This window comes from Palaemon carinicauda, chromosome 23 (genome assembly GCF_036898095.1).
Source record: "Palaemon carinicauda isolate YSFRI2023 chromosome 23, ASM3689809v2, whole genome shotgun sequence".
Lineage (NCBI taxonomy): Eukaryota > Metazoa > Arthropoda > Malacostraca > Decapoda > Palaemonidae > Palaemon > Palaemon carinicauda.
Genome location: NC_090747.1, coordinates 74,763,914 through 74,908,092, shown reverse-complemented (window position 1 = coordinate 74,908,092; position 144,179 = coordinate 74,763,914). Strand labels below are relative to the sequence as shown.

Below are 144,179 nucleotides of genomic sequence, written 5' to 3'. Positions count from 1 at the left end.
GGGTAGACCCATGATGGCTACCCCCGTCCCAACGGCTTCATCCGTGACGGAGGCAAAGTGGCTTTCCCCCTAGCGGGTCGAACAGGGCTCTTGCCGCTCCAGTGCCTGCCTCAGTGACCGCTGGAGAGGCCCCCCGCATTTTTGCCCAGTGTCTCTTCGGCTCCGTCCGCCCGTCAGATGTAGACGTTGGCACACGTAATCTTTATCTCGCCTTGCCCCCCCCCGTAGAGGAGCTTTGACTCCACAGTTAACCTTCAGACCGTCCTATTCGGGCTCCAGGAGAGGGCGTTCAGGCCGCGCCTCTCGAAGGAGGTAGGAGGGGAGGCCCCCTACTCCGGCCAACGCCTCAGGTGGGGGGATGCCTCAAAGGATCTTGGCAAGCATGGCGGGACCACGGAGCGTATCCGTGGACCGTAGCAGTACTAAAGGAGGGGTACAGGTTGCCCTTCCTAGCAGACTCCCCCACCCCTGATCCCAGATCAACAGGCGGAGTGGTTGGCACCCAAGGACCCCTGGAGAGTAGCAGAATTGTAGGAAGAAGTCTCGGCAATCCTGGCGAAAGGGGCAGTAGAACCAGTCAAGAACCCGGGTCCAGGGTTCTACAGCAGGCTCTTCCTGGTGGAGAAAGCGACAGGGGGCTGGAGACCGGTCATAGACCTCTCAGCCCTCAACAAATTCGTGTACAAGAACGACTTCAAGATGGACACTCCGAAGTCTGTCCTAGCGGACGTGAAGGAGGAGGACTTCATGATGTCCATAGACCTCAAAGACGACTACTTCCAGGTCCCTGTCCATCCCTCCAGCAGGAAGTACCTAAGGGTAGAATTGAGGTACCCAAACGTTGCAGTTCAATACCCTCTGCTTCGGACTGTCGACGGCCCCTCAGGTCTTCACGAGGGTCTTTGCAACAGTTTTGGCCTGGGCACACAAACAGGGCACCCGCCTGATTCGGTGCCTAGACGACTGGTTGTTGTTTTCAGCCTCAGAGGAAGTACTGAGGGAGCAAGGCGCGAAAGCGCCTGCAGTTCTGCAACGTCTTGAGTATCATCATCAACCTGGAGAAGTCCATAGACCTCAAAGATGACTACTTCCAGGTCCCTGTCCATCCCTCCAGCAGGAAGTACCTAAGGGTAGAAATGAGGTACCCAAACGTTGCAGTTCAATACCCTCTGCTTCGGACTGTCGACAGCCCCTCAGGTCTTCACGAGGGTCTTTGCAACAGTTTTGGCCTGGGCACACAAACAGGGCACCCGCCTGATTCGGTACCTAGACGACTGGTTGTTGTTTTCAGCCTCAGAGGAAGTACTGAGGGAGCAAGGCGCGAAGCGCCTGCAGTTCTGCAACGTCTTGAGTATCATCATCAACCTGGAGAAGTCCATAGACCTCAAAGACGACTACTTCCAGATCCCTGTCCATCCCTCCAGCAGGAAGTACCTAAGGGTAGAAATGAGGTACCCAAACGTTGCAGTTCAATACCCTCTGCTTCGGACTGTCGACAGCCCCACAGGTCTTCACGAGGGTCTTTGCAACAGTTTTGGCCTGGGCACACAAACAGGGCACCCGCCTGATTCGGTACCTAGACGACTGGTTGTTGTTTTCAGCCTCAGAGGAAGTACTGAGGAAGCAAGGCGCGAAGCGCCTGCAGTTCTGCAACGTCTCGAGTATCATCATCAACCTGGAGAAGTCCATAGACCTCAAAGACGACTACTTCCAGGTCCCTGTCCATCCCTCCAGCAGGAAGTACCTAAGGGTAGAAATGAGGTACCCAAACGTTGCAGTTCAATACCCTCTGCTTCGGACTGTCGACAGCCCCTCAGGTCTTCACGAGGGTCTTCGCAACAGTTTTGGCCTGGGCACACAAACAGGGCTCCCGCCTGATTCGGTACCTAGACGACTGGTTGTTGTTTTCAGCCTCAGAGGAAGTACTGAGGGAGCAAGGCGCGAAGCGCCTGCAGTTCTGCAACGTCTTGAGTATCATCATCAACCTGGAGAAGTCCATAGACCTCAAAAACGACTACTTCCAGGTCCCTGTCCATCCCTCCAGCAGGAAGTACCTAAGGGTAGAAATGAGGTACCCAAACGTTGCAGTTCAATACCCTCTGCTTCGGACTGTCGACAGCCCCTCAGGTCTTCACGAGGGTCTTCGCAACAGTTTTGGCCTGGGCACATGAACAGGGCACCCGCCTGATTCGGTACCTAGACGACTGGTTGTTGTTTTTAGCCTCAAGGAAGTACTGAGGGAGCAAGGCGCGAAGCGCCTGCAGTTCTGCAATGTCTTGAATATCATCATCAACCTGGAGAAGTCCCAGCTGATACCCTCCACCAGGATGGCCTACCTAAGGTTGGTCCTAGTCTCCCGGTGGGCGAGAGCTCTCCCCTCCGCGGAGCGACTTGACAACCTAGAGGGAATGCCCTTCGCAGCTGACCCTCTGGAGATGCTCCTGTTCACAGATGCATCAAAGGAGAGCGGGGGTGCCCATCTTCTCGACAAAACGTCAAAAGGGAAATGGGAAGTCGAGGAGACGGACCTGCACATAAACGGGCTGGAGATGATATCCGTACAAAGGGCGTGCCTAGAGTTCGTCCATCTACTCCGGGGAAACACCGTGGCTCTGATGTGCCCACGTGAAAAAACAAAGAAGGACTGAAGTCAAAGGAACTGTGCAATCTCGCGTTGGAGTTCCTAGAATGGGCCGAAGTGGAACAAAACAATATTTCAGCCAGGTTCATTCCGTGGAAGAGGAACGTCCTGGCCGACGGCCTCAGCAGGATGGGTCACGTGGTAGAGCCCGAGTGGTCCCTACACCCAGAAGTGGCCAAAACCCTCATCCTGAAGTGGGGCTCGCTGGTGATAGACCTTGTCACCACGAGATTAAACGCACAGCTCCCCATGTTTTGTTCTGTGCCAGATCCAGCAGCAGCGTTCGAGGACGCCTTCCAACACCCTTGGGACAACCTCGGCGTTTACGCCTTCCCTCCCTTCGGGATGCTCAGACAGGACCTCAACAGGGTGAGACGGGCGGCCAACCTGTGGATGACTTTAATAGCGGCCTGGTGGTCGGAGAGAGTGGTTCGCAGATCTAAAGGAACTGGCATGCCTTCCACCTTGGCCACTTCCAGACAGACCAGACCTTCTCCGGCAGCCTCACTTCCAAAGGTTCCATGAAAACCCTCGGTCCTTCCGCCTTCACGCGTGGAGGTTATCAAGTGTCTCCTGAAAAAGGAAGGATATTCGTCGAGGACGGCATCGAGGATGTCAGGGTACCTGAGACGTTCGTCAATCGCAGTGTACCAGGAGAAGTGGGCTACCTTTACTAAGGGGTGCTCCTCGAAGAAGAACAGGCCGTTACGGGCCTCCATTCACGAGATAGCAGACTTCCTGGTCTGTCTCAGGGACGAAGTGGGCACGTCCATCCCAGCCATTAAAGGGGTCTGGGCAGCACTGGGCCAAGTCTTCCTCCTGAAGGGCATCGACCTAGGTACCTCCAGATATATCTCGATGCTCATCAAGAGCTTCGAGCAGTGCCCCAGTGGGATGTGGCTAGGGTACTGAAGATGCTTTCGGAACCTCCCTTCGAGCCTCTCAAAGACATTGTAGACAAGGAGCTCACCCTCAAGACAGTCTTTCTGTTAGCTCTAGCATCAGCAAAAAAGAATAGGTGAGATTCATGGACTGTCTTACGAGATCTCACACCTGAAGGGCTGGCGAGAAGCTACCTTCAGATTCTTGCCCTCCTTCGTAGCCAAGACTCAGAATCCAGCTGTTTGGGACCCCAAGTTTGAAGGGTTCTCAGTGTCAGCTATCCCACGTTCGGACAACCCGAGGGACTTGCTTCTGTGTCCAGTCAGGGCAGTACTGAAGTACCTAGAGAGGACGGCCAAACTTCGCCCCGAAACCAAGTCTGTTCGTCTCCTTAGGACGATCTCCTTCTGGCTACGCCAGGTGATCATGAAACTCTACAGCAGTCCAGGGGTCCCCCTTCCAGGAAGGCCTAGACCCCACGACATTAGAGGACTGAGTACTTCGTTGGCCTTTAAAAGAAACATGGCAGTGGGCCAAATCCTGAGGACAGGTACATGGTCTAGACAGTCTACCTTTACGACTCACTACTTGAAGGATTGTTCTAGAACCTTGGATGGGTTCTCTCTCGGTCCCATCATTTCCACGCTCCAAAAGATTCAAAGGTGTAGCCGCGGGCGGTAAGGCCAAGAGACACAGGTTCCTTCCTTACCCCTTTTTTCCCTATCACCTTCCCCTATATGACCCTTAAATCCTTTAACTGCCATGAGATACACTGTCAGTGGAAGAATGCATCTCTAAGGTTTTTTGCAGAGGTGGGTTACTTAGACACTAGAGAGTTTTTTACGTAGTTTTCCCTAATGTCTCGTGTTTCCTTGGGGGTCAGCAGAACATAGCCTCCTGTCTAGGTTCCTTTTCTCTCCTCATCACGGTCTTTAGGTCCGGAAGGCCACTCCCACCTCCTAAGGTGTAAGTCTCCTAAGAAAGTAGTTCGAGGTAAGTACTCCGTGTTGGAACAAATCACAAATTTCAAGTAATTTGTATTTTTCCTAACCGTACTTACCTCGAACTACTTTCGGGTTATGGCCCGCCCATCCTGCCCCGAGTGCCTTACAGGACTTCGTAGAAACCTATCTGTCAAAAACTTACTGGAGTTCGAGACCTGAGCAAGCATGCTCTCTGACCCCGGGTCGCCTCATGGCGCATATCACTCCGCCAGAGGTTACCCCGCATAGAAAACGGGAGTAGGGTAAACTACACAAAATTCTGGTCAGTTGGGAGGAGATCCCAGATACTCCTAAGAAAGTACTGTAGTTCGAGGTAAGTACTGTTAGGAAAAATACAAATTACTTAAAATTTGTGATTTTTACATTATGCTCTTATTCACGATGGAAAAAAGATCAAGAAAATATACTGCCAAATATAAACTAACAAGCTGTAAATGAAGGTAAGAAAACAAAGAATATTTATAACTGCTATTCTGTTTTGAATCTTGGAAAGCTGTGTCCAAAACTAAGAAGCAAAAAGGAAATTTAGTGGGAAACCTATGAACGTGCAAATCGCGCAATTACTGTAAATGTAAATGCTGAATTTGGAAGATAACATTACAATGTGTCTAAAAACTGAAAATATAATTTTGTTATAACAATATAAATAATTTCCTAAGCTTTATAATCAAGCACTACAGAACTAAAAACTATAAATCATCATGCTTCGGCAACATGAATGAAAATCAGGTTAACTTGTATACAGTATGCGATTCGACTCTACAGTAAATAAAATGAGAGAAGTATGTTTCCATGTAAAGGGCAAAATTTTAAGACTGTCCGGGTTTGCCCATTACATGAGATATAATTTTAGAATTGTGAAAATATTTGTGTTCTCGACCTCTGTTGTTGTTGTAAGGGTATTCTAATTGCATACAGTGAACCCTCGTTTATCGCGGTAGATAGGTTCCAGACGCGGCCGCGATAGGTGAAAATCCGCGAAGTAGTAACACCATATTTACCTATTTATTTAACATGTATATTCAGACTTTTAAAACCTTCCCTTGTATGTAGTACTGTTAACAAACTACCCTTTAATGTACAGAACACTTAATGCATGTACTACAGTACCCTAAACTAAAACAGGCACAAATATTAAAGGCGACTTTATATCATGCGTTTCCTAAACACGCCAAAAAGCACGATAAAAAATGGCAACCAATGTTTTGTTTACGTTTATCTCTGATCCTAATGAAGAAACAAACGCATTTACACATCTGTTTATAGGTTAGTTTTTGCATCAGTTATATTGATTATTCAGTACAGTATGTTGATTTGGTTATTACTAATGTTTTACTTAATTTTTCTTAGGACTTCCAAATGAAATTTTTTTTCTTTATGACGCCGCCTGAAACGACGGCGTCATAAAGTACGCTCAGTAAACAAACTAAGGAATCTAACCCGCATGATGAAAGTGATAAATAATGATATTACAGTAAAAGCTTTTATAAAATATGTTATTACAAATATTATTTACCGTATCTATATAAAATCATACATACGTAGCAAAGCAGGAAAACAATCTACGAGAGAGAGAGAGAGAGAGAGAGAGAGAGAGAGAGAGAGAGAGAGAGAGAGAGAGAGAGAGAGAGAGAGTTGTTTTACATACGTAAATGTAAATTTTAAATAAAACAAAAATAGCCCTATTTAATATAAAATAGATTACAAATATTTTACTTTATCATATTACAGTAGTCTGTATAATACTGTAAAGTTCAGTACAGTATGTTGTTGTTAAAGTCGTGGCGATGAAATTCTCACGAAACAAAAACACGCCATTTGATTACAACAGCTGATTCTCTCTCTCTCTCTCTCTCTCTCTCTCTCTCTCTCTCTCTCTCTCTCTCTCTCTCTCTCTCTCTCTCTCTCTCTCTCTCTCTCTCTCTTCGTGTTATACAATACTTACATTTAGATGAAGAAACTAAAATTAGTTTTCTTAGTGTCAATTAAATACGAAATGAAATAATTAGGCCGAGTCTACATCCATTTCAATCATAGCCAAAAATAGGGCATCCGATTTCATCAGCAAACCACTATTTTTTGGGAAATATCATTTTATTCTAGAAAATTGCCACTCTTTAAATAGTTAATTGCACATTATGAAAGCGTGTACTTTTGTTTTTAAATTTCGGGTGTGTTTTAAAAATCGAGTATTGTTGACTTTTTTTTTTTTTACTTTTGGCTGTGATTAGATCAGCTGTCATCTAGCTGCCGCTCTTGAGTGTGTACGAATACACTAACAAAGTATCATTTATACCATTTCTTAACTTATTCAAACCGTCTACAGTATACAGTTGATATTACATAAGCACCAATGTGTTATAACCTATCAAATTTTTTTGTTTATTACATTTAAACCCCCCTCTCTCTCTCTCTCTCTCTCTCTCTCTCTCTCTCTCTCTCTCTCTCTCTCTCTCTCCTCTCCTCTCTCTCTCTCTCTCTCTCTGTGGGCTACTTTTCACTACCTCCCATTCCTTACCTCTCTCTATCTCTCTAACAAATGATATCTTTGTTGCTCCTCAAAGTTTCATTTATATTGAAAATCAATCATGATTCAATTTTCCTTACTTTCTCCAATCTCGCACCATCGGTCACATCGCGGTATTTTCGATATTTCCGGAAAATCCGCAATATATGTATAGACATGGGTTATGAAAAAAATCCGCGAAGTGGTGAATCCGCGATGGTCGAACCGCGAAGTAGCGAGGGTTCACTGTACTGTATTGTTCATTAATAGAGTATTTGTTTGGAAGGATTGACTTAAAAATCATAAAATATACTAATTTTAATTATTGTATACTGTATAGTTTCATGTTTTAAGTAAAATAAGAATATTTACTGGTAATTCTCTCTCTATTTATTCATACTTCTCCGGCTCTGTTGTGTTGTCGGTAGGCTACCCTTGTTGTCCGAAACCTAGAATTTTCGATATTTGTAATTAATTTTTCTAGTTACATAGTAGTTTAAAAGGATTGACATGGCAACATATAATATGCTCAGTATAATTGTGTACAGTAGTTGTGTGTTTAATTAAAATAAAGGTTAATTTTATATTTACTGTATAGTATTACAATACTTCCTTCACCATAAACAATTGTTTTGGACAACTGGGAGTGCTTACATATTTGCCAAAAGATGGCAGTAGATGGTGATTGACGATATGTAATTATTGAGTGTGTAAACTTGTTTTTATGAATAGAACTTACCTGGCAGTTATATATATATAGCTGAGTCTCCGACTGCGGCAGAATTTAATCGAAAATCGTGGCAACTGCCTTGTGGTGGTTGTGTGGTTAGATGGTTAACAACCCTTACAGGGTGGTACTTGGAATCATTCCCGTTTTCTGTTCCTCAGATTATCTCTGCCGGCCGGATCGACAACATCGTTGGTCCGCCTTTCAGAGTTTTTTCGGATCGCTTTCCCTTCATCGCCTTTTTGGACTTCGTTTTTGGTGAAGTACACTGTGTTGGGATTTGGCAATCGTGTTGTTTTTGTTTTTTTGTCTTTTTTCCTTTATTATCATGAGTGAGAAAATTCATTATCGTGTTTGTGCGAATGATATTTGCAAGGTGAGGTTGCCGAAAGTTTCGGTTGACCCTCACACTATCTGTATGGGTTGCAGGGGGTTTGAATGTGCTTTAGATAATAAGTGCAAGGAATGCGTGGTTTTAAGTGATGATGATTGGTTAGCTATGAAGCACTATGTGCGCAAACTTGAGATTGATAGAGTTAGAAGAGCTAAATCAAAGTCAAAGTCTGCTAGTGAGCCTAGCTTAGATTTATCTATTGACCCTTTGCTTGTAACCCCTTTGGAAGGTATTCCTTCCCCAAATGTAGTGACTCCTGCCCCTTCTACAGGACCTGTGCCTACGGATGACCCTGGGTATGCTAAATTGGCTGCTGAATTGGAGGCCATTAAAGCACAGTTGGAGGCCTTTAAAGGTAAGGGTGTAGGTGAAATTAGTGCTTGTGAAAGTGCAGTGGAGGTGGCGACTGATCGAATCTGTCATACCCCTAGGTCTAGACCTCTACCAAGCTCCCAGGACCAAGGGAGAAGGTACGTCGAAAGCCGAAAGGGGGTGAGAGGTGCTTATCCTCGGTCAGTCGTCGCCTCAGACAGTCCTGTTGCGATCTCCCAGGCTGCTCTTGACCGCCGTAGGAAAGGCGTGTCGGATACGTTTGTGTCTTCGCCCGATCGTTCTCCCAGACGTAATTGGCGTTACGAATCAAGACCAATGAAGAGAGGGTGGAACCGGGACGTGCAGTCTCGCTCTCCCTCTCCCGGTTCGAGTAGCAGAGACCCTGATCCTTCGGAAGACGATTTCGATGTTCCTGTTAAAAGGGCGAAACAGAGAGTCCTTAGCCCAGTTAATCCTGCTAGACTCCCTGCTTCTTCTGCCAGCGCTCCCAGTCAAGCCGTACGACAACTGCCGTCTTCGGCACCGCGAGAGCCAGCGGAGGTTGCTAAAGCTTTCATGGTTGTTATGCAGGAACAACTTTCATCGTTAGTTAAAGCTTTCAGCCACCCTTCTCAGTCCGTCAGATGTAAGGACGTCTCTTTGCCTGTTAAGAGATCTTCTTCTAAGAAAGATTTTAGTATCTCTCCCAAGAAACCTCTGCGCACTTCGTCGGCCGTACGACAACGTACACCCTCTTCATCGGCACACTGCCAGGAATTTCCTTCCTCCCTCTCCCGGCGCCAGGACGATACTGCCTCTCGTTCTCGGCGCCGTGACGATTCCGTTTCCCTTTCGAAACGCCTGGACGTTACTGCCTCGTTTCTTAGGAAACAGGATGAATGCAGTCTGCATTTTCAAGGCGACGGCAGCCTGCATCTTCAGGACGCTTCCGTTTCTCGTCATCATGACGATACTGCCTCTCGTCATTGTGACGATACCGCTTCTCGTCATCGTGACGATACCGCTTCTCGCCGACTGGATGTTAGCGGCGCTCGGCGCCAGGATTCAAACAGCTCTCGCTGCCAGACTGCTGGCAGCCCAACTCTTCGGGATGTTATCCTTGAGCAGGACCTCGAAGATATTTCGGAAGAGGAAGAAAAACCTGCCGACTCTTCTAGCGATTACAAGGTTCTTTCTCGCTCTCTTTTGGAACTTTATGGGGAGGAATTTCAACCTTCGGCCCCTCGTTCTCCTCAGTCTCAATTTACCAGGAAGAAAGCTACTAAGTCTTCGGCCTTCATCAAAATGAAACTTTCAATTTCGGCCAGGAAAGCTCTCGCTAAAGTGGATGATTGGATGAAGGAACGGAGACAAGCTGTCAAGACCACCTTTTCTTTTCCACTGTCTCGGCTCGCTTCCAAGGCCGGTATGTGGTATGAGACAGGGGAACCTTTGGGGTTAGGAGTGCCTTCCTCCTCCCAAGGTGACTTCTCGGCTCTTGTGGACTCGGCAAGAAGGCATGCTTTAAACTCTGCCAAGGTGATGTGGTCCATGTCGGAGCTTGATCACCTCGCCAAGGGAATTTTCAGGGTTTTCGAGGTTTTCAGCTTCCTGGACTGGTCTCTCGAGACTCTGGCCAGGAAGTCTGAACTCCTGGAGGACACGAAGAACCTGACGAGTATCATGTCCTGCATGGACAAAGCTCTAAGGGATGGAGCTAATGAATTGGCTTCCCTTTTCTCAGCAGGGGTCTTAAAGAAGAGGGCCCTTTTGTGCTCCTTCACCTCTAGATCTGTGACTGTTGCCCAGAAGTCGGAGCTACTTTACGCCCCTTTTTCACGTCATCTTTTTCCTGAAGCTCTGGCCAGAGATATCTCCCTTTCTCTGGCTCAGAAGGCTACTCAGGACCTTTTGTCTCGGTCGGCTAGAAAGACCTTACCTGTTGCTCCTGCTCCTCTGAAGGAGGAGGAGAAGAAGTTTCAACAGCCTTTTCGGGGCAGGATCTCCTCGAGAGCGGATTTTATGGGGAGAAGACAAGAGTCAGGGCCAAGGACCAGCAGGGGTGCGTTTAGGCCCCGGTCCAAAAAATGAGATGGAAGTCCTCCAGACACCAGTAGGGGCAAGACTCTCTCGTTTTTGGCAGTCTTGGAAAAGGAGAGGGGCGGACACCTGGTCCCTCTCAGTCGTCAAGGAAGGTTACAAGATCCCCTTTTTAAAGAAACCACCTCTCTCAGACTCTCCCCTAGCCTTAGTGGCTCAGTACACCAACGCGGGGAAACGAGAGGCTCTTCTGGAGCTAGTTGACCAGATGTTGGTCAAGGGAGCAATAGAGCCAGTTCAAGACCTCGCCTCCCCAGGCTTTTACAATCGCCTGTTTCTGGTTCCCAAGAACTCGGGTGGATGGAGACCAGTCCTAGATGTCAGCTCTCTGAACGCCTTCGTGGAGAAAACAAAGTTCTCCATGGAGACGACTCAGTCAGTGCTGGCTGCAGTTCGTCCAGGAGACTGGATGGTTTCTCTCGACCTGCAGGACGCTTATTTTCACGTCCCCATTCATCCGTCTTCGAGGAGATATCTGAGGTTTGTGTTCCAGGGCAAGTGCTTCCAGTTCAGGGCACTTTGCTTCAGTCTCAGCACAGCTCCCCAAGTTTTCACCAGACTAATGGCGAATGTGGCAGGCTGGTTACACCAGGAGGGGATAAGGGTCTCCTTCTATCTAGACGACTGGCTGATCCGGTCACAGTCGAAAGAGAAATGTCTGGAGGACCTAATGAAAACTTATACGATCACTCAGGACCTGGGACTCATCGTCAACTGGGGGAAGTCTCAGACCGAGCCGAATCAGACTATTCTCTATTTGGGGATAGTTCTGAATTCAGTTCTTTTTCAGGCTTCTCCCTCCCAGGAGAGGCAGACCAGGTGCCTGGACAAAGTCAAAGACTTTTTGAGGAAGCAGGAATGCTCAGCGAAGGAGTGGATGAGTCTGCTGGGAACTCTATCCTCCCTGGAGCAGTTTGTCCCTTTGGGGAGACTGCACCTAAGGCCTCTGCAACACTTCCTCGCAAAGGTTTGGAACAGAAAGATCCAGGAGGACACTTTTTCTTTTCCCATTCCGACAGAGATCAAGGATCTTTTAATGTGGTGGCTGGACCCAGCTCTGTTGGGAAAAGGGATCTCCTTGTTCAAGAAGAACCCTGACCTAGTGTTATTCTCAGACGCGTCCGAGTCAGGCTGGGGAGCAACACTAGGGAACAAAGAGGTCTCAGGTATTTGGGAAGGGAGTCAGGTCAATTGGCATATCAACAAGAAGGAATTGATGGCCATTTTGTTAGGGCTCAAGGCCTTCAAAACCTCTGTGTCGGGAAAGACTGTGGAGATCAATTCCGACAACACCACAGCTCTCGCGTACATAAGGAAGCAAGGGGGAACTCACTCCCTCTCTCTGTTCTCAACTGCGAGAGGGCTTCTCCTCTGGGCGAACGAGAACGAGACCCAGCTGTTGACAAGGTTTGTTCAAGGGCAGAGAAACATCAGGGCAGACATGCTCAGCAGGAGGGAACAGGTCCTTCCTACAGAGTGGACTCTCAACCCGCATGTCTGTCGGAGCCTCTGGAAGTTGTGGGGCAGACCAGTAATAGACCTTTTTGCCTCCGGTCTAAACAAGAGGATCCCCAACTACTGCTCCCTAGTCCCGGACGAGGAAGCTGTTGCAGTGGACGCCTTCTTGATGGATTGGACAGGGCTGGACATGTATGCCTTTCCCCCGTACAAGATCATCAATCTGGTTGTCAGGAAGTTCGCTCTCTTCGATTCGGGACGAATGATCCTAGTGGCTCCATTCTGGCCTGCGAGGGAATGGTTCACCGAAGTGGTAGGGTTGCTGATGGACTTTCCAAGAAGACTCCCGGCAAGTCCAGATCTTCTCAGACAACCCCACTTCGAGAGATTTCACAAAAACCCCCTCGCTCTCAATCTGACTGCCTTCAGACTGTCGAGAAGCTTGTTAGATCTCGAGGCTTTTCGGCACAAGCGGCGAAAGCTATTGCCAGGGCAAGGAGGATCTCTTCACAAAGAGTCTACCAGTCAAAGTGGGAGACCTTTAGAGCTTGGTGCAGGAGGCGCAAGGTTTCCTCGTCCTCTACCTCTCTAAGCCAGATTGCAGACTTTCTTTTGTACCTCAGGCAGGATGCTAAGCTGGCTGTATCTACCATTAAAGGATACAGGAGCATGCTCTCAACCGTCTTTAGGCATAGAGGCTTAGAGTTATCTCAGAATAAGGACTTGCAGGACCTCATTAGGTCTTTTGAGACAACGAAGCAGGTGCACTTAAGACCCCCTTCTTGGAACCTGGATGTGGTGCTTAAGTTTTTGTGCTCCAGGAAGTTTGAGCCTATCTCGCAAGCTTCTCTGCGAGATGTGACTAAGAAACCCCTCTTCCTTTTGTCTCTAGCGACTGCCAGGAGGATCAGCGAGGTCCAGGCAATCGAGAAGCGTGTAGGCTTCACCCTAAATGGAGCGGTTTGTTCCTTGAGGTTCGACTTTCTCGCCAAGAATGAGAACCCTTCGAAACCCTGGCCTAGGACTTTTGAAGTCCCTAACCTCACGAATCTAGTAGGTCAGGAACAGGAAAGCCTCCTCTGCCCGGTTAGGGCTCTCAAGGCTTATTTGGCCCACACTAAGAGCGTGAGGGGTGCTTCCAACTCCTTATGGTGTTCAGTGAAGGATCCTCAAAAACCCCGGTCAAAGAACGCTTTGTCCTTTTTCCTGAGGGAAACTATTAGGGAAGCCCACCTCTTTTGTGAGGAAGAAAACTTTGCCCTGTTAAAGGTACGGGCTCACGAAGTAAGGGCCATTGCTGCTTCGCTGGCATACCGGAAAAATATGTCAGTTAAGCAGATCATGGATGCAACGTTCTGGAGGAGCAACTCTGTCTTCGCTTCTCATTACCTCAGAGAGGTAAGAGTGGACTGTGACAAGTGTTATACCTTGGGCCCATACGTAGCTGCGGCTTCTGTATTAGGCAAAGGAGTTCCTACCCCCACTCAACCTTAGTTTATGTACTTGTATATGGGTTTGTGTTTTTTATGGTTGTCTGAGGTCCTCGTCCTGTGGTACGGTTCCCTCAGTCCAGATTGATAGTTTATATCTATTTCTGCAAGGTTAGATGGTTAGCTTTAGTAAGGTTGCAGGTTTTTTATATGGGAAGGTAGTTTTCTGAAGTCTAGTCAAGTTGTTGGTCCTACCCCTTTGACAGACTCGATTGAGTTGTTTGCAGCGTAGCAGGTCTACTCCTGGCTGAACACTCCTAAGGGAAAGCGGCTCTAGAGGCAGTTACCTTTGAAGTCAGCTACCTTAGCAGGTAAGGAATCAAGGTGTTTGTGCTCCTACAACTCTTTTGTTGTTTCCCCAACTATGTTTTTCTGTCTGTTTCCCTCCTCCAAATGTGTGAATCAGCTATATATATATAACTGCCAGGTAAGTTCTATTCATAAAAATGGAGTTTTTATGATAAAACAAAGTTTTATGAATACTTACCTGGCAGTTATATATATATATATTTTAAAGCCCACCCACCTCCCCTCAGGAGACAGGTCGGGCAAAGATAATCTGAGGAACAGAAAACGGGAATGATTCCAAGTACCACCCTGTAAGGGTTGTTAACCATCTAACCACACAACCACCACAAGGCGGTTGCCGCGATTTTCGATTAAATTCTGCTGCAGTCGGAGACTCAGCTATATATATATAACTGCCAGGTAAGTATTCATAAAACTTTGTTTTATCATAAAAACTCCATGTTAAAACTCGCGAATTGTTTTATTTTTATACTTTCTTAAACAGAGATACAGCTTATTTTATAAACTAAAAACATAAAACGGATTTTGAGCGAAGCGAAAAATCTATTTTTGGGTGAGATGGCCATGTCGTCCTGATGGAAGTTCTTATAGGGTAGCTTCCTTGGGTATATTACAACTACGGCGATATTCCTAGAGAATTTACCTTAAGGTACCCAGAATTCTAACTCCTGGAACGAATATCCCTAATAAAAGAACCAGGGATATCGCGAAATATCAGAGGACGTATTCTTGACACGCCACATGGCAATCTGCACCCCGAACAGAGATAACACTTCGAAGGGGTCAATTGGCAAGAAAACGAAAACGAGAAAGAAAAAGGAGAGCCGCTCGCAAGGCTCTCTCTTCTCCCGTTTCGTAAGCGTGCATTGCGCCGCTCACGGCGCCATCTGTATTCCTTGTAGCGATACACGAGGTGCTACAGATACTATATGTAGGGAGGGGACCTACAGCCCTTTCATAGAAAGGGAAGGGCGGGTCCATCAGGACGACATGGCCATCTCACACAAAAATAGATATTTCGCTTCGCTCAAAATCCGTTTTTTGGGCTCAAGCCATGTCGTCCTGATGGAAGTATACCAGAGCATTACTGTATCTGTGGATTCTCAGAACGTGCCGTACTCCCCGGAGGTATTTTCCCGGTCGACTAGACCTAGAGACCTAAGATTTTACCGTTATACATCTTTTCAACTAACCATAAACCATGTTAGTGCTTCCTGCCCCCTACAGGGAAGAGTCCTTCTAGACTCTGGAAAAGTCTCGAAGAGTACATATACCTATGTATGAATAACAGGCAAGCCAATATAGTGGTCTCACCCTATATTATGTAAAGCATAGTTTGTAAAGAACGACTGCGTCAATATGAAATATCGACCAGTTCTCCGTTCAATACTGTATTGGACAAAGGTTTATATCCGAGTAGGAGGAAACTTGCATATCCGCCACCGTCCCCTTAGGGGATGGAGTCCTCCCGCTAAGGGAAAGCATAAACCAATGCAAAATAGCTTGCATCAAGGAACAATCTATTAGAATTATCCCAGATAAATATACATAGAAAGAATGCTCAATTATTATCAATAAATTGACACAGGTGAAGGAGACGCAAGGTTCGTAAGACCAAGTTTATTGACAGACAATAAATAAACAGGTTAACAACAATTATATATATATAAGAGGAGGATAACCAAAAATTTAAGCATAAGCATGATAGTAAACAGAAACTTGTTTATCTGAAAGAAAAACATTAGCGCCACTTTTAACATACCGAAGTATCAAAGTTATAAAAGTTTGTTTGTTCCGTAACCGAAATACAAACCACGCTATTTACAAAGGGTTACCTTTTAGCGCAGCTGAAATGGCGAGCCATTAGAATTTAACGAGGGTGTATTACCCCCGCGCTAGTTAGCGGGGGGGTAGGGGAGTGGTAGCTAGCTACCCCTCCTCCCCCTCACACACAGGTGAATACTCACTTTCACTTTTGGCTCGGACTGTGACAGACGTCTCTGTCTTGGTCCTCTCTTGGCAGCCATTGTTTGTTTTGTCTTTTCTTAATCGCTTACTTTTCATTTACTCAATATATATGTAAACATGTTTTCATGATTGTATATATATTTGAGTATAGAAATAAGTAAGTTTCCTTTTCAGATTTGTGTGTGTAGTGTACGATATCTACGTGGAGTCCTCGGCAGTTAGGCCACCACGGCGTAATTTTATGGGTGGCGATCGAGTTTGACTTATGTCTTTCTCTCTCTCTCTCTCTTGAGGTCGTTCACCCTTTTACTACGTGTTACTACGCCCTTGTAGCTTCCTTCCCGTGTGGGGGGTTGCTACGCCGTACGTTTGTCTCAATTAGTTATGAATCTAATTGTAGTTGTTTTTTGTTTTTCAGCTTGTAGAATGATTCCTTTCGGGGTTTTCGTTCTTTCTTTAGTGTTTATTCATTTTTAAATTACATAATTACATAGTTACATAATTATAATTGTTATAATTCTGTTTTGGTTACAGCTCTCCTTCCGTGAGTGTAAGTGGTTGTGAGGGCACGTGCCTGTTGTGTAATTCTTGTTCCTTTCCCTCGGGATTCCTCTTCGGAGCCTTCCCGGGGGAATGAATGTGTACTAATATTATTTGTTTTATTTTTTTACAGTTACCGATCTAGTTCGTTTCTGTAATATGGCAACGGTGTGAGCTGTCTGGTTGAGTCCTGGGGATTCGGCTGTTGCTGCCTCCCCCCTTGTATTTTCGTCAGGGGCGTGTCTCCTTCTACTGGAAGTACTCCCGTGACGACGGACAGCTCTCCAGTTCATTTTAGAACTCTCAGGAGGCTTGCCTCCTTGGGCGGGTAACTTTCCTTCCGAGGGAAGTTTTTCCTGTCCAGGCTTGAGTTTTTCCCCTTTTGGGGGGTTCTTCTCTTGCCTTTTTTTCGTGCGACTATGCTCTTGGTGCTGAGCGGTCGCACCTGCAGTTTCGCTCAAGGGGCTAGGCAACTGCAGGAGCTCCTCTTCGGAGGATTGCTCCTTTTAGGTCACTGGCTGACCAGTCTCTTCCACGAAGTGTTTCTCTTTCGTTCGCGAGAGAGTACACTCATAGAGACTCCTTTTCGGAGGTTTTTTCTGTTGCTGTTGCTGTTGGCCTCCCTCGCCGTAAGGCCCACCGTCCGCCTCGTCGTAAGGGCCTCTCATCTCCCTATAAGGGTGCTTGAGGCGCCTTTTTGGATCTCCGTTTGCAGCCTACAACTCCTTTTTCTCGATCTTCCGCCTTGGTGCAGATGGAGAGCAGTCTGATCTCGTCTTCCGACGGGCAACGGTCTTCCCGACGGACAACGGTCTTCTCGACGGACAGCGGTCTTCCGACGGACATCAGTCTCCCGGCGGACAACGATCCCTTCGGGGCAAAGGGTTGCCCTCACGGGGGTTCTTCCCTTGCGTGTCAGGGTTTCCCTGCGCGCCCTTCTGCTGTGTTCTCTCCTGCTCCTGCTCAGTGTTAGCGCACAGGCGCTCTTCTGCTCATCAGCGCTCTCCTGTTCGTCAGCGCTTTCAAGATGATCATCCCTGCTGATCCTGTTGGTTCCTGTTACGCGCCCTGTGCGCCCACGTTCGCCCTCGCGATCCAGAACTTCGGTTCAGGTTGGGGTCAAGGACTCTTCTTCTATGCGCAGGCTTCCTCGCGTAGCCTTCTGCTCGTCAGCGATCATCAGCTCGCCAGCGATCACCTGTCTCTCGGCGATCTCCGGATCGTCCGCGTGTGTTATAGCCGGCACGCCAACGTTCTCCAACACTTCTGAAGGAACATGGTTCGCCAGCTACTAGCTCACCTGCGCATGCTGATCGCCATCGCGCGACCCTCAACTGCGGATGCTGATCGCCATCGCGCGACCCTCAACTGCGGATGCTGATCGCCATTGCGCGATCCTCAACTGCGGATGCTGATCGCCATCGCGCGACCCTCAACTGCGGATGCTGATCACCATCGCTCGACCCTGCGCATGCTGATCACCATCGCGCGACCCTCAACTGCGGATGCTGTTCGCCATCGCGCCATCGCCCACCTGCAGATGCTGCTCGCCATCGCGCGACCGCCCACCTGCGCATGCTGATCGCCATCGCGCGACCCTGGCATGCTGATCACCATCGCGCGACCCGGCGCATACTGATCACCATCGCGCGACCCGGCGCATGCTGATCACCATCGCGCGATCGCCCTCCTGCACATGCTGCTCGCGATCGCTCACCTTCGCATACTGCTCGCCAACGCACGATCGCTCACCTGCGCATGCTGCTCGACCATCGCGTCGGCATAACACAACGCGCCATCGCCAACCTGCGCGCTAGCGCTCACCAGCTCACCACCGATCGCTTGTTGATCCATATCGCCAGCGGTCTTCCTCGCCCACGCGGCAGCGCGTTTCCTCGCCATCGCGCTAACGCTTGCGTTCGCCGCCTCGGACTCGCTCTCATCCACCTGCCCACCCTCACGACCACTCGCCCGCGTGACCGCTTGCCTGTGCGCCCGCGCGACCATTCGCCTGCGCGCCCACACGCCCACGTGCCTGCACGTCTACGCTCATGCGCGTCCGCATCCATGCTCTCCAATGTTCGCCCACGCGCGAACCAACGGTTTTTCCATCGCGCGGACGGATGGTGTTCCGTCGCGCGAACCTACAGTGTTTCTTCGCACAAACGTCGGCTTATTTCTTGCAGTATCCATTGCTCGTCTATGGGTTATCGCTCGCCAATCACCAGCTCTCGCCCTTCCTACCACGCTCGCCCTCCTTCTGCGCTCCTTCGCTCACCTTCGTTTGCGTTACCGCGCATGGGCGCTTCCACGTTCGCCCACGCGAAAATCTTTGAATTTCCGTCGCGCGAGCTCCAGGGCGATTGCGACCACGATTCCCAATGGAGTTTTCGCAGCATGGCCAGCCTGGCAAGTTCTTCTGGAGCGTATTTCCAGAACACGGCCTCACCCCGTTAACGCAGAGCATGGCACTTGCAAGAATAGGAGGAACTTAAGGGAGATCTAAGCAACACTCCTCTCTCCTGAACCTGGGTTAGCCCTTCCCCGTCATTCCCTGGAAGGATTTTTGGCGGGGGGGCTTTCCATTCGAGATTTCTCCATCGGACAAGGGGTGACTGCTTACCCCTTCCTCTGGGAGCTTACCAGGTTCTTTCCCTCCTCGGTTACGGCCCGAGGTTTGGTTCAAGGAAGCTACAGGAAGATCAGGGGTACTTTCCTCCTCTCGAGCTCAGGCACCTTGGCCTTTCGTCGTTAAGTATCTAACTTGCGGACAAGCTCGATGTTGTACCATCTGGACGCGCTGACTGAGGGCTTCCTTCGGGTGTCTCATCTGTGGAGGTCGACGACCTCAGACACCCTTCCATCCTTGAGAAGAGTTTGTTTGTGCCCAAGGACAGAGACTTAGACAGCTGCTGTGCGGAGGAAATCAACTTCCGGTTTCACTCCTCCAAGGCGCTTTCTTCCAGACTCTGCAGGGCTCCAGCGCCCTTTTCTTTCAACCACGCCGGCCTAAGTTATCGGCTACGACAACTGGGACAAGGTGTCCAATTGCAGTTTCCTCCTGTCAGGAACAGATGGCACGGGAGACTCCCCCGGGGGGGGCATAGTCCTAAAAGGAGTTCACGAACTCTAGGATTGCTGGTTTTTTGCTGGGAGGATGCTTAAGGTTACTCATCCGAATGACAGCTTCCCGATGCCCATTCCCGCACAATCTCTGTGATTAGCCAAGGATATCGCGCCTGCTGTCTCTGTCAGCGAATTCAGTGTCTCTGAACCTCTATGCCATAGCGTCAGCAGAGTTGCCCGGTTGGGCAGAATGATCCATACCTTAGGCGAAGGGCTTCCTTAGGATCATCGACGGCTTCACCCCCGGCCCCCTCAGTCGATCCTTTCTTGTAAGGAAGGATCTGAGAGGGGATGTCCGTAGTCGACCTCTCAGCCCTGATCAAGTTTGTCGAACAAACTTCGGCCAGCGTAGACCAGCAGAATCTATCAGACTGGTAACGAGGCGACAGGACTCCTTAAACCCTGGATCGGAAGGACGGGTACTTTCAGTTTCCATTCCATCCATCTTCCAGGGTGCTCGTCGAATTCAGCCTAGACTGCAAGTATTCCTGCTTATGATGCAGTGTGGCTATCCCGCCGTGGCATAACAGGTTTGTTAACCCAGAGAACTCTCCCTGCCTTCCTCTTGGCCGCTCAGGTGCAGGCTTCCGCCTCCTCTGCTGTTTGGAGGGCTGGTCAACTCCGGTAGGCTCGGGTTCGACCTTCTTCAGCGCCGGGACAAGCTTCCGGATGCTTACCATGAGTGTGGGCTCATGGTATTTTGCTTTGGGCCTTCTCTTCCTCTGCCTCAACATCTGGAGTATCTGGCCATGATATTGAGTCAACGGCCTTACCACGTTGGAAACCCCGCTTCTCGTCCGTCCAGCGAGGTTAAGCAACGTCGGTACTTGGATGGGTGACCACCTGGGGACGCCAGATTCTGTTACCACATCCTCCGAGCCTTCCTTTCGGTTGACTGTGGCAAGACTGAGGAGAGTCGCAGTACCTGTTCTCAGTCAAGCAGAGCTTTCAGCCCTACCTTGGAACGTTTCCTAGTTCTCCTTTCCTCATTGACCCGTCTATAGTCCGAACGGTCGCCTCAGGATAAGTTCCATGTGGGGCGATCCAAGTTCCGGTGGCTTCAGGCAATGTTTAACCGGACTCCCTGGCCCTATGGGACCAGCGGAACTATTAAACCTGCAATGGGTGTTGACCTATGGAGCCTCTTGATGGTAGTGGATATTCTCGTCCTTTCCCCACATTCTTGATGCGGTTCTCGGACTCGTCAAAGGAAAGGGGGGGGGCATGTTCCGGTCCAGGCCTATGGTCAAGACCTGAAGGATACCCCTCCATCATTCAGGCAGGCTTAGGGGCCTTAGTCTGGCCCCTCTACAGATCCTACAGCTCCTGCCGAGTCGCCCCGTGCGCGTCGACTTCATGATTCTGGCGTATTCTAACCAGCAGGGGACGCATTTTCACACCTTCACATCTTGCAGTAGAGATACCGGGATGATTGAGATTCTCTCAATACCACCATCGGCTCTCTCATTCCAGGCAGGGGAATGTTCTCTCAGACTATTCGAGCAGAGCCTCGTAGAGAGAGTGTACCTGGGGGTCTTTGACCTTGGGTAACCAGCAAGTACTTATCTGGGGGACCTGATCGCGACAGCTTGGAACCTCAACCTTCCGCTATTCTTCCCCCCAGTCTCAGACCCCGAGACTTTGGCAAGATGCATTCCGGTGATGGTGGTCGACAACTTCGACGCCTGCGTCTTCCCTCCTTTTTGTCTGTGGACAATGGGTCTCAACAAGAACAGGTTGTCTGTCAACCTTTCAATGGAGAGCTCCACTGGGACTATGCGCAGAACGGTTTCTGGACCCTCTGCTTCCCCTGACGGAACTCCCGGGAGAGCTTCTCCCACGGCGCAGACTACTCAAGCAACCACACTGCGACATCTCTCCCGAACCGGGGCGTCGCTTCGGCTTCATGCCTGGAGACACTACGCTTCCTCCTCAAGAAGAGACAACCCGCTACAGTCGCGGTACGGAGGTCGCGTCATCTGCGATAGTCATCCACAGGGGTCTCCCAGGCAAAGTGAAGAGTCTAAGGTGGTTGGTGCCGTGGGAGATATACCTCTTCCCTTGAGGCCTCTTCTCCAGCAATAACGGTCTTATTGCCTTTCGGCGGGAGGAAACTCCTTTCCGCTCTCGGCAATGAAGCCTGTCGCTCAGCCTTTCCCTGACCTTCAGGCTTAAAGGAATAACTTTTTCCTGCCCGCTGGATCTATCCTCGCTCATGCGAAGCTACGATCGTCCCTGCCCTAGTCGGAGGAAGACCTCCAACTTGGAGCATGGCTCGGACTTTTAGTCCTTTAAGAGATCTTCTCAAGACCCTTTACGACAGGCCTCGGATTGTATTCCACCTTGGGTCTCCTGCTCACTCTGGCCACGGCCAGTGTGTAAGCAATCTTCTTGGTCTCTTACGACTCCCCCCTTTCTAAGGAAGAGGGGAAGGCAACATTCAGGCTCGCTCCTGAGTTGTTAACCCAGAGAACTCTCCCTGCCTTCCTCTTGGCCGCTCAGGTGCAGGCTTCCGCCTCCTCTGCTGTTTGGAGGGCTGGTCAACTCCGGTAGGCTCGGGTTCGACCGTCCTCAGCGCCGGGACAAGCTTCCGGATGCTTACCATGAGTGTGGGCTCATGGTATTTTGCTTGGAGCCTTCTCTTCCTCTGCCTCAACATCTGGAGTATCTGGCCATGATATTGAGTCAACGGCCTTACCACGTTGGAAACCCCGCTTCTCGTCCGTCCAGCGAGGTTAAGCAACGTCGGTACTTGGATGGGTGACCACCTGGGGACGCCAGATTCTGTTACCACATCCTCCGAGCCTTCCTTTCGGTTGACTGTGGCAAGACTGAGGAGAGTCGCAGTACCTGTTCTCAGTCAAGCAGAGCTTTCAGCCCTACCTTGGAACGATTCCTAGTTCTCCTTTCCTCATTGACCCGTCTATAGTCCGAACGGTCGCCTCAGGATAAGTTCCATGTGGGGCGATCCAAGTTCCGGTGGCTTCAGGCAATGTTTAACCGGACTCCCTGGCCCTATGGGACCAGCGGAACTATTAGACCTGCAATGGGTGTTGACCTATGGAGCCTCTTGATGGTAGTGGATATTCTCGTCCTTTCCCCACATTCTTGATGCGGTTCTCGGACTCGTCAAAGGAAAGGGGGGGGGGGGGGGCATGTTCCGGTCCAGGCCTATGGTCAAGACCTGAAGGATACCCCTCCATCATTCAGGCAGGCTTAGGGGCCTTAGTCTGGCCCCTCTACAGATCCTACAGCTCCTGCCGAGTCGCCCCGTGCGCGTCGACTTCATGATTCTGGCGTATTCTAACCAGCAGGGGACGCATTTTCACACCTTCACATCTTGCAGTAGAGATACCGGGATGATTGAGATTCTCTCAATACCACCATCGGCTCTCTCATTCCAGGCAGGGGAATGTTCTCTCAGACTATTCGAGCAGAGCCTCGTAGAGAGAGTGTACCTGGGGGTCTTTGACCTTGGGTAACCAGCAAGTACTTATCTGGGGGACCTGATCGCGACAGCTTGGAACCTCAACCTTCCGCTATTCTTCCCCCCAGTCTCAGACCCCGAGACTTTGGCAAGATGCATTCCGGTGATGGTGGTCGACAACTTCGACGCCTGCGTCTTCCCTCCTTTTTGTCTGTGGACAATGGGTCTCAACAAGAACAGGTTGTCTGTCAACCTTTCAATGGAGAGCTCCACTGGGACTATGCGCAGAACGGTTTCTGGACCCTCTGCTTCCCCTGACGGAACTCCCGGGAGAGCTTCTCCCACGGCGCAGACTACTCAAGCAACCACACTGCGACATCTCTCCCGAACCGGGGCGTCGCTTCGGCTTCATGCCTGGAGACACTACGCTTCCTCCTCAAGAAGAGACAACCCGCTACAGTCGCGGTACGGAGGTCGCGTCATCTGCGATAGTCATCCACAGGGGTCTCCCAGGCAAAGTGAAGAGTCTAAGGTGGTTGGTGCCGTGGGAGATATACCTCTTCCCTTGAGGCCTCTTCTCCAGCAATAACGGTCTTATTGCCTTTCGGCGGGAGGAAACTCCTTTCCGCTCTCGGCAATGAAGCCTGTCGCTCAGCCTTTCCCTGACCTTCAGGCTTAAAGGAATAACTTTTTCCTGCCCGCTGGATCTATCCTCGCTCATGCGAAGCTACGATCGTCCCTGCCCTAGTCGGAGGAAGACCTCCAACTTGGAGCATGGCTCGGACTTTTAGTCCTTTAAGAGATCTTCTCAAGACCCTTTACGACAGGCCTCGGATTGTATTCCACCTTGGGTCTCCTGCTCACTCTGGCCACGGCCAGTGTGTAAGCAATCTTCTTGGTCTCTTACGACTCCCCCCTTTCTAAGGAAGAGGGGAAGGCAACATTCAGGCTCGCTCCTGAGTTGTTGGCTAGACTCAAAATCTGGGGGTCCCGGCCCTTCGGTCCGATTCATTCAAGATTTCGAGTCTCCATTCTGTATCTGATGTCCCAAGACCTTCTCTTTCTTGCCAGTAAAGGAATCGAGAGGTTAGCGCTGGGAACAGCTGCAGTTTGTCCTCAGTTGCAGCCGATTTGGGAGCACAAGGAGGACATGGGGGAGAGTCACCAGTATACCTCTTCAGCCCGGACTCAAGGACATTCATCTCGACCTGTCTCCAGACCCTCCCCCGTCACGTCGCCCTACAGCACGATGTTGGATACATCGCAACGTCCCTCGCCTTCGAGTAATACTACTCTGTGACGCAGGTGCTACAAGCTGGAGTCTGGAAGCGTCTAATGACCTTCGCAGCCCGCTTCCTGCAGGGCGTGACCCACAGGAGTCTCGATACGTTTTCTATCGCTCTGTGGTGGCTACACAACAGCTGATGTTTCTCTCCTGAATAGTTGACCACCCTTGAAGTCTGAAGTTCTACGAAGATAGACCTTTAGGCATTCTACTGGACATAGAGATGCATCTTCTTTCAGAGGGCAGATTTTCCAGGGACCCCACCTGTTGGTGGGTAACTCGTTCTTGGCGAGAAACGTAGGATCCGGAAACAGGTTCTGCTCTCCCCCATCCAAGAACTGAACACGACCTTCCTCTCTCGAGAGGGCTACAATCTCACTAACCCTGGCCCCGGACGCGAGTGCAAATAGGAAAATAACTTTTTGGGTCAAATCCTTTAACGCACACTCCTCATTGTTCAACAGTGAAGCGAAATGAAGAACTTTATCTAAAGACCATGAAATGGGCTTTGGAGGTGCTGAAGGTCTGAGCCTAGCGCAGGCTTTCGGAACTTTATTAAAGATCTCGTTAGCGAGGTCGACCTGGAAGGCATATAGAATGGGTCTTGTCAAAGCAGACTTACACGTTGAAATCGTGTTAGCTGCCAACCCTTGACCATGGAGGTGGATGAAGAAAGATAAGCAGAAGTCCGTCGAGATCTCCTGCGGATTCTTCGCCTTGACAAAGGCCACCCATTTTCTCCAAGATTACTCATATTGCCTTCTAGTAGATTTGCACTTATATTACTCTAGGAAGTCTATGCTGTCTTTCGAAATCCCGAAACGCTTTCTCACCGCTAGGGAGAGAAAATCATGAGCTGCAGGGTCCGGGTTTTCTGTAATGAAGCGCAGACAGTCGACTTCTGGACTCGCTGGGTCAGAACTGGATCTGGTAGCGGTAGAAACTTCAGCCGTAGTTCCAATGCCAGAGGGAACCACACGCTGTTCGGCCACTTGTGGGCCACTATTGCCGCTACTCCCTTGAAGGATCTCAGTTTGGTGAGGACCCTCAACAGAAGGTTGTGAGGAGGGAACAGATAAATCCTGGACCATCTGTTCCAGTCGAGGGACATCGCGTCCACTGCTTCCGCCAAGGGGTCCTCGTACGGGGACACGTACAGGGGCAACTTCTTGTTGTCTTTCGTCACAAAGAGGTCTACTGTATCTGCAGTTCTGGGACTTGACTCAAGATGGAGGAGAACGATCCTGCGTCTAGGGACCATTCCGACTCTATCGATGTGAACCTGGATAGAGCGTCCGCTGTCATATTGCGGACTCCTTGAAGGTGAACTGCCGACAGGTACCACTTCTTCTTTTCCGCTTGTCGAAAGATGGCCAACATCACCTGGTTGAGAGGTGGTGACCTTGATCCTTGTCGATTCAAGCATCTCACAATCACCTCGCTGTCCAGCACCAACCTTATGTGGATCGAGCGACGTGGGGAGACTTTCTTCAAGGTAAGGAGCACTGCCATAGCTTTCAGAAAGTTTATGTGAAATGTCTTGAATAGATTGGACCAAGTCCCTTGGGCCTTCTTCCGATGAGAATGACCTCCCCACCCCTCCTTCGAGGCGTCTGTGTGAATAGTCAACGAGGGGGGAGGTGGCTGAAGAAGTACCGACTTCTTTAGTTGTCTGGCTTGGGACCAAGGCCTGAGAAGGGTACGTAGACGAAGCGGAACTGGTCTTCTCAGATCTCTTCGCGCGTTTGATGCATAACTTCTCCAAACTTCGGTTGCATCCTTTAGCTGTGCTCTTAGCACCAGGTCTGTTACTGAAGCAAACTGGAGAAAACCCAGCACTCTCTCCTGTTCGCGTCTTGATATCCTTTCGGAATCCAGAAGTCTCTTGACAGAACCAGCTATCTCCTTCCTCTTCTTCGATGGGATGGAGAATTGGTGTGACACTAGGTCCCAGTGGATTCCCAACCACTGGAACTTTTGAGATGGAGAAAGTCGAGACTTTTTTCTGTTGATCTTGAAGCCTAGATACTCTAGGAACTGGATCACCTGCAGGGAAGCTTGCAAGCATTCTGTCTTGGATGCTGCCCACACCAGCCAGTCGTCCAGGTAGGCTACCACCTGAATTCCCTTTAGGCTTAATTGTTTGAGAGCTACGCTCGCAAGCTTCGTGAAGATCCTTGGGGCTATATTTAGCCCGAATGGCATGGCTCTGAAGGCGTATAGTCTTCGTTGTAGCTTGAACCCTAGGTAGGGGGAGAGTCGGCGATTGATTGGAACGTGCCAATAGGCGTCTGACAAATCTATGGAGACGGTAAATGCCCTCTTGGGCAGTAAGGTCCTTATGTGTTGCAGTTTTAGCATCTTGAACTTGCAGTTCACTATGAACTTGTTGAGTGGCGACAAGTCCAGAATGACTCTGAGTTTTTCCGAGTCCTTCTTGGGAACACAAAACAGCCTCCCTTGGAATTTGATGGACTTTACCCTTCGGATCACTTTTTTCTCCAACAGTTCTTGGATGTACTCCTCCAGAACGGGGGTGGAGTGTTGGAAAAACCGAGGGCACGGGGGTGGAGTGCTGTACCAGCTCCAGCCCAGTCCATTCTTGAGTAGGCTGTGGGCCCAGGGATCGATGGTCCACCGATCCCAAAAATTCTGAAGTCTCCCTCCTACCGGTATCATCTCACTTCGACTGCTGTCCAGAGGTCTTGCCTCCCTGACCGCGACCACCCCTGAATACCCTTCCCCTTGAGGGGCGCCTAGACGAGCCTCTGGCTGCTCCTCTAGGCTTTGCTCGAAAGGAAGTTGACTGCCCTTCGAACGTTGGGTTGAATGCCGGGGACTGTGTCGACGCGGCTTGGGGGACCCACTGGAATGTGGTCGGGGTTTGTAGGGGCACTGAAGGCATAGGCAATTGCTGTTGCTGTTGCTGTCTAAATGGCTTGGCTGGCCGAGAGGGTAGCCTAGTCCTCTTAGTCTTCCTCTTTGGTTGGGGACCCTCATCCGGGGAAGACTTTCTCTTGATAGACAGGCCCCACTTCTGGAGGTTTCTATTCTCCGTGGCGGCCTTATCAACAACCTCCTTGACCGATTCGCTAGGGAAAAGGTCTTTGCCCCAAATGATGGAGGAGATTAGTTTCCTTGGCTCGTGCCTCACCGCAGCCGAGGCGAGCACAAACTCCCTACAAGCTCTCCTCGCCCTGACAAAGCTGTAAAGATCCTTCGTCACTGTGGCCAGATGAGTCTTGGCCACTACCATGAACATCTCATGGACCTTGGGGTCACTTGCCATCGTCTCAAGAGTGGTCTGAAGAGACATTGAGGCAGCCAGTCTTTCTTTCGTCTCGAGCTCCCTCCGCAAAAGAAAGTCAGACAGCTTAGGGAGGTTCTCACCGAACTGACGTCCGGCAATATCAGCCTCCAACTTCCCGACTGAGAAGGTAAGATGGACGTCCTTCCAGTCCTTGTGGTCCATAGGTAGGGCCAGCGACAAGGGTTTACACTCCTCCAAGGAGGGGCATGGCTTGCCAGCCTCGACTGCTTTTATCACAGCCGCAAACCCTTTCTGCAAAAAGGGGAAGGCTCTAGCAGGAGAGGACACAAAGGAAGGGTGCTTCTTACTCAATGCAGCCACTTTTGAGTTCGTGAAGCCCTTCTCTTTCATCGAGGATGAAAGCAAAGCTTGAGCCTTAGCATGGTCCATCACTATGACCTCCTTTGAAGCTGGTTCCTTCCTCAACCGGACATAACAGTCCGGATATGACCCTTTGCTGGGCCAGAATTCCACCTCCTCTAGGGGAACTGAGCCCAACTTATCCGACATGACGATCTTTCCGACCGTCATCGGCATGTGCTCAGCATATCTCCACGGGTTAGTATCTGAGCACAAGGGAAGATCTTTCACGTTGAGCGTCTTCTGGGGCCCATGTGATGCTGCAAGCTTCTGCATCTGCAGTTCCATTGCAGCTGCCTTCTCATTATTCTCCTTCTGCATCTGTTGGATCATTCCAACGATGGAGGAGAGAGCCTGTCTCAGCTCTACTGGGAGAGCGGACGATGTTGAGGGAATAGGTTCAGGGACCTAAACCGGAGCAGCCGACACCTCGTCGACCTCTTCCTCTACAATGTCTGGAGCCTGATCTCCATCCTGCCCTTCTGCCAGGAGGTCCTCCTCTAGACGCTCGGACACGTCCGACATCCTGTCGTCCAACTGGATGTCCTGCAAGGTGACCGCGACTTCAGCATCCACTGGGATCTGAACTAGGGGGATCTCCTCTTGAGGCTGGGGAATCACTGCATCAGCTGATGCCCTGGGGAAAAGGTAAGCCCTCATCTTCTCACTTGGAAGATAAGGTCCAGAGGTGTTCTTCTGGAAACCCCTTACCCAGGTACGAAGCTTCTTCCTTGCTATATCCCTTGACTCCGCCGTCCTAGGGGAATCAAAAGCCTCAGCAACCAGGTTAGTGCACACGGTACATACCTGAGGGTCCCAATACCGGAGATCACCCTTGGAGACAGCGCATGCTGCGTGCCTCCTACATAACTCATGTCCGCAGAAGTTCTTGCTGCGGACGTTGCAGAAAACACTTCCGCACTTCGGATGGTCCTCCTGTAAAGAGAAGAAATTTCCATGAGTATCAAGTGAACTACGTATCACTGGATATGCACAGTTTAGCATAACAAAACAGAAAGGAAAGACACACACTTGTGTTTCCCGCACAGTCAATTGTTGCAACCTTCCAGATAATAAAATCGTATGGTTAATCTGTCCTAGAGCAACCAATGAAAAATTTCCAGAGGAAACAGGTGTAGCTCACACCTAAGGGATGATTTTAAAATACCATATAGTAGACAAGAAAGAACTCACTTTCTTTATCTGAAAGGCAACACCAAAGGGCTGTGCAAGACAACACAAAAATGTTAGAAAACACAAGTGTTGTAACAATACTATACTATAGTTTTCTCCCTACAGTATATACTATACTGAAGAATACTGGTACAGTATAGAAGGTAATGTGCCGGCCGCTCACCATAACTAGCTCTAAAGTATACTACTTAAGAGCTATAAGGCGGCAGAACGCTGGTTCAAATGCATGTGCCGGCCGGCAACTTCCTGCCCGGCTGCCAGCCACTTAGGCCGGCAGCCGGCTAGGGTACAACACTAGAAGAAAACAGAATGGATGCCGGGATAAGAGACTATACTACCTCAAAGCCCGGCAACCCGAAAGAGTGCTCATAAGGAAGGGGAGAATCTAATTCAGGCTTCCTGACCAATGCCATCTGGCTCTACAGACAAACATGGATGAGGGACCAAGGGAGGTCCGGGCAGCACTCAAAGCAGAAGACCTTTGCCGGCCGGCAAGGGACTGAGTCAACTCCACATCCTAACCTATGCTAGGTACAGATGTAGAATGACGGACAGTACTGTAATGGCTAGACCATTACAGAGAAAAGAGGGGGAAGGGACGAAGAGGGTCCTACCAACCTTGCTTTAGTAATGAATCACCCGCAGCCAAGAAAACTCATCTTAGCCTAAGGGAGATCCGAGGAGGGAGGCCAGCAATACTTGCCAACTCCCACGGAACTAAAGCAAGGAAGGTGTTGCTATTCCCAGAGAAAGGATCTTATCCTTGCCACCGAGAACAGCAACAAAGAACTAGTCTGCTAGATCACAAGAAGAAGGAATCATCTCGTACAGAAACCTTCGAAAGTGACCTAAGGAGGCTAAACCTCCTATGTCTGTGTCAGTCTAGCGAGGGAGTCTCAACCCCAAGCCAGACAGAAACAGACTCAGACTAAGAACTCTGATGTTCTGCCCCCTCTCTGAAGCCAGACTTACTGGAACAAGAAGGAACAGTAACACCCCAATATAGTTGTATCGAAAATTAATTCAGATAAACCACTAGGGTTAAGCCCAAGGCTTAAACAGAGGGAAAGGGATTGCACACCTTCTCCGAAGAAAAGAGAGCAACAGGGGAGTATGAGAAAGTATACTAAGGCCCCATAGGCAACTTAGCCTAGGCGCCAAGAGAATCGATTACCTAAATCACCGAAACTCACTCGTATACTATCTTGGAAAAAATCGATATAATCTTAAATGTATAAAACTGCCTAAAGCTTCAATAAAATTTTAAAACACTCGGAAATCCAAATATCATGCAGGAAAGTACTAGGGCCAAACGACTAGGCTACACGGTCTAGCGTAGGCCAGAATTGGCGAATACTTTGCCAAGACAAATAATACTAAAAGCATCGTAAAAGGAAATCATATGTAAAGCTAAACAGCTAAAATTATTAAAGCAAAACAGCCGGGAACGTCGCTCTGGCTAACTAAAACTCATACCTAGCGAGCGACAGCGTCCAGGACGCCTCCGGTAGGCAACAGCTCTTGTAACAAAGATTATTACTATTAATCACTTTAAAAATTACCAAGAGCCTACATTTATACATAAAAGAAATAATACTCAACTTATCAGAGGCAGACGAAGTTGGAGAAAGCATAATAACTTGATTAAATCCAAGAATTTGCGAGAAACACAGGAAAAAACACCGAGTTGTTAAGCTACGCAAAAAGGAATGCAGATGGCGCCGTGAGCGGCGCAATGCACGCTTACGAAACGGGAGAAGAGAGAGCCTTGCGAGCGGCTCTCCTTTTTCTTTCTCGTTTTCGTTTTCTTGCCAATTGACCCCTTCGAAGTGTTATCTCTGTTCGGGGTGCAGATTGCCATGTGGCGTGTCAAGAATACGTCCTCTGATATTTCGCGATATCCCTGGTTCTTTTATTAGGGATATTCGCTCCAGGAGTTAGAATTCTGGGTACCTTAAGGTAAATTCTCTGGGAATATCGCCGTAGTTGTAATATACCCAAGGAAGCTACCCTATAGGAACTTCCATCAGGACGACATGGCTTGAGCCCAAAAATACAGTCAAACCTCTAGCTACGAAAGAATCGGCTTACAAAATTTTCACTTCACGAAAGGAGATGCAAAGAATTTTACGACTCGCATCACAAAAAATGTTTCAGACAACGAAAGGCGGTATAGAGGGGGAGCCCGACCGTATCCGAGACGGATTTTAGAATTCGCGCGCCACCAGCCCGTAAACTGGCTACCATCCTACAGCGTTCCCATTGATTATCTCCCTACTCGGATGCTAGTTACCACCATGAGATCCTGCTCTTCTATTGATCGTCATCTACTGTACTGTATCCCATCGTGCATCTACGCATCGGCGTTCCTATGTCTTCTCTTTCCAGCAACGGTATCGTACGCAATAACTTAGCGTTTGTGATTTTGCTTTTGTAACAATTTTACTGTACGTACTGTTATCGTGTGTGCGATACTTACGATGCATCATTAGCCATGGGTCCCAAGAAAGTCGCTGATGTCAAGGGAAAGAAGAGGATGATGTTTTCCTTGGAGATGAAGATGGAAATAATCAAGAAATAAGAGGCTAGTATGCGATTAAGTGTGCTCAGGAAAATTTTAAGAAGCAGGCAGAAACAAGCTTCTTTGGACGAATATTTTAGTAAGAGGCTTTTGGTAGAAGCAGACCAAGCGCCAGGTAAGAAACAAAAGTGGCAGTGATGCAAAAATACGTAGTGTAATTAAATTTAGAAAATAGAAAACGTAAAGAAAAAAAAATTAGAAAAAGAAAAAAAAAAAGGAAATTTTTCAAGTTTATCGTAAAGTTAAGTGTTAATATTTCTTGCCATTTGTAAATGTGTTTCCTAAAATTGAGTGTTAATGTTTTCTGTCCTTTATAAATCTGTTTGGTAAAGTTAAGTGTTTATGTTTTCTGCCACTTGTACGTAAACATTTTCCGCTGTTTACATCATCCTCTCTCGGACATCGCCTCACTCCAAAAGTAAGGTTCCAGATTTTTGTTACTGTATTTTTATTGTTTGCTCTTATCAAATACTTATTTTTCAGGTCATCATTGTTAATTTATTATTAAATGATCAAAATACAGTACTTTTCATAGATTTAGTACTGTTTAGTGGTGCATATCCTTTTTATAATCATTTAACGCGGTGTTTTTCTAGGGTCTGGAACGAATTAGTCTGTTGAAAGTCAACGTAACAACTGAGCTCTAGGGGAGCCCACGAGCACGCATAGTGACTTTCACGATCTTTTGAGCCCAAGTGCTCTTTAGCTTGAACTTCACGTGATCAACTCTCAGATCAGAAGGAAATGCCTTTTTAAGAACTTAAATTGGCATACACAAGAGTATCTAGGCATGTGATGGCGTGCTCTCCTTCGGATTTGCAAGAGCTCATCTATACTTATTAAAAGTAAAGGAGTTTTGACAGAGGAAAAACTTTGGTAGGTGCTGTGTGGTCTCCAAGGACTTTGTTTAAAGCTAGAATAGGGATTCCATTGCGACCTAATTACCAAAGAATTAGTGTTCCCCTGCTTTATGGCTAGTGTGTCAACGTGCAGAGCACGAACTCATTGGATATAATCTGCGAGTTTAGGCTCATTTGAACTTACCACAGAACCTCTGAAGCTGCACGTCGTCTGCTACAAGTGACGTCATACTTGGCATGTTAGAAACAACCATCGTTCCTTTTCTCGCCAATGCACCTACGTAATCAACAGGCCCCAAACCACCATTTCTTCGGTTTGCTGCCTGTGTATGGATGTCGTTTTTTGTGACCCCTTAGTTCTCGAGCATTATCAAGAACCCATGTTCAGTTTAACACTTCTCTTGGGTATGGGCCTTAAGAGTAAGTAACAGGTAATGCTTCTTTATGGAACTGGCATTCATCTAAATGCCTTGTTTACTTTTGAAAATTCACCTGTGCAGCTAGGGTCACTTTTCATGCATGTTTTTCCTTGTCAATTAGGTCTCTTATTCAATTTTTTAAGTATCTTGCCCCTTTGTCCTTCATCATTTGCCCTGATTCATGTTTATTTTTATGGATTTTTAGTTATTTGCAGCCTGCTTCAGCATTATAATTACCATTTTCTTGATGAGGGCTTAGTTGCTGGCACCATTTTGTAAGTGCATGAGTCACTTCTCTCTGGTAAGTTACCTATCATTATATCCTGGGTTAGTCTAGTCACAGATGAGAATAGTGTACATCCCGACTTTCATATGGTTCGATGAGAGATATTTCTTACGTGAGGTTACCTAGATGAGAGCGATTGTGCTCACCTTCCTACATAAGGGTGTAATTTGTGATAGGCTTGACTAGACAGATAGACCTAGTGTTGTATCCTTCCAATGTCATCCGATATGTTATCGGAAGGGTATGGAAGTTGAGTAAACCCACATTTTATGAAAATTCTTCTCATTTTAAGACTGGATATGCATGCCCGCCCTCCTACAATGGTGGTTGATGTAAATTCTAACCAGGTAGTTAGCTTTCCTAGTATTTTTTGCTTCCATACTCATGTGATATTGGCATTAGAAGGTATGTATTCAGCATGTTTGAAACCTGGTTAGGCTTACTTATGTAGAACATTTTTCCCATGGATTTGTAAACCTGTGGTTAAATGAGGCGTTTACAGACTGTCACTGATGGTGTGGTGTGTTGTCCTGGTATGTGTTTTAATTCAAATTATTTCTATTGTAGATGAATAACATTAAGCCTAACTGCATTCGAGTAGGATGCTATAACCCGTCCAACCCTAGATGGGATGAGTGTTGTCTGGTGCTTAGTGATTGTTCTGCTGTTTGGGGCAGGACATTGGGCCCTGAGAGATGTTTCATTCATTTAGAGTGGGTTTGTGCTTCTCGCAATACGGGTCCTGAGGCAAAACATCGTAGAGTCAAAGCCGTTTCCCTCCTTTATACGCGAGTGAAAGGATTTTGTTAGATTATGGGTTCTGCTGAGTATTTACCCAGCAAGGACCTTGGAGATCTAGTTGAAATCAATATCCCAAATTCAGCAGTAAGGGGTTTTGAAAATAGGAGCCTTATTGGATCAGGCCACTTTCGTGGTGGATGTGGACTTTGAATCCAAGGATGACCTAAACCTGGCAGAGGAGGAGACTACTGCTGGGTCCTTCAGAGGAGCCAGTGCCTCGTTTGTAAAAATATACCTCTGAGGATAGCTTGACGACCGCACCTCTGCCTAGGTCAGACACAGGTCAAGGTTCCATTTTGTAGGGTACTGATCCTTCTGGACAGGATATGCTTATGCTCACGCTAGATGCTTCTCTGATAGCTAGAACATTTTTCCTCGTTTCCTTTCCTCACTGGGCTATTTTCCCTGTTGGGACCCCTGGGCTTATAGCATCCTGCTTTTCCAACTAGGGTTGTAGCTTAGCATTCAATTATAATAATAATAATCTCAAGGCACGAACCACGTTCCAAGGAGGAGGCCTGATCTCTGACTGGGGGCAAGTGATCTCTTAACTCCGTATGAGTAAAGAAAGTTCCGAGGAAGAAATATTGACTCCTTTCAGCTTAAAGGCAAGGCTTAAGGCTGAGGGATAGCCTTTCACCACCCATACTGAAAGGAGGTTTTCCTCCCGAAGGTATACAAGAAACTCTGCTATTACTGGAATAGTGGCATCGAGTGGAGAGATATTCCTTCCACGACACCAACCACAGTAGACTCTCCATTTTGCCTAGTAGACCAAGGCTGAGGACATACGCAAGTGTCCGAACATTCGCTCCGCAACTTGTCATGAAAAGCCTTTCTGAGAGAGGAGACACTGGATAGTCTCCACGCGTGAAGTCAAAGCGACTGCACGGTTTTGTAGATGATGTTTGCGTGTGGCTGTTTGAGTAGATCTTGTAGTGGAGTGAATTTTCTCGGTAGATCTACTAGAAGTTGCAGAGGTCTAGAAACCACTCAGCATGATGTCATAGCGGAGCTACAAGGGTCATCATTAGATCTTTAGACGCTCGTTTTGTTGAGCAGTCTTTTCATCAGACAAAACGGGGGAAATGCGTATACGTAGATGTTGTCCTACCGTTGTTGAAATGCATCTTGCCATAGAGCGCGAGGGTCCGGGACTGGAGAACAGTACAGTGGAAGCTTGCTCTTCAGAGATGTTGTGAACAGGACTATAGTCGGGGAACCCCACAAAATCAGGACTTTGTTGGCTATTTGACGATTCAAAGACCATTCGGAGGCTACTGAGTCGCTCTGCTCAGATTGTCCGCAAGTACATTCCTCTTGCCGGGAATGAATCGAGCTGATAGAGCCACCTAATGTTCTTCTGACCATCTGAGAATCTTTACTGCTAGATGGCATAGAGGCTGCGAGAAGGTAGCGCCGTTTGTTTATGTAAGCCACTACTGTGGTATTGTCGCTCATCAACACCACAGAGTGACCTGCCAGGTAGGATGCTCTCATCTGTATTAGATTTATGTGCTGGTACCTTTCTGACTCTTGATCAGAGGCCGGAGATCGTATGGTGCAGCAGGTGAGCCTCCCACCCTTCTTTGGATGCATCTGTGAAGAGCATCAAATCCGGAGGGGGAACGAGAAGATTCTGGCCTCGCCGAAGGTTTTGCTCTACCATCCACCAACTCAAATCCATCACCTGATCCTGAGTTAAGGGAACTTGGGTGTCAGGTGGGTCGGAGTGTTGGTTCCACATGGACTTCAGCTGCCACTGCAGGGATCTTATCCTGAGGCGCCCGTTTAGAACAAGACGGATGACAGATTAAGTGGCCTAATAGACCTAACCAACAAGAGGCTGGAAGAACTTTTTTTCCTGAGGAAGGGTGCAGCCACTTCCTACAGCCTGTGTACTCTTACGTCTGATGGGAAGACTTTTTCTAGGACGGTGTCTATGATCATTTTGAGTTATACCAGTCTCTGTGAGGGTTGCAGTAATGACTTCTCGTGATTTATCAGGACCCCCAGATCCTGACAAAACTCGAGAAGCATGTCTCGGTGATGAAGAAGGGTCGACTCCCAGTCTGCTAGAACTAGCCAGTCGTCCAGATATCTGAGAAGACGGATGCCATTCTTGTGAGCCCTGTCGACGAACACTGGTGAATACCTGAGGAGCTGTCGTGAGACCGAAGCATAGAACTTTAAACTGGTGTGCCTTACCCTCGTGAATGAATCTTATATACTTCCTTAAAGACGGATGTATTGGGATCTGGAAGTATGCGTCCTTCAGATCCATGTGCACATGAAGTCCTTTGGATGTATCATTTGGATGACCGTGTCTGCCGTTTCCATTCTTAACGGAGTCTGTTGAACAAACTTGTTCTGATGGGAGAGATCAATGACTGGTGTCCAGCCTCCAGTCGCCTTTTTCACCAAAAAAATTCGACCGTAGAAGCCTGGAGCCCTGTCTACCACCTCTTGGAGAGCACCCTTCTGCAGCATGGTCTGGACTTCAGCCCTGAGGGTCAGCTCCTTTGCGGATCCCTTCGCATAGAAGCCTAGATGCACTGGATCCCGAGTCAGAGGAGGGAGAGATTGAATGAGCGGGACGCGATACCCTAGAGCGATCACATCGATTGTCCAGGGATCTGCCCCGTGGAGCTGTCACCTCTGCCAGAGGCGCTGTAGGCATCCTCCCACAGGTGGTGGGTGATGAGGAATGTCATTCCTAAAGGGAGGGACCACCTAGGCCACGTCCCTTTCCTCCCTTCTTTCCTCTGAAGGACTTCGATCCTTTCTGTCCCTTGGATTGAAAGGGCCACTTAGACACCTTGGAAGGTCCCGAGGACCTGGAAGTTGACTGGTGAGTAGAGGAAGTTGTTAGCTGAGGCCGGGAAGACTGAGAAGGTCTACCATAGGACCGCGATGTCATGGCCCTATGGAGGAGAGAAACGTTGGACAATTTCCTCCATCGCTCAGCAGCCCTGTCTATCTCTTCCGGAACAAAGAGAAAAGAACCCTCGAGGGTGAAATTCCTCAACCAAGAGATCTCCACTTTCGACACCTGCTTGGGGGAACAACCTACGACGGTATCCCTTCTCTTGAGGATGGCGTTCGCCCACAGGTTAGTAACGTGGTGAGACAGAAACTCGAGAGTACGGGTACCTTCAAAAGATTGTGGGAGCGAACCATGAAGCCCAAGGATCCTAACCATAGATCCAGCCACAAAGCAGACTGCAGGGCGTACTTCGCGTCTCTCTTTATGGGAATGCCCTTTGTTAGGAACTCTACCGAAGGGTCGAGGGTCATGGTGGAATGTGGTTCCCTTTTGATCTCATAATACTTCCTTTGTTACACCAAAGGAAGTGGATAGGACTGAGAGGAGGAACCTGCCCTCAAGGAGCAATAGCTTTCCTTTTGGCAGCTGTCTCCTTTGGACCAGGGCAAAGCCACACTGGACCTGGGCGGCTTCTGGGTCTCGAGTATCTCGTCGAGAACCCCATCCTTTTCTTCCTGGATGGTGAAACCAGGAGTGGACACCCTGTTGATGGCCCTCATACAAGCAAGGACCTGCCAAAAGTTATGTTCCGACTCACGCGTCTCTTGTTCGGAGTGATAGTTCTGACTGGCCGCCTTTGGAAGATTCTCATCCTCCACGTCTAAGGGGTCGTCCACCTTCAGGCTCGCATCCAGAGCCTGGGGTAGGGTATGGTCGTCAACTGAAATTGTGGATGGGCTTGCCACTGGGTACCGCCTCTGTGCCTCTAGCTTCCCATGCCACGGTGTTCTTAGGTTTAGTCTTTGTATCCTTCGATTCCCTACACACAGGAAGTTCCTCTGCAGTCTTAGGAGGGGGAACCTGCGAGGTCTTTGAGGAACTAGACGAAGCTTTGGCAGCAGAAGCTGGAGGCTCCTCCTTTGGAGGAGGTAAAAAAACTGGATGCTGGTCCGGACGCATTACCTCAATGTCTTGAGGGTTGAAGGGCTGGATCACGATCTCCCTGGGCGAGCCTATGTCTCTACTCGTCCTAGGATGGATGATGTTGGCATGAGGTGGAGTTACGCCTCTCATCAGTCTCTTCTGCTTTTTGGTTATGACTTCCTTTGCTTCCACTGGCGTGAAAGGTAAGGTACCCATATGAGAATCAGAAGGGGCATGGCCTTCGACATGTGATCGGGGTGGAGGTGATCTGCGAGTTTTGTCTGCCGTTGACCTCCTTCTAGGGTCTTGACTCCCAACTGAAGAGCTCGACGAGGGTTCCAGAGGGATTCTAGGGTTTGCCCTCAATGTAACATTTGGGGGTTGTGGTGGTGGAGGAGCCACATTTAGAGACTTCAGGATGGTGGACATGAAAGTTTTTGCCCATGGAGGAAGCTGTGAACCCCTAGGTACACCTTGGAGGTCCCTAGAAGAGTGAGCTTTGGGTGGAACTCCACAAGGATTACTATTTGACGGATGGGATAACCTCTGAGGCAGAGGAACACATTCCTTCGGTTGCAGAGGAAGGTCTGGGCTATTAGGCACATTTGTGAACCTATTACGAGGCTCCTTGAACCCTTCTGGGAAGGGTGTCGGCCTTCCGCTCGAGGTGGAGTACGCAGAAGGGTGAGACGAAGGTGTTGGATCTGCACTTGCTCGTGATTCCTACACATCTACTGGCGAATTGCTCGTGAAATCGCGAGATGCAAACGCAAAATCGCCAACTAATCGCGTCAATGAACGCGATTCGCGAGTAGAGACTACTCTAGATGGAGAACACGTCACAGAGGGACGCGTTTCCAAGTGTCCCGTTGGCGAGCACTTCGCTTAAACTCACCATGCTGTGAAAGGCACCGAGGGTTTAGTTGGACGACTGTCTGAGGAGTGGTCGTTCTCATCATTAGGTTCGGTCCGAAGTCGTTTGGAAGGTCTGGTTGAGGGGCTACGCGCTGATGGACTGCGCTAATGCCTACCTCTACCTCTAGACAAGGAACGTCTAGGCCTAAATCGTGAACGCGCGGATCGTGATGTTCATGAACGGGAGCGTCTAACTCTCGTTCGAGAACGCCGTGAACACCGCAAGTGCCTATATCGCGATTGTGAGCGTCGGCCTCACAAACGAGAAAGTCGTTCTCTTGAACAATACCCTCGCGAGCGCGAACGCCGCCCTTGTGAAAGCGAGCGTCGTCCTCGTGAGCGTGAGTACCGTCCTCATGATTTAGATCGTGATGATCTAGAATGCGAGCATCTAGACTTTGCTCGTGATCGTGAAGAACGCGATCGCGAGCCTCGTCAAGAGGAATGCCTCCAAGGAGAGCGTTGAGACCTACGGTCTTGTGAGCGCAAAGGTCTAGACCGTGAGCGTCTTCTAGGCGAAGAACGCTTTGATCGAGATGGCCGAGGATCCATACAATCTTTCAATCGTAGCGAACGGCGATCAGGGGAAGAAGGTCCACAAGGGCGAAGCGATGGTGATGCTCCTCCTCTAGCGCTGCTGGTGGAAGTTGCGCTGATCCCCGAAAGATCGTCACCTGCAAACTGAAGGTTGCTGTGGGAAGAAACAGAGGGTTGAGGGTTAAGGGACAACGAGGTCCCAGGATGTAGAGAGGGTTTGTCGTCAGCAGGGGTTCGTTGAAGAGGCAAACACGAACTATCACCTCGTCCACGCGTGGAAGGGCCAGGGGAAGGCAACAGATGGACTTTGCACAGATCCAAACCGTGAGATGTCGACGGCTCTGGAGAAGGATCCCTCCTGGGACAACGCTGAAGAAGGCACAGCAGCTCCTCCTTCGAAGACGGTCCCGAAATCCCTAAGGCCCATCACACCTACAGCAGATCTGAAAGGGAGAAAGGCTTGCCAGCGGCTGGAGGAGAAGTTGCCAAGGAGTGAAATTATCTGCGCTTCTACTCGAACATCCCTCGTGAAAGCGCATACGAGAAGGAGCTTTTGAGAGATTTGGGGGGTGCGAAAAAAAGAATGCGCTCCGCTCGCCCCTGAGGGAGAAAGATCGAGCTTGGTCGTCGTCTTCCTACGCCGCCCAAACTTCTCCCACTGGGAGGCAGACCGCTCCCTACACTCTACGCAAGGCAAACCCTGCTCACACTGATGCCCTCGGCACATAGTACACAGAGAGTGCGGGTCTGTCTGTAACGACGACGCGGCACCCTCTCGCCCTGGACAGGTTCGCATGGTGAAGTCGATCGCAGAAGAAGACACGTACACCTGCAAAGAGAAAGCAAATGACAGCCTGGAGGAGAGCGGACACGTCTGATCTCTACTGAGCCAAAAGAAAAAGTGACGTCTCACCGCTGTGAGTGTATATATAGAAGTGGCTAGGTAACCCCCGCCCCTACCCACTCAAGCGGTTAGGCAGGGTTGCCACCTCACAATTAAAGTCTAATGGCTGCCCCCAACCTCCACTGAAAGAATATCCACATAAATAATGTAAGATTTGTTAGTATGGGAACAAATACAAATTGTATTAAAACAAAATTTTTAGTTTTTAGGAACTTTCCTGACAACCTTCACTCCACAGTATTCTGTGGTTAATTTCCAAATCTACTTCTAATTCGACAAAAAAAACTTTAAGATTACAGGATTAAAAGTGCTCGATCTTATAAAGGTGAGAAGTACCGTTTAAACACCTTTCATTAACTAAAAATCCACAAATCTTGTCTTACTAAAGGATAAAAAAATGTCGGAAAAAGCAAAATACTTTATTACACAAAATAAAACAAATTAAACATATATAACTTATAAAATTATATAAATAATACCAATGTGTGACTATCAAGGATAAATCCTATGACATATTTACAAACTTTTAATGCCTGTGTTTTTTATAATATCAATTTCTCCCTAATTCCACTTTGTTTTTAAGGCTTAATCCTAAATAAATGACTTAAGAAAAAAATTGCATTTGTGTCATTTTAAGGATTAAAATTGTGTAAATTATGACTGTGGATTAATAAATATCATCCACAGAAATAGGTTATGAAAATGAACAAATGTTAACATGTCTCCCTTAAGAGATAGGGAGACAAGTTAGCGAGGTACAAAGTACTGTGTGTCAATCCCCTGTACAATTGTGTTCAATCATCTATTCTTAACTTCCACTGCAACTCTATACTTTATCAGCTTAATCTATTTAAAAAAACATTTTCCTTACATACAGGATGACTTTTGTATTCTCATTTGCACGGCCAAGAACAAAAGAGAAAAACAAGGGAAACTATCATGCTTTTTCATCATCAAGAAGAAAATGGAAACTGTAATCTCCTCTACAAAGGCACTGAGACTAGTTAGTACACAAGGAAAGAGGTACATTACCATTAGGTGTAAGGTTTACATTGCAACCATTCTTTTAGTAGTTTAAGAAACAGAACGAACTGTACATATTTTTCAAGGAACAATGCTAACAATCTGATACGCAAGCCTTAACTTCTAGATGTACAGTATATCTTACATTGAAACAAAAGGAGGAGAGATACTGGATAACTCAAAAGCAAGTTACAAAATAATTGTTAAAGGTTTAATTTTAGATCTTACCGGCCTGAAATGTTTTATTTTATATCTTTTAATGTATTAAGAAAATGTTAAAAAAATTTGTTAAGAATACACAACAGCATGGGCATTACAGAGTTAATAATCTATACTTGAAAGAAATTAGCCACAATCATTTACTCTTCATGAAATTAAAACCAAGATTTCCCCTTGTTTTTACTCGTCTGTCAAAATCACTTCTAAATTACAAGCTGATAATCAGCAAATAGATTTTGATTATTACTGCATTAGTAGGTCACCTTCAGTAAAAACAAAAATTGGACCTTATCTACCACAAAAACACTACTGTAGTTTAAATCACCACAACAAACCTCTGTTTGAGAACAATCATGGACGCAAAGTAATTTACAAACAAGTGCTATACTGTACTCAACTCATGTTACTCCAATTCACATAAACAGCCACAAGACAATATTCCTAAATCTCGAGCTTACCATGCACTGAAATGCAATTAAGAGGTTTAAAAAGAGGAAACTCGTGTTAATAACAGCCTCATCCATTATTCAGGGTGATGTTTAGCAAAAAGTACTGCACTAGATCTAAAAATATTACTTTTGAAAATAAAAGATATCTGATATGACAAGTTCCTTAAATATTTGTTTTAAAAATCAAAATGTCTCGTTCGGTTAAAACATTACTTGGAATTTGACAAACTTGACTGTGAGGCCTCAACTTATCTACATCACTACATTAGTTGGGAAACCAACTTAAGTTTTACTAATAATTCTTTTTGAATGAAGGCTTACAATGATAGAGTTTAAATCTATAAAAATGAGGCAGTACAATGATTGATACTAGAGTTTAAAAATTCGACTTTCCAAATGAATATACCATAACTGAGAACTGCATCTACATTAATAACTTTAAACGAGACGTGTATGATAAAAATTTATCTCGATTGTAAACAAAATAAAATTCTCCAAGTATGGTGTATACTTCATTTGAAAGAGTACTGTACTTATGAGTCATTAAAAATTACTTATAAAAATTTTCTTCAGATAAGATATATTAAATAAAATTCATTTTATACAAATACAGTGAAACAAAATTTTATATACAAATAGGGAAAAATTTTCATAATGGATATGCTTAAGAAATATCAGAAGTTTCTACAAGTACATAATTCTTTTTTTTTATATCAATCAATGTTGCCAAGTAATGTGAAACCAAAAAAGGTGCCCAAATCATCTATTCTTTTTAGGTCAAAATCACGAATCTTAATATCTTTATCTCCTAACAAACTTTCTTAAAGGCTAAAGTTCCGATCTTAAATAATAAACGGATACTCTCCCACTTTGGGCCTGTTTTTTGCTTTAGTTCTTCAGAATTATACTAAACAAGAGCATAAGGTTTCAAATGATTTACACCTCCATAACATTACATTACATGCTTTTCAAGTCCAAAGATTTTCAAAAGGTATCAATAGTTGCCCCCCCCCCCCCCCCCCCCGCCCCCCCCCCCAAAAAAAAAAATGATTACAGGAACAGAACTTGAAAGTAGTAACATTCAATTGCTTTAACTTGATCAACAGTGGTGTAATGTTTTTTCTTAAAATTAAAATCAATCACCAATACCCTTATTAACCAAGTTGACAAACTTGAATTCAAGTAAACACTTTGTCATACTCAAAATTAATTTCTTTTGACATACTGCTCTTCTGAGCAATGAACAGCATTACCTTACTTTAATGTGCACATGTAGAAGAATAAATGTTATTAAAAACATATTTGACATAACACAATCAGTACAACTAGATTTAAACAAGGTCTTCCTTTTGTTTAGTTGAAAGGCCAGTAGTACAACAAGATAACTAATGCAATGTTAACTTCCTTGTTTTTTTAGGGAAGCTGTAGAATTTGATAATCAATTTTTCAAGTTTGTTCTTTATTTGTTAAGGAATAAATTAATTCTTCAAGTACATGGTTTTGCCAAATGCTTTGGGAACTACCATTCTTGAGTATCGCCTCAAATCTTTTTTTAAAATCATATGCCTCAATATGGTGTTTCAATACTGCTAAATTAGATGTGAAAACAAACCTTGCTTTAATACAGGCTGTTAATTTAATAATGTTAGAATATCTCACTGCAACTCATGTGTCCTACCTCAAGTCAGCTAAACACTTCACTAGTTATTTTTCCACAACTTTGATTTTCCCAAATCTTATCAAATGGTTTCTTTAGAGCTCAATTAATTTTACATACCCTCAGAAGCAACAATCAAACCAAAGCTAACCTAATCACCAATTCCTACAAATTGCAGGATTTTAGGGAAAGTTATCACCCTTTTTATTTTATTTCATTTTTTTTAATATCACTATTGTTCTTTTGGGACTAAGTTTTAAGAACAGGTATGCTTGAAATCTTTATGGTTTCTTCTTAGTAACATTTTTACTATATTCCCTAACAAATTCAAAACCTCCAATACTTGAAACAATCATTAATAAGTCAAATCCCAAACCATACTAATACTGCTATGATTGAATTAGGATTTATTTTTCATTTTTTTTCTTAATCTCCCAATATATAAATCTAAGTATAATAAACTAATTTTTCAAGCAAACTTCATGGAGGTATAATTAACAATATTCAATATATGAAAACAATTTTGAAATACGGTACAAACAAGGAATACAAGGGTTGTCATCATATACATACAAAGTGATCTGGTTAATGTTGTTTCAGTAGAATTGGCCCTGTGGAAACTTGTTCACTCCTAACTGCTTTTGTACAACTCTAATTGATTTGTGGTTAACCACATTAAAATCAATTTCATAAAAAAAAAGTTATTTACAGTAGTAGGTATTTACCTACTACTGTATATTACTCATGAACTCAACAATCACACATTAAAATGAAGCATTTCACTATGAAAAAAAGTCTATAAATGGGTCTGAACTGATAAAGCCTTGTCGAGTCTAATTTTCAATTTTGATTTGCTATTTATTCACTTCAATCCCTCAACTTCCATTTTCAGTGGAGAAAAATCTTTACGCTTACCTTCTTAAAAGAAACTATGCAAGAACTGCAGTATTGCTTAATACAGTACTGTATACCCAAAATCCCCTCAATGAATTATGGTAAATATACTTGAATGAAGTTACTGTCACCAATGCTGGGCATCATCAATAATGGTTCCTCTATAAAGTATTTTACCCAAGACATATTGTCCCTTTATGGAAAGGCAATAATGCATGAGAACTAAAATAGTTACAAGCACAGTACAAAGGTGTAAGAGAATAAAAACATTAATGCTTCCAGTGTTCATAAAGTTAAAGAACTTTGGGAAACATTCGGTCAGTTTATATCTACAAGAAAATCATGTCACCAAGGTAGTAAATTTCTGCAAATAACCTACAAATACTTTCTATCCCAAAACTTATTGTCAAGACCATAATATCTAAATTAGTTTACTCTATTGTCATAGTTGTCAACATGATGACATATTCCCAAAGTATTAGGAGCTCAGTGTTAAGAGTTAATTGTAGAGTACCTTCCCATGATGAGATGACAAATGCAATTCCCATTCCTTCTATTTTTCTGACAAAGCTTGAAATCCTTGCATTGATATCAACTTCTACAAATCCTTGAAATTGAACAAAATATCTTCTCATACATTTCAAGTACAATTACAAGAGATTAAAAAAATATTGTCCTTTTAATGTTTTTCTTTCCTTTCTCGAAAAATGCATTACACTAGTTTGCAAAGAGCTGATCATAGTTGCAACCATTTGTCTACATGTGTGAATATACCAAAGTGGACAATCAAATTACAGCAGGCAACCTCATGCCAGATATGTGAAGGACTTGACTTAGAAATGCTAAATTATGGAGACAGCCCACAGAAGAATGGAAATTCCCAGTGTTGCCTGTATCTTGCACTTCATAAAATTCACATACAAACTTACTCCTCACAATCATAATTTGCAAAGTTGAAAGATTTTCTCAGAAAATATTTATTAATCACAACCCTTCATGAACTCTTCCCCCTAAACTATCCTTAAATATATGCAAGATATAGGTAAGTACTGAGTTTCCAAATACTCTCAAGCAAACAGCTGCCAATACACAAAGGTAAGCTACTGAAGCATAGGAAAAAATGAGAGGATTGACAATCAAACTATAAAAAAATTAAGTAAAAAATCACTTATATAACAGACAAGCAAATGCTGCTGTGACCTGAAAATTCAAATGCAGTACTGTAATGCTAACAAAAGTCACTATTTACACATGAATTATACACCGATACATCTATACTGTACAAATGAGTCCAGAAATAGTGTATCAAATGCTATTTCAAGAGATCTTTGTGCTCTTTTAATAGTCGATATAAAAGGAAACAAAATGCTATAATAGTAATAAATGTATAATATTTAATCCCTTTTACATAAACTTGCTCAACACCGAACGGAGACTTAAAATATCTCTAGAAATTCAAACAAAATGACAACTAAAGAAAATCCCTACTGCCCATCATTAAAAATCCCAAGTATTGTATTTTAGTCAAAAAAAGTTTTAATATCGTCACAACTATCAACATGACTAAAGAATAAAACCCTAAGTCTGGCAAAAAAACATCATGGGGGGGGGAAGATATCATACTTATTTTTATGGCAAATTAAACAATTATCACCTGCAAACTTCAAGGCACAACAGGAGGAAGAAGTGATTGTGGGAGGAATTTTTGTGCTTCATCCCAGACATGGGTATCCTGACCCTAACCAAAAAATACCTGCCAATCACCTGTTTTGTTGTGCGAATTTAAATTTCACAGTACTTAGCTTAATGTTGAATCCTCATAGCTAAAATTATAAAAGCTTTATCCACTAATAAATACAAATAGAAGATAGTATGTTTTTTTTTTTTTTTCAGAAGGAAAATCTCTCAACACCACCACCAAGTCGTTCAAAAATAAATGATAATTATCATAAAGTCAAAAAAAAAGTGTGACCTCATTTTTATTAATGATACTTGAATAGCCATCAAGGTGGAGCAGCGTGCACTCAGCTATAGTGGCCACAGAACCGATTCTAGCCCTTTTTGCTATGCTAGTTTCTTTTCAACAACTACTTCTGCAAAAGTTATAAAATAGAGGATTATTTTCCAACTATGCACACTAGATATACTTCATCAATAGTCTTGCTGTCATTTCCAGTTCCTTAGCAGAAAACCTACACTATAATACACTTTTCACCACTTTTTTGAAGTAACCAGTCAGAAAGAAAGGTTTGAAGTTACATTGATAAATCTAACTGAATAATGTTCTACATAGGACGACTTTTTTCTTTACTGTTAATGTTTAAGTCATGACACACAATACCTAAACATATCCAAAATAATAGATAATTTGAAAAACAATGTACCAAGTTGTTCTTTATCCAAAATATTTTTTTAATGAAAAAAAAAATTAATACAGGAATTATAAATACAACTAAACATTCTAAATGAACATGACTAGGGCATGTCTATAACAACAGGCTGTTAAAAATTTGGAAGTTTTACAACTTAACACCCTGAAAAATACACTGCAATGCATGATTTTAGGAAGATAATGTAAGGCACAATAAAGCAACTTACATCATTGTTACACATTCGATATACTGTATATGTCAATTGGGCGTGACATAATGATGACTCCAAGAATAATTATTTTGAATATAACATACTGTAGATGGAGTAAAATCTCTATCCTGAAGAAAAAGTACAATATACCTTAGACAATCTATTTAAACAAGACATGCAGAAAACAAAACATTTGACCAGCACTCACCATATCAGCTTCTTGCTAATTTGACAGAAGAGTTTACATCCAATATGAGCAGTCCAGGACTAGAAACTTGTTCCACAGCCCTAACAGCTGCTATCACATATATGGTGGCTAGAATCCATACATTCACAAGTGCCACCTCTTGAACTTAATGACAAAAGGGTTAGATAAAAAAAATCATATAACAGGAGCTTTAGCTCACAATAAGTAATCAATAGAAAAGACTAAATCAAATAGTAAACCCTTAAAAATGAACAATTGGTAAATAGTTATTTTATTTATGCAATGTAATTAGTTTGTTTTTATTTACATCTGTAAAAGATTTGGTTGAAAATGCTTTGTGCTATTAAAAGACATGCATATTTTTCTTCTTGCTCATTTTTCTGTTTAATTTCGTTTTCAGCCACTACTTACTACAACTCTTAATCCCAGGATTGCATATCAACTTTCAGTATCTAGTTAAGTGCTAAGAGCAAAGTGTCACTATTATGGAAAAAAACTGACTAATATCACAAGATAAAGTACTCTTATGTACAAAACCACACACTTCTTTCCAGTATCACCAACTACATAAAATCAAGTCTTTGGCAATAAAAATCAGAAAATTAAATAACACTTAAACCATGGCAAACAAGCCACCTTGTATTTCAGCCCAGGAGCCATACAATAATTCTGTAAATAATCACAACTGCTTTCCGGCTTTCAAGGAAGTGAAACTCCTCTTTCTGTAACAAGCGAAAACCAACTTGAGCAAAAAAAAATTTCTATATGCCTTACACCACAAATGAGTGTAAAATTCATCTAGAGACAATTGTGCTACAGGTAGCCATTACAATATCTGGAAAACTGGTTAGTTACTTGTGTTTCTTTGATTTGAAAGTACCATATATGAAATTAAAATTACAAGAAAAATATTGTTAACAAGAACATGTAATAATATCAGTAGACTAGAAGTGGTAAGAAGTAGAGCGTTGAAATAAAAGTAATGAATACATACTTCCATGATTTTCTTCATCATTCTTTAGTCCTCATTTCCATTTCATTCATCTGTCACAACTCCAAAACACTCACTATTTTGATCATGAACTACATTCTATACTCTTCTTGGTGATTTCTGCATTTTACAAAAATTACACATCAAGTTTAACCAAAAGTTTGGCAAAGCCTTTCTGTGCCTAAAATAGAATTTCAAATGTATTTTTATCCATATAAAGATAGAATTAGTGTACTGTTGTTCTTATACATTTTTCCCATAAATAGCCTGAACAAAAAATAAATGGCCACTCTTCTTAAACCCACACACACTGATGTTATCTCTCTCAATTAAAGGCTGTAATCTGCCACAAGACTATGCTTGTACTTTACACAAATAGTGAAAGACTTTATCTGAACAGAGCTAAAATCATTGGGGTGATAAGAAACAAACCTCAAATTTTAACCAAGCACAAGATCAAATCCTCTGGGGAAACCATACAAGAATCTGGAAACATAACTTGGTGGTCTAGTAGAACCATTTTACTGTACAGTAATAATTACATTCCTCATGAAATGAAATACAAATACAAGAATAGTTAATGATAAAAAAAGACTAAATTTGGGTTACTTTATAAAAGGAAAAAGTGAATAAAACTCTCCATAATATAAAATCCCTTAAAAATAATAACTTTCAAGTTTCAAAAACAAATTCAATATAAATAAGGTCAAGCAAAACCTTACAAACCTGAACTGCTTTTGACCAAGTTTTTCAGGAAATTTCTTATTAAGTAAATAGCAGAGTAGCCTATACCCAGCAATGTATTACATGTTCAATTAGCACATTGCAACATGCCTTATAATTGAGAGGGAGTCTTTGAAAACCTGGATCATTATCAATGAACAAGGAATACAAAAGACCAGGTGACACTAAAGATTTGGCCAACAGCTTTTAATCATTTCAAAATAAAGCAGGCTGATAAAAATTACCACATATTTCTATCAAAATGCCTGAAATATTGGTAAATGAAGCTAGTAATTGTGATTTCATATCAGAAAAAAAACAAATTGCATTTATAAACCCAAAATTACTTATGGGTATACCATACCTTCTGACAAAATAACTTGAGAAAAATGGAAATCTATCAATAGACAAAGTTTACGATCCAAGAATAATACTGGGAAAATTAAGATAATACCGAGGAGTATTACTCGGGTATCAAAACACCTGGGATAAAAATCCTTCACTAGCTCTTCAAGATACTATTATTTCAAATGTCCACTCTGCCTTCAGTTCACTTGCTATGGAAACCTTGAATTTATCAGCTAACATTTGCTAATCATCATTGATAATTTTTCTCTTACACAAGAAATCAGATTTAAAATTCAAATCACCTTGAAAGGATCCCAATTCTATAAAATTTTGCATCCCAAAACTCATATGGACAAAAAAGAAATTTATATGAACCTTTCAAAAATAAAAGAAAAACAAAGATATGAATTGCCAAGTTGAAATCATAAAAAAAAAAACCATCACGAAAAACCCAGCCAATCACTGATCTGTTGTAAATTAATTACTAATGATTTAATTATCCAGGAAACTACATAATGCTTGCAAAGTTTTAGCATCACATGGGATGAAAAGGGAAGAGGTTTCATCCCCAGCAATAAAACTGCTTTCTTTTATTTTCCAACCTGTACAGATCATTAGTTAGGAGTTCATTAGCTTTACCAGACCACCAAGATTCAAAGAAACCCTCTTAGGGCTTGCCATACTAAGGTCAAGCTTTTCCAAGATCAATAATTACTTATTAAAATCTAATTAAGTGAGAATCCAGCAAGCAATGGGTAAATTAGTTAAACATTTCTTCCATACGAAGCATCTCCAGTAATCCAAGAATCCTTAAGGTACCCATTGGGTATAATACTTTGTTAAATGGATGTGGGAAACAGAAATAAAAAAGTTATCACAATCTTAAATGCCAAAGTCTTGTTAAACGTTATATGGCTATTATATATATACTGTATAAAGTGTTATGAATGTTACTAGTACCTTAAAATTAACACCGCGTCATCAAGCTTATGGGACTGTGGGTGGCAACTCTTCCATACTTTACCATTGGACACTTATATCAAGTACTGTATACAGCTTTTATCGGCCTGTTTTAACCCTTGGCTGTAGTCACGTTTCTAGATTTAACCATCACAAAGAAAACCACCAAACAGTTGACAAACTTTTAATCCTGCCTATGAGATTAAGACTACTTTAGAGAAACCATGGCCAATTTTATTTTTTGAAAACCAAAAATGCAAAAACCACCAGTTTTTTTTAGCTATTAACGCAGGTAGAGATCATTGTTACACTTCAGTGTAATGACAACATAAAGTCAATCACACACACTCCTTACATAGAGTACAGTATAAAATGGTGAAAAACACTACATACGAAATGCTCACCTTCTCTGAAGGAGCTGATTCTAGCTACACCTAATGGTGGTCTTACTATACAGAACTCTGAGACAAACTGACTCGTGCCATTTCAGGAGGTGAAGCGCAATGAAAGAGCTCTTAAAAGCTTCTCTCTCAGCAACTCAACCTACTGGAGACTTAGCCAAAATTGTGCATTAACATAATGTTAAATGGCAACAATGTGACAGTTATGTATAAGCATAATTTTCTGACGAAATAAAATTCATCCAAAATGCATATGGAAACTCTTGAATGGCTGTGTCAATACTGATTTCCAAAATAAATAAAATTTCAGTTATGTTATTCTAAATGTAAATGTAGTAGTCTAGAAAATGGTTCCATATAAATCTCTTAACTATTGATAAGTTTGCCATTCCACCTACATATTTCAATAGCTTAATAAAAAAAAATACCCATTCAAAACATTCATGACAAAACACTTAGTATCACAAGTAAAAATAGCCCCCCAAAAATAACAACAGCTGCCTATCTCTCCTCTTGCATCCTCAACTGTCAACAGCAGTGATATTTTCTTCTGTAATAATACACTGAACAACATAGTTGTGAACTATATTGCACTCACATACATGGAGCCGGTCACCTAAAAGTTTGCCACTATAGTACCAACGCTGACGCCAGCCATTCAAATCCTCTTGGATCTGAAAGAGAAATATTGTAGAATAAATAAAGAAAACAGCACCGTGTAAAATTATACATCAACACCATGCTCTCAGCAATAACGGCAATATTTTCATCTCTAAGAACTCTTTGAGATAGATAAATTCAAGATAGTGTTTTAGTATTCCTGAGCTTACAAATAGTCCTCAATGAACTTGGAATAATTTCTACAATGTGAAACATATTCTCAAGCAATCAATACTTACTGGCTTACAAAAATAAAAATAAAAAATTAAAGAGCCGGAAAATTTACTATTTAACACCAATACCAAGCAGAGGAAGATGACTTTCTTGATGTTGGATTCTGCAAATGGACTGATTCTATGGAAAAAACCAAAATCAACCTTCTTGTAAATCTTACCTAGAAGTCATCCCACAAGGGATACTGATGGGAGTATGTGACAGAATCCAAGAAAATTTAAAGTAGGTTTTTAAACTAGACCAAAGGAGGACAACCTTATCGCTTAAATATGGTCAAAGTTTGGAGTTCAAGATCTGAATATAAGATCTTTAAAGGTACAGGGAAGGAGGCACCTGACTAAGCTTAATTCTCCTAGTTCTCTTCTCACTGGGTTGTACCATAGCTCTTATTTATAAATAAAAGCCTCACACTGGGTTATATCACAACTCATTTATAAATAGAATTATCATTATTATTATTATTACTAGCTAAGCTATAACCCTAGTTGGAAAAGCAGGATGCTATAAGCCCAAGGCTCTATCAGGGAAAATAGCCCAGTGAGGAAAGGAAACAAGGAAAAACTACAAGAAGGTTAAGAACAGTAATATCAAAATAAATCTTTTATATATAAACTATAAAAAACTTGAAAATAAGAAAAGGAAGAGAAACAAGATAGAATAGTATGCCCAAGTGTACCCCCTAACCCACAACTGTGGAAGACCATGGTACAAAGGCTATGGCACTACCCAAGACTTTGAGAACAATGGTTTGATTTTGGAGTGTCCTTCTCCTAGAAGAGCTGCTTACCATAGCTAAAGAGTTTCTTCTACCACTACCTAGAGGAAAGTAGTCACTAAACAATCACAGTGCAGTAGTTAACCTCTGGAGAGAAGAAGAATTGTTTGGTAATTTCAGTGTTGTCAAGTGTATGAGGGAAGAGGAGAATGTGTTAAGAATAGGCCAGACTACTCTGTTTATGTGTAGACAAAGATGAAATGAGCCGTAACCACAGAGAGGAATCCAATGTAGTACTGTCTGGCCAGTCAAAGGACACAATAACTCTCTAGCGGTAGAATCTCAACGGGTGACTGGTGCCTTAGAGCCGAGCTCAGATGTTTTGGATTAACAAATTATTATAAATAAGCATGCATTTAACCCTATGAAAACCATAATCATCGGTCACTATTATTGTTAGTGTTACTGCAGTGGGTGGCAAATGCTACTACTAAAAACGTACTAATGTTATCTACTTTGTATAATCTACAAGTTGAATATTTGTAGGTTTCTACAATAAAATAAATACAGAATTAAAATTAAAATATCTCTATTCTCCTGTTTATAAGCCACATTTTGAACACTCAATAAAATATCTATTCCCATTAAGATGTAACAATAAAATTTGTAACGATGTTAAAGAAGGCAAAGTTTATATTGATGATAGTAAGATAGAAAAAAATACGTGAACATCAGTGTTTGTATAAAAAGGAGAGTTTAATATTAGTAAAAGTTTTGAGATTGAAGGAAACCCAAATAGTAATGACTGGATTTATAGATTTGGGCTGTATAGCACAGCACTGAAGCCTGTGAGGCAATTAAGCAACCAGGTTCAGTCAGGTAAAACCCTTGTAACACAACCACGCCTTTTCTTTCCATTTCAATCTTCCCTTCTCTTGGGGTACAGCCTTGACAGACCTCGCTAGCTGGACTCAATCTGATAGTTAGGTAAGCCCACTCAGCTTGTAGCTATTCCATGCTTAAGCACAGGAGTGATGTAGCCAGGCAAACCATAATCCTAAAATGGCCTACAAGATGTACCATCAGCAAACTCATTAACTTTGCCAGGTCTTCGACACAGAGTTTCCGGTTTGTGTGAAACCCTTTTAAAGGCCAGGGCTGTAAAACCCACTAGTTCTACTTCTGGTTTTCACAAAGTATGAAGAACCCTTACCCTTACAGCATCCCACATGCTCAAGTTTCTAGTTCCCAGGTTAAGTTTCCAGCCATTTGGAATGGAGACTTCCTCCTGACTATGGGCGAATTTCCTAAGTAAGGGAAAAAGGTTTGTATCTTGGACAAGTTAGACCAAGAGCTCAAAAGATCTCGAGCGTGAAACCAACGTCTGCACATCGATTGAGCATGTAACACTAGGATAATGAACATGTGTCAGGCAAGAGCCAACTATCAGAGACCCCAGAGGAAATAAATTCCCAACCGGAGAAACATCCTTAAAGTCCCCCAACCAGAAAAGAGAAATGAGTAGACTTTGAAGGAATGGGAAAAACAGGCTTATGATAAGAATGTTCCTCTCTGACAAACTGGAGGACCTCCAGAGAATGGAAAACCCCTACTTTGAGGCCCATAAAAAGGGCAACATAGGACATACTATCTCAAAGAAGGCCGGCCCCCACTAAAGAGAGACCAAAGGAAAGCCAATGCCTGAAGTCATTCCCCAGTCTAGTAAAGGAGCATCAGCACCGACACTAGGGAACCTGAAAGGAACAGCCCAACATGACAGACACTTAGAGGAGGAAAGGCAAACAAAATGACTGTGATATGCCACCTGTACTCAAATCAAGGATCTCCAAATCTAAGGTCAAACTGAGATTAGTCAACCCCAATGGGCAACAGCCCGGGAAAAAGGAGACTTCAGGACCAGGGAAAAAGGAGACTTCAGGACCGAGGAAAAGGGAAAACCCCCGAACCCACGATGTTCAGGTTCCCGGAAACGGTCCCTCACTCCAAGGACCACCGGACCGAAACGCCCTCTGATCCCAAAAGAGAACCCCTTCCAGATCTAGGGCGTCTGACCCAAACCAACAGGTCCAGAGAGGATGAAAAAAGAAGCGTTCCATAATAGAGACGGTCCCTGAAACAAGCAAAGGAATCTCTCAACTCCGAGAAGAAGCGACAAGAGCCTCCTTGTGCACAAGACTAAAGATTGACACAAAACCACGAAAAAAAAGAAAACAATCAACCTGAGCTGCCATCCTCCCCTAAAGGAAAGCCCAAGAGTGGCAGAAAACAAGGATAGAGGAAAGAGAAGACTCAAAAGCTGGCCCACTACGCCTCATTAGCTTGGTGTGTAGGGGGCGGGCTGCCTTGGCACAGGGTTTTCTGTCTATGTAGGATTTAGGTGTTTAACAAGATCACTCATTGCTATACCGTAGTACCAAGCTCAACATGAGAACCACAAGAAGCAAGACAAACACTTCACCTTTTGCAATTAGTACAATATCATACGATTCATGCTCCCTGCAATTTATCAGGTCCACAGAAGGGTCAGATCCTGAATGGATCGAAGGGATGATTGCAGCATTGTTTTATGAAGATAAAATTATTGCCGGGTTCCACAAAAATTACACAAAATGAAAATCTACACAAGGATATCACATAAAAAACACTAATAAGGTAACTTATTACAAAAGAACCGACAAACTTTTGAAGAATGAAGGTTCCCTGGACTAAAGAAAAATGTTTATTAAAAAATACAGAGCTACGGGCCTCGAGCTCTGAAATAACCGACTGTTATAACAATGGACAACCTGTTTGGGTTACAGAGTTGCCAACAGGGGAACAGAATAGGAGGTAGTACAATTGCCAATGTGGTAAAAATTTAGGCAGTTGTTTGAGATTCAGGGCTAGATATATTATCCTAAGGTAATGTTCATTGACAACCACAGGAAGGTTTCTGGTGTCATATGTGATAGGATATTCCCCGTAAGTTTAAAGGGTTGAGTGCACAAGGCAGTTATCTCACCAGCAATATGGGTTGGAAGCAACACCACTAAAGAAATGAGAGAAGAAAGTTGGACTAAGACAAGGATACTCAGGTGGATAAGTGGAGTAACCAGAATGGACAGGGGTAGAAATGAACATATTAGGGGAACAATAAAGGTCACTGAAACATCAAAGAAAGTGCAAAAGGCAAAGTCAAGATGGTATGGTCACCTGATGAGAAGAGCTACACTTGGCAAGAGAAGTGATGGACATGGAGGAGTCATTCCAGTTCTGACCACAAAAATCTGGAGATTTTGTTGGGGATGGTAATTTCCATGTGTTCCGCCTCCCACAAGGTCGTAGTTCCTGGGCTAGCGACATGGACCACGTGTGTCCCGCCCAGACCACCAGCCTCGCTGCCCGGCCCGAAAGACTTCTTCGTTCCCCACCAACTCAATAGTCGCCCACATGGCCGACTCAGACCACACACATTCGCCACTCCGGCTACCTTGCCAAGGGACCATGTGACCGCTCCAGACACCTTAGGACCTTAGCTGTTTCATGAGGCTTTTCTGAGTTCCTCAGACGGGCAGCCAGGCTCTTCTTGGTCAGGTCCCCCTCCCAACCCACTTCAGGTCTCTGCAGAGGCACGTCCAGCCTCTCTAACCTTCCACAAACAGGGCGTCGCCTACAGCGGATCAAGAGTCCCGTTCTCCATCAAGAGGTAAGAGACGTTCAGCCGAGCCATCCTGTGTTCCCCCAAAGAGAGGTTCATCCACCACACAGGGAGGAGAGAGTTCAGCAGGGCAAGAAGAGGGAATGTTCCAGATCCACCTTGCTTGAGATAATCTCCCTAGTCAGGAAACATCATGACAGGGGTAGCCGTAGGGACTTCTCGCCACCCAGTCGCAGTTTCAGTTATCGCAGCAGGATTACAGGTTGTCGGTGTGGCCATGACCGTTCCAGTTTAGCTCTCAAACATCCTTCCCAGGAGCGGCGGAGCCCTGTAGTTGAGAAACTCCTTAGCGCCTCCTTTCACATGGGCCGCCTGGGAAATCCGCGGTCGGCGCCGATCCGACCCAACCCTTCCTGCCCGGGGACTCCACAGATCAGGTCCCCCTCATGAGAATGTTCCGCTCCATCCTCCTCACCGCCATCAGAGAAGTTTTTGTCTCTTGGGGAGCCGAGTGTTTACAGAGACGACTTGGAAGCGTATTCCTCCAGGCCAGTGGAAGACCACACGTCCTTGGACGAGGCTTCGGTCTTCAAAACCGATTGATTGATTTACTCAAAGTTTTCTAGAGGGTCATGGCCTTGATCCACTAGTAAAACGGCATCCCCAACCCGCTTCCTCTACACACTCTGCAGGGCACCTTGCAGGTGCAATTTCATGTATGGTGTCCCAGTACAAACTAGACAGCTCCTGACCCTGCCCTTGATGCAGGCCACTTCACATGCCCTTGCCAGCCTAGAAGGGATCGTTGGGGGTCCAGGAAACTCCTTCCTGTCGCACAGCTCGGGCAAACTCCTTCCACCACCAATGACTCGTCAAGAGGCATTTCTACACACCGGATGGCCTCCCAACAGGTTGGTGGAGGACAATCTTGCGGCGTTTGCCACAGGTTCTTCGGAAGACATGATGTTGAGCGGAGGGCTGAACTTCTTGTTACAGGAGGCAATATCCACAGAAGCCTTGGCCTGGTCGGCAGCGGTATCCTCATTTGCTATGGAGCACCTGCCCTCCGATCCCGTGAGATCACCGTTCCGAGCACTCGTGCTATCGGGAGGTAGAGCAGTAAACTTCCTTCGAAGGAGGGTACACTCGGGTACACTATTCTATCTTAATTCTCTTCCTCCTGGTTTTTTTTTAAGTTTTTATAGTTTATATAGGAAATATTTATTTTAGTATTACTGTTCTTAACATGTTTTATTTTTTCTTATTTCCTTTCCTCACTGGGCTATTTTCCCTGTTGGAGCCCCTGGGCTTATAGCATCCTGCTTTTCCAACTAGGGTTGTAGCTTAGCACATGATAATAATAATACTATACTGTCCCGACTGCCCCAAGAGATGCAAGACAGGTAGTCTCGGCTCCTGAGGACGTTGGTCACAGAGGAGTCTCTCTTCCCGGGACACCTAGTGGTAGAAGCCCTGAAGAAGTGGCGCAAGGCCAGTCAAGACCCAATGCTCCTCAGGGCCTCTTTGGGGAAGCAGTCTTCCCATCACCCCAGGGATTCCCACCCAAGATTGGCTTACCCCCCTCAACCAGCGCACCTGCCCTTTGAACAGTCGTTGAACATATGGTCTGCAGTTACATGGCCCTCCTTTGTGGGCCCTGCCGGTCCCTCTGGCTACCCTAGACCAATCGCCAACCGCTTCCCCGCAACGGTCACTTCCCAGGAAGTAGGATCGGAGGCAACTCTCCCTTTCAGACTATGCAGGTAGGGGGATGCTAAGACACTACACAGGACAAGAGAACAATGGTTTGATTTCGGAGTATCTTTCTCCTAGAAGAGCTACCTACCATAAATAAACAGTCTGTTCTACACTTACCAAGAGGAAATTAGCCACTGAACAATTACAGTGCAGTAGTTAATTTCTTTGAGTGAAGAAGACTTGAGCCAATGGATAAAGTGAGGAAGATCTAAGGAAACCAATGCATTCTTTATGTCTAGTTCATCATCAGTGGTCAACAAGCAAGAGCTTCCAGCATATGTTGAAGTGCAGTGATTACCTCACTTTCTACCAATCCTGAAAACACTCGGTAAATCAGAGTTCTCCCTGCTCCTCGAGCATACTCTACGGGAACAAGCCAGGGGCAAGGAAAGCAGTGTTAAAGTCTCTTCAGCATTGTCTTGGGCATTGCCAAGATTTAGCCTTCCTGCTCCTGAAAGAATGAGCCCGGCTTAACGGGAGGCCACAATTTATGCTCAGCATATGGGAATAATTGCGAATAATTATGAGCCTGAAATCACAGTGAGTTTGGATCTATCAGTAGTTTAGTAAAAAAACAATGTGTTGTTCATCCTATCAAGCACACAAACAAATTTCTGCTTCTTTTCATCATTAACAAAAAGTCACAATCAACTATTCAAACAATAATCATTGCAGCTGAATACATAAATGAAGTGTATTTACAAGGAGTGGGCAAGGCTACTTGCCCATGCTCACCATCGGGTAGCAACTTGGCCAAGGCACCAGCCATCCATGGAAATACTACCACTAAAGAGTTATTGGGTCCTTTGACTGGCCTGACAGTACTAAATTGGATATCTCTCTCTGGTTAAGGTTCACTTTTCCTTAGCCTACACATACACAAAATTGACTGGCCTATTCTTTCCACATTCTCATCCTCATATACCTAATAACACTGAGGTTACCAAACAATTCTTCTTTAATCAAGGGGTTAACTACTGCACTAATTGTTCAGTGGTTACCTTTAGTCTTGGGTAGTGTCATAGCCTCTGAACCATGGTCTTCCACTGTCTTGGAGTTCTCTTGCTTGAGGGCACACTAATGTAACTTTTCTTTTCTTCTTGTTTTCCTTGAAATGGTGTGTTGGGCAGACTTAATAGAAGGGCCATGGATGCCTAGCGGTTTATCGAGAGGTTATCTTTGCCTTATGTTTCTTTATTTTAATAGAAAGGCCAAGGATGCCTAGTGGATTATCGAGAGGTTGTCTTTGCCTTATCTGTTTATTTTAATAAAAGGGTCATGGATGCCTAGTGGTTTATCAAGAGGTTGCCTTTGCCTTATCAGTTTCTTTATTTCAATAGAAGGGCCATGGATGCCTAGTGGTTTATCGAGAGGTTGTCTTTGCCTTATCCGTTTCTTTATCTTACTCACAATTATTCATATTCAAGAGCATCATTAGTGTCCTCCCTTCAGTTGGTGGCTATTCTGGAGGGGTAATTAGCCTAGTTTGCAATTTGGCTTTCGTAAAGGCCTTGGAGCATGTCATCCCCTTCTTACAATCTACTAATGCTGTACAGAAATCCTTTAATTGTGGTCAAGAAGTTCATATAATTGGCCTTGATTTTAGTACTGCATTGCCTTTGACCATGTTACTCAAGAGGCCCTTATTTTCAAACTCAAACAGTTGGAAATGGGTGGTTCTTTTCTTAGAATCATCATTGAATTTTCAAGTAATAGACAGCAAAATGTTGTTGTTGATGGGCACTATAGTAGGTATACTAATGTAATATCTGGTGTTCCTTAGGGTAGTGTTCTTGACCCATTACTCTTCATACTATATACACATTACATAACATTTAGCCTATAAACAAGATCATTGCATATGCAGATGATGCTACTCTCTTTGCATCAATTCCATCTTCTGAATGTAGATCTGCGGTTGTTGAATCTTTTAATAGAGATCTAGCTAAAATTAGTACATGGTGCAAAATATGGGGCATAAAAGTTGAACCCTAACAAAACTCAAAGTATGATTGTAAGTAGGTCAAGGAAAGTGGCTCAACATCTGGATTACAGCATTGATAATGTTTATCAAACTCTGTATGACCTAAAATTTAAGGTGTGATTCTCAATAGCAAATTTACTTCTGAGAAACACATTCGGTCTGTCCCTTCTTAATTCCAAAAATTGGCTAATTGAGAAAGTCATATAAGATTTTCAGTGATCAATCTGCAGTATTGTAAAGAAGTGCTTTAATTCTTTCGTTCTGCCTTCTTTCGAGTATTGTTCTCCTGCCTGGTTTTCAGTTGCTGAATCTCATCTTAATTTGTTGGACAGAACATATAGTCTATTAAATTTCTTATTCCTGATCTAGATATTGATTTTTGGCACCGTCATTCAGTTAATTCGTTATGCATGTTGCATAAGATTTGTAATAATCCTGACCATCCTTTGAATTCAGATCTACCTGGACAGTACCATCCTGTTAGTAATACTAGGTATGCAGTTAATTCTAATGGTCATGCCTTCTTCATCGTGAGGCTCAATACTGCACAGTAATCTATTAGTTTCATTCCAGCTGTGACCAGGTTGTGGAATGATCTTCCTAATCAGGTAGTTAAATCAGTGCAACTTCAAAAGTTCAAACTTGCAGTAATGTTTTTATATCAAATAAGTCTCTCTTTATAGTTTATTTATGAAAGATTTATTTTGATGCTGTTATAGGTCTTGGAATATGTTATTTTAATTGTTCATTACTTGTCTTGTAGTTTATTTATTTCCTATCCCCACTGGGTTATTCTTCTTTGTTGGAGTCCATGGGCTTATAGCATCCTGCTTTTCCAACTAGGGTTATAGCTTAGCTATTAATAATAATAACAATAATAATAATAATAATAATAATAATAATAATAATAATAATAATAATAATAATAATAATAATAATAATAATAACCTCCTTAATTCCAAAAGCCAATCCAGCTCTATTGGAAACATTCCCTATTCCAAAGGAAGAAAGATTTGTATATGCCTGTGAACAAATACAATTTGTTGCAAAGAACTTACAGGTAGATACCATTCATAAAAGAACCTAATTACTTTGTAACTTCATCATTCCAGCAATTTTGGTCATTGATATGGCATGGCTTGAATAGCATACTGTATATAGTATTGAAGATGCTTTGCAACCTCTCATAAGCCTCGGTTAAATTTCTTTCTGGCTTCTATTTTAAACCTGTTTCCTTTGTTCTTGATTTAATTACCCAACTTCTTCAACTTCCCATAACTCAAATAAATAATTCTCACCATTACAATTTACTCAAAGGAATGTCCCTTCAACTTTGAATTCCCCACATTCTCCTAAAAAAAATTAAAAAATTCATCCTCTCTACTTACTGTAGTTAGAAGACCTTTCTCAATTGCTTAGAAATAAATGTTACGATTGCTTACATAACATATGCCTACAAAATATAATTTCATCTTGACAAACACCAAACTGTACTTACATCAAGCTTCTTCTTAGCTGTGGCAATAGTGTCTGTGGATCGGACTGTTAATTTAACATCCTTGCTTGTCGTGGAGAGGCGAACTTTGAGGACCACTTCTTCTCCTTCTACACTGCCTTCTCCTGAAAATGAATCCAAATGCTAAAGTCTTTTATTTAAATTATCAATAATCATAATTTGTATGCATCCTCATGAAACAAGGTAAAAGGGCCATATACCTGTCTATTAAGCATCATTAGTATCAATTGTACTAAAGGGAAAACCGGACAAGGAGAAAAACTTAGTTCGACATACAACTGCGCCCAAGAGATCTTTCTGTTATGAGATAGGAGATTTGATCAAACACCCAATGCTGATATTACCTTGGCAATTAAGACTTCCTTTTAGCTTTAATTAAACTAAATTATGTTAATGCTTTCAGGATATGTACAGTTTTTCTACAGTATATGTACAGCACAGCATATGAACTTATTTAGCTGCCCATTACATAATTAAAATGAAGCATAACCTAACCCACAACATATATTCTTTGGAACTCCATTTTGAGTTGGACTGAAAATTTTTGGTTTCTTTTCAAATTCAAATGACCTTTTCTGCCTTTATCATATTCCATAACTACATCATATTCAAGATTAACTTATAGTATTATGAATTGAGTGAATGGGCCTACATCATAAAATAGCCTAAACTCTGTTTTCAGCCAAAAAGTGTCAAATATTAATATCTAGAACCCTCTTGGCTTCACTGATTCCAGACAAAAAGTGCTATGCTATACAAAAATTACTTCAACTGTTGTCAGTCTCATAAAATCTAAATATTTTTTTTCCTAATTATACAAACCAGAATCCTTTAATATCAGTATGATTTCTGCAAAGCTGGAATTTTGGTTTTATAAATTTATAAAACCCTGACAGCTAACTGAGAAGCCACTTTGACCTCCACCTAGAGCTTGCGGTGTGGATGAGTCAGGAAAGTACTGTATAGCTTAAAGGACACAGGTTTTTATAATTTGGAAAAATACAAAAAACTTTAAAGTTTGTGATTTGTTCCTACACTGATACAAACTCTAGCCATTTAATAGGGAGACTTATCCTTAGGAGGGAGGAAGTCCCCGTAACCAAACCGACTGGATTAAAATACTGGGATGTCTCTGCACTTAGACCTAAGAAGGATTAAGAGTATTAACTTTAATCCACTTCCTATAACCTGAATTTCAGGATATAGGCTAGGTTACTGTCATTTGACAATGACTGGAAGTGTTGAAGCACTAGAAAGCCTGCTTTCAATTCCCTCACATTAATATGAAGAGACCTGTCCTCTAGCAACCATTGTCCTGATGCTAGATGCTCATTGAGATGGAGCCCCCACCCTCTTTCAGATGCGTATGTAAATAGGATATTTGGAAGGGAACACTAAGGAAGATCCCTAAAACAGACTTGCCTCATCTAGCCACCAAAGTATGTCAGATCTGGTGTCTTGCTCAATCGGTACCGAGGTTTGAGGGAAATCCGTGGTCTGCAAACAGTCTCTTTTTAGGCACCATTGTAATGATCGAAAGCGGAGGCAACTATGAGGAACAAATTTCTCTAGAGAGGTCAGGTGGCCTAATAGCTGTTGCTGTAGCCATTGTTGTGCTAGTAACTTTGCCTGTTGAAGGAAGGAATGGGCTACTTTCCTGAATCAGGTTACTCTGTCTTGGGATTAACTCTCCCCACTACTGAACTGTATCTACGTCCATACCATGGTATATCATTCTTTGTTTGGGTAAAAGCTGGGACTTCTCCTGATTTGACAAAATACCCAGATCGCTACAAAATTAGAGGAGCATATCCCGATGATGACAAAATTGGGACTGAGTGAGCAGTATCAGCCAGTCATACAAGTACCAGATCAGATGAATTCTGGCCCATACCGACACCAATGACTACCTGGGGGGGCCATGGACAACTCGAAGCAAAGAACTTTGAAAGTAAAAGATTTCTCCATAGGACAAAGCATAGATACTCTCGTGAAGAAAAATTTACTGGGATCTGGAAGTATGCGTCCCTCAGATTGAGTGAAATCATCAAGTTGTTCTTCATTAGGTTGTTTCCATCCTGAATTGAGTCTGTTGGATGCACTCGTTCAGGGCTAAGGGATCTATTACTGGTTTCCAGTCCCTTGCGGCCTTTTCAACCAGAAACAGACAGCTGAAAATGCCCAGAGACTCATCTCAGACTTCTTCTAGAGTGCCCTTTAGCAACATTGTATGCATCTCCAACTGAAGGGCAAGGTCTTTTTCCCTTCTGGGGGGATAGTGAAATCACATGGTCAGAGCTGTAATGAGGGGAGGTGGAAAGCTGTTGAACAAAAAGCGGTATCCAAATCGAAGCAAGTCCACCGTCCACTGCTCATCCATTTCGCTGCCAGGCATCCTACCACTGAATATGATCGAAGGGGGGGGGGGGGTTATTGCTGGCTCTAGCATAATGGATGGCCTTGCCTACCGTTTCATCTGGGATTCTGATAATGTCCCCTTCTTTGGCAAAATGGCTGACCAGAATCAGAGGGCTTTCAAGACACCCATGGTGTGGTTCAGGGGTCATGTCTAATTGTCTCCAGTCTAGGGGCTGGTCTGGAAGCCTGCCCAGACGGAGGAGATAAACTAGTATGGTTATTGTAGGCTGAAGATTGAGGCCTACCAAAAAAAACACAGCTCTATGGAGAAGCAAATCCTGATTGGATTTGCTCCATTCATCTTCCATTGGTTCTACCTGTTAGAACAGAAGAACCCTTAACTGAGGAATTCTTGAGGTTCAATACCTCCCTCTCGTCTACTTGCTTCGTGAACTTAGAGGCAACCCCGTCTTTCTTATTTAAACCTAGTTGGCTCGCTGGATAGCTACCTGGTGAACAAAAATTCCACAGCTTTTGCCCCAGAGTGAGGTCTGTGAACTATCTCTTCTTCTCTACATTGGAGAGGTTCAACCTCAAGGATAAGTATCCCATGGTATCTGACCATTGGTCCAGCCAGGATGCTGCTTGCAAAGTACTCAATGATGCAACTTCCATGTTTCAAGCTTCTGAAGCTGTGATTGTAATATGTTGAGTGGCTAGTTTCTCTGATGAAATGGATGGAGGCAGGATAGAAACAGCTGGGTCTAGGAGCAGAGAAGAGGGGTGAGAGTCCTGTGTTACGTAACAGAACCTCTACTTCGGAAAAAAAGCTGGTGGCAGGATTTTAGAAGGTTGGCCAGCTTTCAAGGAGTCTTTCCAAGGCGATACTGCATATCGACCTTATCAGATCCCTCCTTAGTTAACTCGGACAGGAAACCTACTCCTCTCCAACCCTTAGGAGTACAGTACTACCACTAGCGAGTTATTGTGTCCTTGGACTGGCCACACTACATTGGATCCCTCTCTCAGGTTACAGCTAACTTTTTCTTTGCCTTCAATAACTTTCTAGCTATAGTATCTCAATGGGTGGCTAGTGCCCTGGCCAACCTAGTACCTATGATAGAGGTGATAAGTGTTAGTAGTGTAAATAAATGTATTTCAATGGAAATGAAAGTAGTCATTATCAAGAAACTAGATAGCGGTGAGAAGATGGCAAATACTGTACGTTCCTATCAAGTAAATCGCTCAACAATTGGCACGATTTATAAGACAACACCGAGTTATCTGATGACTGAATTATCAAAGGTGTCGGCTAACTCGTCTCCCTTCCTCATATCTCCGTCAGAGTAAGAAAATGGTTTGAAAGCATATCTTATTGTTTTCTTTATCTAATTATTACACTGCAATGCACTGTACTATATATCTGACTGCATTGTGTAAGAGAGAGAGAGAGAGAGAGAGAGAGAGAGAGAGAGAGAGAGAGAGAGAGAGAGAGAGAGAGAGAGAGAGAGAGAGAGAGAGAGAGAGAGAGAGAGAGAGAGAGTGTGTGTGTGTGTGTGTGTGTTACAAGGGTTTTGGATGTCCCAGACTTTTTAATCCATCTGCACATACTCCATTCACTCTTTGGTAGAGCAATTTAGTTTAAGCATTTAGAGTTCTTATGATCTTGTCTAACTCATTCTTGAACTCGTTTACCATGTTACTGTTTACTACGTCCGCTGGAAGCCTATTCCAGGTATTTGCTATTTTGTGTGTAAAGAAATTGCCACACAGAGTGGTGTGGTATCTTTTTAATTCCAGTTTGTATCCGTTACCTTTGGACTGATTTGTGCTAAGCGTGAATAGATTGTTGTAATCTACATTTGTTATTCCTTTAAAAATTTTGAATGCCTCTATTAACTGTCCCCTTTGTTGTCGAGTTTGTAGATCAAATAAGTTCAAACGCTCCATCATCCGTCTATTTCCAAATAGCTTTGGTGTTGGAACTAGTTTGGTGGCCATTGCTTGTACCGCTTCCAGTCTATCTATATCCTTCTGAATACTTGGAGCCAAGAATTGGATTCCGTATTCTAGATGGGGTCTTACTAGCGAAGTGTACAGCTGTAGTACAGTGTCTTTGTTTCTGTATTTGAATTGTCTTTATGTAGCCTATTATTTTTGTGCTTTCTTTTCAGCTTTTATGCTCTGTTTGGTGAACTTCAAATTCTTGCTGATAATGATACCGAGATCTTCCTCCTGGTCCAAACTTTCTATTTCATTACCCAGCAGTCAGTAATCTGATTGTGGGATACTATAATCTATGTGCATGATTTTCCCTTTCCCACAGTTGAAAGACATTTGCCATTTCAGGACTTTTCTTCTAGCTTCATTAGATTCTCTCTTCAGGATTCTACATCTGAATTCGCTGCATTTATGCCTAGTTTAGTATCCTTGGCAAATTTGGATTTTCTACTAGTTAGTCCTAAATCTATTTCAATGTAGATCAGAAACAGCAATGGTCCAAGGGCAGATCGTTGAGGTACTCCGCTTGTAACAGCTGCCCACTCTGAAGCTTCTCCATTGATTACAACTCTGTTTTCTGTTTGTTAGCCAATCTTTGACCCAACCTGCTGGCTTGTCAATGATGCCTAGTGCTCTAATTTTGTCCATTAATGTTTTATGAGGAACTTTGTCAAAAGCCTTTTAAAAATCAAGGTACATGATGTCTATTGCCCTGCTTTTGTCATAAATGCTAATCATGTGCAAAAACTCTAAAAGCTTTGCCACACATGATCTTTTTTGTCTAAAACCATGTTGGCTGTCTATCAGAAGACTGTTTTTCTCTCTATGTTCTACTATTGAATCTACTATAATTGATTAAAATATCTTGCAAGGCACTGAAGTTGGCACACATGTCCGTAGTTGCCAGGTTCTTCTTTTGGTCCCTTCTTGTAGATTGGAGGAACATTTCCTAGTTCCATCCTTGTGGTGCTTTTCTTTTGTTGGCTGTCTTTTGGAACATTTTGCAAGTGTGGGGTTATCTCTCCTCCTTGTTCTATAATCTCTCTTGGATGAATCTGGTGCTTAAGACTTACTGAGTCCTTTTATTTTCTTTTTGGCATCATCCATTGGAAAGGTGATTCTATTTAATGGTTGTGGCCCTTCATATTTGATAGCTGGTTCAGGGAGGGTCATTGATTCTTCCCTCATGAATACAGTTATGAAATATGCATTCACCAGTTTGACTTTTCCAAATCATTTGTTATAAGATTACCCTCAGAGTTTCTTAATGGGCTAATGTTGATTTTATGTTTTCTGCTGTTTACATATGCAAGAAATTCTTTGGGGTTTTCATTGCTAACTGAAGCCACTAATTTTTCTTCATTGATCTTGGTCTTTCTAACTAGTTCATCTACTTTTCGGCTTGACTATTTGTGCTCAGAAATGTCATGAATTGAAGACTTTGGACCCATTGATTTATGCTTCTGGTTTCTACTTTTTATTGCATTGGCTATTTCTCCGTTGAACCACCTAGGTTGTGGAGTTCCATTTGGTAAAATTTTTCTATGGTATACATTTAGCCCTTTTTTCCTTATATATTTCAACAAAGAAGTCCCATGTGTATCCATGTTCCCTGTTTCGTTGTATTCTAAATTCTTGGCGTATTCCCTCAGTTTTATTCAGTTACTCCGTCTGTAGTCAAGCTTTTTAAAAATTTTCCTTTTTTTTTAAATGAGGAATATTTACCTGAAACCTAACTATTTTGTGGTGGTTTTTGCCAAAAACTTTTGCCTACTGAAACACTTGATACTAGATTTTCTTCAGTTGTTAGCACAATATCTAGTATGTTGTTTTCCCTAGTTGGTTTATCAACCCACTGATGGAGGAATTCATTGTTGACAAATTCTAGTAGCCTATGTCCTTCTCTCTTTGATGTAGAATTCATAGTGTCCAGCTGCATTGAAGTCTCCCATTAGTACAACTAGCTTATTGTTAACTTCTTGTCCAAGTTGTCTATACTCTCTTCATCCTATTCTTGTGTTTGATGTGGTGGTCTGTATATTACTAATATGGACATTTTTTTCCCTATGGTGTTGATATTTGCACCTGTCACTTCACATTCAGTTTCTAATTTAATTTCTATGGAAATTAAAGTGATTTGTAACAGAACATTACTCCTCCACCTTTTTGATAGGGCAATCCTTCCTGAAATGCTTGAAACCTGGGATTTTTTATTCTCCGACAAAATTCTTTGTTTTTTTTTTTCTTAAATCCAGGTCTCAGTAATGCCTATAACATATAGTTACTCACTAGCTATCATTGCCCAGAAGTTTTCCATTTTGTTCCCGACTGACTGAGCATGCACTAGAATCAATCTCCTATTAAAGAGCAAAAGGTTGTATTTGTGTAGGAACAATCAATTATTTGGCATGGGAGAGGAAGACTCAAATCCTCCTAAAACCTTGAAGGGAAAAATAGTAGTTTGAGACTGATTTTACATCTCACTACAGAGTGAAAAATCAATCCTGCACATTAAATATTATAAGTACTGCACATCCATATCCAAAAATATTAAAAAACACACCTGCATCGGTTTCACCATCCTTGTCAGGAGAACGCTGAAGAATGTTAAGTGGGTATGAAAGGCAATATACCGGTAATTGGTACCTGGTGCCCAGCTCATCATAACAATCTGTCAAAGTTCCTGCAAACAAGTATCAAAATACGGTTCGTAAAACTTGAAAAAACTATATATGCAGTACTAGTATTAGTACTGAAATATTTATTTTTTGACATCAACTTTGTACAAATAATAATAATTATTCATCATCATCATCATCATTTAAACTACAAACCTGGTTGGAAAAGCAAAATTCTAAAAGACCAAGTGCTTCAACAGGGAAAAACAGCCCAGTGAGGAAAGGAAATAAACTACAAGAAAAGTAATGAACAATTAAAATAAACAAAATATTTTAATAGTAACCTAAATCTTTATGTGATGAATAATCAAGTATTCACTTCTACTGTCATTAAGCATGACAAATTCGGAGGTAATTTGTATTTTTTATAACGATACAAACCTTAACTATTTATAGGGGTTATTACTTTCGAGGAAACTGAAAGGACGAGCCATTAAGATTTAGCGAGGGTTAACTACCAATCCCGCTAGTTAGCGGGGGATATCAGGGTAGCCTGCTACCCTTCCCACTCACACACTGTGATTCCTCACTTTGCTTGGAGGTAGGACTTCAGGGGGACAGGGTTGGGGGGGCAAGTATGTATAAATAGCTAAGGTTTGTATCGTTAGGAAAAATACAAATGATCTCCGAATTTGTCATTTGTCCCACAACTGAAATACAAACCAACGCTATTTATAGGGATGACTCACCTATTAGGAGGGTGGATGTCCCTGCCAATCTGGCTTTTTAGTCTTACCCGGGTACTCCCTATTGTGCAGGGATTAGAACGACAATAAGGAGACCCTAACACTTTGCTAAACGTGCTAAGCATGGTCTCCGGCCTATGTAAGCGGTGTGTGATGAGAAACTAGCAATGTGACTGTCAGGGTAAAGATTATTCTGAGACTTGCTGGGAATAGCCAAGAAGACCGAGACATTCCCAATACCATCTCGTCAGGGTATGGAGACATAACAGTATTGGGACATTACTAGGATACACAAGGGAGCAATGGTTTATCTGCAGAGGTTTGAGATCAGCTTGTGCAGAGGACCCAGGATGCTGATTTCCCCATGAGAGGGGAGGATGAAGAAAGGAACTCATTCATTTGGAGGGTGGATGTCCCTGCCAATCTGGCTTTTTGGTCTTACCCGGGGTACTCCCTATTGTGTAGGGGTTAGTGTGACAATGCGGAGACTCTAATACCTTGCTAAACCTGCTAAGCATGGTCTGTGGCCTACGCAAGCTGTGTGTGCTGAGAAACTAGCAATGTGACTGTCAAGGTAAAGGTTATTCCGAGACTTGCTAGGAATAACCGAGGAGACCGAGACATTCCCAATACCATCTCGTCAGGGTATGGAGACATAACAGTATTGGGACAATACTAGGATACACAAGGGAGCAATGGTTTACCTGCATAGGTTTGAAGTCAGCTGTTGCAAAGTACCAAAGATGCTGATTTCCCCAAGAGAGGGGAGGATGAAGAAAGACTTTCCCTTTCATTCACTCAGAATAAAAACCCGGGTAACCAATGCCCTCAACCATCTGCTACTTGTCCAATAAGGAGCTTGAGATACTAAACCAGCTGTTGTGCATCCAACACAGGACTGATAGAAAACGTATTGAGGTTCCTGTATGTCACGCTTTGCTAGTAGTGGGCGGTAAACGTAGTTTAGCGTTTCCACACGCCCGCTTGCAATACCTGCGTCAGAATAGTTTTTCTTGAAGGCCAGAGACGTAGCTATGCCCGACATTGCGGGCTCTAGGACAACATGCTGGAGGGGGATCGGGATTCAGAGCAAGGTCAGTGATCCTGCGAATCCATGCGGAGATTGTGTTTTCTGTGATCCTCCTCTTGCTTCTGCCTGTGCTGACGATAAGTGAGGGTGCTCTGGACCAAGCTGCTGCTGATCTCTTGCGGTAGCACCTCAAACATCTTACTGGGTATAATAACAGATGATTGGGTCAACAGTTACAAAGCGGAGACTCGTTATCCGGAAGGAGTCGAATCTAGGATCCGAAACCTGAATTCTGAGTCTAGGCAACAAGCTCAGGGACGAAGCTAAAGCTTACCTCTACCCATCCTTTTGAATGGTCGATGTCAAACAAAAGACCATGAAGTTCACTAACTCGTTTGGCTGAGCCCAAGGCGAGCAGGAACGCCGTCTTCCAGGTTAGAAGGCAAACTGTTGCCTATCGTAATGGTTCGTACCGGGATCCTTCAAGGGACCAAAGAACTCAAACCACATGCCATGGAAGAGGTCTCATTTCTGACTGAGGACAGGTAAGTTCACAACAACGTATGAGGATGGAAGTTCTAATGATCAGAAAATGCCCATTCCTTTCAGTTTAAAGGCGACACTCAAGGTTGTGCGGTAGCCTTTAACCGTTAAAACCGAAAGATGTATTTCCTCCCTTAATACAGCAGACATTCTGCTATTGCTGGAATAGTGGTATTGAATGGATTGAGACCCCTTCTGCGGCACCAACCACAGAAGACGTTCCACTTTGCCTGGTAGAATCAAGTTGATAACTTTCGCAGCTATCCAGGCATCCCATTCGTGACTTGTAAAAAACCTCTCGGAGAGGAGATGCTGGATAGTCTCCAGGCGTGAAGGCGTAGCGAAGCTACTGCCTTGTGGAAATGTTGACAAGTTGTTGTCTGTGTAGATTGTGTCGTGGAGGAAGTTTTCTTAAGGGCTCCGTCAGGTGCAGCAGAAGGCCCAGGAACCATTTCGCGTGATGCCATAGCAGAGCTATGAGGGTCATTGAAAGATTGACCATTGTTCTGGTCTTTTTGAGTACTCTTCTCATCAGAGAGAATGGTGGGAATGCGTACACGTCAATGTTGTCCTACCATTGTTGGAATGCATCTTGACAGAGAGCCTTGGGATCTGGGACTGGGGAGCAGTCCAACGGGAGCCTGAAGTTCAGGTCCACAGTCAGGGAATCCCACAAAAGTCAGGACTTTGTTGGCTACTAGATCCACAGACCATTCGTAACCCACTATCTGCGATGCTCTGCTCAGATTGTCGGCGAGCACGTTCCTCTTGCCTGGAATGAAGCAAACTTATAGTGAGACCGAGTAGACTAGTGAGAGCGAGTAGACTTCTGCCCATTTCAGTATCTCTACTGTTAAATGGGATAGGGGCTGCCAATAAGTACCTCCTTGCTCCTTGATGTAAGCTACTACCGTGGCTCATCACCACCATTGAGTCAACTGCCAGGAACTGGTGAAACTCTTTTAGGGCCAGAAAAAAAACGGCCTTGATCTCCAATAGATTTATGTGAAGGTGCTATTCGGACTCTGACCAAAGGTCTAAAGCTGTGTGGTGCCACACGTGGAACCCCCACCCTTCTTTGGATGCGTCCAAGAACAGCATCAAATCAGGAGGAGGGATGAGAAAAATCGTCTGCCAACCACCATTTGAGATCCGTCCTTTCTTCTGATCCCATGGGAATCTGAGTGTCCGAATAATCGAAAGCCTGATTCCAATTGGACTTCAGAAGCCACTGGAGAGATTGAATCCTGAGGCGACCGATGGGAACTAGACGGGGCCAAGTATGATAGATGTCCGAGGAGACACAACCCTTTCTGAGCAGGGATATCTTCTTGAGGAAAGACTTTACGACTTTCCTCAGCCTTGCTATCCTGTCTGATGGGAAGTTTTTATGATGTTTGGTGCCTAATACCAAGCCCAAGTATATCAGTCTTTGAGTGGAAAGCAGGAAAGACTCCTCAAGATTACCACCATGATTCCCAGATCTTGGCAGTCTCAGAAGTTTGTCTCAGTGCTGAAGAAAGTTGCCATCGAGTCTGCTAAGATTAGCCAGTCGTCCTGGTAACAAAGGAGACAGGTGCCAAACCTGTGAGCCCAAGATAACATAGGGCAAACACACTTGTGAAGACCTGAGGTTTTGTGGAAAGGCCAACACACAGCACCTTGAACTGGTATGCCTTGTTGTCAATGTTGAAACTCAGATACTTCCTTGAAGATGGATGGACTGGGATCTGGAAGTATAAGTCCTTTAGATCCCGTATACACGTGAAGTTTTGTGGTCTTATCCCTAGACTGACCGTGTCTGCCGTCTCCATAATGAACTAAGTCTGTTCAACAAACTTTTAGTGATCTCCAGACGCCTTTTCCACAAGAAAAAGTCGACTGAAGAAGACTTAGGAACCATCGAGGACCTCCTGGATAGGACCCTTCTCCACCCAGGTCTGGACTTTGGGCCCCAAGGGCCAGTCCCTTTGCTGATCCCATCGCAAAGGAGCTCACAAGCACTGGACTATTGGTCAGTAGAGGGAAAGACAAAATGAACAGGACGCAATACCCTAAATGAATCGTGGAGATCGTCCAAGGTTTGGCCTTGAGCTGCATCTACCTAGTCCAGCAGCTTTGTAGGCATCCCCCTACTGGTGGACAAGCAGGGAGATGACCTCTCTTAGAGTTTACGGTTTTTACCACCACCTCTCTGATGTTTCCCTCCACGATTGGACTTGTTGCCTTTCCGTTCCTTGACAGAAAAGGGCTTCTAAGACAACTTTGTTTTCGAAACCACTGCTGTAGGGCCTAAGAAGGAGGGAATCCGTGTTGGACTTCCTCCACCTCTCCGCAGCCTGCTCAACGTCCCTTGAATCGAAGAGGAAAAACCACTCCATGGAGGAGTTTCTGAGCCTAGCGATCTCAGTGTTAGGGGCCTGCTGGTGAAAACTCTCGGCCACAGCATCCCATCGGGCAAAAGCCTGGTGTGACGGAGAATATTGAGATGAGATTGGACACAAAGGCAAAGGTCGGTAACCAGAGGAGACAGGATGGACAGTGTCTTTCAAAGAAGACTGAGGAGGCGAAGAGGTGAAAGGACTCTTGTCGCCGACCGACGATGTACGAGCGTGGGATCAGCAGGCTGATCAACAGCAAGCCTCCGAAGAGGAGTCTCTATGTGAGACCCTTTACTAGAAAGCGAACCACTCGTCGGAGAGACAGGCCTCGGACTTTGCTCTCTCCCCCGAAGGATGTTTGTCAGGGGAAGGAGCACAGACCTTAGCAGCGGAAGATGGTGAAGAAGACACAATTGCAGGAGTAGCTGGCAGGGCAGCAGACGAGCCCTCCGAAACAACAAAGTCGACAACCTACAAAGGGTCAACGTCCGACGCTGACGCTATAAAGAGTCAACGAGCGATACCGCGAAAAACGCAGGGTCAATCGCTACCGCCGAGCGAGAGGCAGGGTGGTGAATCAACAACTCTCGGGGAGGCGATTCACGAATCGCTTGATGTTTCAGAATGGTGTTAGCCCACAGGGCCATTACCTGGTGGGCCAGAAAGTCAATGGTGTGGGAGCCAGAGGTCTCCAAAGCCTTCCTGGTACGATAATGAAGAATCGTTAACTATCCTACCTTCCTAGCGACCACAACCACCGCCTTTGGTGGCGGCAGCTGGTGATCCTCTTTGCAGGAGGATGTGACGGACGCCGATGCGTTGGAGAGCGTCGGAAAACCTCTTGCTCAAGACGCGATGGTTATTGCCAACGTGAAGACCAATGACACGATCGATAAGAGGGAGAGTGTCCCCGCATTGACGAGCGATACCGTGAAGACGTGGGAGCGATCGGTACCGCTGCATGAGAGGCAGGTCGGTGTGTCAACGATGGAATAAAATAGTGGTTTGTGTCTAAGAAAACTTGAATGACTTGTGGCTATGAAATAAATATTTTATACACTGTACTGTTATAAGATACTTAATTTTGAATACCCCTCTGTACCCTCCAAAAATGCCTTAATCCGTTATTATTTTTGGGGGTATTGACAGCAGCCCCCTACACTCAGTAGGGAGTGTAAGGAAAGTAAGAGTATCCGGCAAGTACTCTACTAAAACATTACGAATGTGGATTATTACCTGTTACCAGTGTGGTGAGGGTGAGAACGGGTGTAAGAAATGAGTTAGCGGCTAGAGTGGATATGAATGTGTTGAGGTGGTTTGGCCATGTTGAGAGAATGGAAAATGGCTGTCTGCTAAAGAAGGTGATGAATGCAAGAGTTGATGGGAGAAGTACAAGAGGAAGGCCAAGGTTTGGGTGGATGGATGGTGTGAAGAAAGCTCTGGGTGATAGGAGGATAGATGTGAGAGAGGCAAGAGAGCGTGCTAGAAATAGGAATGAATGGCGAGCGATTGTGACGCAGTTCCGGTAGGCCCTGCTGCTTCCTCCGGTGCCTTAGATGACCGCGGAGGTAGCAGCAGTAGGGGACTCAGCAGTATGAAGCTTCATCTGGGGTGGAAATGTGGGAGGTTGGGCTGTGGCACCCTAGCAGTACCAGCTGAACTCGGCCGAGTCCCTGGTTAGGCTAGAGGAACGTAAAGAGTAGAGGTCCCCTTTTTTGTTTTGTTTCTTGTTGATGTTGGCTACCCCCCAAAATTGGGGGAAGTGCCTTTGGTATATGTATGTATGTACCAGTGTGTAGTGGTCTGTGATGCTGCTCTGTATTCATATTATCTTGCCTTTTAACTAGAAGTAAGCTACTGTGTTGTTATATGAGAGTGTGAAGATGATAGGGTGGACAGATCAATGTCATCTACACTACTGTTATAAATGAAGGTCTGCAATGACTCGTGGATGCCTTCATCGTCAGACTGATAGGGGTCAAGTTGGAAAAGAGATTGGGATGACTGGGAATCCTGCTGATTGGAGATCTGAAACTCCTGTTGATTGGAGATCTGAGACTCCTGAAGAAAAAAGAAAAAGTTTACGGAGACCGAGTTTTCCATATTCATACGAGTGAGAGGAACGAAAAGAATTAGCTTATGATATGTTAGTGTCCTGTAATCAAGGAAAAAACTGTAATGAGGTGTTGTATTAAGTAAAGTGCAATACTTTTCATACTGTCCCTTCAATGTGATGTCAACCCTTCTGAAAGCTTTCAGAAACTTCGGTGTAAGAATGAATTGTGTGATGTTGTGATTTTAAGTAATGATGGAAGACAGACACTGGCCCACAGCTGTATTTTGGCATACCATTCTTCAGTTTTGGCTGCTGTACTTCAAAGCAGATTGACGGCAGAGCATGACTGGTCAATATTAAGGCCATTGATTATTAACATTGGGGAAGTTTTGGTAAAGAATTTGCGCATTGAGGGTTCTGCAGCCATGGTCTTGTTAGGATTTTGGGGTTCCGTTTTGTAGCTGTGTGGTGGTATATCTTGAGTGTGGCTTGTTGTTTTTCTCTTGCTTGTACAATATGCAAAAGGAATGCTAATTTTGCCTTTAATTGATTGTTTGGGTTGGCAAAACGATGTTAATGTATTCCTAACAGTTTTTTGTTTCATTTGCAAAAATATTTTTTGTTTTTATGGGGACAAATTTATTGCAGTTCCTTGCAACACGGTGTCCCTTTCATAGCCACTTTTTTTTTTTTTTTATCTTTCCAAGTTATTCATAATTTTTTTTCCCACACTGTATCCGCTTATCAGTACAAACAATTGGTCCCTTTCACCTAATGTTCTAAAATTTTTTCTTGAGCTTGAAATCATTTTACCTAAAGAATATAGAGCTACATAAATTTTACTGATTTCCCAGAAATGAATCAGTGGTCAAGCTACCTGTTAATTCAGTATGTTAAATGAAAGGGAAGATAAAAAGGAACTCAAATTCTAGCTGGGTCCCTTTGCCCAGTATAAATCAAGGGGTGGTGCCCAGAGCTCCGTTCTCTTGATCTGTTACCTAGATTTTTGGGTATTCCACAGTTGTATATTTTTTGTGTAGTGAACGTTGGGTTGTGGTTGGCATTCGGACACTAGGCAGTTCGAGTGCTACCTCTGGCCACAGTCCGCAAAACCACTACAACGATCCTTGAATAGGCGACTCCTGCATAGCTGAGCGTGAAGGCTGACCGATGAGAGATGATTCATGAAGTGAATCACCAACAGGTAAGCAAATACGTTCCAAAGGGAGGTGACGTGACGTTACGACCGAACACTAATTCGCTAAGTGACGGATGAGCAATTCTCAAGACGCTAAAGGTCTAAGCTACATGTGTGGTCGCTGAGGAGAACGCTGTTGGTAACGGTTGCTGATGAGCAGGCGCAAGCTAACGAGCAGGTGAAAGCTGACGAGCAGGCGAAAGCTAACGAGCAGGTGAAGGCTGACGAGCAGGCGAAAGCTAACGAGCAGGCGAAAGCTAACGAGCAGGTGAAAGCTGACAAGCAGGTGAAAGCTAACGAGCAGGTGAAAGCTGACGAGCAGGTGAAAGCTAACGAACAGTTGATTTCCGAGGTGGTGGAAGAACAGGAAGTTCTTGCGTTCTTGGAGATTTTCACGTAGCAGAAGCTTGACAAGAAGTCAAAAGCGTAACCGGTTCACTTGTAGCCCAACGCTTAGGAGATACACGAGTTGTCGATCGTTGACGATGGTCAGGCGATCCACGAGCTGATGGAAGCCTCGGCAATTCACATGTAACTGAACGCTTAGATAGTACAGTACACGAAATGTAGATAGTCGACAATGGTCAGGCAATTCACGAACTGATGGAAGCATCGGTGATTCCAGCTCTGCCGGACGATGGAGAGACTGTTGAGCAGGTGAGCGTTGTGAAGGCTGAGCGATTCATGCCCTGGAGGGCGATTGCGTTCTGAGGGAGAGCGACGCATTACACTGAAATGCTCTGAGCAACAGCCGAACGCTGGCTTGTCGAGCGATGAGCGTTTAAGCGTCGACTAGCTACGAATCACTGGACGAGGAGGTAGGCCGCCGATTCACGCTGATGCAATTCACACACCGTTGGGCGCTTTACGCTTTGACAGTGATCAAAGGGTTTTGGTTAAGAGACACGCGAGAACGCTCTCGGATATAAGATCGAAGTTCCTGACGCTGACGAGTACGCAAATCCTAACAGCTGGAACACCAGGCGATTGTCGAACTAAAAGCAATTCTCGCAGAGCAGGCGAAACACGAGAGGATGAACGAGCTACAGCGATTCTCATATAGCATGCAATTTAGTAGAGGTTGAACTAGTTTACAGCCATACATGATGGCTAGGCAATCTACGAGCTGACGGGACGGTGGGCAATTCTTGCATTAAAGGTCGACGGTGAACCTGACAAGCAGGTGAACATCGAGCATAAGCCTGATGAGACAGAGAACACTGCCAATGAACTGTAGCTGCAGCTCAGGCGGAGAAATGTGACCCTCGTGAGGCCACACATACTCGGGAGAAGATCAAGAACGATCCCTTGCAGGCGACGAATGAACCGAAGTTCGTTGAGGAGAGGCCCATGAAGGAAGCGAAGGTCGAGAACCAAAAGAGGCAGGCTGGGCAGGTTCCTCCAAAGAGGAAGATTGCGGCGGTGAGGATGTGAGAGGCGTCTCTTCGCCATAGGAGCAGGAGCAACCTGAAGGCGCAGAGAAGGACGAACACGGCATTGACTTCTGCCACCAACCCGACGTCGAACAGCAACCGATGGATCAGCAAGCTCACCATCAGCAGGTCTCCGAAGGGATGTCTCTGTGAGAGCCCCTTAACTAAGAAGGGGACCCTTGCAGGAGAGACAAGAGATAATGAAGGGAAGTTTTCCTTCAGAAGGGAGAAACAAGAGCCCAGCATCTGGGGAGGAAAACAAGCCTTGTTCAAGATAAATGTTTGCATCGAACGTTACCAGAGAAAACGTAGCCGGAGCTAGTTCCTCGAGGTTAGCGTGATGATCATGAGCTGCTGCAGGCGCCAGAGAATAGGAAAGTGATGGCACAGTGACAGCAGATTCCCCCGGGACGAAAGGCACTGCGTTTATACGTCGGCTTTCATAGCCGCAAGAAGAAGAACGGCATCCCTAACTGAGGAAAAATAAAAAAAAAATTATGTAACAAAAAACTCCCATGGGAGGAGCACCTAGTCCAGACAGGAAAGGTGTCCACCAAGAAAACAGACACAAATTAAGGACTGCACTCCCGATGAGCGGCAGCGTAAAACTATAACCAAACAATTACAATTACTGTAATTAATTCAGCTGAGAAAAATAACTACTCGAGAGAACCACAACCCTCCAGTGGAAAGGAGGGGAACCCCCACAGAGATGAAGCTGAACACTAAATTACAACAGTTATAATTTTACTAAATTAATGAAGAAAACCATTTGAAAGCACAACCTACTCCGCGAACAGGAAAGGTGTTAGCCCACGAGTGAGCGGCCGCACTCCTTCCCTCAGCAGATTCTTCGAAGAAACAAAGGGGGAAGGCGGCAATAACAGCCGAACGGAGGAGTATTCTAACGATGACAACTCCCCTGAGGCGGCAGCCGGTGCACGGAAGGCCATCCGTCAACAGGAAGACCAATGACCAAGAAGAAAGGTCGGAAGGGAAGGTTCTCCATCCTTGAGAGCCTACAGTACTACGCTGTCACTCGCAAAGCACCAGAAAAGAAACCTACAAACATTTATTTATAAAAACATCAAGTATGTTTTCATATATATAAGTTAAAAAGTCAAGATTAATGGTAGTCCAAAAAAGGTGAGGAGGAAGAGCGGTGACAACCACTCTCCATCTGAGCCAAAAGCAAGGTGAGCTCAATCACAGGTGTGTGAGTGGGAGGGGTAGTTAACCCTAGCTAAATTTTAATGGCTCGTCCTTTCAGCTTCACCGAAAGTAATAACCCCTATAAATAGCGTTGGTTTGTATTTCAGTTACTGAACAAAGTACAGTTCAGAGGAGGATCCACATCCAGCATACGTGTTTCTCCCAGCAATGAATCTTCATTCTTGATAACCTCAACCTTGTTACCAGGCAAAAAAAAGGCAATTCAAGAATATAAATAGGTTAGGTTCTGATGTGCAGTTCTAATAATCAGGAGTTCCAGTCAAATGTTGTGTGCTAGCTAAGCTTGGTAGAATATTGAATTCTAACTTGTCAATATGATAGATGCTAAATAACTTTAGATTTGAAATGAGCTTTAGGTAATTAAAGGTAGAAGAGACTCTCTAGCTGGACACTCCAAAATCAAACTAATCTTCTCTAATCTTAGACAGTGCCATAGCCACTGTACCATGGTCTTCCTTGGGGTAGAGTTCTCTTGAGAGTACAATAAGGCAAACTATTCTGTCTTATTTCTTTTCCTAGTGTTTTTTTTTTAGAATTTAATAGTTTAGATATGGAAGATCGATTCTAATGTTGTTACTGTTCTTAAAATATTTTATTTTACTTGTTCATTATTCTCTTGTAGTTTGTATGGCCTTTCCTCAATGGGCTATTTTTCACCATTGGAGCCCTTGGGCTTATAGCATCTTGCTTTCCCAACTACGGTTGTAGCTTAGCTAGTACAGTAGTAATAAAATAAATAACAACAACAACAATAATAATAATAATAATAATAATAATAATAATAATAATAATAAAAATATGCATCTAGAAATGAAAATAATACTTCATCACATACACTATGGTAGATGTGTAATCAGCACAAACACTTTTAAAATTTCATATCAAAAGTCAATAAGAATGGATGGTATAAACTCAATAATAAATATTAACACAATTACAAAATGCCTTTACATGTATTACAACCTTCCTAATACTGGAGACTAAAAGTAAGACAAAGCAGAGCTGGTTGCGTATAAGAGAATAATGTAATCATATCTCATTTGGGATTCTAAAAATATTTACTAACCATTACACAACACTGGAATAATAAAACGCTTACCATTCGGCAACATAATGTTTGCCCCGTCGATGATGGCTTGAGCTAATTCATATTCTGTGTTCTCCACAGCTAACGCTGCCGCTTTGAGAGCATCCCAAATTTCCCGCCGTCCTTCAAAGGCCGGAGCAGTGTCCCAAAACTCATCTCGTTTGCTCCGGACCTGCCCCTCTGTCAGTGGCATATCAGACTTCCAGCGTATCTTCTCATGTCGGAGAGGTACATTTTTCCCTATTGAAGGACCCCCTGTAGTTAGTTAAAGGTTCAATGACATTTTCTGAGTTAAATAAAACCCTTTTCTTATAACTATTGTTTCTCCATCAAATGCAATTCTCCTTCTACTACACCATACAGCAAGAAATAATAAAACCTAAAATTTTTCTATAAATGTACAGAGCTGTATCAAGATAACACAAAACTACTACTCAATAGTTCTACTGCAGAAGCATAAAAGGGCACAGATATTACCAGCTGCTTGTGATGGCATTAATTCTAGGTGAATAACACTAATGGACATCTTGGAGACAACAAAGGCTTTAAGAAAATGGGACATAAATAATAAGAAAAAAAAACAATCAATATAAAGGTGTGAACTTGTACACAAAACATAGTACAGTACAGTTAAGGGGGCCTAGCCGGTAAGCCAATACAGTATATTCACTTAGCTTTATGTGGTAAAGGAAAATGCGTCTACAAAATATTTTATCAAAATTCCTCTTTCTATCATAGTTACAGGGCAATTAGTAAAAGTACCTCAATAAGCCAAAAACATTAATCCCTACAAGAAAATGCAGTATTTCATCTGGTATCTTAAAATTTTGATAATTATGATATTTTAATTATAAAATAAATTTTTGAATATACTTACCCAGTGAATATATATAGCTGCAACTCTGTTGCTCGACAGACAAAAAACTGTAAAAAAACTCGCCAGCGATCGCTATACAGGTTGCGGGTGTGCCCATCAGCGCCAACTGTCGGCCAGATACCATACTCAATGTAAACAAAGACTCAATTTCTTCTCATCCCACTGCGTCTCTATTGGGGAGGAAGGGAGGGTCGTTTAATTTATATATTCACCGGGTAAGTATATTCAAAAATTTATTTTATAATTAAAATATCATTTTTAAATATTTAACTTAGCCGGTGAATATATATAGCTGATTCACACCCAGGGTGGTGGGTAGAGACCAGTTAAATATGTTTACATCTTATGAGCTAAGAGTTTTTATTTCATTTTAGAAGTTATCAAAATAACAAAAACAAAATAAATAGGTACCTGGTAAGGAAGTCGACTTAGACGATTACTCTGCCTTATAAGTACGTCTTCCTTACGGAGCCTCGCGATCCTCTTAGGATGCTGACAGACCCCTAGGAGCTGAAGTATCAAGGGCTGCAACCCATACAACAGGACCTCATCAAACCCCTAATCTGGGCGCTCTCAAGAAATGACTTTGACCACCCGCCAAATCAACCAGGATGCGAAAGGCTTCTTAGCCTTCCGGACAACCCATAAAAAACAACATTAAAAACATTTCAAGAGACAGATTAAAAGGATATGGAATTAGGGAATTGTAGTGGTTGAGCCCTCACCCACTACTGCACTCGCTGCTACGAATGGTCCCAGTGTGTAGCAGTTCTCGTAAAGAGACTGGACATCTTTCAAGTAAAATGACGCGAACACTGACTTGCTTCTCCAATAGGTTGCGTCCATTATACTTTGCAGAGATCTATTTTGCTTAAAGGCCACGGAAGTTGCTACAGCTCTAACTTCGTGCGTCTTCACCTTAAGCAAAGTTCGGTCTTCCTCACTCAGATGTGAATGAGCTTCTCGTATTAACAATCTGATAAAGTATGACCAAGCATTCTTTGACATAGGCAAGGATGGTTTCTTAACTGAACACCATAAAGCTTCAGATTGGCCTCGTAAAGGTTTAGTACGCTTTAAATAGAACTTAAGAGCTCTAACAGGGCATAAGACTCTTTCTAGTTCATTGCCTACGATCTCCGATAAGCTGGGAATATCGAAAGATTTAGGCCAAGGCCGAGAAGGCAGCTCATTTTTGGCTAGAAAACCAAGTTGCAGCGAACAAGTGGCTTTTTCCGACGAAAATCCAATGTTCTTGCTGAAGGCATGAATCTCACTGACTCTTTTAGCCGAGGCTAAGCATACCAGGAAAAGAGTCTTAAGAGTGAGATCTTTCAGGGAGGCTGATTGTAACGGCTCCAACCTGTCTGACAAGAGGAATCTTAGTACCACGTCTAAATTCCATCCAGGGGTAGCCAAACGACGCTCCTTGGTGGTCTCAAAAGACTTAAGGAGGTCTTGCAGATCTTTATTGTTGGAAAGATCTAAGCCTCTATGCCGGAAGACCGATGCCAACATGCTTCTGTAGCCCTTGATAGTGGGAGCTGAAAGGGATCGTCCTTTTCTCAGGTATAAGAGAAAATCAGCTATTTGAGCTACAGAGGTACTGGTCGAGGATACAGAAACTGACTTGCACCAGTCTCGGAAGACTTCCCACTTCGATTGGTAGACTCTAATGGTAGACGCTCTCCTTGCTCTAGCAATCGCACTGGCTTCCTCCTTCGAAAAGCCTCTAGCTCTCGAGAGTCTTTCGATAGTCTGAAGGCAGTCAGACGAAGAGCGTGGAGGCTTTGGTGTACCTTCTTTACGTGTGGCTGACGTAGAAGGTCTACCCTTAGAGGAAGACTTCTGGGAACGTCTACTAACCATCGAAGTACCTCGGTGAACCATTCTCTCACGGGCCAGAGGGGAGCAACTAACGTCAACCTTGTCCCTTCGTGAGAGGCGAACTTCTGCAGTACCTTGTTGACAATCTTGAACGGTGGGAATGCGTAGAGATCCAGATGTGACCAATCTAGGAGGAAGGCATCTATATGTATTGCTGCTGGGTCCGGGACTGGGGAGCAATAGATTGGAAGCCTCTTGGTCAGCGAGGTTGCAAAGAGATCTATGGTTGGTTGACCCCAAGTGGCCCAAAGTCTCTTGCACACATCCTTGTGGAGGGTCCATTCGGTTGGAATTACTTGCCCTTTCCGACTGAGACAATCTGCTATGACGTTCAAGTCGCCTTGGATGAACCTCGTTACTAGGGAGATGTCTTGACCTTTTGACCAGATGAGCAGGTCCCTTGCGATCTCGTACAACGTCAGTGAGTGGGTACCTCCTTGTTTGGAGATGTACGCCAAGGCCGTGGTGTTGTCCGAGTTTACTTCCACCACTTTGCCTCGAAGGAGATACTCGAAGCTTTTCAAGGCCAGATGAACTGCCAACAGCTCCTTGCAGTTGATATGCATGCTCCTCTGACTCGAGTTCCACAGACCTGAGCATTCCCGACCGTCCAGTGTCGCGCCCCAGCCCAAGTCCGATGCGTCCGAGAAGAGAACGTGGTGGGGAGTCTGAACAGCCAGGGGAAGACCCTCTCTTAGGTTGATATTGTCCTTCCACCAAGTCAGACAAGACTTTATCTTTCCGGAAATCGGGATCGAGACCGCTTCTAGCGTCTTGTCCTTTTTCCAGTGAAAAGCCAGATGGTATTGAAGAGGACGGAGGTGTAGTCTTCCTAGTGATACAAACTGTTCCAGGGATGACAACGTCCCTACCAGACTCATCCACAGCCTGACTGAGCAGCGTTCCTTCTTCCGCATCTTCTGGATGGATAGCAGGGCTTGATCTATTCTGGGGGCTGATCGTCTTGTTGTTCAGCAACGTCCTCATCAGATAGTTCCTCATCCGAAAACTGATGAGGAAACGGCAACGGAGTGGGCAACGTCTGGCTCGCTGAGTCCGGTCGCACTGGTGCATGCGTGACGGAGCCGGACGCAACGTCATGGAACTGCTGCACAGTCTGTGAACTGTCAACAACCATGGGTGCGTGAGGACGCACAGCGTCCACCCGAGACTGTCTAGACCGTCTGGGTTGTGCAGTCAACACCATACCGGGTTGCGGAGGTTGACGCACCGCGTCAAAACAAGTCACCTCTGATGGTTGTTGAACGTCCTGAACGTCAACAACCACCTCCGAGCGTCGCTTAACGTCAACGTGCGGCTGGCAACCCACACTGGGTCGCATCGGTGGAGGAACCACCTCAACTGGTAGACGCGAGAAGGTTACCTCAGCGTCAACAGGACGCACAACCGACCGCTTGGAAGGCTGTTGGCCAGAAGGTTCAGCAGCAACCTTCTCCGCATTAAAGTCCTCCATCAAGGACGCAAGCTTGGACTGCCTGTCTTGCAGCAAAGCCCATTTAGGGTCTACGGGAGCAGGTGCGGCAACAGACGGGGTTAGCGACTGAGGCGGTACCGCTTTCCATCCCTGAAAGCCTTGTTTATGCATGACATAATTGTACAGCAAAACTTCAAAGGCTCGAAAACAGCTGTGAAGTTGACCTGTAAAATCTTGGAGCGTCTCCTGGCCAGGCGCCAGGGAGAGTCTACGAGATTTGAGAAGTCTATCTGGGCAGAGGCAGGAACTCCCAAGCCGAGAACTTCTCTCGTGTCATATCAGACTCTCGCTCTATAAGCCAGTTTAAAAGAAGGGAAAGCAAAGGCTGTATCCCCCAAACTCCTCCTGGTGATAAACCAGTCGCCTAGCAAACGTAAAGCTCTCTAGGAGAGCGAGAGAGCACTAGCTTATAAACAACGGCTTCGAAGTAGCTAGGCCTAGTGTAAGCTCTGACGTTTAGGCGAACGAGGAGCAGCAGTCACAAAAAGATCCGGACAAAGATCCTTAAAAATCAGCATGATTTAATTAAAGTCCATAGAGGGCTAAGCAGCTTTAGGCTCCTCTCCGTCTGACAGAGTCCTCAAGGGAATATCAGTAGGAGGGGGAACAGCAACTTCCTCATCTAAAGGAACCTTGTCCGATAATAGCTGAGTCTCAAGCAAGGGAGAGACCTACCGTGGTGGCAATGCTTTACAAGCAGAGTCCACACGCACTGGTGCATTAGTAGCGGACCAGGACGCAACGTCATGTAACTGCTTGACAGTCTGTGAACTGTCAACAACAACAGGTGCGAGAGACCAGGACGCAACGTCATGTAACTGCTTGACAGTCTGTGAACTGTCAACAACAACAGGTGCGTGAGGACGCACAGCGTCCACTCGAGACTGCTTTGACTGCCTAGACTGAGCAGTCAAAACAACTCTAGAATGCGGAGGTTGACGCACAGCGTCAAAACAAGTCAACTCCGATTGTTAGCGAACGTCCTGAACGTCAACAGGAGCATCAGCAAGTGGCCTAACGTCCAAATGTGGCTGAAAATCCACACGAGACCGCATCGAGTGTGGTTCTAAACAACCTGACTGACGTGACTTAGCTACGCCAACGTCAACAGGATGCACAAAGGAACGTTAGGTTGGCTGAAAGCCAGGATCTCGATGAGATAAACGGCTAGGCTCAACGGACTAATCGGCAGAATAGTCTTCCATAAGGGAGGCAAGCATATTCTGTATGTCTTGCCGTACAACCCATTTAGGATCAACGGAAATGGTTGCGGTAAGAGACGAGGGTAACGTCTGTGACCGCAACACTTTGCCAACAAAAAAGACTCTCGGAGTCTGTGTTACGCTTTTGTTAGGCGGCGAGCAGTTTTCCGATGACTGCATAGGGTCAGAGCTGTCCTAATGGCTGCAACCAGGACGCTGGACCTGTCCTGAAAGGACTGACTTTCGCTTAAGGGCCTCGAAACCTTGTTTCAGGTTTCTTATGCGAAAAGCCTTCGGATGACGAAGAGAAAATTGTCTCTCTCGCCTTATGGTAGGGGAGATCTTGGTAAGATACACCCGATACCATAGAGGGAAACGTCTGTTCGCTGATCAAGGCCTCTCGAACCCATAAGTCATACGACATTACTTCTCCCCTGGGCTTGGGAGCTTGCAAGAGGTCCCGGACTAGGTGAACGACAGGCACGAACAGACGAACCCTCGGACGCAACACTGTAACACTTTGCGCAATATCACTTTATCACTACGATTTTCTGTTTTGCACTTATTTCACTGAAATCGAAACTTTTACTGATTTCTACCTGAAGCACGCAATTCTACCCTCATCAAAAGGTAGTAAATGCGAAATCAGTCGTATAATGCAAGCACATTAATACCAGCAAAAAAACAGTAAACATCTTTTAAGATAAAAAAATTCAGTGGTTGGGGAAGAGAATAAACACTAGTTCATTCAAAACTACGTTTTCAATCTCTCACCGTACATTGCCTGGGGACGAGAATAAAACTAAAAACGTTTTATCCTTTCTCCCCGTACAGAGACTAGGGACGAGAGTAACTCGAGAACAACGTTATCCGCTTGAACGGAACGTTTTCTCTCCTCTCTCTCCCTCCGTCTCTATCTCTCTCTCTCTTTCTCTCTTGATTTCGCACCTAAGAGAAGAGCCCAATTACGTTTCGTCAAAAAAACATGTTATTTGACCAAAGGAAAAAACTGAAAGGTTTTTCAATTAAAAAGTTCCTTTAAAATAGAATTTAAAACATTTAAGCTTTGAAAGAAGAATGAACAAAACGTCAGAATCGATTTACTGTACTCTTTCTGCAAAGTGAAACCGTGATACTCTCTCTCTCTATCGTAACGATAGAGCGCAAACTGCGTAGCATAAATAAACTAAACGTTAGTTCATCTTTGAAAACAGTACGAAGACTATTCAAGAAATTCTTTCATAAAATATTTCATTTAAAAAGTTTTAAATCATTAGCTCTTTAAAAGCTATTTACGATTGAAAGGGCTCAACGTTGTTTAACTTCGGTTTCCAAGTTAGGACCGCCTACTCTCAGGAAAGGTCGCATATAAACAAAACATTAAAATTTATTTTTTTATGTTTATTATAAATGGAAAGTTAATCGAAGAGGCCTAATAAAGGCGGTGAGATATAAAATATATAGAGGAAAATCTATAATTAATTTATAACGTGATAAGATAATTACTAAAAGCCTAAACACACTTCCGTCTAAGGGAAGGGTCGGCCATTTAAAAGTCAAAGAAAGTCCATACTCTCTTTGTCACCAAAAATTAAATCTATCCAAAACGAGTTCAAGATTTAAGATGAAGATAAAACACCTGCACTGCGAAAGCTCAAACCAAAATGAAGTACTTCACCAAATATGATGAGAAAACTCCAGGTTCTACAGCGAGTAAAAGTACGTCTTGTCGACACGTCGACAGAGAAGAAATTGAGTCTTTGTTTACATTGAGTATGGTATCTGGCCGACAGTTGGCGCTGATGGGCACACCCGCAACCTGTATAGCGATCGCTGGCGAGTTTTTTTACAGTTTTTTGTCTGTAGAGCAACAGAGTTGCAGCTATATATATTCACCGGCTAAGTTAAATATTTAAAAATTACATTTTAATATATAAAAAATTGTGAGCAATGACATCTGTATAGATTCAATGAGTCACAAGACAGGAAGTTATGATTACACCCATCCGTGCTAGCACTAACCTCAAAGTACACGTTTGAGTTTGACCTCTGACATTCGCTCACTTTCTTAGTTTTGGCAAGAATTTCATCATGCCAAAGAGGACAAGACAATTTCAACATCCCGCTAACATAAGGAAGAAGAAAATTTGCTTTAATAAGAGTTCAGAAGTGGGTAAAATGACAAATTCGTAGATAATTTGTATTTTTCCTAACCATACAAACCTTAGCTATTTAAATAGGGTATTACTTTCGGCGTAGCTGAATGACAAGCCATTAGATTTTTAACGAGGGTTAACTATCCCCTCGCTCGTTAGCAGGGGGTAGGGGAGGGGTAGCTAACTACCCCTCCCCCCTCACACACCGGTGAACTGATTCACTTCGCTTAGAGGTAGGACTTCACGGGGGACAGGGCTGACGGGCAAGTATGATTAAATAGCTAAGGTTTGAATGGTTAGGAAAAATACAAATTATCTACGAATTTGTCATTTGTTCCGTAACCGAAATACAAACCACGCTATTTAAATAGGGTGACTTAACCATTAGGTAGGGTGGTAAATCCCAGCCTTACTGGCTTTGGCTTTGCCCGGGGACTCAGAATCCGAGTGTGTAGCACTCGAGATAAGGAGTCCCTGCACCTCGCAAATCCCTTGGTCTGCAAGGAACGTGCGGCCTACGTAAGCTTGTGTGTGAAAGAATGAAGTGTGACTCGTCCTAGGAAGTTGACCTGGAATCCTTTAGATGGAATTCTAGGATAGGACGTTCCCAATACCACCTCGTCAGGATATGGAGGACGCGACAGTATTATCTTAATACTAGGAACACAAGGAAGCATGGTTTACCTGCAGTGGTTTGAGGTCAGCTGTGCAGAGAACTCAGGATGCTGCTTCCCCAAGAGAGGGGAGGATGAAGAAAAGAGTAAGTGCCAGGCATACTTTTTCATTCATGCAGACTAAAACCGGGTAACAATGCCCTCAACCTTCTGCTACTTGTCCATTAAGGAGCCTGAGGTTTAGACCAGCTGTTGTGCAGCCACCACAGGGCCGATAGAGAACGTATCGAGCTTCCTGTGGGTCACGTCCTGCAGGTAGTGGGCTGTGAAGGTCGTTTGACGCTTCCAGACCCAGCTTGTAGAACCTGCGTCACAGAGTAATTTCTCTTGAATGCAAGGAACGTAGCGATGCCTCTGACATCGTGTGCTCTAGGGCGACGTGACGGAGGAGGGTCTGGATTCAGGGAAAGGTGGATGACCCTGCGGATCCATGCTGAGATGGTGTTCTTAGTGACCCTCCTCTTCGTCCTGCCTGTGCTCACAAACAATGCTCGCACTCGAGGACGAGCTGCGGCTGTTCTCTTAAGATGGAGCCTCAGACTCCTTACTGGGCACAGTAGGAGATGGTCTGGGTCATCTGTTACAGAACGGAGACTCGAAATACGGAAGGAGTCGAACCATGGGTCCGGAATCCCAGGATTTTGAGTCTTAGCCACAAACTCAGGGACGAACCCGAACCTTACCTCCCCCCATCCCCTTGAATGGGCGACGTCGTACGAGAGACCATGAAGTTCACTGACTCGCTTGGCCGAGGCCAATGCGAGTAGGAACACCGTCTTCCAAGTCAGGTGACGATCAGAAGCCTGGCGTAATGGTTCGAACGGAGGTCTCTTAAGAGACCTGAGGACTCGAACCACGTTCCATGGAGGAGGTCTCACTTCCGACTGAGGGCAGGTAAGTTCGTAGCTTCGTATGAGTAGAGAAAGTTCCAGCGAGGAGGAAATGTCCATTCCTTTCAGCCTGAAGGCCAGGCTTAAAGCTGAGCGATAGCCTTTCACTGCCGAGACTGAAAGGCGCATTTCTTCCTGCAAATACACAAGAAACTCCGCTATTGCTGGAATAGTGGCATCGAGAGGAGAGATATCCCTTCCACGACACCAATCACAGAAGACTCTCCACTTCGCCTGGTAGACCCCTGCGGATGACTTTCGCAGGTGCCGAGACATCCTTTCCGCAACTTGTTGCGAAGAGCCTCTCTCTGTGAGGAGATGCTGGATAGTCTCCAGGCATGAAGCCGAAGCGATGCTACGGCTTTGTGGAAGATGTTGCAGTGTGGTTGCTCGAGTAGCTCGTGTCATGGAGGAAGTTCTCTCGGGAGTTCCATCAGGAGCTGCAGAAGGTCCGGGAACCACTCTGCATGATGCCATAGCGGAGCTATTAGAGTCATTGACAGGTTGACCGATATTCTGGTCTTGTTGAGCACCCTTCTCATCAGACAGAACGGTGAGAAGGCATAAACGTCGATGTTGTCCCACCGTTGTTGGAAGGCATCTTGCCAGAGTGCCTTGGGGTCCGGGACTGGGGAACACTACAGCGGAAGCTTGAAGTTCAAGGCTGTCGCAAACAGGTCCACCGTCGGGGAACCCCACAAAGTCAGGACTTTGTTGGCTACTAGAGGATCCAAAGACCACTCGGTACTCACTATCTGCGATGCTCTGCTCAGACTGTCGGCGAGCACATTCCTTTTGCCCGGAATGAAGCGAGCCGATAGTAGAATCGAGTGGACTTCGGTCCATCTCAGTATCTCTACAGCAAGATGGGATAGCTGTTGTGAAAAGGTACCTCCCTGCTTGTTGATGTAAGCCACTACCGTGGTGTTGTCGCTCATCACCACCACGGAGTGACCCGCCAGGGTTTGTTGGAACTGTTTAAGTGCCCGATATACGGCCTTCATCTCTAGCAGATTTATGTGGAGGCACTTTTCTGATTCTGACCATAGGCCTGAGGTCCTGTGGTTCAGAATGTGGGCCCCCCCACCCTTCTTTTGAAGCGTCCGAGAACAGCATCAAATCCGGGGGGAGGACGAGAAAATCCACTCCCTTTCGTAGGTTTTCGTCTGTCACCCACCACTGAAGATCCGTCTGTTCCGCAGGACCCATAGGGACCAGAATGTCCGGGGAATCGTGGCCTTGATTCCACCGGGACTTGAGCCGCCATTGCAGGGATCTCATCCTGAGGCGGCCGTTTGGAACTAGATGGGCCAAGGAGGAAAGGTGACCTAGGAGACGTAACCACGATTGGGCTGGAAGCTCTTCTCGTCTGAGGAAAGGATCTGCGACCCTCCTCAGCCTTGCTATACTGTCGTCTGATGGAAAGGCTTTGTGGAGATTGGTGTCCAATATCATGCCTAGATATACCAGTCGTTGAGATGGAAGCAGAAGACTTCTCGAGATTTACCATGATCCCTAGATCTTGTCAAATTCCCAGAAGCTTGTCTCGGTGTCGAAGAAGGGTCGATTCCGAGTCTGCCAGGATCAACCAGTCGTCCAGATAACGGAGGAGACGGATGCCGATCCTGTGTGCCCACGAAGAGATCAGGGTGAACACTCTGGTGAATACCTGGGGTGCTGTGGAGAGACCCAAACACAGCACCTTGAACTGGTAGATCTTGTTGTCTAGGCTGAATCTCAAGTACTTCCTGGAAGACGGATGGATTGGGATCTGGAAGTACGCGTCCTTCAGATCCAGTGTACACATGAAGTCTTGCGGTCTCACTGCAAGTCTGACCGTGTCCGCTGTCACCATGCTGAACGGAGTTTGTTTGACAAACTTGTTCACAGCTGAGAGGTCGATGACTGGTCTCCAGCCTCCAGACGACTTCTTTACAAGAAAGAGTCGACTGAAGAAGCCTGGGGAGCCGTCGACGACCTCTTGGAGAGCGCCCTTCTTCAACATGGTCTCGACTTCTGCCCGAAGGGCTTGCCCCCTTGCCCGTTGAGATGCCTCATCAGAGTCAAGACTTGCCAGAAGGCATGTTCTGACTCTTGCTGCTCTCCTCCTGGTGAACTGGCAGCAAAGTCTCCTGTCCCCAGATGCTCTACTTGGGGGGGACACGTGGACGTTCTCCTGGGGTCTCGCTGGCTCTGGTCGAATCCTGGAAGACGACTTCGGGATAGTCTTCGAGTCCTTTGGTTCCCTACTAGGAGGGATGCAGGACTCCAGCAACGAAGTCTGATGGCTCTTCTCCGCCCCAACACGGGACGATTCTCCTACTCGCGGAGGGGTTTCTCCCATTGGTGCAGTGGGAGAAGGCCTCACCTCGGTAGATTCCCGAGGACGGAAAAGCTTCGTCCACAGGAGAAAAGGAGAGAACGTCTGAGGGGGGGGGAAGGAGCCTTCCTTACGGACTTCTTAGGAGCCAGTTTGACCCTGGGAGAAGTCACCACGATCTCTACTCCTCTCTTCTTCTTCAGTGGGGTAGGAGCTGCCGTTGGTTTGAGACCCAAATCAGCGAAGGCAGGCTTAACAGCCTGGACGACAGCTCTGATAAGGGACCCAAACCATGGCTGCTTACTGACAGACGCAGTGTCAGAGACTCCCGCTGGAGGGAAGGGGATCAGACGATCCTTCGGAGTAGATACCACAGAGCCTGCCTGAAAAGAAAGGGAAGAAGATTGGTGCCTAGACCTCTCTAAAGACCTCCCCTCCTCCTGCGAGCGCGCTGTTCTGCGCTTGCGGGGGGGGGGGGGACCATGAAGAAGATGACGTGAATGCTCTCGTTCCTGAAGACTTGCTAGGAAGCTCGCGTTGCGAAACCCGGAGCGAATTGCGCTTGGGCTCGCGCTGGCGTTCGCGCGATGGAACAATCCCAGGTTCACGCGCGGGCGAACATTTGCCCACGTGTGCGTGCGCGCGGAGATGAAGGCGCGGGCGTGGGTGCAGATGCGCGATCTGGAGAAGACAGATGGGGCACAGGATCAGCAGGCTTAGAAGCGCGTGAAGGAGACTGCTTGTGGGGGCGTCGTGTCCCGTCCACCTCTGGAAGTGCGCACGGTAGGAGCTGGAACCTGTGGGCACGAAGGTGACTGCATGCGATGGCGCGTAGGCGAGGGTTGACGAGAGGGAGAGTTCCGAGGGCGCACAGGTGAACACTGGCGAGAAGGCGAAGGATGAGGCTTCCTTCCTACGCCCAGATCCGAAGATCGTGGGCGCGCAGGCGAGCGATGGCGCGTAGTTACGCGCTGGCGCACAGGGGAAGTTCGCTGGCGAGTTGGAGATCGTGGGCGCGCGTGGCGCGTATCAGGATCAGGGCGCGCAGAAGTGCGCTGGCGAGGAGGAGATTGCTGGCGTACATGAGATCGCTGATGCGCAGGAGAGAGCTTGCGAGCAGGAGAGCGCTGGCGAGCAGGAGATCGATGGCGAGCAGGAGAGCGCTGACATGTCGACTGCCATAGGAGATCGCTGGTACATTGTTTCCGGCACAGGAAGACTCTCAGCAACAGCAGGAACAGGAGAAGGCTTGCACGCAACCGTGGGCGCACAGGTAAAACCTGGCACTTAAGGGACTTGGTCACATTGGGAGACAAGCCCTTTTTCCCCGAAGGGACCGGTGCCCGTTGGATAATGGGGTGCGAGGGCGCCCACTGCACATCAGCTGCCACGAACGGTGAAGGAGGATCAGCAGGTCTGGCAGGCGTAGGAGATCGCGAACGATCTACAGAGAGGTCCAGAGATGCGGCTGCAACAGTCGACTCACGACAAAGAGGATCCTCTGCGGGGGACGGCGAGGGCGAGGAGCCGAAGAGGCGCCTCCTAACTCCCTTGTGGGGAGAAGGAAGAACTCTATGGCAAAGAGGAGGGCGAGCATTGCGACGGATACTGTACATCCTCTGGGAGCAAGAACACCATCGTCGGTCCTCCGAAGAGGAGTCTCTGTCAGTTAACTCCCCCGAGGGGTAGAATCACCTGCAGGAGAGACCGTTGGACTCGAAGGATGTACGGAGGGGGGAACTGAGCCTTCAGCAACATCAGCAGCCAAGGCAGGGGTTTGACCCGACCCGTCGGAAGCCTCTGCCACAACAACGTCGATGATAGACAGAGGGTCAACCTCCACTATCACCGGCGACTGTTTGACAGCTGCGCCCAACTGGATCAAGTCAAACACGGCTTCCTTGGAGGGCGAACCCTTAAGCCCCAAGGAAGCCCAAAGCTGCAATAAATCATCATTATAAACAGAAACAGATAAATCCTCCCCCGGAGGAGGAGCTGCCTCGCTATGGGAGGCAACTCCCTCTCCCGAACCCCGAGGTCGGTCGACAAAAGAACGGCCTACGCTACCACTCGACAGCCTCTCACGAGAGACCGATTGAGCGGGAGCTTCGGGGAACGGAAGAAGAGTCCTTGGAATTTTCCTTCTTCTGATCCCGCTTAGACTTCTTCTTCCGTCACCGGGAAAACCTCTCCCACTGGGAGGTAGACCACTCCCTGCTCTCACTGCACACTTTATCCTTATCACACCGTTGACCTCTGCAGAACGGACACAAGGTGTGAGGGTACATCTCGACCGCTGACATATAAGTCCCACAAGGGAGGTCGGGTAAACCAGGGCATTTCCGCATGATAAGGAGAGAGGCCAACTTCCAAACACACAAACTGAAAGAGAAAGCAAAAAAGATTAAGGCTGTCAATGCGAGGGTGAGAGCAGACACGTCTGACCATCACCCAAGCCAAAAGCGAAGTGAATCAGTTCACCGGTGTGTGAGGGAGGGAGGGGTAGCTAGCTACCCCTCCCATAACCCCCGCTAACCAGCGAGAAGGGTAGTTAACCCTCGTTAAAAATCTAATGGCTCGTCATTCAGCTACGCCGAAAGTAATACCCTATTTAAATAGCGTGGTTTGTATTTCGGTTACAGAACAAATCGACAATATTAGCGAAGTTAGTTAAGGGGAGAGGGTGTGGTGGATGAAGGAGTGACCAGAAGCCTCTAGAAGCAAGCTATTGAGCAAAGGGATCTTTATTTATCAAATAATTATGATAAATAAAACTGTTTTGGTTTATTCATATCCAAAAAGAAACAAAATTCATGATAATGATTTATTAATATTGTCTTTGTATATATACAAAGAAAAACTTTGAATGACTGTATCTCAAAACTATACTTATTGACTGTCAAATTCTATCTTCTCACTTAAGTTTCAAAGATAAAGCATTGAAAATTGGTATATAACTTAGAAAGACAATATAAAACAATCAAATTGAGCCCTTTCTCCAGTTTTTCTTTTTTTTATATTTTTTCTTTTTTTCCCTGATTTATAGGATTTATTTTTTTACCATAATGAAAAAATTCATGTCCAGCAAAAAAAGGACTTTTAGAAACAAATAAAAACACTATTTGACTGGAGGTCTTCATCAGGTCTACAAAGGTCCAGCAAAAAATGAACAAAGAAAAAAGTTTCTATATGACTGGAGGTCTTCATCAGGTCTATATAGGGTAGTAATTCCAGGTCTTAATATTTAATATTAAGTATCAAAGGTGGAGATAGAATTTTAAAAACACCCGATTTCAGGAAAACCGAAAGATCAGAGGCAGAAAATCCTATGCAGTTTGGAGATGTCCTAAGTCACCTTATTAAGTGGTATGAATGTCAAAGTCCTGTCCTTAAAAACAGCATTAGCCAGCCGGCCCCCTAAGTCAAGATACAACAGCATTACCAAGTTTGCAAAACAATCAATAAAACTACTTGAATGTTACTAAAAAAAATTGCAAAAAGCATAATTTCAAAGTACAGTATAGTCCTTTGTATTTTTCCTAGATACTGTACCGTGTACAAACCTGAGATATTTATGAGGAACATACTTTAGCGGAAGCTGGAAACAGCCATTGAAGCCTAATAACAAGGTACCTAGTATGTCTTGCTGGGAAGAGGAAATAGCTACCTAACTCTTACAGTACAGCCCCTTTTTCCTTAAAACTATAAAAGGATGGTAGAGGTGGGATTTTAAGAAAAGACTCAGGTTTGCATAACTGTGACTTTAAAAAAAGACCAAGAAAAATCCCAAATTTTAAGTAATTTGTATTTTTCTTAACAGTACTTACCTCGAACTACTTTCTTAGGAGTATCTAGGATCTCCTCCCTATCCGACCAAGAATTTTGTGCAGTTCCCCCTACCTCCGTTTTCCCTTGTCGGGTCCCTCCATGGCGGATGGATACGTGCCCTGAGGCGACCCGGGTTCAGCGCGTGGGTGCGCTGCTGGGTCTTTGTCGCCATTAAGCATGTGTGTTTTCACCTCAAACTCCTGTAAGGCACCCCGGGCAGGATGGGTGAGCAATAACCCGAAAGTAGTTCGAGGTAAGTACTGTTAGGAAAAATACTAATTACTTAAAATTTGTGATTTGTTCCAACACGGAGTACTTACCTCGAACTACTTTCTTAGGAGACTTACACTTTAGGAGGCGGGGGTGGACTTAAGGCCGGAAGACCCACCACTACCATCTTAGGACATGGGACCTAGATAGGCAGCTAGGTCCAGACGACACAAAGAACAGGGTAGGAGAGTCAGGAGAAGCACGCAAAAGTCTACCTATTTGTATAAACTCACCTTTATGAATAATCCGGACATGAGCTTCCAAAACATTCATCTCTCACATGGGAGGAGGGAAGGGAAGGGAAAAGGGTAGCAAGGAAAGGGGAGTAAGGGGGAAACTTGTGTCGCTCGCAATTACTTCCCTCGGGCTACCCGGGGCCGTAGCCCTAAACATGTTGCAGGGCGGAAATCACTGGTCCAATGGAGAAGGAGTCCAGAGACTTCCTCGTGCAGTCTTTCAGGTAGTGGGCCGTAAAGGTGGAATGTCTGGACCATGTGCCTGCTCGCATGATTTGACCCACTGCCATGTTGCTGTCAAATGCCAAGGAAGTGCTAAGACCTCTAATATCATGGGGTCGCGGGGTACCCGGGACTGTAGACCCCTCAATGGCGTAAGCTCTCTTGATGACTTGCCAAAGCCAGAGGGAGATCGTGTTCTTTGACACTGCCTTCTTTACCGGGCCTGAGGAGACAAACAGACTTTTGATGGCCGGTCGGAGTCTGGCTGTCCTGCTAAGGTATTTCCTGACCGTTCTCACTGGACACAGGAGCAAGTCTTCCGGGTTATCCGAGTGAGGGATCGCCGGGACCGTGAATCCCTCGAACCTCGGGTCTGCAATGGCCGGGTTCTGTGTTTTGGCCACAAACTCAGGCAGAAACTTAAAGGACGGGTCCTTCCACCCTTTCGAGTGCGAGACCTCGAATGACAAGCCGTGGAGCCCACTCACGCGCTTGGCTGAGGCCAGAGCCAGCAAGAACACCGTCTTGAGGGTGAGGTCTTTATCTAAAATATCCTTGAGGGGTTCGAAGGGAGGCCTTGTCAAAACTTTGAGAACCTTGGCTACGTCCCACTGCGGGACCCGAGCGGCGCCGTGGGAACAAGACTGCTCGAAATTTCTGATGAGCATGGTAATCTGGCGAGAGGCCCCTAGGTCGATGCCACTGAGTTGAAAGACCTGCCCCAGGGCTGCTTGGACCCCCTTGATGGCTGGAATGGAGACCCCCCGGTCGTCCCTCAGGTGGACCAGGAAGTCTGCTATCTTGTGGACTGATGCATCCAGAAACCTCAGGTTCTGCAAGGCACACCACTTCACAAACATGGCCCACTTGGCCTGTTACACCACGATCGAGGACTTCTACAGATACCATTGACATCCTCAAAGCTGTCTTCTCCGAGTATCCTTCTTTCCTCAATAGTCGCTCGATAACCTCCACGCGTGTAGCTGGAGGCACTGAGGGTTTTCGTGAAACCTTCGAAAGTGGGGTTGCCGCAGAAGGTCTTCCCTTATTGGTATGGGCCACGGAGGAAGGGTGGCCAGGTCCTGTAGATCCGCGAACCACTCCCTCTCCGGCCACCAGGGCACTACCAAAGTCATCATTGTTGCCCTTGATTGTCTGAGTCTGGTGAGCACCTGCCTGAGAATCCCGAAAGGGGGAAAGGCATACACGTCGAGTCCGTCCCATGAGTGCTGGAAGGCGTCCTCGAACGCTGCTGCCGGGTCTAGCACAGGAGAACAGAACACTGGGAGCTTCGCGTTGAGCCTTGTGGCGAACAGGTCTATCACCGGTGAGCCCCACAATTGTAGGACCTTCTGGGCCACTTGTGGGTGTAGGGACCACTCCGACCCCACTACTTGCCCTGCTCTGCTGAGGCCGTCGGCTAGAACGTTTCTCTTCCCCGGAATGAACCTGGCTGTGAGAACGACGTGATTCCTCTCGGCCCATTCCAGGACTTGAGTCGTGAGATCGCACAGCTCCCTTGATCTCAATCCTCCTTGCTTCTTTATGTATGCCACCACAGTGGCGTTGTCGCACATTAGGGCTATTGCGTTTCCCCTCAGTCGATGGGCAAATATTGCGAGGGCCTTTTGAACCGCCAGTAGTTCGAGCAGGTTTATGTGGAGGAGCTTCTCCTCCGGAGACCACTTTCCTTCTGCTGTCTCTTCGAGCAGATGGGGTCCCCACCCCTCCTTTGACGTGTCCGTGAAGAGCAACATCTCCGACGGAGCGGATGCGAACGGCACACCCCGCAGGGTGTTCGCCCTGTCGGACCACCAGAGGAGCATGTTTCTGGTGGCTGGGGTCATCCTGACTAAGGACTGAGGCGGGTCTCCCGGTGACCAGAGGTCCTTCAGGTTCCACTGGAACGGCCTCAGCTTGAGCCTCCCCTGAGGAACTAGCTTCTCCAACGAGACCAGGAGTCCTACGAGACTCTGCCACTCCTTGGCTCTCATTAGTGCATTTGCTAGGAATGGTCGAATCATGTGGTCCAGATTGTCTAGCCACTCTTGTGAGGGGAATGCCCTTGCTACCTAGGAGTCCAGGACCATCCCTAGGTACGTCATCCTGGTTGTGGGGATCAACTGGGACTTCTCCAGGTTAATGGTAGCCCCCAGTTCCCTGCAGAACTGTAACAGCTTTGCCCACTGCTCCTTTAAGGCTGCCCCTCTGAGGCTGAAAGAAGCAACCAGTCGTCGAGATACCTGATCAGCATGATGCCTTGCTTGTGTGCTCAGGCTGATACTACGGTGAATACCCTCGTGAAGACCTGAGGTGCCGTTGACAGACCGAAGCAGAGGGTCCTGAACTGCAGAGACTGGGCTTCCCACTTCACCCTGAGGAACTTCCGGCTGGAGGGGTGTACAGGGATCTGAAAGTAGGCATCCTTGAGGTCCAGGGACATCATGAAATCCCCTTCCCTCAAGGCTCCCAGTACCGACTTCGGCGTGTCCATCTTGAAGGACGTCTTCCTGATGAACTTGTTCAGGGCCGAGAGGTCGATGACTGGTCTCCAACCCCCCGTAGCTTTCTCCACCAGGAAGAGCCTGCTGTAAAACCCTGGGGACGATTCCCGGACGGGTTGCAGTGCTCCTTTGATCAAATGATCGACACCTCCTCCTGCAAGGCTGCTCTCTTCATGTGATCCTTGGGGGCCAGCCACTCCGCCCGATGCTCGGGAATCAGAGGAGGAGGTTCTGTCAGGAAGGGAATCCTGTATCCCTCCCTGAGGACTGCCACGGTCCATGGGTCCACACCGTTGTCGCGCCATGCTTGCCAATGGTATTTGAGGCATCGCCCCCACCTGTGGCGTGGGAAGGTGTAGGGGGCCTCTCTTCCTATCTCCTTCTGGGGAGACTGTTTGAGCGGCCTCTTCTCGAGCCCGAGTATTTTTGTCTAAAGGAGGCCTGGGCTGGGGCACCACTTCTGCGGGAGGGCCGCGAGGACTGATGCCAAGAAGGGGAGGGGGCCTCCTGTCTTGCTGGTGGTGTAGGCGGGTAGGCCCCATCTACAGACGGTCTTCTATATGGAGGTCGTCTTGTTGCTGGCTGCTTAGGCTCAGTCGAGCCCTTCAGTTTCCCCACTCTTTCCATGGTCTCCGCTACCGTCTGTAGGGGGAACAGGGTCTCACCCCACAACGGAGCATTCCTAAGGAACTTGGCCTCATGATCAGGGAGTCTACAAGGGAGCCTGTTTAGCACAGCGTCTCTCCTTCTTAAGATCCAGTTTGCTGTCTGAGTCTAGGACTGGAACGTTAGGAATTTCATGGCCTTGCCTCCAGAGCGTATGAGCTCATGCAAAAGAGCTTGACTCTCCAGCACCGAGAGATCGTGGGAGAGTCGAAAGCCTGCTAAGGTGCATGCCCACCAGTCCAACCAGGAGGCCACATTGATGATGTTCTGAGACGTGTCCTCCATCATAGTGGCCTCTGCCTGTGAGAAGACCACTGGGGCAGTAAGGATCCTGTCATCCGTACTGCCCTGGTTCAGAGCCGCACGGCTTCTTCCATTGTCCGAGACCCCGCAGGCAGTCCGTCTGGCACATAAAATTTCTTCTGGCTCCTTAGTCCAGGCAGGAGCTTGAAGGATCCTTGGGCCCTGAGGGAGTTCTTGGGTCCCGATACAAAACGGTCGACGTGGTCCATGTCCAGGGACACGTCTGGAGCCACTGGTAGGGTCAAGAATGGTTTCGGCTGTACCGGGTTGTCCACCATCCTACCCAAACCCGAAAGCCAGGTCTGCTCTGAGGATGGTTTGGGCTCATCTAGCCTGTGGTGGTGCCGTATGAGTGCTAACACTTTTCTGTAAGGGGATGCTTCATCAGGCGAACACTCTCCAGCATCTACTTAGCCCTCTACCACTCGATCCTCCGTGTCGGCTGCTTCTTCGATCACGGATGGATCTGTGGGGGCGGTCGTATCCGTGGCATCCGGCCGGCTCGACGGAGCGGCTATCTCCATCACGAATGGAGCCCTCGAGGCGGAGGTAGCCGTCATGGGTCTATCCCCTCCTGGAGGGATCCGTGGTGACTGCCATGCTCTGCCAGTGGCTGCATCCGATGCTTGGATGGAGCCGGTGAGACTTCGGGCATGGAAACCATGCTGCTGGGCTGACCGCCGCTGAACCGATGGAGCCGGTGACTTGCCGGGCAAGGGCAAGGGAAAGTTAGTGTGCCAACGCCTGCATCCGAAGCGCAGACGTAGCCGATGAGACACTGGGCAAAGGCATGATAGCGGCTCCAGCAGCCACCGAGGCAGGCACTGGAGCAGCAAGAGCCCTGTTTGACCCGTAAGGGGGAAAAATTACTTTACCTAATTTTGCCCTCTTCTTTTTGGAACTCTTCTTCTTGCTCTTCCTCTTAGCCACTTTGGCCTTCTTCCTAAACGGGCCCGAGTTCGAGCTTGACTTCTTTCTCTTCGACTTCTTTTTCTTTTTCCTCATCTCCCGGTCGCTGGAGTCTTCCGACGATGAAGACCTGGAGGACGAGATATCGTCCAAGGAAGACGAAGAAGAGGAGCTACCCGAGGCCCATGAATCCTCTTCCACCAACATGGGGGCTTGCAATTGTGCTACCGGGGTGACGGGTTGCATGAAATCAGGAGGTAGCGCAACAGAAGGCGCCGGAGGCGTGAGCAGTGACCCACGTGAGGCAAACCAGTCTGAAAACTCTTCGTCCTGCCGCATGGGTGACCTGAAGGGCGTCCTTGCCGCCGTCCACACAATGGAATCGGGGTCTGAAGAGCACGTGGCTCGTCTTTTCCTGTCTTGTTCACCCCTGAAGCCGCTGTACCTGAAAAACACTGCCACGATGGAGGGGAAGGACCTGGTGTTCCTGTTCTCCCCCACACCGGATCCTCACTCGAGACGGGTCCTGCGGGCACCAGAACCTCGTCTACAGAAAGCACTCCCGTAACAATAGCAGACTCCTCACTCGTCTGCGTAGGCACAATGCAATCTGATTCATTAAAATCAGACTTATGGGGAACAGCAATGGGTTGTTTCCCCGCAACTGACTTACCTCGTCCCCTACTCTAGGTAGGGGAAGGGGAAGGGGAACCACTCTCCGAAGGAGCTGTAGGAGACGTTAACGGAGACACAAGACCAGGCTTCCTCGGTGACCGCTTCGATGCCTTCTTTTTCTTGGTGCCGTGCAAAGCCCATTGAATTTCCGGCCAGGACTCACACTCCAGACACGTGGAAGCAGGCGAGCACACTTTGCCTCAACACATGGTGCACAACGTGCGGATCGATGTTCACCTTCAAGAGCCATGCCCCCGCATGACTTACCAGCCTTGGGACCAGGACAACGACGTTGGGATTCCATAAGGGTAAACACAAGTAACACAAGGAAGGGATAGGATCGGGAAAACACAAGGGAACACGTGGAACACAATGGTGGGTCGGACGGGATGTGAGAGAGAGCGGCAAGATGTTATCTACGCCGCGACCAGATGCCTACTGGCGACAAAGACCCAGTAGCACACCCACACTCTGAACCCGAGTCGCCTCAGGGCACGTATTCATCCGCCACGGAGGGACCCGACAAGGGAAAACGGAGGTAGGGGGGACTGCGCAAAATTCTTCGTCACATAGGGAGGAGATCCCAGATACTCCTAAGAAAGTAGTTCGAAGTAAGTACTCCGTGTTGGAACAAATTAAAATTCTAAAAAAATAAAACATTCAAAAGTACATGTAATATGACATATTTGAAAGTAATTTGTATTTTTCCTAACGATACAAACCTCGAGCTATTTATCAAGGATTAACCTTTCGGAAAAGCTGGAAGACTAGCTATAAGACTTTAAGCAAGGTGTAACTGGCCCCCGTGGTTACCCCGTTCACACGCACAACTGTGTTTCCCCATCTCTTTTTATTGCAGGCAGGACTTATCTGGAACAGGTGATGGCAGGCCAATTTGTATAAATAGCTCAAGCTTTGTATCGTTAGGAAAAATACAAATTAAAGTACAGTGTACTTTCAAGTTTGTCTTTTGTTTTGACACTAGGCTAGATACAAATCCTTTATTTATTGGGGATGACTTGCCCCTTAGGAGGGTGGAAATCCAAACCAGCTGACTAGTACAGTATTTGACCCTGGGTTTTTCAATACAGTACGTGCTCCGCACGTAACAGGGAGAAACCATGACACCTTGCTAAATTCCGTACAAAGCAAGGTTAGCAGCCAGAGCAATATATGTGATTGTGTGATACTAGCAGTGTGATTAGTCTTGGTAAGAATTATCAGAAACGTGACAATCTTTGAATCAACCATAGACATTACCCAGTCCCACCTTGCTAGGGTTATGGGGATGTAACAGTTACATATCTCTAAACTAGGTTACACAAGGGATGTGGCTTTACCTGCAGACAGCAGAGGCCAGCTTTGCAGAGTACCATAGATGCTGTTCCCCCAAAGTGGGGATGATGAAAGAAAGAACGAGCCAGTCATTCTTTAACATTCATCCCAGACTTGACCCTGGTTAAACTCTGCCCTCCACCATTTGCTACTTGTCCATCAAGGAGCCTGAGGAGTTTAAACCATTTATTGTGAAGCCACTACCGGGCCAATGGAGAACGTCTCCATGTTCCTGTGGGTCACGTCTTACAGGAAGTGGGCGGTGAAGGACGTTATGCTTCCACACGCCTGCTTGCAAGGCCTCAGTCACAGAGCAGTTCTTCTTGAATTCTAGGGACGTAATCATGCCCATAATTCTATGAGCTCTAGGCCTCCTCTGATGAGGAGAAGGATCGAGACGCAATGCCCAGTCTATGACCTAGCGAATCCAAGCCAAGAAGGTATTGTTGTTGATCCTTCTCGACCTTCCTCGAGCTGACAAAGAGTGCTGACACTCGGGGACGAGCTCCTCTAGTTCTCTTGAGGTAGTACCTCAAGTTCCTCCCTAGCATAGTAAAATTTGATCTGGATCATAGGTCACGCTACGCAAGACTCCCAATCCGAAGGGTTCGAATCTGAGATCTGATGCTGCCAGGAACGAAGTTGAATATTACCTTCCCCATCGCCAAGAATGAGAGATGTCGTAGGAAGACCATGGAATTTCTGGGCCAAAACTAAAACAAGCAGGACACCTGTCTTCAAAGTCAGGTGAAGATCTGCAGCTTGGCATCCTGGGTCATAGGGGGGGCACCCTTCAGGGATTGAAGGACACAAACCATACTCCATAGCAGAGGTCTAACTTCTGACAGAGAGAGGGTAGGCTCGAAACTCCATGTGAAGAGAGACAATACCGACGCAGAGGAAAAGTTAACTCCTTTTGGCCTGAAGCCGAAGGTATCCAAGAAAACTCGGCAAAGCTTGAAGTGGCAACGAGGGGGAAGATACCCTGTCCACAACACCAACCACCGAAGGTAGTCCACTAGCCTGTTAGCCAGCAACTGGAGAATTCCAGAGGTATTCGGAACATTTTTTCGCAACTTGCTATGAAAGCTTCACCGTCTGAAGAGATATTGGATATTGTCTAGGTGTGAAGAAGTAGGGGATCTATGGCTTCGTGGAATATGTTCACATGTGGTTGTCGAAGTAGATCGTGTTGTGGAAGGAGTTTCTCAGAACTTTCGTCAACAGCTGAAGAAGATATGGGAACCATCCTGCAGATGCCAAGCTGAGCTAAGAGAATCATTGCTAGGTTGTAGACAATCTTGCTTTGTTAAGCACCCTTCTTATCAAGCAGCGCAGCACAGGGGGAACAGCTAAAAACACAATGTTGACCAACAGTTGCTAAATGCATCCTGCCGTAGAGCCTGGGGATCCAGAACTGGTGAACAATAGAACGGGAGCCCATTGTTTACGGACGTCGCGAAGAAAGCCACTTTTGGGGAACCCCTCAACATCAGGAATTCGTCGGCTACTGGATGGTTCAAAGACTGCTTGGAGGCCACTAACCGAGTAGGTCTGCTCAGATAATCATTCCTAATGAATCGAGTTGATAGGAAAACCAAGTTTTCATCTGACCATCTTAGTATACCCATGCTAGAAGACAATGGTACCGCCCTGTCTGTTCGACGTAAGCCACTATCGTGGTGTTGCCGCTCATCAATACCACCGAGCAACTCGCCAGGAACTGACGTAACTGTCGTAGGACTAGGAAGGCTGTCCTTATCTCTAGGAGATTTATAAAACTGTTCCATACAGACTGACCAGACTATGGAGGCTGTGTGGTACAGCATGTGGTTCCCCCCCCCCCCCCCTTCTATTGATGCATCTGGAAGGAGCATCAAATCCGGGAAGGGATGAGGAGGTCAGACCTTTGGCGGAGATTATCGTCTGTCACCCACTTCTCAGGTTTGTTTTCTGCCCGGGTGCCATAGAGACCAGAGAAGGAGATCCCTCGTGCTGAACCACATGTGATTTGGCCGCCACTGAAGAGGACTTCGAAGGAGTTCAATGTGGGCTCGCGAACCAGAGAGAAACGATGACCTATGAGACGTAACCACTGCTGGCTGAGTGTGCATCTCGCAGAAGTTAGAGACTTTCCATCTTCTTCTGCCTTGAACCCCGTCATCCTAAGGAACTTCTGAAGGGAGATGACAATGATCATGCCTAAGAACAACCGTCTCTGAAAAAGAAGCAGAGATATCTCTTCAGATTTACTGCAACATTCAGATCGCGGTAAACTTGAGGAGTTATCTCAGTGATGACGAAAGGAAGCTACCAAGTCTGTTAGGATCAGCCAGTCAACCCGAAGTCTTCATGAAAAACATGGAGTTTTTATGATAAAACAAGTTTTATGAATACTTACCTGGCAGTTATATATATATATATAACTATAGTCTCTGACTTTCGGTAGAATTTTTCAAAAATCGCGGCAACCGCCTTGTGGTGGTTGTGCAGTTAGGTGGTTTAACAACCCTTACAGGGTGGTACTTGGAATCATTCCTGTTTTCTGTTCTTCAGATCATCTATGCCCGACCTGTCTCCTGAGGGGAGGTGGGTGGGCCTTAGAATATATATATAACTGCCAGGTAAGTATTCATGAAACTTTGTTTTATTATAGAAACTCCATTTTTATGAATAGAACTTACCTGGCAGTTATATAATAGCTGATTCACACACTTGGAGGAAGGTGACAGACAGTAAACACAGTTGGGGAAACAACACAAGGTTGTAGCAGAAAAAACACCTTGATTCCTTACCTGCTAAGATGGCTGACTTCAAAGGTTACTGCCTCTTGAGTCGCTTTCCCTTAAGAGTGTCAGCCAGGAGTGGACCTATCATGCTGAAACAACTCAATCGAGTCTGTCAACGGGGTGGGACCAACAATCTGACTAGACTTCATAACTACCTTTGACCCTTATATTAAAAACTGAAACCTTACTAAAACTAACCACCTAACCTTGCAGAATAGATATAAATTATCTATCTAGACTGAGGTGACTGTACCACAAATAGACGTCCTCAGACAATCATTAAAAACACCAACCCGCCCACAGGTATACAAAAACTAAGGTTGAGGGGAGGTAGTAACTCCTTTGCCTAATACAGAAGCCGTAGCTATGTATGGGCCCTAGGTATAGCACTTCTCATAATCCACTCTCACCTCTCTGAGGTATTGAGAGGCGAATACAGAGTTGCTTCTCCAGAACGTCACATCCATAATTTGTTTGACCGACATGTTCTTGCGATAAGCAAGCGAAGTAGCAATGGCTCTCACTTCGTGAGCTTGCACTTTTAAAAGGCCGAAGTGCTCTTCCTCACACAAGAGTTGCGCTTCTCTTATAACTTTCCTCAGGAAAAAAGACAAAGCGTTCTTTGAAAACGGCTTTTGCGGATCTTTCACAGAGCACCATAAGGAGCTAGAGGAGCCTCTCACATTCTTTGTGTGAGACAAGTAAGCTTTAAGGGCTCTAACTGGACAGAGGAGCCTCTCTTGCTTTTGACCCACTAGACTAGTGAGGTTAGGGACCTCAAAAGTCCTTGGCCATGGCTTTGAAGGGTTCTCGTTCTTGGCGAGGATATCCATTCTTAAGGCACAAACCGCTCCATTCTGATTGAAGCCTACTTGTTTTTCAATCGCATGGATCTCACCGACCCTTTTAGCTGTGGCTAGGGCCATTAGGAAGAGGGTTTTCTTCGTTACCTCTCTAAGCAAAGCTTGGGAGATGGGTTCGAATCTCTTGGTGGAAAGAAACTTCAGAACCACATCCAGGTTCCAAGAAGGGGGCTTTAACTGAACCTGTTTGGTCGTCTCAAAAGACTTCACGAGGTCTTCCATGTCCTTATCGTGAGACAAGTCTAAGCCTCTATGCTGACAGACTGTAGAGAGCATACTTCTGTAACCTTTGATTGTGGACACTGCCAGCTTAGCATCCTGTCTGAGGTATAATAAAAAATCCACATCTGGCTCACAGAGGTAGTGGATGGGAAAACCTTGTGCTGCCTACACCAAGCTCTAAAAGTCTCCCACTTGGATTGGTAGACTCTCTGTGAAGAGACCCTCCTCGCTCTGGCGATAGCTTTCGCAGCTTGTGCTGAAAATCCTCTCGCTCTGACAAGCTTCTCGATAGTCTGAAGGCAGTCAGTTAGAGAGCGAGGGGGTTTTGATGATACCTCTCGAAGTGGGGTTGTTTGAGCAGCTTTGGACTTGCAGAAAGGCTTCTTGGGAAGTCCATCAACATGTCTACCACTTCTGTAAACCATTCTCTCGTCGGCCAGAATGGAGCTACAAGGATCATTCGTCCCGAATCGAGGAGGGCGAACTTCCTGACGACCAGATTGATGATCTTGAACGGGGGAAAGGCATGTGTCCAACCCCGTCCAATCCATCAAAAAGGCATCCACTGCTATTGCCTCCTTGTCCAGAACTAGGGAGCAATAGTTGGGGATCCTCTTGTTCAGGTTGGAGGCGAAAAGATCTATTAAGGGTCTCCCCCACAGCCTCCAGAGACTGACAGACCTGTTGGTTGAGGGTCCATTCTGTGGGAAGAACCTGCCCTCTCCTGCTGAGCATGTCTGCCCTCACATTCCTCTGTCCCTTTACAAATCTAGTTAGCAGATCTACCTTGTTCTCCTTCGACCAAAGAAGAAGCTTCCTTGCTGTTTCGAACAGAGACAGAGAGTGAGTCCCCCCTTGCTTCCTGATGTACGCTAGAGCTGTGGTGTTGTCTGAGTTGACCTCCACAGTCTTCCCTGACATAGAGTCTTTGAAGGCTTTTAGCCCTAGAAGAATGGCCATCAACTCCTTGTTGTTGATGTGCCATCCCAACTGACCTTCTTTCCAAGAGCCTGAGACCTCCTTGCTTCCAAGTGTTGCTCCCCAACCTGACTCTTGACACGTCTGAAAACAACACTAGGTTTGGGTTCTTCTTGTACAGGGAGATCCCTTCCCCTAATAAGGCTGGATCTAGCCACCACATCAGATGATCCTTGACCTCTGCTGGAATAGGGAAGGAAAAGGAGTCTTCTTGTGTCTCCCTGTTCCACACCTTTGACAGAAAGTGCTGTAGAGGCCTTAGATGGAGTCTCCCCAACGAGACAAACTGTTCGAGTGAGGAGAGAGTTCCCAATCCACTCCGCTGAGCACCTCTTCTTGTCAGGGAATCTTTGGACCTTCTTGAGGCACTTGGTCTGTCTTTCCTGAGAGGGAGAAGCCCAAAAAAGAACTGAATTCAAAACTATCCCCAAATAGAAAATAGTCTGATTCGGCTTGGTCTGAGATTTCTCCCTGTTGATGACCAGGCCCAGTTCTTGAGCCATCATAAAAGTCTTTCGAAGGTCCTCCAGACATTTTTTCTTCGAACGTGAACGTATCAGCCAATCGTCCAGATAAAAAGATACCCTTATCCCCTCTTGATGCAGCCAGCCTGCCACATTCGCCATTATCCTGGTGAAGACTTGAGGAGCCGTGCTGAGACCTAAGCAAAGTGCCCTGAACTGGAAGCACTTGCCCTGGATCACAAATCTCAGGTACTTCCTCGAAGCCAGATGGATGGGGACATGAAAATATGCGTCCTGCAAGTCGAGACACACCATCCAGTCCCCTGGACGTACTAATGCAAGCACAGACTGAGTCGTCTCCATGGAGAACTTCGTCTTCTCCACAAAGACGTTCAGAGAGCTAACATCCAGGACGGGTTTCCATCCACCCGAGTTCTTGGATACTAGAAACAGGCGATTTTAAAAGCCTGGGGAGGATAGATCCAGAACCGGTTCTATCGCTCCCTTGTCCAGCATCTGGTCGACCAGATCCAGAAGAGCCTCCCGTTTCCCCGGATCTGTGTACTGCGCTACTAAGGCTAGGGGAGTCTCAGAGAGGAGGCTTCTTCAGAAGGGGGATCTTGTATCCTTCCTTGATGACTGAGAGGGACCAGGTGTCCGCCCCTCTTCTCTTCCAAGACTGCCAAAAACGTGACAGTCTTGACCCCTATTGTTGTCTGGAGGACTTGTGCTTCATTTCTTGAAGCGAGCTCTGAACGAACCACGGTTCGTCCTTGCTCCTGACTCTTGCCTTCTTCCTCTAAAGTCAGGTCTTGAAGTAGCCCTGCCTCGAAAGAGCTGCTGGAATTTCCTTTCCTCCCGCTTCGAAGTGGAAGGAGCGACAGTCAAGGGTTACGAGCTGAACGAGACAAGAGGTCTTGGGTGGCCTTTTGCGCAAGAGAAAGCGTAATGTCTCTCACAAGGGCCTCAGGAAAAAGATGTTGTGACAGGGGGGCGTAAAGTAGCTCAGACTTCTGTGCAACAGTCACAGATCTCAAAGCAAAAGAGCAAAGCAGGGCCCTCTTCTTCAAGATTCCTGCTGAAAACAGCGAAGCCAGCTCATTAGCCCCATCCCTAAGAGCCTTGTCCATACAGGACATAATACTCGTTAGGTCTTGAGTTCCTTTCATTTGCTCAGTCTTCCTGGCCAGAGTCCCTAGAGACTAGTCCAAAAAGCTAAAAACATCAAAGGCTCTAAAAATGCCTTTGACAAGGTGATCCAGCTCCGACATCGACCACATAACTTTAGCTGAGTTGAGAGCATGCCTTCTGACAGAGTCCACGATGCCAGAGAAGTCACTCTTGGAGGAGGCAGGCACTCTCAGACCCAGAGGTTCCCCAGTCTCATACTACATGCCAGCCTTCGAAGCAAGACGAGCTGGTGGAAAAGAGAAGGAAGTCTTAACCGCTTGCCTCCGTTCTTTCATCCAATCATCAATTTTCGAGAGAGCTTTCTTTGCAGAAAAAGAAAGTTTCATCTTGATGAAGGCCGACTGTTTCTTGGCCTTCTTCCTGCTAAATTGAGATTGGGGAGAGCGCGGAGCCGAAGGTTGGAACTCCTCCCCATACAGTTCAAGGAGGGAGAGAGAGAGAACTTTGTAGTCGCCAGCAGCGTCAGCAGGTTTATCTTCGTCATCTGAGACATCCTCGAGATCCTGATCCACCACTACAACATCCTTCGTTCCAGAAGGCGGCTCCCTAGAATCCGACAAAGGAAAATCGAAGGATTCGTCTTGAGGGAGAGGGCTGCAAGCAACCTGACCCTGAGAACTGCTTGCGTCCTGGCGCCGAGCGTAGGTGTCGTCCTGGCGCCGAGCGTAGGTGTCGTCCTGGCGCCGAGCGTAGGTGTCGTCCTGGCGCCGAGCGTAGGTGTCGTCCTGGCGCCAAGCGAAGGTGTCGTCCTGGCGCCGAGCGTAGGTGTCGTCCTGGCGCCGAGCGTAGGTGTCGTCCTGGCGCCGAGCGTAGGTGTCGTCCTGGCGCCGAGCGTAGGTGTCGTCCTGGCGCCGGGAAGAAGAAGCGTCCTTGTGCCAAGCGCTAGAAGAATCCTTGATGCGGTCAGAGGAAGCGTCCTGGCGGTGAGAGGAGGAAGCATCCTGACGGTGAGAGGAGGCGGCGTCCTTACGCCGAGAGCTGCCATCGTCCCTACGGCGAGAAGCAGTATCGTCCTGAAGAAGCAGGCTGGGATCGTCCTGGCACCGAGAGCGAGAGGCAGAGTCGTCCTGGCGTCGAGAATGAGAGGCGGAAGAGTCCTGGTGTCAAGAAAGAGGGCTGAAATCGTCCTGGTGACGAGAGGAAGTTTCGTCCTGGAGAAGCATGTTAGCATCGTCCTGGCGTCGAGAGAGAGAGGCGGTATCGTCCTGGTGCCGAGAGCGAGAGGCGGAATCGTCCTGGCGCCTAGCAGAAGAGGAGCGCAGTGCGGTGTCGTGTCTTTGAAGAAGCAGGCAAGGGTTCCTTAGGAGAGGGACTCCGTTTCCTCTTAGAAGTTGACTTCTTGATGGGCAACGAGTCGTCTTTAAGTCTGTCGGACTGGGCGTGAGGGCGGCTAAACGCTTGAACCAACGAAAAAAGTTGCTCCTGCATGACTGACATGAAAGACTTAGCGACTTCTGCTGGGTCTTGCGGTTCTGAAGGAGAAGGCTGATGAATAATACTGGTAGAAGGGGAAGGATCTTCAGCTGTTCTATCCCCGACTTCCGGATCTAGATTTTGTCCTCTTCACAGGCACGGAATCTAAATCGTCCTCTGAAGGACAAGGAGAGTGAGATCGAGACTGTTCATCACGGTTCCACCTCCTCTTCGTTGGTCTTGACGCCTCAAACTTCCATTTGCGTCTGGGAGACTGATTGGGGGAAGAAACCATCACGTCCGACACACCTTTTCCGTGGCGGTCAAGAGCAGCCTGGGAATTGGCAACAGGACTGCCTGAGGCGACGGCTGACCGAGGTTACGTACCTCTCACCCCCTTTCGGTTGTCGACGTACCTTCTCCCTTGGTCCTGGGAGCTTGGTAGAGGTCTAGACCTAGGGTAATGACAGGTTCGGTCAGTTGCCACCTCCACTGCACTTTCACAAGCACTAATCTCACTTTCGCTAGGCTTACCTTTAAAGGCCGCAAGTTGAGCTTTAATGGCCTTCAACTCGGCAGCCATCCTGGCATACCGAGGGTCATCCGCAGATACGGATCCTGTAGAACGGGCAGGAGTTACTACCTCAGGGGAAGGATCAACTTCCAAAGAGGAATTAATTACAGGTTCAAAGGATAAATCAACACTAAGCTCGCTAACAGACTTAGATTTAGACCTAGAAGCTCTCCTAACTCTATCGAGCTCTAGTTTACGCACATAGCGCTTCATAGCCAACCAATCCTTCTCATTCAAAACCTTACACTCTTCGCACCTCTTATTAAGTGCACATTCAAAACCCCTACAACCCAAACACACGGTGTGAGGGTCTACCAACATTTTTGGCAACTTCACCTTGCATTCCTCATTCGCACAAATTTGGCCTGGGTCGCGCGCGCGAGGGCGATGGCGAGGGCGCGATGGCTCTCAGGCAAAGGCGCGATGGCTCTCAGGCGAAGGCGCGATGGCTCTCAGGCGATGGCGCGATGGCTCTCAGGCGATGGCGCGATGGCTCTCAGGCGAGGGCGCGCAGGTGAACGATGGCTCTCAGGCGAGGGCGCGCGGGCGAGCGATGGCTCTCAGGCGAGGGCGCGCGTGCGAGCGATGGCTCTCAGGTGAGGGCGCGCGGGCAAGCGATGGCTCTCAGGCGAGGGCGCGCGGGCGAGCGATGGCTCTTAGGCGAGGGCGCACGGCCGAGCGATGGCTCTCAGGCGAGGGCGCGCGGGCGAGCGATGGCTCTCAGGCGAGGGCGCGCGGGCGAGCAATGACTCTCGCGAAGGCAATTGTTCGCGCGGGCGCGCAGGATCTCGAAGAGCCCGTGAGGGCGATAACGTTAGGCGTGCGCGCAGGAGATATATCCCTTGCGCGCATAAGCGCACGTCTGGTAGTATAGATGGGCGCGCGACGGAGACTGCGAGCGATGGCGCGCAGGTGAAGGATGGCGAGCAGGCGGGGTCCGATGGCGCGTCAGCGATTGATGGCGCGTTGGAGAGCGCTGGCAAGCAGGGGAAGAGGTTATCTTCCCCTTTGCGCCCAGATCAGAAGATCGTGGGCGCGCAGGAGATCGTTGGCGCGCAGGCGAGCGGGAGAACACTAGCGCGTAGGCAAGCACTGGCGCGCAGGAGAACGGGGGCGCGCATCAGGATGAGAGTGCGCAGTAGCGCGCTGACGAACAGGTGAGCGCTGGCGGGCAGGTGAGCGCTGGCGCGCAGGGCGCGTGGTAGCGCACTGACGAACAGGTGAGCACTGGCGCGCTATAACAGGAACAACACCAGGAGAGTGCTTGCACGCTGGCGCGCAGGGGATACCTGGCGCGTAAGGGACTTTCCCACAAAATGAAAGTCCCTTGTGCCCCGAAGGGACCGTTGCCCGTTTAACAACAGGATGAGTAGGCGCCCACAGCGCATCAGCGGACAGGAACGGCGACGGCAGGTCAGCAGGTCTGGCGGGTGGAAGGTCGGCATGTCCTTTGCAAGGACGACCTTCTACTGAAGGAGATCGCGAAAGATCTGCGGAGAGGTCCAGGGATGTAGCTGGTAGAGTCGGCGAACGACGGCGAGGTTCCTCTGCGGCGGACTGCGGAGATGATGAACCGAAGAGGCGCCTCCTAACACCCTTGTAAGGTGAAGGAAGGCCTCTATGGCCTTACCTAATTGCCTTATTTTTTGTCTGGGTTCCCCCAGGTCCCTCAGTGTGAGACACCTCGTATATCCACCAGAGAGTTGCTAATGCATCTTCCGGTGTATTTTGCATCTTCCAGTCTTGGATGGTCTTGACACCTTATACGCCCTCTGGGGCCGTGGGATCAGCAAACTGACCATCAGCAGTCCTCCGAAGAGGAGTCTCTGTGAGTGAACTCCCCCGAGGGGGAGAATCACCGGCAGGAGAGACCGTTGGACTTAGTTCCTCCCTCAAAAGATGTTTGGAGGGGGGAACTAAGCCTTCAGCTACATCAGCAACATCGGTTTGATACAACTCATCGGAAGCCTCTGCCACAACAACGTCGACGATAGACAGAGGACCAACCTCTGCTAAAGTCGGCGATTGTTTGACAGCTGCCCCCAACCTGATCATGTCAAACAAGGCTTAAAACCCTCAAGCCCCAAGGAAGCCCAAAGCTGCAACAAATCATTATTAGTGACATTTACTTTTGAATCCTCCCCCGGGGGAGGATGAGGAGCTGCCTCGCTATGGGAGGCAACTTCCTCTCCCAAACCCCGAGATCGGTCAACAGAACTGCGGCCTACGCTACCACTCGACAGTTTCTCGGAAGAAACCAATCGAGTGGGAGCTTCGGAAGAGGTTTGGGCCACTGAAGAAGAGCCCTTGGGATTTTCTCCTTTCAAAGAAACCTTCGAAGGAGAAATATCCCGCCTGGACTTCTTCTTCCGGCACCGGGAAAACCTCTCCCACAGGGAGGTAGACCACTCCCTGCACTCACCACACACATTCTTATGACACCGTTGGCCCCTACAGTAAGGACACAAGGTGTGGGGGTCCATTTCGACCGCCGACATATACTGTACGTACCACAAGGGCGGTCAAGTAAACCAGGACACTTACGCATCGCAGAGGCCAACTTCACACACACACTGTCAAAGGAAAAGCAAATAAAAGATTAGTAATGGCTGTCAAAGAAGGCGAGGGTGACAGCGGACACGTCCGACTACCACCCGAGCCGAGAGCAAAGTGAGCTCAAGCACAGGTGTGTGTGAGGGATGGGGGTGTAGCAAGCTACCCTTTCTACCCCCCCGCTAACTAGCGGTGGGGTAGTAAACCCTCGTTAAAATTCTAATGGCTCGTCATTTCAGCTACACCGAAAGTAATTACCCATATTAAATAGCGTGGTTTGTATTTCAGTTACGGAACAAATGTGTTGGTCAAACATGTGTTGTAACCTGGGGCTGACAGCCTGGGTTGTTTTAAGGTGGCACCTTAAGAGTCCTTACAGGAGACACAAGTAATTCATCTGGTTCACCAATTACTTCCCTAGGCAAAGAAAATGTAAAGAAGAAAACCTGGACTCTAAGATCAATGGATTTTGAGTTTTCGCTACAAAGTCAGGAACTAAAGATAAAAAGACCTGCCTCCGTTGCTCAGAATGAGAAAACGAATACGTTAGTATGTATGTGTAATTCGTCTACCCACTTTATTAAAGCCAAGGTAGGCAGGAAAAAAGTTATCAGTTATCAGTTTTCAACATTTCACATTAAGGTCTCTTCAAAGACTGCAATACTTTTATATCCCAAGCTGGAGGTCAAATTTCATGGAGGACAGGTCTGCTCCATACTCCTGATAAGTACTGTACAGTATAGTTAATTCCAACAAAGATGAAATATCAACTACTGTACTCTCAGTCTCTGTACCTAGCCCAAGGCCAAACAATAGCCTTTTACTTCTGAGAATGAGAGGCATCTTTTCTTTCATATTTAATCTAAAAGTCTGCTACAGTACTAGTAAAATAGAGTCTGAGAGGAGAGTATTCCATTGACTGCACTAACCACAGAAGATGGCCCACTTTGCTTGATAAATGTCAATGAAGGATGTTCTGAGGCATAGTGACATGTCTCTTGCTGTCTCGCTCAAAAAGTTTCTCTCAGAAGAGGAGCTGGATAACCTCCACCCCTGAAGTGATAGGGATTCAACCGAGTTGTGAAACCTCTGTAGGTGGGGCTGACAGAGAAAGTTGTGCCACAGGGGACGCTCCCTCGGAATCTCCCCTACTAGCAGAAGGCCCAGGTACCATTCTTATTGAGGCCATTTTAGAGCTACTAGAGTCAACTTTGGGTTGAGGGATAAAAATATCCTCGTTTATCACCCATCGGAGAAGGCAAAAGGGCAGAAAAGCATGGACATCTAGGTCGTCCCATGGATGCTGGAATGCATCCTCCAGTGCTACTGCTAGGTCTCGCACTGGTGAGCAGTGGACTGGCAGTTTTCTGTTGAGGCTAGCAGTGAACATGACTACACACAGTCAAGAGCTTTGTTGCTGCTTGGGGATGTAAAGACCATTCTGATCCAACTATCTCACCCTTTTGACTTAACGTGTTTGCAATGAAATTCCTCTTGCTGTAAATGAACCAAGCAGAAATGACTACCGCGTTGCGGACTGCATATACGTGCACCAACAAAGCTATTTGATAAGAGTCTAGGATACTGTGCTGTCTTTCCTGTTGAAATATCTCACTACAATTGCATTCAAGTTCATCAATGCAACAAAGTGACTGACAAAGAAGAGATTGGGAATGCAAAAGAGCTAGGTAAGCTGCCTTCAATTCCAGAACATTGATATGAAGAGACTTGTCCTCGTGTTACCATTGTCTTGATGTGAGATGGGACCCCATCATCACTTTGACACATCTGTAAAAAGAAAATCTGGGGACCCCAATACAGGTTTTCCTCGACTAGCCATCAAAGTAGGTTGAGTTTGGAGTCATGCTTGATTGGTACCAGGCCTAGAGGAGAGTTGGTGGCTTGCGACCGATTATATTTCTAGACACCATTGCAACAATCATAGATGTAGACAAAGGTTAGGAAGAAGTTTCTCTAATGACGTCAAAGTGACCTAGTAGTTGTTGCACTTTTTGTGCTAGTAAATGTGCTACTTTCCTGAATTAGGTTACTCTGTCATGGAATGGATAAACTTTCCCTGTTACCACATTTATGTCCATGTCCCGGTACTGTATATCATTCTTGCTTGAGAGAAAGCTTGGACTTCTCCCAATTTGTCATAATCCTCACATCACAACAAAACGAAAGAAATACGTCCCGTTGATGTGAAAGCTGTGACTCCTGAGTCTGCTAGTATTAGTCAGTTGTCTAGATATCAGTTCACACTAATTCCGTTGGCATGACCTCAAGCTGACATTAACGTACAGTAAACACTCGTGAATACCTGTGGGGTCGTGGACAGCCCGAAACAAAAAAACTGAAAGATTTTGCTCTCTAGGACAAAACGTAGATATTCCCTGAAAAAAGATTTATGGGGATTTAGAAGTACCGTACAGTAAGCATCCCTGAGATCGAGGGAGATCGTAAGTAATTCTTCCTCGCTGCATGCTTGACCATGCTGGGCATTTCCATCCTGAACCAAGTTTGGTGGATGAACTCGTTCAGGACCGAGAGATCTATTACAGGTCTTCAACTCTCTGAGGACTCTTCGACCAAAGACAGAGAGTTTAAAAAGCTCAGAGACCCATCCTGGACTTCTTCCAGAGTGCCCTTTAGCAGTATACAGTAGTCTGCATCTCTCAAAGCAGAAAAAGGTACAGCATTGTTTTGTTCCTGGGTGATACAGGAAGCGGTAACCAAAATGAAGACCGTCCACCATGAAATTCCCACCTTATCCATTTCTAGGGCAGTCATCTCGCACCACTGGTGCTGCCTGAATGGAAGAACTGCTACCCCTGGCATGAACGAGGGCCTCGTCAACCTCCCCCTCTATTCTAGTTCAGAACCCTTCGCTGACGAAATGACCAACCAAAATCAATAAGGTTCAAAGACATCAATAGTTCAGCTGTGAAGTCACTCCTATTTGACTAGAGTCTAGGAGCTGGTCCAGTAGCTCATCTAAGAGAGGGAGATAACCTGGAACAGTTGTTTGAGGAGTAAGGTTGTCGGCTACTTAACCATACTGCTTGCTGGAGAAGTTAATCTTAATTCGATTTTCACCACTTCTCGGGTGTCAGCTCTACCTGCTCTAAGGGAAACAGGGAGAGTTCTTTAAATGATGAATTTTCAAGGTTCTGTACTTCTCTCTGATCCACTTCTCATGAAATTGAATGCCACCTTATCTCCCTCCTTCCAAATCCAGTTAACTCACTGGTTAGTCGCCTGGTGAACTCATCTTTTCTTCGTTTAAAAGGTCTTCACTCAAGGCCAAACATACCAATGTATCTGGCGAGCGATCTAACCAGATACTACCTGAGAGGTTGACATTGCCGCAGCCTTCATGCTCAGGGCCTCAAAAGCTGTAAGAGGGATGTGCTAAGCTGCCAGCCTTTCAGGTGATATAGATGAGGCCAGGATAGCAACTGCAGAGTCAAGAGGTAGGGAAGAGGGACGAGAGCCCTACGCTACATAATAACGCTTCTGCCACGAAAAGGCTAACAGGCTATGAAATAATTGCAAGTGGGGGTGTAGCCACTGATTTTAACCTTCTGGAAGCATTTTAAACATTGTAGATGCCGCGCAGTAAATGCTTAGCACCAAGATCTTGAAAGACCGCCCTGCCTTTAGGGAGTCTTTACCAGCTAAAACCTGCATATCGATCTTTTTGACTGCCTCCTTGGCTAGCTCAGACAAAGAGAGATCAAGTCACTGCCTCAAACCCTAGGGAGCACAGCACAATCGGTCTATTGCAGCATTCCTGCCCTTAATCAGGGATCGGGGGGCTTTCCCAAGATCTTTGACCCTCCTGATCAAGGCCAGGATATGCAAAAGCAATGACTCGGACACTGCCTCCTCAGATACGGTACCATTTCTACTAACCCCTTGAGATAACCGTCCAAATGAATTGGTTAAGTCACCTTAGGAGACCAATCCACACTGGAGAGGGATTGTACTGTCTGTCTTCATCCTGTACAGACACTGAGTCCGACCAGCGCTGGATTTTGTCGTAAATTAAAAACTTGTCTCAGTTCCCTCTATCAAGGAAATTATAAGATCTAATGGGCGAAACTTTGCTGCAGAACTCCTATGTCTACCAGTAGCTGGCAAACAAGAAGACGGAATCCTCACGATATCACCTAAGAGAGAACCTAGGGAAATGCGAGGATCTCTCAGTGTCTTTGCCCTCCCTCCACTTCAAACTCATCCAAAAAGTTGAACAATTGTCTTCTGTCACTCTTGTATGAGCAATAAACAAATTCTGGATCCACAGGTAGTTGTATGGAAGGGAAATACTCTGCATTTCCAAACGACCGGCTCGAGACAAACTTGATTGGCGACAGTTTGTAGTTGTCAACATAAGAAAGGCACCTAGGGGATTTAGTCCGTATATGCATTTGAGGACGAGGATCTAGTGAAAAGGATTTCTCTCGTGACCTCCTACGAGAGTCGTGTTGTTGCACAAAGTCTGGGTGTTAAAATACCGTCATGACCTGAATCCAACAAGGATCAGGTAATGCCAAAGACTTCTGGATCTTGGTCTTCCTCTGATCCCTTCGCCGGGGATCGACCGTCCTTTGAGACATAAATGATAATTCATACAAGTAGTTTCCCTCTTTTCAGAAAGTCATTACAGCGAGTTGAGGGCACACAGGCTGAGGGTGTGAGGATGTTACTCGCTTGCGAGCATCTTTATTACCTATCACAAGGATCTAAAGAAAAGGATTTCTCTCGTGACCTCATACAAGAGTCATGTTGTTACAAACTGTCTGGGCGCAACAATACAGTTAAGACCTAAATCCAACAAGGATCAGGTAATGCTAAAGACTTCTAGATCTTAGTCTTCCTCTTATCCCTTCACCTGGGATCAACCGTGCTTCAAGACATAAATAGTACAGTAATTCATTCCCTCCTTTCAGAAGTCATTAGAGCAAGTTGAGGGCACATGGGCTGAGGGTGCGAGGTTGTTGCTCGCTTGCGAGTATCTTTAATACCTATCCCCTGTCTGTTTTGAAAGGTAATAAGAGAGCATGCTGTGCGCCAAGGCGTGTGCTTCAAATGAGCCTGCCCATCATCACTGATAGTTTTGTGATCATCGAAAGCATGAGCGTAATCATGGTCATGCATTCAGGATCCGTAAGGAAATCTCCCTCCTTAGTGGGAAAGCATTAAAGGAGGGGCGCGCAGATACATCAGGATCGCATGAAGATCGGTCACTGTGAGCACTAGTGTTAAGCGTGCTAGTGTGGGAATGTGCTGTTCTTGAAGGAAGCGTATCAGGAGTGCACTGAGCACAGACAAGGTCTGCCGAGGAAGGGTTACATAAGAGGCTGAAGCAATATTCCTCTTAAAGGGATTAAAAGCTAAGATAAGTATTTCTCTTGAAGAAGTACTCTGTAATGATAGCCTAGTCCGTGGATATAATACGTCATCAACTGGAACCATATCTAAACTTTTTTAAGACTTCACGAGGAAGATGCTTACTTGTTTCACAAAGAGAAACAGGCGAATCTTCTGGCCTTGAGACTTGTCCATGAGTTAATTTAACACCACTCTTCCCTGTATTATCTACCGAAGAGACCGGCAAGGAAGAGTCAGAGGACAGAGTACCAGGGATTGAAAGAAAATGTCTGGCCAATTTCTTCAACCTTGAGTATGAGCCCGAGGGAGAAAATTGTGCTTTGCCTCCTTCCACCTACTGCCACTGGGAGGGTCACCACTTCCTATATTCCTCGCGAGATAATCCAAGTGAGACACACGCCCTCTACACAAAGTATATGAGGATCTAGCCCCTGCCGCTCAATAGAGTGCCGCAGTTTCCTTCCATTCCAGGGCAGGTCCGAATGTCCTCCTTTGGCATTGCCATGCATACACACACTCAGAAAAGAAAAAGAAAAGATTTTCAAAAGCCAAGTTTGAAGAGACAACAATAACCCATCAGTGTTAGTCACCATCCAGAATCAATGTGATGTCAGTGTACCAGCAAGGGGAGCAGGGCTTCCCTGCCACCAGCCAAGTCATTGCTGGCTACTGCCAACACCTAATAACAAGTTTTAACAGCAGAGTTCTAGCTGTGATTGAATCTATCTCCAATTAAAGGTCAAAGGTTTGTATTCGTGTGGGAACAATCTGTTATTTGTTCCCCTTATAGTAATTTAAGAGGAAATGAACCTATAAGTGGGAGGCAATTCCTTTGAACAGAATGGCTAAACTTCACTCATATTGGAAATACTACTTTCCCCAGTTTATAATGGAGCACGGAAAAATTACTTCCAACCTCCTAATTTACAACAATTAGGAACGTTGAACTGGTTTGGGCCTAGGTCAATACTGTACTAGTTTTTCGGCCAAAAACGTACACTATGGGAATAAAACTATTTCCCTTTGAAAAGAGGAAGAATGTTGAAAGCAGCTTTTCATCCCAAAAGACTAATGTAACCTCTGAGTTGACCGTACAAGAAAGACCATGAAGCTTGCCTAAAAGCTTTGCCAAAGGCAATGCTACCAAGAAAACAATCTTGAGGGTGAGATCTACAGTATATCCAAAATCTATCAGAGAATCAAACTTCTCAAGGTACTCACCACACACAGGTGCAGAGCTGTCACCTGGAAGAATGAGAAGAATGAACATCAAGAAGCATCATCTGGTGTCTTTTTAGAAGAAGACACTCTTCCATTGACTCTGGAAAACCTTTATGGAATTTTTGTCTCAGCTGCCTGAACAGATTCCCTCATCTCTTCTCTGCCCACTCCTCAGGAATCAGTCCAGGGAGCCGAGACATAAATTCCATAAAGGTTTATCAGAGTCAATGGCAGAGTATCAGCCCCCACCACAATGACACAAGACAATGCTTCTTAATTTTATTCCTCTTTCCAGACCTTAAGAATTGGGAAGGAGACTAGGACAAAACTCAACACAGGGAAGATGGACCATTGACATAACCGCAGCAGAAGGAACAACACTTTCAGCAATCTATACTTGTACAGGAAAGTACTCTGAAAACACACAATTCCCACATACCACTTTTCCTTGCAAATCTTCACTGTTCAGAAACACTTACCAGCAAAATCCATAACACAATTCATAAAAAAACATACAATAAACAAAGTAATTCAACATTCTAAAGAATAATGAGGAGAATAAAAGCAGCTTCAACAGCAGGACAGTTATTCAGAGCGAACAGCAACACCTTAACCCATGATGACAGCTAAAATAAAATTGATATAAGTCCATCAGGTGAATAAGCACCACCTTCCCCTCACATAACTATTATCCCCTAAGTACCTTGCTAATAGCCTGAAAAATTTCTTCCGCTAACACTCAAGTACACTCATCATAAAAGACTACAGTTTTTATCCCTATAGGCACAATATCAGATAATGGTCTATTAAGTAACTGCAGTTTTACAAAAAGAAATGGTCTTCTTCGTAAGCTTAGAACATAAGACTTTGATCCTAAATATTCTTTGAGAGGTTCAGTACCGTTACTTCTCATTATGTGAGGAATGAGTTTCTTGATTTACCACGTAATTCCAAAACTGCTTCGGGTAGGAGTACATAATACAGGTACAGCATAAGTGCTAAATAGGTGACAAAACCTTGACAGGCCACGTCCATTAATCATTACAGTGCGTGTACACTATGTTTAGATTACAGTACTTGCTAGCCTTTATTAATATATTTAGGCGCATAAGCTAAAATTTTGTGCTTTTTGCCTCATAACATTTTACATAACTGGATATTACAACTGCACAACATAAACTCACGTATGTTGCGATTTTGCCGCACAGTATTAATAAACCAAATTCGAGGTACATGAGGTACAGCACCTGAAATGTCCAAAACCACTTTATTACCGTTTTGCATTCAAACAATAAAACCTTGCAGTTTATAAGTGATCATTGAGTGGCTTGGCTGATTGTGGCTAAACAGAATACAAATAAAATTTTCAATTCATGCAAACATCTAGACTTGAAATGGTGGAAATAGCATGTAAAAAAAAAATTTATAAGCACAAGTCATTTAGCTAGATTAAAGAATTTATCCACACAAGGTCATCATGAATATTCATAAATATAGTCAATTGTAGTTTCAAAGACCACACAAGTAATTTTTAACATTTACTACAGTCATTTTTCCAGAATTGAACTCGCAAGGTACTGTATTAGGATAGATTTCAAACTAATGTTTCTCTGTAAGAATATGCCAGCATAATCTATCCTGTACTAAAGACCTTCTCCCAAAGTTAAAAGACCAAAAACAGAACTAGGATACTGAACAGATTAACCAACTATAACTTACATTAATTTGGCCTATAACAGCTGTCCCATAATTATTCTCCCTCCTTATCAGCATAGGACCCAATAACATACAATTTTGACTATTCAAGTTTCATAACTTTTAGATCTCAGCCAGTATTGTTCTCCTGTCTGGTCTTCAGCTGCTGATTTTCATCTTAATTTGTTGGACAGAAACTTACAGTCTATTAAATTTCTTATTCCTGATCTAGATATTAATCTCTGGCACCGTCATTCAATTAGTTCATTATGCATGTTGCATAAGATTTTTCATAACTCTGACCATCCTTTACATTCAGATCTCCCCGGACAATTCTATCCTGTTCGTATTACTAGGCAGGCAGTTAATTCTAATAGCTAGGCCTTCTCCATCATGAGGCTCAATACTACGCAGTACTCTAGAAGTTTTATTCCTGCTGTTACCAAGTTGTGGAATGATCTTCCTAATCGGGTAGTTGAATCAGTAGAACTTCAAAAGTTCAAAGTTGGAGCAAATGCTTTTATGTTGACCAAGAGGACATGAGGCTTTTTATAGTTTATATATGACGTATTTGTTTTTGACGTTGTTAATAGTTTATATATATTATGACATATCTGTTTTGACGTTACTTTTTTAGAATGATTTATTGTTAATTTGTTCTCTTCATTCATTCATTTCCTTTTTTTCCTTTCCTCACTGAGCTATTTTTCCCTATTGGAGCCCCTGGGCTTATAGCATCTTGCTTTTCCAACTAGGGTTGTAGCTTGGATAGTAATAATAATAATAACAATATGATTTTCAAGACAATGTTACTAAGATTTTATTGGTAACTAATAACCTGCTCTAACTAGTTTGTCAAAACAATATACACCGGCACAAGGGCCTCTAGATAATTACTGTGCCATCCAAGTTCACTCAATTCAGTAGCAGTTACTGGCTACTTAGTCAATTCCAATATGTAAGTGAAAGAGAACACTTCTATCTCCTAACACCTAAACACTACCAGAATCTAAATACGGTACATGTACAGTACTGTATCTTTGAACCTAACAATATTTTTTAAATAAAAGTCATACTTCATTTAGCCAACTAACTAAATGGTAATATTGAAGTTTAAAAAAAGGGAGGATTTTGAAAAAAATTTTCATGTAATCAAATAAGTTTTAATATGAATTACGTACATACTATATGCAAAAAATATTCATAATCTTACAGAAATTAACAATTACCAAAATGTTTGTGATCTATATTAATAGTCAGAGATTTTTCTAAGTTAAAATAAGATCTAAACAGTATTTTGCAATTGGGCATTTGGTCGGATTTTGTTCTTAGGCGATACTAGACATAATTTGTTTCCACGAGGATAGCGCTGAAACTTCATTGGGTTTTTATAGTTTAAATAATCAACTAAAATTTAGATATATATCCAAACAATCCATTTTAGCATTAGCCTACAGTGTTGACTTATTAGTGTGGAAGTTTGGCATGTGATCTGCATTTCCAATGTTGATAAATTTCACAGCGACCCTTTTGCTACAGCTGCAACTTTTTATTCTGAATAAGGTAAAAGCAGTTGATATAGCATAAGTACGTATGGTATATAGTTTATTGAAAGTATTCTAAATGATGCATTATAGATCATGTTATAGAACAGAATGTCCTAGGTTAGGTTAGGTAGGTGTAGTGAGATTATGATGCAGCTCCAGGCTATTCCATGAAAATGTATATATCCTCTCAAGTTGCAAAGACTCTCCGGGTAAGTAAGGACTTGATATCCTAAGACAGGTTAGGTGGATGTGGTTAGGTTGCAAGATACTATGTATTTTACTAGCTTAATTTTCTCTATACCAAAAATCTGGGTTTCTCACTATGATTCCTTTTAATTGTTCAATAACCACTATCTAAAAATAATCTTTTCCATAAAAAATCAAGATAAGATACACAACACAACACAATACTAGATGTAGATAAATTTATTCCAACGTTACAAATCAAGACCTCGTCAAAAATGTAAATTTACCAACTAAACTGATATAGGCCTATTACTAACAAGAGCTATTAAATAACAAAAACTTAATAAAATGATATTTTAATTATAAAATAAATTTTTGAATATACTTACCCGGTGAATATATAATAGCTGCAACTCTGTTGCTCGACAGACACATACAGTAAAAAAAACTCGCCAGCGATCGCTATACAGGTTGCGGGTGTGCCCACCAGCGCCAACTGTCGGCCAGATACCACTCTCGATGTAAACAAAGACTCAATTTCTTCTCATCCCACTGCGTCTCTATTGGGGAGGAAGGGAGGGTCGTTTAATTTATATATTCACCGGGTAAGTATATTCAAAAATTTATTTTATAATTAAAATATCCTTTTTAAATATTTAACTTAGCCGGTGAATATATAATAGCTGATTCACACCCAAGGAGGTGGGTAGAGACCAGAGTTAAATATGTTTACATCGTATAGGCTAAGAGTTTTTTATTTCATTTTGGCAGTTATCAATATAACAAAACCAAAATAAATAGGTACCTGGTAAGGAAGTCGACTTAGACGATTACTCTGCCTTGTAAGTACATCTTCCTTACGGAGCCCAGCGATCCTCTTAGGATGCTGACAGACCCCCAGGAGCTGAAGTATCAAGGGCTGCAACCCATACAACAGGACCTCATCAAACCCCTAATCTGGGCGCTCTCAAGAAATGACTGACCACCCGCCAAATCAACCAGGATGCGAAAGGCTTCTTAGCCTTCCGGACAACCCATAAAAACATTAAAACATTTCAAGAGACAGATTAAAAGGATATGGAATTAGGGAATTGTAGTGGTTGAGCCCTCACCCACTACTGCACTCGCTGCTACGAATGGTCCCAGTGTGTAGCAGTTCTCGTAAAGAGACTGGACACCTTTCAAGTAAAATGACGCGAACACTGACTTGCTTCTCCAATAGGTTGCGTCCATGATACTTTGCAGAGATCTATTTTGCTTAAAGGCCACGGAAGTTGCTACAGCTCTAACCTCGTGCGTCTTAACCTTAAGCAAAGATCGGTCTTCCTCACTCAAGTGTGAATGAGCTTCTCGTATTAACAATCTGATAAAACAAGACAAAGCATTCTTTGACATAGGCAAGGATGGTTTCTCAACCGAACACCATAACGCTTCAGATTGGCCTCGTAAAGGTTTAGTACGAGCTAAGTAGAACTTAAGAGCTCTAACAGGGCATAAGACTCTTTCTAGTTCATTGCCTACGATCTCCGATAATCTAGGAATATCGAAAGATTTAGGCCAAGGACGAGAAGGTAGCTCATTTTTGGCTAGGAAACCAAGTTGCAGAGAACAAGTAGGTTTTTCTGACGAAAACCCGATGTTCTTGCTGAAGGCATGAAGCTCACTGACTCTTTTAGCCGAGGCTAAGCATACCAGGAAAAGAGTCCTAAGAGTGAGATCTTTCAGGGAGGCTGACTGTAAAGGCTCAAACCTGTCTGACATGAGGAATCTTAGGACCACGTCTAAATTCCACCAAGGAGTAGCCAAACGACGCTCCTTAGAGGTCTCAAAAGACTTAAGGAGGTCTTGCAGATCTTTATTGTTGGAAAGATCTAAGCCTCTATGCCGGAAGACCGAGGCCAACATGCTTCTGTAGCCCTTGATAGTAGGAGCTGAAAGGGATCGTACTTTTCTCAGGTATAAGAGAAAATCAGCTATTTGGGCTACAGAGGTACTGGTCGAGGATACGGAAACTGACTTGCACCAGTCTCGGAAGACTTCCCACTTCGATTGGTAGACTCTAATGGTAGACGCTCTCCTTGCTCTAGCAATCGCACTGGCTGCCTCCTTCGAAAAGCCTCTAGCTCTCGAGAGTCTTTCGATAGTCTGAAGGCAGTCAGACGAAGAGCGTGGAGGCTTTGGTGTACCTTCTTTACGTGTGGTTGACGTAGAAGGTCTACTCTTAGAGGAAGACTTCTGGGAACGTCTACTAGCCATCGAAGTACCTCGGTGAACCATTCTCTCGCGGGCCAGAGGGGAGCAACTAACGTCAACCTTGTCCCTTCGTGAGAGGCGAATTTCTGCAGTACCTTGTTGACAATCTTGAATGGTGGGAATGCGTAAAGATCTAGATGTGACCAATCTACGAGGAAGGCATCTATATGTATTGCTGCTGGGTCCGGGACTGGAGAGCAATAGATTGGAAGCCTCTTGGTCAGCGAGGTTGCAAAGAGATCTATGGTGGGTTGACCCCAAGTCGCCCAAAGTCTCTTGCACACATCCTTGTGGAGGGTCCATTCGATTGGAATTACTTGACCTTTCCGACTGAGACAATCTGCTAGGACGTTCAAGTCGCCCTGGATGAACCTCGTTACTAGGGAGATGCCTCGATCTTTTGACCAGATGAGCAGGTCCCTTGCGACCTCGTACAAAGTCAGTGAGTGGGTACCTCCCTGTTTGGAAATGTACGCCAAGGCCGTGGTGTTGTCCGAGTTTACCTCCACCACCTTGCCTCGAAGGAGATTCTCGAAGCTTATCAAGGCCAGATGAACCGCCAAAAGCTCCTTGCTGTTGATATGCATGCTCCTCTGACTCGAGTTCCACAGACCTGAGCATTCCCGACCGTCCAGCGTCGCGCCCCAGCCCAAGTCCGATGCGTCCGAGAAGAGAACGTGGTTGGGTATCTGAACTGCCAGGGGAAGACCCTCTCGTAGGCTGATATTGTCCTTCCACCAAGTCAGACAAGACTTTATCTTTTCGGAAATCGGGATCGAGACCGCCTCTAGCGTCTTGTCCTTTTTCCAGTGAAAAGCCAGATGGAATTGAAGAGGACGGAGGTGTAGCCTTCCTAGCGAGACAAATTGCTCCAGGGATGACAGCGTCCCTACCAGACTCATCCACAGCCTGACTGAGCAGTGTTCTTTCTTCAGCATCTTCTGGATGGAGAGCAGGGCTTGATCTATTCTGGGGGCCGACGGAAAAGCCCGAAAAACTTGACTGTGAATCTCCATCCCTAAAAACAGAATAGTTTGGGATGGGACCAGCTGTGACTTTTCCAAATTGACTAGGAGTCCCAATTCCTTGGCCAGATCTAGAGTCCAATTGAGATCCTTCAGACAGCGATGACTGGAAGAGGCTCTGAGAAGCCAGTCGTCCAAGTACAGGGAGGCTCTGATCTCCGATAGCGCGAAACTGGTACCCCACATTCCTGTAAACAAACCTCAGAAACGGTTGGGAATCCGGGTGTATAGGAATGTGGAAGTATGCCTCCTGAAGGTCGAGAGAGACCATCCAGTCGCCTTCCATAAATGCTGTCAAGACAGCCTGGTAGACTTCATCGTGAAGTTTGTCTTGACAATGAACACATTGAGCGCACTTGCCTCTTACGTACTCCTGCAGTGAACATGGCTGCCAAATCATGGAGCCATCCCTGAGGGACTTGTCCCTGCAGAGAACGTGGCTGTCAGATCATTGGAGCCATCCCTGAAAGCTTTGTTTATGCATGACATAATTGTACAGCAAAACTTCAAAGGCTCGAAAACAGCTGTGAAGTTGACCTGTAAAATCTTGGAGCGTCTCCTGGCCAGGCGCCAGGGAGAGTCTACGAGATTTGAGAAGTCTATCTGGGCAGAGGCAGGAACTCCCAAGCCGAGAACTTCTCTCGTGTCATATCAGACTCTCGCTCGATAAGCCAGTTTAAAAGAAGGGAAAGCAAAGGCTGTATCCCCCAAACTCCTCCTGGTGATAAACCAGTCGCCTAGCAAACGTAAAGCTCTCTAGGAGAGCGAGAGAGCACTAGCTTATAAAACAACGGCTTCGAAGTAGCTAGGCCTAGTGTAAGCTCTGACGTTTAGGCGAACGAGGAGCAGCAGTTACAAAAAGATCCGGACAAAGATCCTTAAAAATCAGCATGATTTATTTAAAGTCCATAGAGGGCTAAGCAGCTTTAGGCTCCTCTCCGTCTGACAGAGTCCTCAAGGGAATATCAGTAGGAGGGGGAACAGCAACTTCCTCATCTAAAGGAACCTTCTCCGATAATAGCCGAGTCTCAAGCAAGGGAGAGACCTACCGTGGTGGCAATGCTTTACAAGCAGAGTCCACACGCACTGGTGCATTAGTAGCGGACCAGGACGCAACGTCATGTAACTGCTTGACAGTCTGTGAACTGTCAACAACAACAGGTGCGAGAGACCAGGACGCAACGTCATGTACTTGCTTGACAGTCTGTGAACTGTCAACAACAACAGGTGCGTGAGGACGCACAGCGTCCACTCGAGACTGCTTTGACCGCCTAGACTGAGCAGTCAAAACAACTCTAGAATGCGGAGGTTGACGCACAGCGTCAAAACAAGTCAACTCCGATTGTTAGCGAACGTCCTGAACGTCAACAGGAGCATCAGCAAGTGGCCTAACGTCCAAATGTGGCTGAAAATCCACACGAGACCGCATCGAGTGTGGTTCTAAACAACCTGACTGACGTGACTTAGCTACGCCAACGTCAACAGGACGCACAAAGGAACGTTAGGTTTGCTGAAAGCCAGGATCTCGATGAGATAAACGGCTAGGCTCAACGGACTAATCGGCAGAATAGTCTTCCATAAGGGAGGCAAGCTTATTCTGCATGTCTTGCCGTACAACCCATTTAGGATCAACGGAAATGGTTGCGGTAAGAGACGAGGGTAACGTCTGTGACCGCAAAACCTTGCCAACAAAAAGACTCTCGGAGTCTGTGTTACGCTTTTGTTAGGCGGCGAGCAGTTTCCCGATGACTGCATAGGGTCAGAGCTGTCCTAATGGCTACAACCAGGACGCTGGACCTGTCCTGAAAGGACTGACATTTGCTTAAGGACCTCGAAACCTTGTTTCAGGTTTCTTATGCTAAAAGCCTTCGGATGACGAGGAGAAAATTGTCTCTCTCGCCTTATGGTAGGGGAGATCTTGGTAAGATACACCCGATACCATAGAGGGAACGTCTGTTCGCTGATCAAGGCCTCTCGAACCCATAAGTCGTACGACATTACTTCTCCCCTGGGCTTGGGAGCTTGCAAGAGGTCCCGGACTAGGTGAACGACAGGCACGAACAGACGAACCCTCGGTCGCAACACTGTAACACTTTGCGCAATATCACTTTATTACTACGATTTTCTGTTTTGCACTAATTTCACTGAAATCGAAACTTTTACTGATTTCTACCTGAAGCACGCAATTCTACCCTCATCAAAAGGTAGTAAATGCGAAATCAGTCGTATAATGCAAGCATATTAATACCAGCAAAAAAAAACAGTAAACATCTTTTAAGATAAAAAATTCAGTGGTTGGGGAAGAGACTAAACACTAGTTCATTCAAAACTACGTTTTCAATCTCTCACCGTACATTGCCTGGGGACGAGAATAAAACTAAAAACGTTTTATCCTTACTCCCCGTACAGAGACTAGGGACGAGAGTAACTCGAGAACAACGTTACCCGCTTGAACGGAACGTTTTCTCTCCTCTCTCTCCCTCCGTCTCTATCTCTCTCTCTTTCTCTCTCTTGATTTCGCACCTGAGAGAAGAGCCCAATTACGTTTCGTCAAAAAAACATGTTATTTGACCAAAGGAAAAAACTGAAAGGTTTTTCAATTAAAAAGTTCCTTTAAAATAGAATTTAAAACATTCAAGATTTGAAAGAAGAATGAACAAAACGTCAGAATCGATTTACTCTTTCTGCAAAGTGAAACCGTGATACTCTCTCTCTCTATCGTAACGATAGAGCGCAAACTGCGTAGCATAAATAAACTAAACATTAGTTCATCTTTGAAAACAGTACGAAGACTATTCAAAGAAAATCTTTCATAAAATATTTATTAAAAATATTCATTTAAAAAGTTTTAAATCATTAGTTCTTTAAAAGCTATTTACGATTGAAAGGGCTCAACGTTGTTTAACTTCGGTTACCAAGTTAGGACCGCCTACTCTCAGGAAAGGTCGCATATAAACAAAACATTAAAATTTATTTTTATGTTTATTATAAATGGAAAGTTAATCGAAGAGGCCTAATAAAGGCGGTGAGATATAAAATATATAGAGGAAAATCTATAATTAATTTATAACGTGATAAGATAATTGCTAAAAGCCTAAACACACTTCCGTCTAAGGGAAGGGTCGGCCATTTAAAAGTCAAAGAAAGTCCATACTCTCTTGTTCATCAAAAATTAAATCTATCCAAAAACGAGTTCAAGATTTAAGATGAAGATAAAACACCTGCACTGCAAAAGCTCAAACCAAAATGAAGTACTTCACCAAAAATGTTGAGAAAACTCCAGGTTCTACAGCGAGTAAAAGTACGTCTTGTCGACACATCGACAGAGAAGAAATTGAGTCTTTGTTTACATCGAGAGTGGTATCTGGCCGACAGTTGGCGCTGGTGGGCACACCCGCAACCTGTATAGCGATCGCTTGCGAGTTTTTTTACTGTATGTGTCTGTCGAGCAACAGAGTTGCAGCTATTATATATTCACCGGCTAAGTTAAATATTTAAAAATTAGAGTAACAATGTTAAAGCGAGATACAAAAAAAAAAAAATTAAAAACAAAAAAACGTTAGGAGGTGGTTTTCAACCAAGCCATTGCATTTATTGAAAGATTGGTACATCTCTACTTTAGCCTTTTGAATTATTACTTCAACTTTTAAACCTTTGATTACTTGTATTCCTCTACTTACATTCCCAATCCACCCTCAAATATGAAGGAAACCTCGTGGGAAAACAACACTTTTCTAGTGACTACGATGATTAATCCAGTTAATAAATTATCTCTTTCATTGTTGAATCATGTTGACTGTTTGAAATTTTGGAGCCCTTGCATATCAGCGGCCAGTTCCTCACACGAGTAAAATAGACATCAACTAACCTAAACTTTCCCCCTTAACCTAACCTAAGACATCAACTAACCTAAACTTTCCCCCTTAACCTAACCTAAGACATCAACTAACCTAAACTTTCCCCCTTAACCTAACCTAAGACATCAACTAACCTAAACTTTCCCCCTTAACCTAACCTACATGCTGTGTCCATACATACTTGCTTACTTAACGTGGGGCGGGGTGACGGCCCCCTGTGATCCCTCTTACACTACCGTATTCTAAGTTAGACATATACAGGTGCCCACTATCATACATACACCCTGAAATATTTTACATTAGGTGTTGTATAGTGATGTCAAACTGCACATAATTCTAAAACACCCTTGTACATTAGGAGATCATGAGGATCTTAGGTCATGCTTAGGAACACTGCATACGCCTAAGCATTCAAAACGCCCTTGGTTTGGGGTCACATAACCTAGCTTAACGAAAATCCACAAATTCCCGATTGGCATAAGTTGAAATTGGTGGCATTATCAAACTGATGCAAGTCTGTTACCACAATGTACACAATGCCATCAATCTACACTAAATGCAATAGACCTATTCACTACACTTTGACTAAACTACCAGTCAGTGTAACCTAGGCCAGTAGCTTCATATTTCCCTTCTTGTTACCTATGTTACCTTATTGACTAAAGAATTGATTGGGTAAACCAAACTTTTTACACAGGGTTAAATAAGAACATGTATTACTGATAATCTCAAAGACTAAAAACTTAAGAGTAGACAAGTTATTCTAAGATGTTTATAATATGGTTTTCCTATTTGGTCTCCAAAAGCCGACTCATCTTAGGAATTGCTGGACAAAAGTTAACTTAAATTCCTCATATTGTTACCATCACCAGCACCTGAACTGGGTGTTATCCCTGGCACTGACATTCTGCCATCAATTTGTACTGTTTAGGTTTTTTTTTTAATAATTCAGACAATAATACCTTAAATTATCCCAAAATATAAGTAACAAAAACTGAAGTATGCAATTGTCTTGCCTTTCCTTCATAAAGAAAGGCAACTTTTGGAATTATTTTCCTATCATAATCAGGCAATAGTTAAATCAGTCTTGATAAGTTCAAATTTGGTCTAAACAAATTTTTTTTGAGCATATTATTATCATTATTATTACTAGCTAAGCTACAACCCTAGTTGGAAAAGCAGGATGCTGTAAACCCAAGGGCCCCAACAGGGAAAAATAGCTCAGTGGGGAAAGGAAATATGGAAATAAAACTACATGAGAAGAAATTATCAATTAATGAAAACATAAAAACAGATTAATTTGTCTTTTCACTGTCTATCAATGATGAAGTTATTTATCTTAATTTTATTTGTTGTCATTTCTCATTGGTTTATTCTTTACTTGTTTAATTTCCTTGTTGATTCTTACGGGTTTGCAAGCATTATACTTTAATACCATCAGTGCTGCAACTTGCATGATGACAATAATAATGATCTAATAAACAAAAAAAAAGTATATAAACTATTGTTTAGGAGTAACTAAAAACCATAATCAACATGTTTAATTTTGTAAATTATTAAATTAGAAGATTTATGTTTATAAAAAAATGCTATTGAATGTAATCATATTGGAAATATTGTGATTGTAAAAAAAAGGCAATTAAACTTTTTAATAAAAAGAAAAAAAAATAATCAACCATTTGTCTACGACTATATGTCTACAGTACTGGTTTGGTCATGGTTACCAGGCAAACTTTCCTTGGCTACTGACTCTTAAATTCAAAGGCATTATAAATTATGACAATTTAAAAATTGAGGGAGATCAATCGAACAAAAAAAATATAAAAAAAACAACAGTAGGAAACAATAGCAAGACACATCATACACACACACACACAAATGGGACGGAAGTTTAATGGAGAGAAACTCAAGATTATGACACTTGCCTCTTAAAGAGGTAGATCCTTCACCTGAAGAAGTCCTACTGGATCCCGACCCTTCTCTCGTAGTTCCTATGCACCCTCCCATCTTCCCAGGTCTTGGCTCGAAAGGCGAATTTTGTACATCTCATTCCTACCAGTCGACGACCATTTGACAGATCGGATTCAGCAATGTTGGCCTCTAACTATCGCTCCTAAATTCGCTTCTTTTGAAAAACAAGTTGTGTCATCTTTTGGCGTCAATACCATTTCCAAATCATGCTTATTTATACTTTTTCTTATTATTCATACTTTTAAAAAATCTTTCAATCCCTTTATGATATAAATTAATGTTACTTGACTTATTAATCGTGACCGTAAGAATACTGGAACCAAATTCGCTCGAGACGTCAGAAGAACGTAGGATGTGATTATACTTTACTAAAGTACCTGCTTAACTTTGTACTTATTATCTTTCTACATGTTTTTTTGGTGTTTTTATTTTACCAGTTTAACACATTTATCAAGGAAAAGTCTATGAAACAGAAAATATTTATTTACATCTGCTAAAACCGATTCAATTCGTAATATTCTTAAGTTACAGTTACAAACTCCGCGCAAGTAATAAATAAATAACTTACTTATATTGTTTGTTTTTCATAATACACCAGTTTTGTTTTTAATTTCGAACATGAATTACATCTAATGGGGGCTATATAATAAAATATGATTATTAGCAACTTTGAAATTAAATGTTTTATCAATGTATGCTGGTGTTCCATCAAATTTAGGAAACTAGGTTATACCGTCAATGTCCTTTTGAATAATGGAGCACCCAACTTGGCAAAGACGCAAACATTGATACAACAATCGATCCATTCAGATGGCACGTATATGTATGCACATAACAGCAGGAGAGATCCTTGATTCTAATCGAACATATCTTTATAAATCATAAGCTCCCCAGCTTTATAAGAAAGCTATAAATTTGATAATTTCCCTTTTGGAATTGCCCACAAACTGAGCCACTTCTAGTACTGTGTAGTGTGACTGAGATTTACTTATGAATATAAAGAAACTGGTAATTTTCTCTATGCTTGTAGCTTACTATCTTTGTGCATTAACTTCATCCAGTATGCAGTAGTTTTATCGTACTTAGATTTTCCCATTTTCTTGATATAACAGAAATAAGTAGATTCATTCTTTGTAAACATGAAACAATCATTTCCTTTTTTTTAGAACAGCCTATCGCATATGTTGTAGTTTCTGCTAAGTTCTATCAACCCAAAATGTTTTATAGAAATGTTCCTGTCGCCTAGTCAGTGATTGAGTATGTACCAGTTTCGCTCTTCCGTCACACTTACTCGTGCATCAAGGACCATTGATTTATAACAGATGCCCTTGAATGAATGTATTCATTCCCGTAATCGGTCGAGATAAACGTAGTCGTTGGTTTCCATAAACATACTACTACTACTCTCTCTCTCTCTCTCTCTCTCTCTCTCTCTCTCTCTCTCTCTCTCTCTCTCTCTCTCTCTCTCTCTCTCTCTCTCTCTCTCTAATTGTTTACTACTCTTAAGACTGAACGTCATCCCTAGAGAGCCTCATACTCGATAAATAAAGCATGTTTAATCGATCTAAACTTTGAAAGCCTTGTGAAGGTCAGATTGATTAGGAAAATGTATCGAATACACTTCCTGGGATTTGTATCCAAATCGATATCTCTTAAATTAAATTACATTAAATTAGGGTAGTGTCTGTGCATATACACACCAGATTACCGTGATTACTTACATAATGCTCACTCATAATGATATTGGTATTAATAATCTAATGAAACTACATATTGCAAGACACAGTTGAGAGCCAAATCATTACACACACACTCACACACATACACACACACACACACACACACACACACACACACACACACACACACACACACACACACCCACACCCACATATATATATATATATATATATATATATATATATATATATATATATATATATATATATATATGAGAGAGAGAGAGAGAGAGAGAGAGAGAGAGAGAGAGAGAGAGAGAGAGAGAGAGAGAGAGAGAGAGAGAGAGGAGTATCTATATGTATATACAATATGTAGAAGAGTTGGAAGACCTAGGCCTACACAATTGGACTCCACAAGATACTAGAAGAGTTGGATGACCCAGGCCTACATGGCTGAGGACCATGAAAGGTGAAGTTGGAGATGATGGATGGAGATTGATTTAAAAGCTCAAAATAGAGACAACTGGTGAAATCTAACCGAGTCTTTTTTTCCTTTCTATATATTATGTTGTTATAACAAATCGATCTCTCTTTTTTTATGGTTATAGGCCTATGCTTGTGAATTAGTTTGTAAATGAGAAGTTTTTTGAAAAGACTATTCTTTGGTTAAGGTGACCGATTGTCATGCTATCATTTAGAAGCAGTATTGTTGTTAATGGATATAGTGATACTGAGAATTGGACAACTTAAATAGAATAGTAGCACTACTCAGCAAACGCTATTTACAAAATAAAGTGTGTGAAAATAGAAAAAAAGAGGATCCTACAGTGACACTTTCGTGCAAAAAGGATTTGATAAAGAAACAACAAAATATTAAAACCTTAAATATCTATCAAATTCGAATTTATTAATTAGACTTTGAATATATATATATATATATATATATATATATATATATATATATATATATATATATATATATATATATATATCAGTCCTCATATCATAGCATTTTGGCGATTAATATATCTTTTTCAGCTGAAATATTTAGAATATACTAGTCACTTTCTCCAAACTTATGTGTATTTTTTTACAGTTACTAGAGAGTATTTATATTATAGAAATACATACATGTTTGATAAAAGTGACCAGTAAAAGATGTGTGTGCATTTATATATATATATATATATATATATATATATATATATATATATATATATATATATATATATATATATATATATATATATATATATATATATATATATATATACAGTATATATATATATATATATATATATATATATATATATATATATATTTATATATAAAACGGTTGCTGAAGTTCTTCTACTAAAACAACGTAATCACACCGATGGCCTATAGATTTTACTCCCACGAAAGATGGTAGGCTATCTCACCTTACCGGCAGTAACCCTATGTAAATGTCAAGGTTCCGTCCACCAATCAATGTCTTCATTCTTATTCCTTTCAAAATCTAGAGGATATTTATGCAAGGGAATTGCGAATATTTTTTTCAGCTACTAAGTTCTACAGATCTATCTAAAATACAGTTTTTTACTTTTTCATTGAAACCTGATATAACATCGCACCCAGTGAAAGCATGAAAAACATAATTTCTTTGGACTTCTCTGATCCGAGAGTAGACGTAAGATTGTGTATAGGAATCCACCTCATGTGGTCTCCTTTGTGAAATCAGACCCACATTTCTCGAGTCCCATTGCAGTGAGATAAGGCAATTATCACAAAGTCTGAGTCTTTTACAATAATCACCAAAGATTTGTATCCCTCCTAAATGTATGGCAGACAATTAAAAATATGCTAGTGTTAGATTGTGGCCTATGTTGAATAAAGCAGAAATGTTCCTTTCTCAAAGTAGGTGGACACACATCATCATCTTCCACATATTGCGTTTCTATACACTCCCCTATCTGTACTGATATTTCCAACACTGTAATATGATACGCTAATTCCATTGTCATATATATTCGACATACATGTGAAAATACATTCCACGGTATTTGACGTACGTACAGGGTTTTGATCCTTCAGTATGCGTGGAGTAGTAGTTGTATTGTAAATGTTGTGCAATAGCAACAACTGACAGCACAACACCATAGACCAATTGGGGCATGATGTCAATACCATGCTCAATACTGTAAAAATTCTGTAAAATTTACTATAGCTTCCTTTTAAAGTTCTTCTTGTAAATCTTGACTGAAGTTTGTCTTATGAGCGAGCATTTATATTTAAATGATATCTGCAGCTTTAGCCAGACATATAGCTTTACTGTACTTATTAGCTTCAGTCAAAATTGTGACAATGTCTTTTGTGAACGTTAGAAGAACATCACACCATTTTCTATATGCCTCATGGTCAGGGATCCTAAAGAGTAACTCTTCTTTTAATCTGGTGGTATTGATATATGGGGAGTCTGCACTTAGTTGTAATTTGCGCTATCATAGGGAAAGTAAATCAGAAAGTCAGTATTTCAGGTGATTATTGTGTGTTAGCAACCTTGCTAACAATGTAGATAATAAGTTTAGAAAAAAAACAAAAACCCATAGGATATAATTCATTTCATTGATCATGGTGATTCTTCTCTAGTTTTATTGTATTAAGAAGTGCTTTCTCTGAGCTGTATAAATCTCCCAATCACCGCGGTTGGTACTTCAGTTCTTGAGCAATATCACTAGCACCAAACTTTGTAAGGAGCTTTCTATGGCTTAAGGTCTAAGCACAATGATTGAGTCTTTCATTCAGCTGCATTGTCATCGCTAGTCTTAAATTTGATATTTCATGTTCTTCTTCTCACAAAGAGCATTGTACCTTTGGTGGGTCTGAGGTTCATGACTCTTTTCATGGTTATCGTCTTTACCTGATGTGCCAGGAGTCACTGTTATCGTCTGTCTTATTTTTCATTTTTTTTTTTTGGTATTATATGTATGCGTATATATATATATATATATATATATATATATATATATATATATATATATATATATATTCATATATATATATATATATATATATACATATATATATATATATATATATATATATATATATATATATATATATATATATATATATATATATAGCCTACACACAATATGCATTTAAATATACTGTAAACGTAGTTTGCAGGCACTCTGTGACGGATTTGCCTGAAAGGCATAAAGGAACGTAAAAGGATACAATTTTATGATATTACTCGTCAATACTCATCAAAAAGAGACTGGTAGTACACCTGCGATGGACATTTTTTATTTCCAGCGTGGGTAATAATGTAAGTTGACAATACCGAACATTATTGAGCCTCGATGTCGGTGGCAGGCTGGCCATCCATTTAGATACTACCGCTAGAGAGTTATGGGGTCCTTTGACTGGCTAGACAGTACTAAATTAGATCCTTCTCCCTGGTTACGGTTCACTTTCCCTTTGTCTGTACATACACCAAATAGTCTGGCCTATTCTTTACAGATTCTCCTTTGTCGTCATACCCTGACAACACTGAGATTACCAAACAATTTTTTTTCACTCGAGGGGTTAACTACTGCACTGTAATTATTCAGTGGCTACTTTCCTCTTGTTGAGGGTAGAAGAGACTCTTTAGCTATAGTAAGCAGCTCTTCCAAGAGAAGGACACTCTAAAATCAAACCATTGTTCTCTAGTCTTAGGTAGTGCCATAGCCTCTGTAACATGGTCTACTGTCTTGGGTTAGAGTTCTCTTGCTTTAAGGTACACTAGGGCAGGCTATTTTTCCCTTTTGGGGCCCCTAGGCTTATAGCATCCAGCTTTTCCAACTAAGGTAGTAGCTTAGCAAGTAATGATAATAATGATACAGTTCAAATGGTTTTTGCTCCACGGTGGCTCGCTGGGCTTGCAAAATTAACATTAAATCACTGCTCCTATATTCTGGCAAACGGTACATGTTAAGCTGTGCTCGCAAGCCCCGTGGGTAATTATTTCGGGTATATTTTTTTTCTTACTTTCACATGAGCAACAGAAACAACGACCCCAGATGGAAGTGGGAAAAGATGCAGACAAAGAAGAAGAAGATGAGCAACAATAGTTATGGGTATATTGCCTGTAAAACTTCTTAATGAGAAAACTACACATATTTACATCCTTTACGTTCTTTTGTGCTTTCTATGTCCCTTTATGGTCCCTAACATTATTCAGTAACACCGTCTGCGACATTCTTTCTTCACTTTTGTACTTACTGTATATGTGCATCGATGATTACAGTCCATTCTTTTAAGTACCTGAACTGTGTATTAAGTCCCTAGGTTCAAGGCTTACACTTTGATTTTCTATTCATTTTCTTTCCTTTATATGATCTATGTATAATTGGAAAGCTCACCAATGATAATGTAATTACGTCCAGTTAATGAAGGTTCAGACATTAAGATTGATTTTCTATCTATTTTGAAGATCAAAGCAGTATTCTCAGTAAAGCTTAATATTTCAACCATATGTTTAACAATAAATAAAAATTTGATTCACGAGAAAAAAAAGGACGTACTTATCTCAGAGCAAATTTTGTTCAAGGCGGCCAATAATTTATCTACAGAAAACCAGACAAGTTCTATTGAAAAGAAAACTGTAGCTGATATAGTCATGGGTAACCATGCTATCTATTTTAAAACGTATCATATAGGACACCACGGTGTTCTTGGATTAGTCTTTATCTAATTTTCAAATTCAGCCGAAAAACCTTTATTTGGGCCTCTATGCCAAAAGAATAAAAAATGTGCAAGTTTAGACACACGCACACACATACACACAGACATATATATATATATATATATATATATATATATATATATATATATATATATATATATATATATATATATATATATATATATATATATATATATATATATATAAATTATATATATATATGTATACATATATATATATATATATATATATATATATATATATATATATATATATATATATATATATAAATTATATATATATATATATATATATATATATATATATGTATACATATATATATATATATATATATATATATATATATATATATATATATATATATATATATATATATATGTGTGTGTGTGTGTGTGTGTGTGTGTGTGTGTGTGTAATTTTTACTTTCACATGAGTAACAATAGCTATCTCCTGAACGGAGAGAATTTTCATCATAATTAATTACTTTAATTGCCAGCATAGATTAAATTACACTAAATTTCGGAATACTTACTTACTTTACTTTGACGGTTGCTTTTCCGGTCCCATACATCAGGGAAACCCCACTCTCTACAGGACCTCCACTGTCGTTATATCTTGTTCATTCAGAGTATTTAACGGTTCATATCACGTATTGCTCATTTACTGTTAAATCGTCATTGTCATACGACTCACGGAATAAGAAAGTCTTCAGTTTCCTCTTGAGAGCCTTAATGTCTTCAATTATTCGGATGTCTCGTGGGAGCTTATTGTATAGTCTCTGGGCCGCATATCTAAAGGCTCTGGAGCCTACAGTAGATATGTATTTAGGTTCCAATAGTTTGAAACGATCTGTAACTATTCTCGTGTCGACACGATTTGTTGGCTGCACAATATGTAGCAATTCTCTTAAGTATTTTGGACGACCGGTTATGATAACTTGGTGGGTTATTATACATATTTTAAATTCAATTCTCGCTTTAATCGGCAGCCAGCGTAAATCAATTAGTATAGGGATGATCCTTTCTCTAGGTGGGACACCTTTCATCAGTCTTGCTCCTATGTTTATTATGTTTTGTAATTTCTTAAGTTGCACTTTTGGTAAATTGTAATAGATGGAGTTGCAGTAGTCTATCCTGGTAATAACACAGTTTATTACAAATTTCGTTACAGAATTTTCATCCATGTATTTTTTCATAAACGCAATATTTATTTGATGATAACTAGCAGTTTTCACTACATTATTTATTTGGGCATTGAGAGACAAGTTACAGTCAAGAAATACACCTAGATCTCGAACTTTACCAGATATCGGCACTGAGTCATTATTTATGTTCATTTGAACATCACCCAAACTTCTCACGCTGTTTCTCTTACCACCACCATGAACTCAGTTTTGTTCTCATTTAATTTTAGTCGTTTAAAAGTCACCCATTCTCTAATACTATCAAGGATTCGGTTTAGAGTTTCAGTAGTGTCATCTATATCATTAATAGAGAAGTAAAATTTATGTGCCATCCGCAAATAGTTTGAACTTGACACCATGCCTTTGTAGTATTTTCGATAGATCAATAGTATAGATGCAGAATAAGACTGGGCCAAGTACACTCCCCTGGGGTACCCCTCTGTTTAAAGGTTCATATGATGAGAGTTTCCAATTTGCACACAGTAATTTCTATCTACCAATCAAATAGATTGTACTTCCCTCTTGGAGACGTTCTTTCATGATGGTAATGTGGATGAAACTGAAGGGGTGGGAGGAAAAAAACCACATCCAGGAACTTGTGCATAAATATTCGGAAGTTTGCAATTGGTAAAAAAAAAAAAACAGGTAATGATTACGTCATACAAAAATCAGAAAACAGCTTGCACAAGCGAATGCAAGCATTGCATGCCCAACAGCTCTGTCAGTCTCTCATATGTAAACAAAATCAAACCATTGTTCTCTAGTCTTGGGTAGTGCTATAGCATCTGTACCATGGTCTTGCTTGAGGGTATACTCAAGCACACTATTCTATCTTATTTCTTTTCCTCTTGTTTTGTTAAAGTTTTTATAGTTTATTTAGGAGATATTTATTTCAAAGTTGTTACTCGTCTTAAAATATTTTATCTTCCTTTTTTCTGTCTTCACTGGGCTATTTTCCCTGTTGGAGCCCTGGGATTATAACATCCCGCTTTTCCAACTAGGGTTGTAGCTTAGCTAGTAGTAGTAGTAGTAGTAGTAGTAGTAGTAGTAGTAGTAGTAGTAGTAGTAGTGAACAAAGGAGATAGTGTGAGAAATAGTTCACATATTAATCAACTGATACGTAAGTTATTATGACCCAGCCCCCATTAAACAAACAGAGAGAAATGCTTAACTGGACAGCGTTCGTCCATTTCTTATAGTGAATTCCATTTTCTTTACTAATTAAAGTGACATATATTAACCAAATTTTGTTCTTGATTTGCTATATATTTTCCTTTTCTTGGTAGGTCGACTAGCTCTGTCAACTAAGATATTATCTTTTGCAAAATGGAAGGAAAAATAAACACCCTAGCAAATCTTGGATTTGATTATTGGGGAATGAACGAATTTAAATGAATTTGAAATTTTGTAAGTAAAACAAGTGCACCCTAATTGTTAGAGGCAATTTAACAAATGGGATAATGCCTGGTTCTTTGGTGAAGATGTTTTTTCTAGCAATATGCAACATGGGCTTTTGTAGCTTAGCAATCGTATAAGGCTTCATCCACACGACGAGAGCTTTGTTCAACGAACTTTGTTTAAGGTGACGTCAGAAACGTAGAAGCAGTGAGCAAAGCACAGTACAGATTTTTTTATGATTTCCAAAGTAACGAGAGGTGTGCTTTTTGGTGGTTAAAGACCGGGGAGATGTCATTGCCTGTTGTAGGCTACGAAGTAACGTTTTCCACCAATGCCAATATTATACTATTTATGTGTCCTCTACTTAAAAATTAAAAAAAAATCTAGTTTTATTGATCCCGTGAGGTAAATTTAAATTTGATGGTTGTAGAAGCAACACCCTTTCAGCTTTTGGGATGTGAGGTCCGATGTATATAGATATCGTGATGCACGAGTTGTAGCAATTTCAAAAATTGATAATGTTATTGAAGAAACAGTGAAGGGAAAACTAGCACTTTTCTGCAGTTAACACAGGCGAGAATTCGACAAGTTAGCAAGAAGAAATCACTTTTCTTCGGACTTCATAGATATCTGCAAGTTTGGGTATAATTTTACGCAAACTCCGTTTGGGAATCCTTGTTGTATTGTGTATTGAAGTTATGTATAGTTGCATCCTGTTGACAGACGAAGTAATGTTGCCTGTAATAGGGCGGCAGCACATAAACTCTTGTCTCATATTAGTACTCTATTTGGTGATTGTAGGTTCCAGTTTCGAGAGAAGATTGTAAAACGTATTTGGATCCATTCTCATTTAATTAATGAAAGCTAGTTCTGATTCACTTTAAGACTCCTGTAGTATTGACGCATGACTTCCCAAATTTTATTGCCTTTGCAACCACTCTGCACCAAAATTAATTTTTAGTTTTTTCTAGCACATACAACAATAACAATACACAAGATCTCGTTACTTGTACAGCAATGAGCAATCACTCTTGCTGGCGTTACCAGACTCTCGCTGTTCAACTGTCATCGTTTGGACAAGCATATAGATTTTTACCGAACTTTGTTCAATGAGAAACAAAGTTACCCGAGAATATGATTAACTAATCTCTAAGTTAAGGATTCAAGTTATGGAATGTCTTGGCATAATTCTAGTACCAGACAGACCACAAGAGAATTTTCTGGTACAGCCACGGGAAGACCCAATCCTCATTAGCCTACCAGAACAAGAGTGTTATCGTGTTGGTTGCTCAAAAACTAAGTTCCTTTTATCAATATGATATTGTTAGAAACTCAGTAGAGAACGGCAATACATATATTCAAACGCGCACACACATTCACACATAAATATGCATTCACATACAAATACGCATACGCTTTTACACACATACATACGCACACAAATTCAATGGATAGGGCACATTTCACAATCCTTTTCGAAATATCCCAGCGATGAGATTTGATGTCCTGAAACAGTTTGTGAAAAATATACCATATACCTCGAATATCAGGCCTTTCAACGTGGCAGATTTGCCGTCTCCTCAGAGACTTGCCAATCGGCGCACCAGTAATTAAATTTCTCTGGATATCCTCTTTTCAGCAATTTGCCAAAAGACTTGGGAAATGTTTCAATTAAATGCCATTTCAGAGAGCTGACGGTCTTTTATAGTACGTTATATAAAGAAAAACACATAAAAAGCTTCACTTACTACAATTCTTTCTTGGTGAATATACTGGGTAACACGAAAATTAAATTTGAAAATATTAATTGGAGAAAATTACTATGGGTCACTCAATTATCTATTTGCATCATATACGTTATTTCACAAAACATAGGGAACAATATGAACTTAACCGTGTGAAAATTCAAGTAATTGTTTACTGTTTATTGGTATGATCTCCGTAGTCTTCCAGTAACATGGCTGATTCTTTTCTGAGGCGAAGTACTTTGTTTAGTTAATATATATATATATATATGTGTGTGTGTATATATATATATATATATATATATATATATATATATATATATATATATATACTGTATATATAAATATATATAAGTATATATAAATATATATAAGTATATATATATATATATATATATATATATATATATATATATATATATATATATATATATATTGTTGAGTATAACATTTCCAGTAAATTTTCACAGCATTTTACTAGAGCATTTATAAAAATAAGCATTTGATTTTAAATGAAATATGAATATATTTTTTGGGGAGAATCGCCAATTTGTGAGCTGGATTGGGCTACTCAGCCTAGTCGATATTTCACCACTCAAATTTATAATTGCCTTTCCACATATTTCAATTACACGCATGAGATTTAGAGTAATTGCTTTGAGTTTATACACAGAACACCACCATTGCAGTTCCATAGGTGCTATATGACGAAATTATGTCCGCGGCAAAGAAGTCAGGACCAAGATGTCAGCCAACTTACTATGTCCCCTTTATAATAGATTAGCCAAAATGTTTGTGAATATACGGTAGTTTTACCTTATAACGTTTACGATAATGTTGATAGTAAGAATGTTAAACGAAAATCTAACTAATAAATGTTGGA

General features: G+C 44.3%; 1 protein-coding gene across 5 annotated transcripts; it reads right to left on the bottom strand.

The window, feature by feature from the left end:
• Window positions 1–42,968: 42,968 nt before the first annotated feature.
• On the bottom strand, window positions 42,969–132,700 carry LOC137617177 (ubiquitin domain-containing protein 1). Of its 5 annotated transcripts, XM_068347048.1 has the most exons (8): window positions 132,514–132,700; window positions 121,210–121,272; window positions 79,924–80,166; window positions 68,150–68,269; window positions 61,210–61,331; window positions 51,301–51,376; window positions 47,280–47,423; window positions 42,969–46,581 (listed from the first exon to the last, which is right to left on the bottom strand). In XM_068347048.1, the coding sequence occupies exons 1-7, from the start codon at window positions 132,593–132,595 to the stop codon at window positions 47,284–47,286; spliced, it is 846 nt and encodes a 281-aa protein (XP_068203149.1). In that variant the 5' UTR covers window positions 132,596–132,700; the 3' UTR covers window positions 42,969–46,581; window positions 47,280–47,283. The 5 variants fall into 5 exon arrangements, with proteins under 5 accessions (XP_068203149.1, XP_068203148.1, XP_068203150.1 ...); XM_068347047.1 differs by having other exon boundaries at window positions 42,969–47,423; XM_068347049.1 differs by having other exon boundaries at window positions 42,969–47,423; window positions 79,924–80,151.
• Window positions 132,701–144,179: the final 11,479 nt, after the last annotated feature.

What these genes read in the sequence shown, in the direction of transcription:
- LOC137617177 (XM_068347047.1), bottom strand. Translation starts at nt 132,595, where the DNA reads ATGGGAGGGTGCATAGGAACTACGAGAGAAGGGTCGGGATCCAGTAGG. An exon ending in AAACATTATGTTGCCGAATG is followed by an intron (nt 68,270 to 79,923) that starts GTAAGCGTTTTA and finishes ACTTGTTTGCAG; the next exon opens with GAACTTTGACAGATTGTTAT. An exon ending in GGATGGTGAAACCGATGCAG is followed by an intron (nt 61,332 to 68,149) that starts GTGTGTTTTTTA and finishes ATTCATTTTCAG; the next exon opens with GAGAAGGCAGTGTAGAAGGA.